Here is a 144,179-nt window from a genome sequence, read left to right on the forward strand (position 1 = left end):
AATGAGAGAGGCCTGTAATTGTCATCATAGGTACACTTCAACTATGACAGACAAAATGAGAAAAAAATATCCATAAAATCACATTGTAGGATTTTTTATGAATTTATTTGCAAATTATGGTGGAAAATAAGTATTTGGTCACCTACAAACAAGCAAGATTTCTGGCTCTCACAGACCTGTAACTTCTTCTTTAAGAGGCTCCTCTGTCCTCCACTCGTTACCTGTATTAATGGCACCTGTTTGAACTTGTTATCAGTATAAAAGACACCTGTCCACAACCTCAAACAGTCACACTCCAAACTCATGGTTAATATTTGCCATTTTCCTCAGTTTTTTTGTGATTTCTGTTAACAAAGATCAATTTTAATCAAGACATGGGGGGAATAAATCATGTTTATCTTGAACAGATATAAAGGAAACAAGGTTTAAATCACTATGGATGTTTATTGCTTCGAACTGAAAAAATTGTAAGGACACATTTTACGTGCAGTATTTTATGGAAATGATAAATGAGCCCCATTGAACACAAATTAAGGCCGGTCAACCACATCGCAGGACTTCTTCTTGTTGCTTCCGGCTGCAATCTAGAATGATGAAAACCCTTAGTTCAGGAATTTTACTAACATCTCACTCACTCACTCACATAGTTACAGCAGGCCAAGGTAGGAGAGTCAGACACACACACATGCAACAACATCGCTCACACTTACTTCCGGTATTGGAGTTGTTGGTTCTGTGGGTCGGGAGGATGGGGCACCAGCATCCAGCATCCTCCTGAATCCTCCTCACGTTGGCTGCAGAAGCTGGGGTCCTTGGGATATGTTGCCTCCTCTGGATTTGAGGTCTTACCAATGCCTTGCCCAGCTCCTCAAGAAAGAGCCGTCACCTCTGGAGCTTCCCTCTGTTCCAATCTGGGTTCAACGCCATCTAGATGACAAACGTATTCTACGCCAGCGTAGGGTTCTTCTTTTGCAGCTGTAGCCAGTCACCAGCTTGTCTAAACTGTCAACCCCTCCTTTTGTGGCATTGCAATCAATAATGATTTCTGGTTTTTTATGTTCCTGGCTACAGATTCTCCAATCTCTATGCAGCGTACTAATGAGTACCACATTTTTGCCTTTCTTTGGTACGTAGGACACTAGGGACGTGTCGGCCATGAACACAAACTTAGAGGAATTGATCGGCCTGTTCCGTGTATTCAACAGCTGAGGTGGGAGATCTGGCTTGTTTTTTTGTACTGTTCCTACCATTGTCAGCTTCCTCTTGAGGAGCTCCTGTCCCAGCTTGTGCAAAGTAAAAAAGTTATGGCATGTGATGCTGTGGCCACGGAGTCCCTGTGTCATGTCCAGGACAACCTGCATCCCTTGGTTCTTCTCAGGGGCTCCTCCCTCTGGCTTCCACGTATACACTTGTAAGTTCCACGCATATGATGAAGCAGCATCACAGGCAGCCCAGATCTTTATTCCATATTTTGCGGGTTTAGACGGTATGTACTGCCTGAAGGGGCAGCGGCACCTAAATGGCATAAGCTGCTGATCAACAGTAACGTTGGGCCCAGGGTTGTAAAACAGGGGAAGGCGGTACACCCACTTGTCCCACACTGTCCTGATTGTAGCTAGATTGTCTCTCTGCTGCCTAGCTGGTCTGGTGTCTCGGTTATCGAAGCGGATATTCTTGGAAATAATGTGGAAGTTTTCCAGAGACATTGTTGCACTGAAAAGTTCTCTGCCAGTTTCTGCATCCCACAGGGATTCTGTGGATTCCCCATTGGATCTGAAAACACCAGCAAGGATAAGAAAAAAACATGCCTTCCCTCCAAATGAGTGCAGTCCAGAATGATTTTCTGGATGGCGTCTGGGATGAACAGTTCAAAAGAAGACTTTGTGTCCTGCACATGAGTAACCGCCATCCGCGTCGGCCCTGGTTGCATCCTCATCACATTGGCAGTCATGCGGGGTGGCTCATTCCTTGGGCAATTTCACAATTTTTTGACATCCATATTTCTCTTCTTGCATAAGCTGGTTCATGACTTCTAGCTGCTCTCTCTGCAAAAAATATTTCTAAGGCCCTCTGAGCAGAGATTCATTTTGCCATATTGATTGATTGTGGTAAGGAGCCATATATGCAAAGCTATATACAGTATGTCTTGTCAAAAGATGGCACCGAAGAGGATGGCTGACGTTTTACAGGCTCCTAACCAACTGTGCTATTTTGTTGGTGTTTGCCCACTCCTGCTCACCCCCACCCTCCATTTGGAAAATCTGACCATAATTCTATCCTCCTGATTCCTGCTTACAAGCAAAAACTAAAGTAGGAAGTACCAGTGACTCGCTCAATATGGAAGTGGTCAGATGACACGAATGCTACGCTACAGAACTGTTTTGCTAGCACGGACTGGAATATGTTCCGGGATTCATCCACGGGAATTGAGGAGTATACCACCTCAGTCATCGGCTCCATCAATAAGTGCATCGATGACATCATCCCCACAGTAACCGTTCATACATATCCCAACCAGAAGCCATGGATTACAGGCAACATCCGCATCGAGCTAAAGGCTAGAGCTGCCGCTTACAAGGAGTGGGACACTAATCTGGACGCTTACAAGAAATCCCGCTATGCACTCAGACGAACCATCAAACAGGCAAAGCGTCAATACAGGACTAAGATTGAATCCTACTACACTGGCTCTGACGCTCGTCGGATGTGGCAGGGCTGAAAAACTACTACGGACTACAAAGGGAAACCCAGACGTGAGTTGCCCAGTGACGCGAGCCTACCAGACGAGCTAAATGCCTTTAATGCTCGCTTCGAGGCAAGAAACACTGAAGCATGCACGAGAGCACCAGCTGTTCTAGATGACTGTGTGATAGCGTTCTCGGTAGATGATGTGAGCAAGACCTTTAAATAGGTCAATATTCACAAAGCTGCGGGGCCAGACGGATAACCAGGACGTGTACTCAAAACATGCACTGACCAACTGGCAAGTGTCTTTACTGACATTTTCAACCTCTCCCTGACCGAGTCTGTAATATGTACATGTTTCAACCAGACCAACATAGTCCCTGTGCCCAAAGAAGCGAAGGTAACCTGCCTAAATGATTACCGTCCCGTAGCACTCACGTTGGTAGCCATGAAGTGCTTTGAAAGGCTGGTCATGGCTCACATCAACAGCATCCTCCCGGATACCCTAGACCCACTCCAATTTACATACTGCCCTAATAGATCCACAGATGACGCGATCTCATTCGCACTTCAGACTAACCTTTCCCCACCTGGACAAAAGGAACACCTATGTGAGAATGCTCTTCATTGACTACAGCTCAGCGTTCGACACCATAGTGTCCACGAAGCTCATCACTAAGCTAAGGACCCTGGGACTTAACACCTCCCTCTGTAACTGGATCCTGGACTTCCATACGGGCCGCCCCCCAGGTGGTAAGGGTAGGCAACAACACATCTGCCATGCTGATCCTCAACACTGGTGCTCCTCAGGGGTGTGTACTTAGTCCCCTCCTGTAATTCCTGTTCACCCACGAATGCTTGGCCAAACACGACTCCAAAACCATCAGTACGTTTGCTGATGACACAACAGTGGTAGGCCTGATCACCAACAACGATGAGACAACATATAGGGAGGAGGTCAGAGAACTGGCAGTGTGGAGCCAGGACAACAACCTCTCCCTCAATGTGAGTAAGACAAAGGAGCTGATCGTGGACTACAGGAAAAGGCGGCCGAACAGTCCCCCATTAACATTGACTGGGCTGTAGTGGAGCGGGTCGAGAGTTTCAAGTCCCTGTGTCCACATCACAGACGAACTATCATGGTCCAAACACACCAAGACAGTCGTGAAGAGTGCACAACATAACCTTTTCCCCCTAAGGAGACTAAAAAGATTTGGCATGTGTCCCCAGACCATCAAAAAGTTCTACAGCTGCATCGCCGAGAGCATCCTGACCGGTTGCATCACATCCTGGTATGACAACTGCTCAGCATCTGACCGTAAGGCTCTACAGAGGGTAGTGCATACGACCCAGTACATCACTGGGCCAAGCTTCCTGCCATCCAGAGCCTGTATAATAGGCGGTGTCAGAGGAAAGCCCATAAAATTGTCAGAGACTCCAGTCACCCAAGTCTTAGACTGTTTTCTCTGCTACTGCACGGCAAGCGGTGTCGGAGCTCCAAGTCTAGGACCAAAACAGCTTCTACCCCCAAGCCATAAGACTGAACAATTAATCAAATGGCCACCGGACTATTTACTTTGACACCCCTCTCCCCCTCCATTTGTTTTGTACACTGCTGCTACTCGCTGATTATTATCTATGCATAGTCACTTCACCCCTACCTACATGTACAAATTACCTCAACTAACCTGTAGCCCCGCACACTGACTTGGTACCGGTACCCTCTGTATATAGCCTCGTTATTGTGTTACTTTAGTTTCTTTGGTAAATATTTTCTTAACTCTTCTTGAACTGCACTGTTAGTTAAGGGGTTGTAAGTAAGAATTTCACGGTAAGATCTACACTTGTTGTATTCGATGCATGTGACAAATAAAGTTTGATTTGATAAATTTGTGTCCCTCCCCAATTTGCACCTGTGGGGGAAAATACAGATATATATTTTTTAAATGTATCAAAATAATGTATTGTTATAACATTGTCCAGGTTCCCGCAAGACATTGTGTAGTTTCACACACTACAAAGGGTAAAGAGTTTGAGAAAAGCGTGAGACACTGTGAGGATCAGCCACATTAACCCAGTAAAACCTTGCAAAGGGACTGGGGGAAGCCCAGCTGGCAACCACACATATTAGAGAAGGGGATTGCCTTAATCAGTGCCCAGTAGGTGGAAACTCCCCTGGTGGAGTGTGCCACCACAGAGGATGGTGTTGGGAGGCCAGCTAGGCTATATGCTTGCAGGATAGTGTCTACAATCCAATGTGACAAACTGTTTTTTTGAGAGAGGCTTACCCTGTATTTTCTAAAGCACACAAACAGCTGATCAGAGCGACGGATCGACAGAGTCCGCTCCACATATGCCTTTAGGGATCTCACAGGACACAGAGTGCGGACATCATCATCATGAGCCCCAGGGAGCATGGAGGTGGATAAGGCTCTTAACACCATTTCCCTGTTCACGTGACCTGGGGGCAGGGCCTTTAGTAGGAAGGCAGGATTAGGCCGCAGAGTAACACTGGCCTTACCCGGGCCTAGCCGATAACACTCATGACTAACAAACAGAGCATGGAGCTCGCCAACCCTCTTCGTAGAGGCAATGGCCACCAGAAACGCTGTCTTAGCATCTAACGGTTCAAAGAGAGGTCTGGATAGTACTCCAATAACTAGATCCAAATCCCATTTGGGAACTGAGGGGGCTCTTGAGGGGTGAAATCGACGGACTCCCTAAAGCAGGAGTGGGCAATTCCAGTCCTCGAGGGCCTGATTGGTGTCACAGTTTTGCCCCAGCTCCAGCTAACACACCTGACTCCAATAATTACCTAATCATGATCTTCAGTTAAGAATACAATTTGATTAATCAGCTGTGTTTGCTAGGGATGGAGAAAAAGTGCGACACCAATCAGGCCCTCAAGGACTGATTGGTGTTGCCCACCCCTGCCCTAAATAAAACCTTGCCATGAGCAGGTGGCTGCCAAGCAGACCATTCCGCTCTTCATTATGACATGCTGAAATGGCTGCTGTGTATACCTTTAGTGTGGATGCAACCATGCCAGCATCAAACTAAGACCTCAAGAACTGGAGCACAGTTCTTATGCCGCAACTCCCTGCTCCCCACACCACTGGCAGAACACGCACCACCTTCTGTTATAGGTTGACGTGGTGGAAGGGGCCATGGCGCTCTGTAAGATGTTAACACCAAAGTGCTCAAGATCTAAACCAGACCATTTTCGCTGTTCAGCAGCCAGGCCCACAGCTGCAGGCAGGAGGGATTTGGATATTACTGTACAATGTGCCCTCCACCTGTGACAATAGGTCCAGCCTCCGAGGTATTTCCCATGCTGTCCATGCTAGGAGTGACAGTATGGTGCTGAACCTGTGGCGTCTCGGCAATCTCGGGGCAATCAGAAGGACCGTGTCGGGGAGTGAGGGGGGGTGGATATTGAGAACCAGAGGGGGCACTGTGTGTTCCTTTCTGAGGTGAACAGATCCACCTCCGCTTCCCCAAAGAATCCCCATATGCAACTCACTATTTGGGGATGTAGTCGCGACTCCCCTTCCAGAGGGCCTTCCCTGGACAGCATGTCTGCAGCAGTGTTCAGGTGCCCTGGGAGGTGTACAGCTCTTAGTGAGGTCAGATTATTCTGTGACCACAGCAGAAGTGTATGTGCCATCTGGTGGAGGCAGATGTAACCCAGACCCCCTTGCTGGACTGTACCAGCACATGTTTGTCCCGCAGTTGGGGGAGAAAGTTGAGCAGAGCAAGTTGGACTGCTCTCAACAGCATGGTGATGTGGAGTTTGGGCCAGCAGGGCTCCATGTCCCGTTGACTGTCCATCGGCTCAAAACTGCTCCCCCAGCCTGTCAAGGAGGTGTTTGTTTGAACCAGTTCCCTCTGATGGACTCTGCCCAAGGTATCCCACCTGAAAGGAATTTCAGGGATCACCATCTCCCAGTGGTCGTACGCATTCATTGGACACAGTCAGGCAACAATACTTGTGTTCCTTGGGATGTAAACCTTGAGCATTGAACCACCTCTGTAGGGGTTTTAAGTGTAGAAGGCCCAATAGGGTCAAAAGAAAGGCTGCGGAGAAGAGACCCATCGGTCTCTGACATTGAAGAACAGTCATATTCTGGTCTTGGACCAAAATATCGAGGTGATCTACAATTTTATGGACTCGCTCTTTGGCTTATTAGAGACGAGTTGATCCACATGCCCACAAACGTCACAGTTTGTGTGGGGACCAGGTGGCTTTTTTGCCTGTTCAACCCATAATGCTTAGGGTCATGTATAAAAATGCTGGGCAGGCCATTATTTTGCCCATTATTGTAGTTGGCTATGCCCCCATAGGATGACAATGCCCCGATCCACAGGGCACGAGTGGTCAGTGAATGGTTTGATGAGCATGAAAACGTTGTAAACCTTGTCCGTCTCAGTCACCAGATCTCAACCCAATTGAACACTTAGGGGAGATTCTGGAGCGATGCCTGAGACAGCGTTTCCCACCACCATCAACAAAACACTAAACGATGGAATTTCAGACGAAGAGCCGTCCTCCAGACAGGAGCAGCCAGAGCCGTCCGCCAGACAGGAGCAGCCAGAGCCGTCCGCGTGGCCCAACGTCCTATTAAGTCACTTTGTTGGTGTTTCTTTTATTTTGTCAGTTACCTGTCTGTGTGCAGTGGTGGAACGCCATGATATCAAAGCACTTGCATTGAACAATTTAAAACATTTCATCGAGATTTTTGTCAGAACCGCCTCTTATCTTTCAGTCTTATTAAATATTTTGATGTGTCTTTGCCTCTATAGTGAGGTAGCCACACAGTACGCACACGCGCAAACACACACACAGTTTCAAATATACAGGGCTTCAAACATCTGAAACTGCCCGTCTCCCTCTCTGTCAGCACGGATCCGATTTATCAAACTCGATAACACACACTCCGACCAATCAAAGAACATACAGTGTGGACCCAGACCCAGGAATACCATTATCTGAACAAATTACCCACGCAAATGTAAGTCTGGGGAACTTATTTGCGTGTGTGTGTGTGTGTGGTGGGAGCGTGTGTGTCTCTAGAAACGATTAGCTGGATCTCTCTGTTCTGTTCTCTTCATGGGACTATGTATGATGATTAACTATCCATCCCTGTGCCCACATCAGTACCACTCATGTGTAATTGGGTTGGCTGGCATTTGTCTGAATCAGTCGGGGCGGATGTACTTACTCAAGTGTTCTGTTTCAGGGAAATGTACCGTCCCAACCCCCTTAGCTGTATTACTAAACTCACCATAAACTCACTATAGTAATCATAGAGTATAGCTCAGTACCACAAATACTATAAAATTCACTAGATTAAATGCTAGCCATTCTGCTCACAGAGCCAATAATGTTATTTTTATATACAGGTAGATAACCAGGCAATTCCAATCGAAATTCCCTTTCTGAATTGAAAATAGCCAATTAAGGTCTGTGAAGATATTATCAATTCACTTCCAGAAATAATCAAATTGAAAAAGGAATTGACCCTGATATTCAGCTTACAGTCACTTCGGAGCCAATGTGTTGCTTGGCTGACCACCAACATGGCCTTGATATCATAGTATAATATAACCACTATGTCACGGCCGTCGAAAGAAGTGGACCAAAGTGCAGCGTGGTGAGCGTATATTTCCTTTTATTATATAATAATAAGTCGCCAACAAAACAAGAAACAAAATAAACGACCGTGAAGCATCCGAGGGCTATAGTGCCACTAACAAAGGTAACTACCTTCAATCACAGGTGGGAAAAAGGGCTGCCTAAGTATGATTCCCAATCAGAGACAACGATAGACAGCTGTCCCTGATTGAGAACCATACCCGGACAAAACATAGAAACACAAATCATAGAAATAAAGGACATAGAATGCCCACCCAAATCACACCCTGACCAAACCAAAAAGAGACATAAAAAAGGCTCTCTAAGGTCAGGGCGTGACACACTAAGCATAGAGTATTGCTCCCAGAGCCTTGGAAGACGGGACAGCAGAAGGCAGAGGCCAAGCCATTAATAAACCTATTTACATGAATATCACAGCCCACATGGCAGAATCTCCAGCTGCTATCAGAGGCTCTGACTGCATCCAAAATGGCACCCTATCCCCTTTATTGTGCACTACTTTTGGCCAGAGTCCTTTTGGCCCTGGTCAAACGTAATGCACTATAACGGGCATAGGGTGCCATTGGGGACGTAGCCTCCGAGACCGTTGTCACATCCTCCTGTCACACGAGCATCAAATGATGTGGCTATAGCACTGCCTGGCTACAAGAGAGATGGACGGTGACATTTCATAACAACTAGCCAGTCTGGAGCCATGACCTAATGCGAAAGGCTTTTGGCTGCCGGAAGCTGTTGATCATACAAGGTCTGACGTAGTGCAGGGGTACTATGTCATTGGTTAAGGGTGGGGGGAGGGCTGTGTGTGTGTGTGTTTGCATCTGTGTTAGTGGACAATAGAACAAGGCCCACAAGCAGTAACCCTGACTGCTTTCTGACAGTAACAAATGCCATAGGCAAAGTTATTGGAAATAGAGATTAGGGGGATGAAGGTACAGCAAACAAAGAGAGAGACCTTGAGAAGAAGTCAATAGCATAAACATGTATCAGGCAATAGTTACACCCAATTCTCATTCTCTCCATTCATGAAAAACAGAAATGGTCTCACTGTAAATAGACAGGCTTTTAATTTCAAAGGAAGGCGGGAGAGAGTGAGAGACCTTAGCCCGAAAGTCAATCATGTCATTTTTTTCAAGTTCATACTAACACTCATTTCTCACTACCCATTTACCAGTTACACCACACCTAACACACAGTCAGGGGCTCTCAATCATGAAAACTCTGACTGCAACTGCCAAACGTGCTACTGGCCCTAATCGAACGGTGTTGAGTAGAGCAGGTAATGTACAGTGCCTTCGGAAATTATTCAGACGCCTTAACTTTTTCCATAGTTTGTTACGGTACATCCTTATTCTAAAATGGACCAAAAAAAATCCTCAGCAATCTACACACAATACCCCATAATGACAAAGCAACAACAGATTTTTAGAAATGTCTGCAAATGTATTTTTAAAAACTTCTAAAAATATTCAGACCCTTTACTATTAGACTCGAAGTTGAGCTCAGGCTTATCCTGTTTCCATTTATCATCCTTGAGATGTTTCTACAACTTGAATGGAGTCCACCTGTGGTAAATTCAATTGATTGGACATGATTTGGAAAGGCACACACCTGTCTATACAAAGTCCCACAGTTGACAGTGCATGTCAGAGCAAAAACCAAGTAATGTGGTTGAAGGAATTGTCCAGAGAGCTCTGAGACAGGATTGTGTCGAGGCACAGATCTGAGGAAGGGTATAAAAAAGGTCCCTAAGAATACAGTGGCCTCCATTTTTAAATGGAAGAAGTTTGGAACCACCAAGACTCTTCCTAGAGCTCACCGCCCGGCCAAACTAAGCAATTGGGGGAGAAGGGCCTTGGTCAGGGAGATGACCAAGAGCCCGGTGGTCACTCTGACAGAGCTCAAGAGTTCCTCTGTGGAGATAGGACAATCATCACTACAGCATTCAACCAATCAGGCCTTTATGGTAGAGTGGCCAGACAGAAGCCACTCTTCAATAAAAGGCACATGACAGCCAGCTTGGAGTTTGGCATAAGGCACCTAAATACTCTCGAACCATGAGAAACAAGATGGTCTGGTTTGATCTGATGAAACCAAGATTGAACTCTTTGGCCTGAATGCCAAGTGTCACGTCTGGAGGAAACCTGGCACCATTCCTACGGTGAAGCATGGTGGTGGCAACATCATGCTGTGGGGATGTTTTTCAGCGGCAAGGACTGGGAGACTAGTCAGGATCGAGGCAAAGATGAATGGAGCAAAGTACAGAACGATCCTTGATGAAAACCGTCTCCAGAACACTCAGGACCTCAGACTGGGGAGAAGGTTTACCTTCCAACAGGACAACGACCCTAAGCACACAGGCAAGACAACGCAGGGGTGGCTTTGGGATAAGTCTCTGGACTTGAACCCGATCAAACATATTTGGAGAGACCTGACGATAGTTGTGCAGCAACGCTCCCCATCCAACCTGAGTGCTTGAGAGCATCTGCAGAGAAGAATGGGAGAAACTCCCCAAATACAGGCGTTCCAAGCTTGTAGCGTCATACCCAAGAAGATTCGATGCTGTAATCACTGCAAAAGGTGCTTCAACAAAGTACTGAGTAAAGGGTCTGAATACTTATGTACATGTCAAATTTCATTTCTTTATTTTTAATAAATTAGCAAACATTTCTAAAAACCTATTTTTGCTTTGTCATGATAGGTGTGTAGATTGATGAAGAAAAAAAACGATTCAATAAACTTTAGAATAAGGCTGTAACGCAACAAAATGTGGAAAAATTCAAGGGGTCTGAATACTTTCCAAAGGCACTGTATGTTTCAGTGTAGCCTACAATCCACAAGGGCAGAAATAAAATTAAGGGAAAATAGTGATTCTGCTCAAATGTTTTTCCTAATTTGTGTGATGCCAGAACTGCTAGACGTATCAATACTGATTACTTTCGCCACTTCCGTTTGCGAACAAATAAATTGCTGCAAACAACGAACACCGTTTCTTCCCCTCGGACTTAATTGCACACGCGAAGAGCACAATATTTACTGCAAATATTATTTATTTTTTCACAATGCTGCGTGAAGTCTCCTCAGTTCAGCAACAGAAACAATAACAACAATTCTGTGGGGGGGGGGGGCGCGTGGCGCTGTTTCCACCTACTACAGAAAAGTTATAACTGGAAAAGTATAAACATTTGAAATGTTTATGACTTTCTAATGTCAAATCATTTTTATTTCTTTGGAAGAGTAGTTTTTACTGAACCAGGTTGTCCCATTGACATCAAGCAAGCACCTTTTGCGTCTGCCCAGAGGGTGTGTGGTTGCACACCCACACACACACACACACACACACACACACACAAGCATAAACTTCTCAACCTTAAAGAGATCCTTCAACACATTAGAAGTCATATAAACTTAAAAAGGTGAACATAGATTTTTCCCTCATTCCCCACTTTTGAGAGTAATCTAAATAAAATGAAAAATGACGAGTAAGCATACAGGTATCAAATGTTCACACAACCAATTTCCACTCAAGCAGGTGAGGGGAAAGGGGCTCTCCTTCCACAATGACCATATACTTCTGGGCCTCTACTCCGGACCGGCTCCTTTCACTCAGGACTCCTTTATATATATATAAAAAAATGTACCCCCTTTTCTCCCCAATTTCATGGTATCCAACTGCTAGTTACAGTCTTGTCTCATCGCTGCAACTCCCGTACGGACTCGGGAGAGGCAAAGGTCGAGAGCCGTGCATCCCCCGAAACACAACCCAACCAAGCCACACTGCTTCTTGACACAATGTCCACTTAACCCGGAAGCCAGCAGCAACAATGTGTAGGAGGAAACACCATGCACCTGGCGACCTTGTCAGCATGCACTGCACCCGGCCCGGCACAGGAGTCGCTAGTGCGCGATGGGACAAGGACATGCCTGCCGGTCAAACACTCCCCTAACCCGGACGACGCTGGGCCAATTGTGAACCAATTGTGCACCGCCCCATGGGTCTCCCGGTCGCAGCAGAGTCTGGACTCGAACCTAGAATCTAGTGGCACCAGACCACAGCGCCACGTGGGAGGCCCAATTACGCTCAGGACTCCTTCTACGATTACCACCTTCTCCGCAAATACATTTACACATAAATCGTTCCATCTAACCCATAACACATTCATTGCTCTCTACTTATATAGTTATAAACATACTAAAACACTTGCTCAAGTCAGTTGCAAAAAATGTGTTTCCAACAATCCCTCATCCCCAGTTTCCAACAATCCCTCATCTGGAACAATGATCACTTTCATGTTCTACCTAACTAAGACCATATCAACTTTCACAGGGAAGAGAGGACACATGTTATAACACTTACCAACCTTGATAAGAATGATATTGGGGCAAGCTACATTCTAGTGGCTCCCCTCACTCTGTCTCTAGAAGCCTCGCCTTCCTAAATCATAATTAGACCTATTGATAAATTACCCAACCCAAATTTCGAACGACATTGCTTAGTGATTCATGTTAGTTCTATCACTCCAAGTTAAAACCCTCAGCTTAGCATACACCGACACTAGAAGAATGTACATTTACATGAACATACAGTATATTCATTTTATACTTCTAGTATTAACTTTTCTCATCACGGTCATAATTACAGATCAGTATCTCAATGTATTCTTAGTCTAAATTACTCTAAATTGCTCAGTGTGTAGGCTTCCACAATCAACTTGATATCCAAAATAAACAATTTTGGACAAGTCTAAATCAATTACGGGCACGGCACTCATTCTTCTGGCGTCTCGTCGTTGTCTTCTTCAGATAGCTTTACAGTTCCTCTTCCCAATGGCACACATGTTCAAAGTGGATGGCCCATGATAATGTCCCCATTTTCAATGTATGAGAAATAATCTGATTTTCCCAGACAGACTCATGTCTCACCTGAGCTGCCACCACCTTTATCACCCATTATATCTTCTCTATTTACCGACCAGTATACCAGAAACATGACAGAAGTTTAGAACACATCTCTCTCCATGTTCACTCCACGTGGACGGTCCCAGGACTCATGTAGAAGTGGAGAAGGACAGGGCCATAGTGAACGCCATTGTCGCCATTACTTCAGCCGGTTAGTGGTGGTTGAGGATCACACTGTTCTCGGTCTAATTATCCCTTCCATGCATTTAGTCACCTTTGCCATAACCTCGAGAGAGGACAGACCAGATCAACGGTTTAGTTTGGGGCATTTCTGATTCAGGAAATCCAGGCAAACTATTCACTGTATGACAAATTATTACTTCAACATATAGTTGAAAAAAATTTGTAGACCTCCACAAGTCTGGTTCATCCTTGAGAGCAATTTCCAAATGCCTGAAGGTACCACGTTCATCTGGACAAACAATAGTACGCAAGTATAAACACCTTGGGACAACGCAGCCGTCATACTGCTCAGGAAGGAGACACGTTCTGTCTCCCAGAGATGAACGTACTTTGGTGCGAGAAGTGCAAATCAATCACAGAACAACAGCAAAGGACCTTGTGAAGATGCTGGAGGAAACAGGTACAAAAGTATCTATATCCACAGTAAAACGAGTCCTATATCGACATAACCTGAAAGACCGCTCAGCAAGGAAGAAGCCACTGCTCCAAAACCGCCATAAAAAAGCCAGACTATGGTTTGCAACTGCTCATGGAGACAAAGATTGTACTTTTTGGAGAAATGTCCTCTGGTCTGATGAAAAGAAAATAGGACTGTTTGGCCATAATGACCATCATTATGTTTGGAGGAAAAATGGGGAGGTTTGCAAGCCGAAGAACACCATCCCAACCGTGAAGCATGGGGGTGGCAGCATCATGTTGTGGGGGTGCTTTGCTGCAGGAGGGACTGGCGCACTTCACAAAATAGATGGCATCATGAGGCAGGACAATTATGTGGATATATTGAAGCAACATCTCAAGACATCAGTCAAGAAGTTAAAACTTGGTCACAAATGGGTCTTCCAAATGGACAATGAACCCAAGCATACTTCCAAAGTTGTGGCAAAATGGCTTAAGGACAACAAAGTCAAGGTTTTGGAGTGGCCATCACAATACCCTGACCTCAATCCTATAGAACATTTGTGGGCAGAACTGAAAAAGCGTGTGCGAGCAAGGTGGCCTACAAACCTGACTCAGTTACACCAGCTCTGTCATGAGGAATGGGCCAAAATTCATCCAATTTATTGTGGGAAGCTTGTGGAAGGCTACCCAAAACGTTTGACCCAAGTTAAACAATTTAAAGGCAATGCTACCAAATAGTAATTAAGTGTATGTACACTTCTGACCCACTGGCAATGTGATGAAATAAATAAAAGCTGAAATAAATAATTCTCTCTATTATTCTGACATTTCACATTCTTAAAATAAAAGTGGTGATCCTAACTGACCTAAAACAGGGATTTTTTCTAACCAGGATTAAATGTCAGGAATTGTGAAAAACTGAGTTCAAATGTATTTGAATAATATGTAAACTTCCGACTGTAACTGTATCATTTTATACACTTCTATATACCACTCAAGGTGTATATTCCAACCAACTTGGAGTTACTGTCAACTATTACCAACATGTATTTCTTCCTTTTTACAGTCAGGCATGTGAACAAAATAAATTAGCATATGATTAATGTATAAAAAAACAACAACAAAAGAACACCAGGTTAAATAAAAATAAAACAAACATTACAACAAATCAAAATTAAACCTACCCCCTTTATTATCTCCAGAAGGATTTTTTTTTAACCTAATAAGGTCTACTTCAATATAGCCTAACACGTTGTTAGATTGGCTTTTATAACACATATAAGACAATAGGCTAACGAGTAGGCCTAACAAACAGCAAAAGCACTAGCCTATGTCAATCTAATATCCCCCATAGTACAAAAGTTTACCTATTCTATTCTGTGTGAGAAATAAATATTCCAAACATAAGGACAGGTGTGGGCACGATAGATCCCTAATTAAAACAACCACTAGTGTCCAAAAAAACTTTTTTACACAATGAGGCTGACGCAACAATTCAGAACATTTAGCTTAAAATGTGATAAACTATTACGCAATGTCTTAACATTATAAGAGCAGCATTGTGCACATGGCAGTAACCTATAAGCGCAAATGTTTCATTAGCAGAAAACACCATTCTCAAAAGTGACAGCAATTGCGCATTTTTATGGTGAAAATGATCTTCCCCAAATTTGAAACTCGTGAGCTTCGTATGTATGCCAGTTAGGCTCCCTTGTAAAGTGGATTAATGTGCTTAATTTTAAGAAGCTATTTGGTCACTTTAGTTGTGATACAAACCTTTTCAAAACATATAAACTATGCAAAAAAAGGCATTGTTTCTTGCCTTAAGCTGGGCATCATTCCCAAGTGATAATATATAATTCACAAGTGATAGGCTAATATTGTCACTCATCAGACTATTCTTCATTTAATCTTGTCTTTAAATATACTAAATAATATATGTGGGAAATTTGTTTTGATTTAGAATGGACCATTATCATGCACCTGTCTCGAAACAGGGGCAGGGGAAAAAATACCAGTCATCTATGCACTTAAATAGCGAATGGAGGACGCTTTTCCCGTGGTTCATTTTCATGCCAACTAGGTACGCTATACTCCTGTTGTAAAGATAAGCAATGTGCTTAATATTAGGAAAGTTGAGAAATAAATATAGTAGGCCTAGCCTATAGAAAGCTGATGGGATCCTCCTCTTTTTAATAGAGGCCATCACTCTGTTTTCTCGCACAATTGGATTGCCTATAGATATGTTGCGCAACATGAGCATATGGGCTCTCATGAAGTGTTTGTTAAGATTTTCAATTACATTTGCATTGATATCAGAGTGATTAGAGGGACAATAGAGTGCTGAGTACCATCAGCAGCATCAGAGCTTGGAGAAGCCTAATAACCGTGACCGCCGGTGTGGCGGTAATACGTTCACCACAACAGCCCTAGCAATAGCCATCTACTAGACATTTGTGCAGTGCTTTTTACTAAACACAAGTCATCATGTATTACATTAAAGGTCAATTCGGGGACTTTCTGTGTATTTTAATTGTTTTATCAATGTTTATTCACTTCTGAATCTCAGTCTCTTCAGCCCAGCTAGTGAGTTTGAGCTGTAGGTACAAGTGACTATGGTGTCGGATTACATTACATAGCCACTGCACTGAAGGTTGGAAAGCCCTGCTCATTTCATTCGCTGAAAGGCACCACTTCTTGGCAGAAAGATACGCATTCACGTGCAGCAATGTCAAACAAACCACAACACAGGAAATCTATCCACATCCACATAAACTTCTTCTTTCATAAACACAGAACGTTGTATATTGAATTCAGTTCCTCAATGTAGCCTTTGGCTGTATTATACAGCCAAAACATTAAGGAACTGTCAGTCACTGTCAGTGTTCTTCTTTTGAATTGTATGTGGCCTAATATTTAAACATTTAGATGAGTGGGCAGGGGGGAAAACTTAAAATGCACTCATTTTAAGTATGTAGTTATAAGGTATTATATAATCCAATGGTCATCCATAAGGAATTTATTCAGTGATTTTCTTTGTCTAATATATGTATCTATTCATTCACCACTAGGACGGGTTCACTTAATTTGAAGGGTTCATAATAAACCATTTATAAGGCATTTATGGGTAAGAATAAAAGATGTGCCTAAGACTTATTAAGCCCTTTAGTCCTTTCAATAAACCATTTGGAAGACCTTATTAAGAGCTGTCCTAACCTGTTAGAAGCTGTCAGCTGGAAGCATGCGTTTGCATGAATCTGCCTGTGGAAAATGGTTTGGAAATGATGAAGTTGTATCGACCAATCGCATCGCCTGTCAGTGTAACAGAGGTGTTTGTGAGCAAAATTAACAATTTACAAATATTCTCCTTCTAGTTTTTCTTATTTTTTAGTAAACCACATTTGTTTGATGTTTAACCTTGCTTGAGACCTGATGACTTGATTTAGCTTGCCAAGCTAATGTATAGGCTTTAGCTCAGTGGGCTAACACAATCTTGTAGTAAAAAGGAGACCTGGGTTTGAAACCCGGTGGTTCACACTGGCAGTTATAAATTGATCAAGCAATGCCAGGCAATGGCTAAATAGGTACTGTGTTAACTCATCTGAATGGAGGGAGGTTACACTTGATTTAGGAATTGGCAGTCCCATTCAAGCTCATTCCGATATCACTCGCTACCTATAAACTTCCTGCTGCAAATTTGGCTCCTGCTTCGCACCAGTTTCTGTGATCTAAGACTTCCAAGACACATTGTCACGTTCCTGACCTGTTTTTCCTTTTTCTTGTATTTATTTAGTTGGTCAGGGCGTGAGTTGGGGTGGGCTGTCTATGTGTGATTTTCTATGTTGGGGTTTTGTGTTCGGCCTGGTATGATTCTCAATCAGAGGCAGCTGTCAATCGTTGTCCCTGATTGAGAATCATACTAAGGCAGCCGGTGTTTCACGTGTGTTTTGGTGGGTGTTTGTTCTTGTGTCAGTGTTTCGCCACACAGGACTGTCACGGTAGTTATTTTGTATCGCATATTGTTTTTGTTAATTATTAAATCACTATGGAAACTAACCACTCTGCGTATTGGTCCGATCCGTCTCGCCTCTCCTCTCCTCGTCCGAGGAGGAGGACGAATATGAAAGCCGTTACAGAAACACCCACCACCAAAGGATCAAGTGGAGTGGTAAAGGGCAGCGACAGCAGCAACAGAGGACACAGGACTCGTGGACTTGGGAGGAGATCCTGGACGGCAAAGGACCCTGGGTTCAGCCAGGAGTTGGAGGCAGCAAAGGCAGAGAGGCACTGGTATGAGGAGGCAGCGCGGCGACGCGGTTGGGAGCCCGAGAGTCAGACCCAAAAATTTCTTGGGGGGGGGGGGGGCACACGTGGAGTGTGGCAAAGCCGGGTAGGATACCTGAGCCAACTCCCCGTGCTTACCGTGGAGTGAGAGGGCGTCGTACTGGTCAGACACCGTGTTATGCGGTGAAGCGCACGGTGTCCCCAGTACGTGTGCTTAGTCCAGTGCGGGCTATTCCACCTCGCCGCACTGGTAGGGCTAGGTTGGGCATCGAGCCAGATGTCATGAAGCCGGCCCAACGCATCTGGCCTCCAGTGCGTCTCCTCGGGCCGGCATACATGGCACCAGCCTTACAAATGGTGTCCCCGGTTCGCCAGCATAGCCCAGTGCGGGCTATTCCACCTCGCCGCACTGGCAGGGCTACGGGGACCATTCAACCTGGTAAGGTTGGGCAGGCTCGGTGCTCAAGAGCGCGTGTCCTCCTTCACGGTCCGGTTTTTCCGGTGCCACCTCCACGTACCAGCCCTCCGGTGGCAGCTCCCCGCACCAGGCTGTCTCTCCGTCTTCTCTCTCCAGTTGCTCCCACCTGTCCAGCGCTGTCAGAGCCTTCCTCCTCTCCAGCGCAGCCAGTGTCTGAACTGTCTGCCTGCCCAGCGCTGTCTGAACTGTCTGCCTGCCCAGCGCTGTCTGAACTGTCTGCCTGCCCAGCGCTGTCTGAGCTGCCTGCCTGCCCAGCGCTGTCTGAGCTGCCTGCCTGCCCAGCGCTGTCTGAACTGTCTGCCTGCCCAGCGCTGTCTGAACTGTCTGCCTGCCCAGCGCTGTCTGAACTGTCTGCCTGCCCAGCGCTGTCTGAACTGTCTGCCTGCCCAGCGCTGTCTGAACTGTCTGCCTGCCCAGCGCTGTCTGAACTGTCTGCCTGCCCAGCGCTGTCTGAACTGTCTGCCTGCCCAGCGCTGTCTGAACTGTCTGCCTGCCCAGCGCTGTCTGAACTGTCTGCCTGCCCAGCGCTGTCTGAACTGTCTGCCTGCCCAGCGCTGTCTGAGCTGCCTGCCTGCCCAGCGCTGTCTGAACTGTCTGCCTGCCCAGCGCTGTCCGAACTGTCTGCCTGCCCAGCGCTGTCTGAGCTGCCTGCCTGCCCAGCGCTGTCTGTCTGTCCCGCGCCTTCAAAGCCGCCCGTCTGTACTGAGTCTTCAAAGCCGCCCGTCTGTCCTGAGCCTTCAGAGCCGTCCGTCTGTCCTGAGCCTTCAGAGCCGTCCGTCTGTCCTGAGCCTTCAGAGCCGTCTGCTAGACAGGAGCCGCTAGAGCCGTCCGCTAGACAGGAGCCGCTAGAGCCTTCCGCCAGACAGGAGTAGCCAGAGCCTTCCGCCAGACAGGAGCAGCCAGAGCCTTCCGCCAGACAGGATCAGCCAGAGCCGTCCAGCCAGGACCAGCCAGAGCCGTCCAGCCAGGACCAGCCAGAGCCGTCCAGCCAGGACCAGCCAGAGCCGTCCAGCCAGGACCAGCCAGAGCCGTCCAGCCAGGATCCGCCAGAGCCAGCCAGCCAGGATCCGCCAGAGCCAGCCAGCCAGGATCCGCCAGAGCCAGCCAGCCAGGATCCGCCAGAGCCAGCCAGCCAGGATCCGCCAGAGCCAGCCAGCCAGGATCCGCCCCTCAGTCCGGTGCTGCCCCTCAGTCCGGTAGTTATTTTGTATCGCATATTGTTTTTGTTAATTATTAAATCACTATGGAAACTAACCACTCTGCGTATTGGTCCGATCTGTCTCGCCTCTCCTCGTCCGAGGAGGAGGACGAATATGAAAGCCGTTAATGCTGGAACAAGCCCGGTGCCCAACAGACTGATCAAGCCTCTCTCTAATACAAAACACCTGTCAAAATACTGTCAAAACACTACAGTTCACCTCTTGTTCTCAATTATAACTTCTTTTGAGGCCATCAAAAATCCACCAACTCAAAAATGTGGTAACACGATCTATCAGATGCTTTAAGACAGAGTACTCTCACCACGTTGTGGAGCCCCAAAAAACAGACTGTTCTGTCTGACTGAGACATATTCCACACTTCATGCACAGCCACACAGAGCTTCTTGTGTCAAATGGGCCACACACAGCAATAGAAGAGCTGTACCAGTCAATCCTTCCAGTGAACCACTGCATCTGCACATCAATAGAGGTCTGGTTATGCTGCAGGAGGCCTCTACGTTTATTGGCTAATTCCCCTTATTTTTAGAGGGAGCACAGAGGGATATGTGCTAATCATGCTAATGAGAAAATTAAAACCCAAAGGACAGCCTGGTAGCTGGTTGGATGGCAACATCAGTGTTCTAGCGTTCACATGGTCAAGCCTGGAGTTATCACACTCATTGGGGACCTATGGAGCATACATGTCTGTACATTACATGTGAGAAGTTATATTTTTATTTAGGCTACTATAGCTCATATGATTGATACAGTGGGGCAAAAAAGTATTTAGTCAGCCACCAATTGTGCAAGTTCTCCCACTTAAAAAGATGAGAGAGGCCTGTAATTTTCATCATAGGTACACTTCAACTATGACAGACAAAATTAGAAAAAAAAATCCATAAAATCACATTGTAGGATTTTTAATTAATTTATTTGCAAATTATGGTGGAAAACAAGTATTTGGTCACCTACAAACAAGCAAGATTTCTGGCTCTCACAGACCTGTAACTTCTTTAAGAGGCTCCTCTGTCCTCCACTCGTTACCTGTATTAATGACACCTGTTTGAACTTGTTATCAGTATAAAAGACAGTATTTTGCCCCAATTGCGATCTTGTTTCGTTGCTGCAACTCCCTAACGGGCTCGGGAGAGGCGAAGGTTGAGTCATGCGTCCTCCGAAACATGACCCGACAAGCCGCACTTCTTAATCACCCATTCGATTAACCAGGAAGAAAGCTGCACCAATGTCTTGGAGGAAACACCATTCAACTGACGACCGAAATTAGCTTGCAGTCACCCGGCTGCCACAAGGAGTAGCTAGAGTGCAATGAGCTAAGTAAAGCTCCCCGGCCAAACCTTCCTCTAACCCGTACAACGCTGGGACAATTGTGCGCCGCCCTATGCAATATTGCATCTCAGCCGCATTTAACCCCCTGGAGTCGATTGACACACCAGCGCAAAAAATTCCCATCAAAATCCATCCGTTTTGCTCAGGGACCACAAGTGTCATGGGACCCGTCTGAAGGTAACCGGCACCAGTTTTAAAAAACAAATGGAAGTATGAAGGTGGTTTTGTGCCTACCCCAAAAAATGGGTTTAAATAATTATGTGTTAAAAATATCCTAAATATTTTCAGAGTTTAAAAAAATATCTCCTAGATTTAGGACACTTCAAAACCTTATTTCTTCTTATGATTTTTTTTTTACTGTCCTTGAATGTGTTATTCAATGTGTTTCTATGGGCTTTAGTAGTAAAAAAAACAAATAATTTTGTCATATTCTTTTTATATACCTAAAGGGGTCCTACAATTCTAATTCAAATAGCTAAATGATCCATAGTATAACCATCTTAAAACAAATCCATATGTCAGTTTAGAACCCCCCCAACGATTTAGACTTTGTAACGGCTGTCAATGTCGTTCTCCTCCTCAGACGAGGAGGAGCATGGATCGGACCAAGATGCGGATGGGTAAGTATTCATGATTTAATGGCAAACCAACAAACACTACAAATTAACAAAACAACAAACGTGACTAACCTGACACAGTCCTGTGTGGCCCAAACGCTGACACAGGAAACAAACACCCACAAAACACCAGTGAAACCCTGGCTGCCTTAGTATGACTCTCAATCAGAGACAAACGATACACACCTGTCTCTAATTGAGAATCATACCAGGCCGAACACAAAACCCAACATAGAAATAGAAAACATAGACTGCCCACCCAACACTCACGCCCTGACCAATAAAGACATACAAAACAAGAGAAAACAGGTCAGGAACGTGACAGACTTAAAATATATTTTTTTATATCATTTTTTAAAATGTTTTATGGTCTACTATACCGTTTTTTCTATTGTCACTCACGACCTTTGGAGTCAAACATTTCACACATCCCCCCCAGAGGTGGCCAGTAATTAAGCGTTTTATATCTACCGTTTACTGTGTGCATATTCCATGAACAGTATGCCAGTTTGAATCATGTAACAGTACCTTGGGGGATATGGTGTCACCATGCATACATACTTTCATAAGAAATTAGAACCACGCTAGAAGCTGAGAAGCAAATTAGAAGCAGATTAGATTGCTGTAAGAGTGCTGCACTAGTATTCAGATGGCTGAGCGCTATAAACCAACAGATCGGTGATTTATTATCCAAATAAAGTAATAATGGAAAGCAAGCAAACATCTTTCAGTACCAAGGCAAACACTTCACCTGTTACTTGTGTGATTTTAGTAGCCTAGTGGTGGTGGTGGCAGTGGTGAAGATGAAGACAGTGATTGGTGAGCGTTCATTTGGCAGAAATGGGCTGGACCACTACAACCTCCCATTCAATTCACTTTTACAAACTAGCCCGGAGTTGTACAACGACCTGGGGAAATAGACGGTAGGCTGGCTGAGAACTCAAGCACACGCCGGCTTCATTCTGAAGCCAAAACTGACGTGCTGACTTCGGAACTTTGTCACAAAAAAAATGAGACAGTAGAGAGAGAGAGTCACTACTGCCCATATGTTAACGAAGGCCAGAAAGTATCACAAGAGAGAATCGTTCTTCGAAGAGGAGGATGTACAGTGCTGGATAGAGGACAACGACGGTGTGAATGCACATGACCTAATATCCGTCCAAAAAGTCCGGAACTCTTCGGGATATTGTGCTTATAATGTGAGTAAACTAGCCTACTGTCTATGGATAACTCATTATGGGTTTGATAACGTGGGCACGGGAACTGAGATAGGATACTATCTTTGTGGGAACTGAGATAGGATACTATCTTTGTGGGAACTGAGATAGGATACTATCTTTGTGGGGATTAACATGTTTAGTTAAAACTGTTGAAATGTCATGAATTATTATTTTATGACACAGGCTACTTTAAATGAACTTTTCTGCCTTTGGTCCAATGAAAAATCATAATTTATCATGCGCTCTTCGAAGATCAAGACTATTCACATTTGTTGCACTGACGTGTCATATAAAGTCCTCCGATACGAAGCTTTTAACTGGTAGCTAATAGTGCAATGATGTTGTTTTGGGCCAAACCCAAATGTATAATTATATCCTATTATCGTAATCTAGCTGCATTTTTGGACATTGGCAGTGTTTGTGACAATACTTGTGCCACTTCGTTCGCTTGTCACACATGACATTGTGCAGACAAGAGAGCGTCAGTTTGGTTGATAATGCATGACATGCTGACTAGACCGCGCCATCGCATGTTAATTTTGTCCACCCACACCAGACGCGATCAGGACACACAGGTTGAAAAATCAAAACGAACTCTGAACCAACTATATTCATTTGGGGACAGGTCAAAAAGCATTAAATATGGGTATTGTTTCATAAAAAAACGATGTAAAAGGATTACACAAGGGGTTTAAAATATCAAGGAAACGCACATAATACACACATGAATCATCCAAGTTATTTTGTGTCTGCATAGGAACATGAGATTAAAAAGACCTTTATATCCCAGGACAAATTTGCAAGCAACAGCAAGCTAGCTAGCTAAATTGCCATACATGTTTAATACAATAGCCATACATCAGAGATGATCATCTGGACAGGAGTATGTAAATCTAATACACTTAGCTGTGTGCACGTGTGTGTATAAATCCACTCCAGTCTTCAAAGGTTCTCCATATCTTACCCATTAATTAAGATGTTATCATGTGTCACATGTGTGGTGATGTAAAGTGTGCTAACAGGGGTGAATACTCTGCTTTATGCTATCTTATCCAGGTGATACTTGCTTTGGGCTAATACAGTGTCTTCAGAAAGTATTCATACCCCTTGACTTATTTCACATTTTGTTGTGTTACAGCCTGAATTAAAAATGGATTAAATAACAAATACACATCGACACACAATAGCCCATAATGACAATGTGAAAACATTTTTGGACGTTTTTGCAAATGTATTGAAAAAGTCAAATACAGAAATATCTCATTTACATAAGTATTCACACCCCTAAGTGTCAATACATGTTAGAAACACCTTTAGCAGTGATTACAGCTGTGAGTCTTTCTGGGTAAGTCTCTAAGAGCCTTGCACACCTGGATTGTACAATATTTGCACATTATTCTTTTAAAAATTATGTAAGTTCTGTCAAGTTGGTTATTGATCATTGCTAGACAGCCACGTTCAAGTCTTGCCATAGATTTTCAAGCCGATTTAAGTCAAAACTGTAATTAGGCCATTCAGGAACATTCAATGTCGTCTTGATAAGCAACGCCAGTGTATATTTGTCCTTGTGTTTATTGGTTTTTGCCTTGTTGAAAAATGAATGTGTCTCCCAGTGTCTGTTGGAAAGCAAACTGAACCCGGTTTTCCTCTAGGATTTTGCCTGTGCTTAGCTCTATTCCGTTTCTTATTATCCTAAAAAACTCCCTAGTCCTGCTGATGACAAGCATACCCATAACATGTGTTGTGTATTGATTTGCCCCAAACATAACACTTTGTATTAAGGGCATGAAGTTAATTTCTTTGCCCCAAAAAATTCAGTCTTATTACAAACAGGATGCATGTTTTGGAATATTTTTATTCTGTACAGGCTTTTTTCTTTCCACTGTGTAATTTAGGTTAGTATTGTGGAGTAACTACAATGTTGTTGATCCATCCTCAGTTATCTCCTATCACAGCCATTAAACTCTAACGGTTTTAAAGTCAGTATTGGCATCATGGTGAAATCCCTGAGTGGTTTTCTTCCTCTCTGGCAACTGAGTTAGGAAGGACGCCTGTATCTTTATAGTGCCTGGGTGTATTGATACACCATCCAAAGTGTAATTAATAACTTCCCCGTGCACAATGGGATATTCAATATCTGCTTTTTTTTACCCATCTACTAATAGGTGCCCTGCTTTGCGAGGCATTGGAAAACCTCTCTGGTCTTTGTGGTTGAATCTGTATTTGAAATCCACTGCTCCACTGAGGGACCTTACATATAATTGTATGTGTGGGGTATAGAGATGAGGTAGTCATTCAAAAATCTTGATAAAGACTATTGCACACAGAGTGAGTCCATGCAACTTATTATGTGACTTGTTAAGCACATTTTTACTCCTGAACTTATTTAGGCTCGCCATAACAAGGTTGAATACTTATTGACTCAAGACATGTCAGCTTTTTATTAATTTGTAAAAATGTCTAATAACATAATTCCACTTTGACATTATGGGGTATTGTGTAGGCCAGTGACACAAAATCTAAATCTAATCGATTTAATATAAATTCAAGCTGTAACACAACAAAATGTGGAAATAGTAATGGGGTGTGAATACTTTCTGAAGCCACTTTACATGTAGCACAGACCTTTGGTAAGTCATGCAGTGTTTAACGTCCTTCTAACTATGGACGTAAACTCTATGTGTTTAGGGTGTTGTTGATGATTAGCGAGCTGGTGCCACCATACATTGTCAGGCTAAGCTGAGTTTACGGCTGTATATTAAAAATGACGTTTGAAAAGTCAGTAGAAACACTTTAAAATGAACCTGTCAAACAGTAGACCTACCACAGTTCCCCAACCCTGCTGTGTTGGGGATAGTAATAGCTCAAGTCTTGTGTGTTGTGATTTTGATATAAACTTAGATATTCCTTGGGTATATGTTGAGTTTGTGAATACAACAAAAGTGAATATCTTGCATTTTAAGATACCAACGCCATTTTATGCCTTGCCAATGGTATGCCTTGCCATCATGTGATTTGCGCCTTAAGTGTAGAGACCCTAGCCTGGTCTCCGATCTGTTTGTGCTCTTACCAACTCCATTGCTCATTGTCAAGCTCATTGTTTGGCATGACAATCAGTGACAAGGAATTGGCATGATATCACAACCAGACTGGCACTCAGGCTATGGAGACCCAATAGAATTAGAATGAGTAGAATTTAGATATTTCTTCAGTCCATGGATAATTTTTTTTGTGGTCTCTCAATATGGCAACACAATAGCCACTTGCGTGTGTAGAATAGTGAGAGAGGCACAGGATTCTGACAGTATTTTCAGCAGAAGATATCCACTGACAGAGTACAAGAAAGTATTGTTGGACCTCGACCACCCAGGAATGAAAGGTCATGAACTTCTCTAGGCAGTGACATTTGTCCTCTGAGAAGATCGTCTGTGACCTTCCAAGACCTCCCATTGTCTTATGGTTTTTAGTCTAGACAAAAACAAAACATGAAGAACATGAACTGGGTCATTCCACGAAATGAGTGCCTTTGGCATCTCTTTGATATTTTAAGTAGATATTGTGCACAAATATATAATTTTAAAAGCCTGATATATTCAACGAAGTCCTCTTTATTATGGACCACATGGAAAATGGATTGAATCAGAATAGAAACTGGTTGAATAAAGACTTGCTAAAGTGCCAAAAATCTGCATTTTGACATGCCCCTCAGTTCATCCACTGTGAATTCTAGGAATATTTTAACCCACTTAATCCCAACATTTATCCAAGTTTTCAACATCATTGTAAAGCCATAGGTATGTTGTTGCTTTGACAAAGTCATTTCTGAAGATGAGTGATTCAAGGTAAAAAAAAAAAAGACAACCTGTCCCTCATTTTAAGGTCAACCCTGTTATGTGACGGAACTCTTGTTTTAATATCAAATCAAAGTTTATTGGTCGAGTACACAGTTTATCAGGTGTTATAGCGGGTGCAGCGAAGTGCTTATGTTACTAGCTCCTAACAATGCAGTAAAATGTCAAACAATTAAATGTAAGAAAATAGAAAAAGACATGAAATCAAGAACGGCGGGACAAATCTGATTAACAACCCAAATAGCACTGTGGCAGTAATCAAATGCAATCTATACATATGTACACCGGGAGAATTTGCACAATATCAGCTAAGAATGTACAGCAGTAGATACTGTATATTAGATTAAGCAACGTCATCAATCCAGTGTATAAATGCATATGCAGTGTGTATGAACAGTGTAACTAAAATACAATGTACAGTAATAGAAATATTATGATGAGCTACGTCGGGGATATAGTATTTAAATTCACAGTGTGAAACAGGAAGTTCAATGTCTCTAGCATGGGATAGCAGCGTTGGCTGTGTGTTTGTGTGCTTGCGTGTGTTTGTGAATATGAGGTGTGTGTGATGGCTTGTTTGTGTGAGTGAGTGTGCATCACCTGGTAGACGGTTAGTGATGGCTGTTCAATAGTCTGATAGCCTGATAATATAATCTGTTTTTTAGTCTCTCTGTCTTGGCTCTGATGCACCTGTACTGTCTACGTCTGTCAGACGGTAGCCAAGTGAACAGTATGTTGCTGTGGTCCTTCTTGGCCTTCCTTTGACACCGGGTGCTGTAGATGTCTGGGAGGGCAGGCAGTGTGTCTCATGTGATTTGTTGTGCTGCCCGCAACACCTTCCGGTGAAACTTGCTTTTAAAATCATTTTTTCAAATGAAACAGTTAACATCTAATAGTCAAATCATAGTGTAAAAGCAGGTGAGCTGGTTCTACCTTTTTTGGCCATTTTCTGGTGTTTTGTGGTGGAAAACTGAGCAGGTTGAGCACAACACGATAACCCTGTTACCCACAGATAGACAGGCTAGAAATGTTTTATCAATTTCTTTGTTCAAGTGAAGCTTGCATTGAATTGCCCCTCCCTGTTGCACACAACAAGGGGACTTATGTTACGGTTAACCCTGTGACTTTATTTGGCACTTAATAGGCACTTAGTAGTAATTGTATTTAACCTCGTAAAATGGTTGAACATGTGCTCTTTATGAATGTTAAAATTAGGTTAAATAAAATGGGTTTTTTTTATCACCAAGGTACACTACTAATTGATGGATCAATCCTACTACTGTATGTGTTTTTACACATTTTTACACATTGGATTGGGGTTCTAATTATGGTGAAAAGCAACTGTATTGTCAAAACAAAAATCTTTGGTAGTTTGTTCCAGCGCAGTGGTAATATTTCCCTTTCCTGACAAAATTGGCAAAATTCTGACCTGCCGTAATGCTTTCTTTTGGACTTAAGGTATATCAGACAAGCTACAGGATCAGTGATTTATTAATGAATGTAATTAACAGACCTGATCAAAATGTAGTCCTGATCAAAATGTAGTCCTGATCAAAATGTAGTCCTGATCAAAATGTAGTCCTGACCTAATGTCACTCAAAGTCCCATTGCAGATTCTCACAAGGCACTCTGCACTGTAAATTGTTATCATGACACTGGTACCTCTCTTATGTGAACTAAAATCCTCTGGAGTGTCATGGAAATAGTGTAGGTCTACAATAGTAATTAGTACAATATTAAGGCCCCACAATAGACGAACATACTGTCTAGTAGGTGTACTTGTACGTTAAGCAGCCTCACTCTACAGAAACAGGAGACAGGCTCCTGCCCTATGAGCCGTTCAGGCTCTGACAAGGCAACTTACAATAGCAATTGAAGCCTTTGTATTGTATAATTAGTTCGGGCCAAAGCTATGACTAAATGGCTTTGTCAGGTCCAGGCATTTTCTTAGGCAGTGTATCAGGCTAGTCAGTGTCCCCACCGGCTGTGACTGTAAAAAAGGCCAAGCCTGTAACTGTGACTTTCCCCGAAGTTTGGCTGCCGATAAAGTTATCAGTGTGTTTACTGTTTACTATTCAGGGGCAGTGAAAATTGTCGAAGCAGCGAGTAGAGATGGTGAAGCTATGGCAGTGGATGCCCAACAGTCTGTGGATGTCAGTCGGTTGAGAGATCCTGAAACACTAATCATGAAGAAGGTTGATTTACTGCGCAGGTGAGTCATTTTACAGGACAAACTAACAAAAATGTAAGAAACTGGAAATCATTGTCAAAGCGTCTAAAAAATTAACTTTTGTTTAGTTTTTTGAAAATTATATTAGTGTGTCTTATTTTTATTGTTGATTTATTTTTCGTTAAAGGATCTCAGTTTTTACCCCACCCAGTAGGTGGCAGCAATACACCTATTTGGTTGTAGTATGTCAATAACACCTTAAAGAAGAAGAAGATTGTGCATTCATCTCTTGTGGGGTTTACGTTTCCTGTCTTCCTTGTAGGCCAAGTGTTTCCTCAAGTAAGTCTAGAGTTCCCTGCTTTCCCAGTAGGTCCAGTCTATCTTGCCCCCTCGGTAGGTCAAGAGTATCCCGGCCCTTCGTTAGGTCAGATGTATCGTTCCCCCCCAGTATACTCTCAGTTTTGTATTTTATTTTATCTTTATTTTTTTCTACTTTTTACCCATTTTTTCTCCCCAATTTCGTGATTTCCAATTGGTAGTTACAGTCTTGTTCCATCGCTGCAACTCACTTGCGGATTCGGGAGAGGCGAAGGTCGAGAGCCATGCGTCCTCGAAACACGGACCTGCCAAGCCGCACTGCTTCTCGATACACTGCTCGCTTAACCCGGTATCCAGCCATACAACTGGCGACCGAAGTCAACATGCATGTGCCCAGCCCGCAACAAGAGTCGTGATGTACACATCACGTTTTGTCCTACTTTTTTATTTTTAATCCCAGCCCCCGTCCCCTCAGTAGGCCTTTCCCTTTTGCTAGGCCGTCATTATACATAAGAATTTGTTCTTAACTGACTTGCCTAGTTAAATAAAATAAATAAATAAATGGTATAAAATATTCTGGTCCCTCAGTTTCCTGCGCCATTGAGCTCAGAAATAACACAGTTGTAGGCATATGTGCAAGGGATAAGAGGTCATTAGGTAGGTTTGCTTCTATGCGAAATCGGGTGCTTACTCAACATTGACAGGAGCGTTCCAAACCAAAGACAATGACTAAATTGACAACTCATAAATAAAATGAAATATACCAAAACTTGTTTCTCAGAATCATAGGTTGTGCACTCTGCAAACGTGTCCACTCCGACAATGAGGACGGTAAAAGACTGGAATAATAGTATTTTAAATGCATTAACATAAATTACCGTAACCAAACAAACGTTGTAGATTATTAATTGTAGGAATGAACTGTAAATGTGCTACTGGTGATACATTGTATGTAATGGGGAATTGATAGACACTAACAATCAAACGCAAACAATTGACACAATGAAGTCATTAAACAATGAATGTGCACAAATTGGGGGGAGAGAGCGCATTCACACTCCCCTTCATCGACTGTGTCATCCGTGGAGCCTCCGCAATGGATTAGTTCACTGAGATGGGCGCGAATCAGACAGGGGTCTCGTGTGCCATCATTTAAAAAAATATATATTTGCTACTGCTCCAGCAAAAAAATAACTGGTCGACCAACAGCCAATCGATCAAACAATCAACCAAACAATGGACCAGTCAGTCAGCCCTAGTTTCAACACCAGTGTAGTAGCCTTTTCTTGGTTTGTTTGTTGTTATGTTATGCAACATGTATTTTCCTTCTCCGATTGCATGCATTTTGTATTCCGTAATGTTGATATTTTGCATCAGAAGTATGGACTCTATTCGCATTAAGACTTTTTGACTTACACCCTCCCCCTGTTCAGAAATGGGAGTCCATTTTTTTCTGCCACAGCATTCGCCTCAAATGGATGCATTTGGAACGGTGAAGGCTCCTCAGAAGAGGAAGGGGAGGACCACCCTCCCCAATGAATTTCATTAAAATGTAAATTGTAAAACTAAAAAAGTTATTTTTAGATAAAACTAAACTAAATATATTCACGTCACCAAATTTATTAAAACGCACTGTTTTTAAATCAAGGTCTACAGTAGCCTCCACAGCACTCTAGGGTAGCACCATGGTGCTAGCTTCTGTCCTCGTCTGGGTACATTGAGTTCAATACAAAACCTACAAAACCTTGTTTGATATTACTGCACTGTTGGAGCTAGGAACACAAGCATTTCGCTACACCCGCAATAACATCTGCTAAGTATGTGTATGTGACCAATAAAATTTGATTTGATTAGATTTTTAGGAGGCTCATGGTTCTCACCCCCTTCCATAGATTAAACAGTAATTATTACAACTTCCGGAGGACGTCCTCCAACCTATCAGAGCTCTTGCAGCATGAACTGACATGTTGTCCACACAATCAAAGGATCAGAGAATTAATCTAGTACTGAAAGCATAAGCTACAGCTAGATAGCACTGCAGTGCATACAATGTGGTGAGTAGTTGACTCAAAGAGAGAGAAAGACAATAATTGAACAGTTTTGAAGAAATGAATTTCTTCAAAAATGAAGGAGAAGCAAGAGAGAGATATTTCATAATTTTTTTCACTTTCAGTTTCACTTACTAAGTTAACAGATGCAGCTAGCTAGTTTAGCCTACTCAAACACCCAGCTCAAACAGAGGGATGCTATGGTTTTTTTGAGGGGTTGATCAGCTTTAATATTGCGGATAGATTGTTTCTTCCATCAATGTAATTGTCTGCATAATTTCCAATCCCTCATATATTTTTGGGGTAAATATATATATCCATATACAGTCGAAAGTTTACATACACCTTAGCCAAAACATTTAAACTCAGTTTTTCACAATTCCTGACATTTAATCCTAGTAAAAATTCTCTGTCTTAGGTCAGTTAGGATCACCACTTTTTTTTAAAGAATGTCAAATGTCAGGATAATAGTAGAGAGAATGATTAATTTCAGCTTTTATTTCTTTCATCACATTCCCAGTGGGTCAGAAGTTTACATACACTCAATTAGTATTTGGTAGCATTGCCTTTAAATTGTTTAACTTTGGTCAAACATTTTGTGTAGCCTTCCACAAGCTTCCCACAATAAATTGGGTGAATTTTGGCCCATTCCTCCTGACAGAGCTGGTGTAACTGAGTCAGATTTGTAGGCCTCCTTGCTTGCACACGATTTTTCAGTTCTGCCCACAAATTTTCTATGGGATTGAGGTCAGGGCTTTGTGATGGCCACTCCAATACCTTGACTTTGTTGTCCTTAAGCCATTTTGCCACAACTTTGGAAGTATGCTTGGGGTCATTGTCCATTTGGAAGACCCATTTGTGACCAAGCTTTAACTTCCTGACTGATGTCTTCAGATGTCATGCTTTAATATATCCACATAATTGTCCTACCTCATGATGCCATCTATTTTGTGAAGTGCACCAGTCCCTCCTGCAGCAAAGCACCCCCACAACATGATGCTGCCACCCTCATGCTTCACGGTTAGGATGGTGTTCTTCGGCTTGCAAGCCTCCCCATTTTTCCTCCAAACTTAACGATGGTCGTTATGGCCAAACAGTTCTATTTTTGTTTCATCAGACCAGAGGACAATTCTCCAAAAAATACTATCTTTGTCCCCATGTGCAGTTGCAAACCGTAGTCTGGCTTTTTTATGGCGGTTTTGGAGCAATGGCTTCTTCCTTGCTGAGCGGCCTTTCAGGTTATGTCGATATAGAACTCGTTTCACTGTGGATATAGATACTTTTGTACCTGTTTCCTCCAACATCTTCACAAGGTCCTTTGCTGTTGTTCTGGGATTGATTTGCACTTTTCACACTAAAGTACGTTCATCTCTAGGAGACAGAATGTGTCTCCTTCTTGAGCGGTATGACCGCAACTCCAATTGACTCAAATGATGTCAATTAGCCTATCAGAAGCTTCTAAAGCCATGACATCGTTTTATGGATTTTTCCAAGCTGTTTAAGGCACAGTCAACTTAGTGTATGTAAACTTCTGACCCACTGGAATTGTGATACAGTGAAATAATATGTCTGTAAACAATTGTTGGAAAAATCACTTGTCATGCACAAAGTAGATGTCCTAACCGACTTGCCAAAACTATAGTTTGTTAACAAGAAATTTGTGGAGTGGTTGAAAATCAGGTTTTAATGACTCCAACCTAAGTGTATGCAAACTTCCGACTTCAACTGTATGTACTGTATTCTATCCTACTCTATCTTAGTCTATGCCGCTCTGACATTGCTCGTCCAAAGATTTATATATTATTAATTCCTTTCCTTTCCTTTAGATTTGTGTGTATTGTTGTAAAATTGTTTGATATTACATTGAGTTCAATACAAAACCTACAAAACCTTGTTAGATATTACTGCACTGTTGGAGCTAGAAACACAAGAATTTCGCTACACCCGCAGTAACATCTGCTAAACACGTGTATGTGACAAATACAATTGTATTTAATTTGTACAAATACTTACTTACCCTTGGATATTATTAAGCCAAAATCAAAAACAAGTAATCCAATGTGCTTTATGGCTATGACTCTCATCTCTGGAAAGAGCAGTTGCTCAGATTCAAACCTGGCTGAGAAACCCATGATATGTCAGTGCAACCTGTAGTGATATTACTCATGCATCTGTTGTGTTTCATTAAAATGATATTAACGCCAGGAGGATTTCTCACTCAGTCTGTGTGGCGCTCTGTCACTGGCTCACCTCTCACTGAGAAGGCTGGGGTGGCTGGGTTCTAATGAATACACGGCTGTCCGGCTGCCACTCGCCATTCTGTTGTGAAAGTAGGGGTGGCATGGGGTGGTGGAATTACGTGGCTGTGGGTCAAAGAACAACAGAGACTGTGCAGACAGCAAAGATGATGCCCTAGATGAGCCCTTATGCCAGAACGTAACATTAGCTCCGAGCTTATATTACTGGTCTTTTTGAATGGTGAAGGGTCGTTTAGTAGACTTTGTAAAACCTAGAGCTACAACTGAAGTCATCTATTTATAGTTTAAGGACAAAGCAGCTTGTTTTAACTTTTAGAGGGGCAATTTTTCTTTTTTTGTAGTAAACTTTGTGGGAAGTATGTTTGCAAAAGTCAAGGCTCTTCACAGAGGAAGTAACCATGATGTTGTTTTCTCCGTCTCTGCAAGGAAAGGGGCGGCGGAACTTGAGCTCCCCGCCCACCGGCGGATGACAGGGGCGCGGGAGAAGGGTCGTCGACCAGCGATGCGTGGGCCGGCCTTCATGTTCAACGACCACACCACCAGCATGACCGCCGAGGAGGAGCGCTTTCTGGACGCCGCCGAGTACGGCAACATCCCTGTGGTCCGCAAGATGCTGGAGGAGTCCACCACGCTCAATGTCAACTGTGTGGACTACATGGGCCAGAACGCATTGCAGCTTGCGGTGGGCAACGAGCATCTGGAGGTGATGGAACTGCTCTTGCGGAGGGACAACCTGGCACGCATCGGTGACGCCTTACTCCTGGCTATCTCGAAAGGGTATGTCAGGATCGTGGAAGCCATCTTGGCCCATCCATCCTTCCAAGCCAGCGAGCGGCTGACGCGGAGTCCGTGTGAGCTGCAGGACGATGACTTCTACTCGTATGACGAGGATGGCACACGCTTCTCGCCCGACATCACCCCCATCATTCTGGCTGCACACTGCCAGAAGTACGAGGTGGTACACATGCTGCTGCTGAAGGGCGCGCGCATTGAGCGGCCACATGACTACTTTTGCAAGTGCCCAGAATGCACCGAGAAACAGGGCAAAGACGCCTTCAGCCACTCACGTTTGCGCATCAATGCCTACCGGGGCCTGGCTAGCCCGGCTTACCTTTCGCTGTCTAGCGAGGACCCGGTGCTCACCGCGCTGGAGCTCAGCAATGAACTGACCAAGTTGGCCGACATCGAGAAGGAGTTCAAGGTAGGACACTTATGAGTTACTCGCACTCAGGATTGCAATATTCTGGAAACGTTCCTAAATTCACTTTTTTTTTTTTGAAATCTATTTCTAAGAACGTTCTCAACATTGTTTGGTTTTTCAGAGAAACCTAGGAATTTGGGGAAATGTACAGAGTTTTGCAAACCTTCTACTCAGAAGCTTAATGCTCAATGGTCTGTTGTTTTTTCTGCATTTATTTTGATGGCATAACCAAGTTTGATCGGTTTCTTGGCATGGTACCTACTAGGGCTGGGCGATATGGCCAAAATTCACATTTTTGACAGTATGACGGTATTTCACTATATTTTATGTTTTTGATGAATAATAGTTCTAAATTTGCTTTATGAGGAGTGTGTGACCCTAGGGTGGCAACATATATTCTAAATCATTTCAATGGGTCTTTCTCCGTTCTGGTTGTTTTATAATGTTCAGTTCAACTTCAACCTAAAATAATTTCCTACATTTCCATCAATTTCTGCATTTCCTGCACTCATTTGAGATCATTTCCACACTGCCATGATATGGGCAAAAATACTAGGCCTTATTTTTAACCAAATGTTGCAATTGCGATTTAGATCAAAACCCTTGGGTGAACTTTTGGAATCATGGAAATAGAATGTTTATTATAATTTTATAGTTAGAATATAAATAATAGTGGGCACTTTGAATAGTGTTGTTTGACATGACAACGAATGAAAATGCCATGGATGAGTTATTGTGACAGGGTAGGAACCAAAGGAATATTCAGTGTTTACTAGGGGACCCTATAATCTTTGGCTACATTAAATCTTTATTCATATAGCCAACATATTCATGCTTCGCCTATTCCTCTTTGATTTAGAATATACTGTTGCACAAACAGCATGCTGTTTTAAGCCTCTACCAGTACTGGTATCAGGCTGTATTAGCTAGCTACGTTTGCTCTGACTCAGTACTTTTATTAGCTAGTTAGCTAGCCAGCTAAATAGTGATTAGCATTAGTGGCTAAAACGATTTAGCTGAACTTGCTAAGAAAATACAAACTAGCTGTTTGCAGATGTAAGAAACACAAACTAATATTGTAATTATAGAACGCTTGTGGGTGTATATTAAGATCAGAGTGGAAACAACATTGTTGTCATTAACATTGCTGCATTGACCATGCAGACTGAACGAAAGTGTCTCTGTCAAGCAACAACAAATGCGCTCCTTGAGTGACAGGGGACGGGGCTAGGTTTGTGTGAAAAGCTGCATGGAGAGAGAGAGCGGAGAGGGATGACTCAAGTAGCGGAGTAAACTATAAAAATGAGCGTTACACACGGCGTATCACATTTAACAAACCAAACATTAAAATACCGTTTAAAGAAGGTAAAGTAAAAACCCAAACCGGTCCGTGCCTAAATACCGGTATATCGCCCAGCTCTAGTACCTACAAGATTGATGATTGTTATCAGGCAAAGTCTTGTACAATAGCAATGTGTTGATGCTGCTTAACTACCCTTTTAATTTCTGCCTCATGTTTTCATTTAACACCGATGTTGTCATGTAATGAATCTTCAACCTGTGTGTGTGTGTTATGCTGCTGTCACCACCAGGATAAAAAGAGCCATAAAAAAGAGACCATGCAGCACAATTGCTTCTCCCTGGTAAATATTTTTAATTACATCAATTCATTGACATTGCAGATAAACATTCTGAAAGAGACTTGAATTACAAGAGCAGTTAATGGGAGATAGGCGGGGAAAAAACTAACATGTCTTCTCCTTTAAGAACTTAGATTTTTTTGTATTATTTGTATTGATTGTAAAAATGAGTTCACTGAACCACATTGCCACAAAAGCTTGTTATCCAAATTTGCTAAAGTGTTCCATGCTGTTAAACATATGACACATTAACAACTAGTTTGAGCTTGTATGATGCAACAAGCTACACTGAATTTGTTTTAAATGAGAACATTTTAGGAAAGGATGCTTGTTTGTAGTCTGGATACCAGTCTTTTTAGCTAACATTCCACTCCTTGCCACTCCCCACTGGGCACAAACTGGTTAAATCAATGTTGTTTCAACATAATTTGTCAATGTATTGTGACGTGGAATCTACATGGAAAATACAATGGATTTGAAAAAGTCGAAACTGTTGTTTTGAGAGGGAAATTACAACCACATGACTGTCATCATGGTAACCAATTGTCAACATTGACAAACCTTGTATAAAATATGTTGAATTTGTACCTTTGAAACAATCAGATCTACAATGTAATGTCCACTATAAGAAAAAAACTATAGGCTGGGCACCACCGCCTACTGGAAAGTTGATCTACCTATAGATGCCCTTTGGTATCCCATCCAGGGTTTTAACCAAGCCCAGTCCTGCTTAGTTTGGAAAACTGTCACCAACTGTTACCAATGTGCTATCGTGATGATTGTTGAAAAATCTCCATTTAGTAGATTCACTGGTGCTATCAAAGTCATTCCGAAGGGTAGGTTTAACAGAGCAAATGAAATGTAACCATACTGTATCAATCATACATCATCCATGATGCTATTTAGGACTGTATAGCATTTGGGAAGTCATCGACAGCTATTGTTTCAATTCAACCTAGGATAAAACTAAAAATAGACAATACATATAGTCCTAGGTTTTCACACGTTACATATAGCTCTCAATATCCGGCCTCATACAGGGCTTGTTATCTTTTTGTTCTGAAACCTGTTTCCTTCCATGTGTTCTCTGAATTGTCCTTTTGCCTCCCTCTGTGAGAGATGATATCAGAACATGTTCTAATGAATCAAGCGCAGTAAATGGGGCACTGCCTCTTGCCACACGGTGCAATGCTTCACTTTACAGTTGGATCACAATGTTCAGTTATAAGTAACTGGGAATGTAGGAATTGGACTTGCCTAAGACTGTATTCAAATTGTCTCCCATTCTATTCTGTCTTTGGATAGAGGGATTATAACAATCGGTCACAATTAGAAAGAATAAAGCACTAGACATGAACAAAGTGGCAGATACACTCTGAACGTCAAGTTGTTCCATGGCAATTAAATCAAGAATAAATGCTCTCAGCAAACAATCACATTTAAAAGCACATTGGACTGTTCTCCATGCTCCTATCCGGCAGGCAGTACCGGTGCATCAAGGCTTAGACCAACAGACTCTTAAACTGCTTCTATCCCCTGGCCATAAGACTGTTAAATTGCTAACAACTACTGCTCCCCCTCACACCTACGCTGCTGCTAAAATTATTTTTGAAATGTTTATTATTGAATATTATTGCAGTGAAGCCGCTTAACATTTACATTACATTCAGACATCTAACAGATTCCCATCCAGAGCAACCAGGGTCAACGCCCTGCTCAAGAGCACGTTGACAGATCTCTCACAAGGTCAAAAACTGGGGCCCGTCATTCTATCGTCATTCTATCCACCGCCCAGCAAGTCCACTCCCACTTGTCTCCAATCTAATTGAATAGAATCCACAGATTGCGAGTTGAAGATAAATACTTTTACTAAGAGTATTAGTATATTAGTAATTGACTGACCATGTCTCTCCAGATCTCCAAACAATGCTGTTTCTAGGGTCAATTTTAGATTGTTATGCTTTTCCAGCCATTCCTGAACCTGGGACCAGAAACGGGCTACCTGAGGGCAATACCAGAACATAATGGTCTTTTGACTGTGTATCCTCACAACATAATCTGAAGAGCTGCGATGATTGTATGCCCCAAATATAAAAAAAATCATCGGTGGCAAGAATTCTATGTAATAATTTTAGTCTTGAATCTTGTATCGTGTTATATATCAACTCATACTGTAGCATGGAAACGGTACATCAGAAATCTCTTCCCAGCAATCTGTAAGGCACAGTTTTCAAAATCCTGGTCCTCAAATGGAATTGGTATACTTTCCTATTTATGCTATTTTTATTCCTCCGCCAGTTTTGATCCTTTATATTGGGAAGACAGACCAGTTCCCTACCTCCTCCCGCTGCCACCTGCTCCTTCCATTTTTGGGGTAATGCTGTAGTCAATTGGTTGTGATCTTGGATTGAGCAAACCTTCCCACATAATTCTGATAACTCCATGAAAGACATCTACCATTCCAATTTACAATATCATTTAAAAACATATTTTCCATAAATACAGGACTTTTATCAACCAGCACATTTGAGTTCAGCCATAATATGTTGTAAAATGATTATTGATTTGATATATTAACTTCTACTTGCACACAATCCCGGATCCGGGAGCACCCCCATCAGTAAAAAAGCTGACTAGCATAGCCTAGCATAGCGTCACAAGTAAATACTAGCATCTAAATATCATTAAATCACAAGTCCAAGACACCAGATGAAAGATACACATCTTGTGAATCCAGCCATCATTTCTGATTTTTGTTTTACAGGGAAGACACAATATCTAAATCTATTAGCTAACCACGATAGCAAAAGACACAACTTTTTTTTCCCACCATTTTTTTCCTGCATAGGTAGCTATCACAATTTCGACCAAATAAAGATATAAATAGCCACTAACCAAGAAACAACTTCATCAGATGACAGTCTGATAACATATTTATTGTATAGCATATGTTTTGTTAGAAAAATGTGCATATTTCAGGTATAAATCATAGTTTACCATTGCAGCCACCATCACAACTCTCACCAAAGCAACTAGAATAACTACAGAGACCAACGTGAATTACCTAAATACTCATCATAAAACATTTATGAAAAATACACAGCGTACAGCAAATGAAAGACAAAGATCTTGTGAATCCAGACAATATTTCAGATTTTTTAAGTGTTTTACAGCGAAAACACAATATAGCATTATATTAGCTTACTACAATAGCCAACCACACAACAGCATTGATTCAAGCCAACAATAGCGATAACGAATAAACCAGCAAAAGATATTAATTTTTTCACTAACCTTCTCAAACTTCTTCAGATGACAGTCCTATAACATCATATTACACAATACATATAGAGTTTGTTCGAAAATGTGCATATTTAGCGGCACAAATCGTGGTTATACAATGAGAATAGTAGCCAAGCTGCCAACAATATGTCGGGAGAAATCTTGGGAGAGGCACCTAATCTAATCAGTAACTAAATTTAAACTTGACTAAAAAATACAGGTTGGACAGCAAATGAAAGATACATTAGTTCTTAATGCAATCGCTGTGTTAGATTTTTTTAAATTAACGTTACTACGACATACAGCGTGCGTTAAAGCGAGACCGCACCGAAATTAATGGCGGAATATGAGTTTTACATTTTTCAACAGAACAACGAATTAACATCATAAATAGTTCTTACTTTTTGATGAGCTCCCATGAGAATCTTGGGCAAGTTGTCCTTTTTCCAAAAGAATCGTTGCTCGGTTGTAGATTGTCGCCTTCAACTTTGGAATTAGCAGTAAACATTAGCCATGTGGGCCAGATGTGCCCAACTCACTAGAACGCAGCACAAATAAATACCCGAAAATCGCAATATACTGATATAAACTGATATAACTCGGTTTAAAATAACAACATTATGATGTCTTTAACACCTATATCGAATAAAATCAGAGCCGGATATATCTAAGGGCTATAACGGGAGCTTTCTAGAACGCCATCCTGAGGTCTGTCTTGCATCATGGCGAAGGAAAGAAAGAGAGGACCCCACGTTGCCAGCCCATTTATAAGGCCTCAGATCTGCCTAGCAACTCCATTCCAATTCTCACTATTTGATGACATGCAGGGGAAGGCGTATGCAGTGCATCTCAACCAAAAGAAGACATGCAAAATAATAAACCAACCTCAGAACAGCCTGCAGATTTCAGAGTTCTGTTTTACTCACAGATATAATTCAAACGGTTTTAGAAACTAGAGTGTTTTCTATCCAATAGTAATAATAATATGCATATTGTACGAGCAAGAATTGAGTACGAGGCAGTTTAATTTGGGAACGAAATTATTAAAGTGCAAACAGCACCCCCTATTGAGAAAAGGTTAATATCACTATGCTGCTGTTCATTGCTTATTGATTGCCATTAGTATCTACGTATATATTTATCATGCTACTGGTCACTGTTACTCCTGTTTGCATGTATGTATTACCATAAGTATTTATATATTTCTGCTACCAGTCACTTGTCAGCACTGTTTACATGTACTATATACACTACATTACCAAAACTATTTGGACACCTGCTCGTCAAACATCTCATTCCAAAATCATGGGCATTAATATGGAGTTGGTCCCCCCTTTGCTGCTATAACAGCCTCCACTCTTCTTTGAAGGTTTTCCACGAACTGTTGGAACATTGCTGCAGAGACTTGCTTCCATTCAGCCACGAGCATTAGGGGCACTGATGTTGGGCGATTAGGCCTGGCTTGCAGTCGGCATTCCAATTCATCCCAAAGGTGTTCGATGTGGTTGATGTCTGGGCTCTGTGCAGGCCAGTCAAATTCTTCCAAACCGATCTCGACAAACCATTTCTGTATGAACCTCGCTTTGTACACAGGGGTATTGTCATGTTGAAACAGGAAAGGGCCTTCCCCAAACTGTTGCCACAAAGTTGGAAGCACAGAATCGTCTAGAATGTCATTGTATGCTGTAGCGTTAAGATTTCCCTTCACTGGAACTAAGGGTCCTAGCCCGAACCATGAAAAACAGCCCCAGACTATTATAGTTGGCACAATTCATTTGGGCAGGTAGCGTTCTCCTGGCCTCTGCCAAACCCAGATTCGTCCGTCGGACTGCCAGATGGTGAAGCGTGATTCGTCACTCCAGAGAACGCGTTTCCACTGCTCCAGAGTCCAATGGTGGTGAGCTTTACACCATTCCAGCCGCCGCTTGGCATTGTGAATGGTGATCTTAGGCTTGTGTGCGGCTGCTCGGCCACGGAAACCCATTTCATGAAGCTCCCAACGAAAAGTTATTGTGCTGACGTTGCTTCCAGCGGCAGTTTGGAAGTCAGTAGTGAGTGTTGCAACTGAGGACAGACGATTTTTACGCGTTACGTGCTTTAGCACTCGGCGGTCCCGTTCTGTGAGTTTCTGTGGCCTACCACTTCGCGACTGAGCCGCTGTTGCTCCTAGACGTTTCCACTTCACAATAACAGCACTTACAGTTGACCGGCGCAGCTCTAGCAGGACAGACATTTGACGAACTGACTTGTTGGAAAGGTGGCATCCTATTCCACTAATTTGAAGGGGTGTCCACATACACTATACATACAAAATTATCTGCCGATCATGCCCACACTGACACTATTACACACACACACTCACACACACATTTACATACACACTCTCACCACCATGCAAACACCCACCCACCACTTATGTTGCTGCTATACCGTTTACTATTATTATTATTGTTGGATATTATTATTATTATTTATCCTGCTACAAGTCACTTTCTCTTAATCCCTACATACAGGGATGCATCACGAATTGTGTTCTTAGAGCAAGGTTGAAACAACAATGTGATAGATTTTTTTTCACTCCAAGCTACATATTTTCAAAGATAATAATATTTTCATTTCAATAACTAACGCACTTTGCTGAACTCAAATAAAAGTGGTGTCTCGGGAGTATCGGTTATTAGCTGGGTCATTTATAGGATGATAGTACTATAATATTATAGGGATTGAATGAAGCTCAGTGTTAAATTCAAATCTCCCTATCACCATATCGAAGCCAATATAATACCAATCTCGATGAAAATTAGCAAATCAATTTGATTGGTTTAGTATTTCGTACCCAGCTCAAATTCTAAATGTCAGATTAAAACGAGACTATAGCATCCATAAAGTGACCATTGGATTTTAAAAAATGTCGGATTGACTAAATTTGTAGGCGCAACAGTTTTTTTTAAAATGTATAATTTATCGCCCTCAAGTGCAAATTTCTGTCAGTTAAGAACCAACGATGTGCTACCTTTTTCTAACATTTCTGACAATGTTAACATCATTTTTTAGCCGAAACTCAGAGTTCTAACACCGGATTGGTTGCTCGGCAACAACACAGCTGCTTGCACCATGCTACCACTGCGGGTCATAATAAGTGTATGCGAACAAACCTAGGATACTGTATATAGCTAGCTATATGTTGGTATTCAAACAGGTTAATCAATAAATGCAATCAAATATTTTGATTAGCTAGCTAACGTTATGTAGCTAACAAGGAAAGCTAGCTAAATAGCTAGCTATATTTTGCCAAGTAAGGTTTTTCACATAAGGCTGAAGTCATGTGTAAACTGCTGATCTAGACACTTGCGTGTAATCGGAGCACAAACAACTATGCACAAATACATTAGTCCTTGGCTGCTATGATAGGCAATTAACTTTAGTTAGCAAAGTAACCTTAGCCAACATAAGATTGTAACGTTAGCTGTGTATGGCCAGTTCATGCACCACAATAGATCATACTTTCTTACACAAAACATAACTTGCTAGTTACGTTAGGTTTGAAACTGCCACACTACTCAAGTTAATTGGTATTTTGGTATGTTATTGGGATCCCCATTAGCTGTTGCAAAAGTTACTCTTCCTGGGGTCAACACAAAACCTAAAAAATGACATAATACTGAACATTAATAGACAAGAACTGGTTCTGTAGCAGATTAGTAAGAATTTATTCCAAAATATAGCTATTTTTAAAACACGCCATAGAAGGTTGGTTTCCATTTCAGTTTAACCCTCCAGAAAAGACAGAACAAATAATACAACAAATATTATGGTTAAACTCAAATACACTAAATTGATTAAAAAAAACATTTTTACAATAGAAAAAGGTATAATCTTTGTAAATTATATAATAAATCAGACTGGTGGAGTTATGTCACACATGCAGCTAACAAAAATATATGGTAATGTCTGTTCTAGCCATAATTACAATGAATTGCAGCATTACCGCAAAAATGGAAGGGGGGAAAAGTAAGGAACTTGTCTGTCGATCCTGCATTAAAGAACAACATTGGTTAAAGAAAATTGTGATTAATAAAAAAGTATACCAGTTTCATTTAAGGACCCCAAAAATTGACAGCTGTGCTTTTGGTACAGTACTGTCCATATATAGCTGGTTTTTGGTCACAGGTTCAGGAATGGCTGAATAATTGCAACATTTACCTGGAGCTAACTCTGCAAATAGCACTGCTGGGTGATTTGAAAAGTCATAGTTAATCGATCAATAATATATTAATACTTTTAGCAAAAACAACTGTAGAAACTATGAGAATAGAAAGGTTCAGAACTTTTGTAAAACATCACAGCACAGTTGAAAAATAGAAATCAAAACTGGATGTTGTTCAGCGATAGATGGGAGGGTTTGAGTGGAGCTGAAGGGTGGGACTAAAAACAATATGAAAACGAATGTAAAATGTACCGTGCCTTTGGAAAGTATTCAGACCCCTGACTTTTTCTACATTTTGTTACGTTAGTCATATTCTAACATTGATTGAATAAATAATGACAAGGCAAATTTTAGACATTTCTTCAAATAAAAAGTAAAATAAAAACTGAAATATCACATTTACTTAAGTATTCAGACCGTTTACTCAGTACTTTGTTGAAGCACCTTTGGCAGAGATTACAGCCTCGATTTGGGGAGTTTCTCCCATTCTTCTCTGCAGGTCCTCTCAAGCTCTGTCAGGTTGGATGGGGAGCGTCGCTGCACAGCTATTTTCAGGTCTATCCAGAGATGTTCGATTGGGTTCACGTCTGGGCTCTGGCTGGGCCACTCAAGGACATTCAAAGACGTGTCCCGAAGTCACTCCTGCGTTGTCTTGGCTGTGTGCTTAGGGTTGTTGTCCTGTTGGAAGGTGAACCGTCGCCCCAGTCTGCGGTCCTGAGAGCTCTGGAGCCGGTTGTCATTCAAGGATCTCTATGTACTTTGCTCCGTTCATCTTTCCCTTGATCCTGACTAGTCTCCCAGTCCCTGCCGCTGAAAAACATCAACACAGCATGATGCTGCCACTACCATCCTTCACCGTAGGGATGGTGCCAGGTTTCCATCAAATGTGATGCTTGGCATTTAGACCAAGCTTTTCATCAGACCAGAGAATCTTGTTTCTCATGGTTTGAGAGTCTTTAGGTGCCTTTTGGCAAACTCTAAGTGGGCTGTCATATGCCTTTTTACTGAAGAATGGCTTCCGTCTGGCCACTCTACCATAAAGGGCAGATTGGTGGAGTGCTGCAGAGATGGTTGTCCTTCTACAAGGTTCTTCCATCTCCACACAGGAGCTCTGGAGCTCTATCAGTGTCCGTCGGGTTCTTGGTCACCTCCCTGACCAAGGCCCTTCTCCCACGATTGCTCAGTTTGGCTGGACAGCGAGCTCCAGGAAGAGTCTTGGTGGTTCCAAACTTCTTCCATTTAAGAATGTTGGGGGTCACTGTGTTTTGGGGACTTTTAATGCTGCAGAAATGTTTTGGTACCCTTCCCCAGATCTGTTCCTCGTCACAATCCTGTCTCGGAGATCTATGGATAATTCCTTCGATCTCATGGCTTGGCTTTTGCTCTGACATGCACTGTCAACTGTGGGACCTTATATAGACAGGTGTGTGCCTTTCCAAATCATGTCCAATCAATTGAATTTACCACAGGTGGACTCCCAAGTTGTAGAAACATCCAAGGATGATCAATGGAAACAGGATTCACATGAGCTCAATTTTGAGTCTCATAGCAAAGGGTCTAAATACTAATGTAAATAACTACAAATACTTATGCAAAACTTTCAAAAAACCTGTTTTTGCTTTGTCATTATGCGGTATTGTGTGTAGATTGATGAGGATTTTTTTTTTTTTATCTAATCGACTTTAGAATAAGGCTGTAACATAACAAAATGTGGAAAAAGTCAAGGGGTCTGAATACTTCCCGAATTATCTGTATATACACACACAATTTTGTTGTATGTATTTTTTAATATAGGCCTATTGTAAATGTGTATTATTGTTGCGTCGGCATCTTTATTGCAACAAGAAATACAAGTACAAACATAACTTTAAGCTACATATTATTTTGACAGAGGTAATGAACTGTCCATTGATCAGCACAGCAATTGATAAAACGGCAACAATTACATTATCTGATCCATAGCACCCCCTGATAAATCAAATTTAGAAAATTATTTTATATATATACGTGTCATATATATATATATCAAATCATTTTCTAAAAGTCCCAAAATATATATAAACATTTTAATAATCAACAATGTTTGTGAACTAGGCCTTTATTACTCCTGTATGAGCGTAGAAAAGTACTTGTCAGCAGAGCAGAGAAAAATACTCCTCAGCACCGCCCCAAAACATCTTCCCGCGGCCGTGACCTGACCTCCCCCTTGTACAGTACACAGTATTAAGATGTAAATGTATTTCAGATTTTCATACTTGAGTAATAATAACATTTGATGAAATGTGCATATATAACACTGCCGAGATCATTACACACAGACATTCCCTTTGGTTCACCACTACCGTAGGCATATGGCTCTTTTTGTCCAGCTAAGTAGTACTCAGTTACTCAGAAATGCTAAAAGGGTTTTCTGAGAATTTGAGTTGTTTTCTCACTGATATAGCTTCTATAACCATAGTATGGTTGCTGAACAAAATAACACTGTAAGTTTATATTATGTCCGTGTCACATATTACTTTTGTAAATGAGATTCATGCAGACGAGCTTGCATTTCCCTGTCTACAGCAGCTGACTTGGCTCTAACCTGGGGTTTCTCTCCTTCCGTCCAGAATGACTATCGCAAGCTGTCCATGCAGTGTAAGGACTTTGTAGTGGGAGTGCTGGACCTCTGTCGGGACACGGAGGAAGTGGAAGCCATTTTGAATGGAGATGTTACTGCTGAGAAGGAGGCGGGGAAGGGCCTTCGCTCTCTCCTGAGCAGGGTCAAACTGGCCATCAAGTACGAGGTGAAAAAGGTAAGTAGCTAACAGTTTCCTTTATCTAGTCTAAGGCCTTGCAAGTAGTTGACTTCTCTCTCTAATCTCTATCTTGTAAGTTGTTTCTAGAATATACAGTAGTTCAGTCCGAACAATTCCCAAGACACACCACGTTACATCCAAGGGATTCCATTGTTACTTGCCTGTGTACCAGACCTGCATCTCTGTCCCTTCTGTCCTTTCTACACCCCTCCACCGGCCCTGCCTATAATATTACCTGGCAAACTTTCACCCGAGCAAAAAAATAAACGAGCATGCCTTCCAACTCAACAGGGCAACTTTTGTAACATTATCTGTCTCATATGCAGCATCCATCCATTTTTCATCAACATTTTGTCTCTATACTTTTTCCAACAGTTAGCAATTTGCATTGCTCCGATGCTGGGTGCTTTTGTTTTTTGCCAGAACTACAATATGTGATACTAGAAATCCCTGTGCTGTACCTCAAAGTTCAGGGGTCAACTAATAACTAAACATAATCTTCCTGTTCAGAGTGCCTAGAAGTAACACAGCATAATTCCAACCAAACCACAGTCAACATATTGAATGTACATGCACATGCACAGTGAGCCTCAAAAGTATTGGGATACTTGAAATGGTACAATGACTATGAGGTTAAAGTGCAGACTGTCAGCTTTAATTTGAGGGTATTTTCATATATTGGGTGAATTGTTTAGAAATTACAGAATGTTTTGTACATAATCCCCCCTTTTTAGGGGACCAAAAGTATTGGGACAAATTCACTTATACTGTATGTGTATTAAAGTAGTAAAACGTTAAGTATTTGGTCCCATATTCATTGGATGCAATGACTACCTCAAGCTTGTGACTATAAATTTGTTGGATGCATTTGTTGTTGTTTTGGTTGTTTCAGATTGTTTTGAGCCCAATAGAAATGAATGGTATATTATGTATTAAAAAGGATGTTGGATCCTTCCTTCTGGGCACACCATGTCATTTCAACGTGGAGAATTAGGTCATATTTGGAAAGATAGATTGATCAATGAGATTCCAACCTATTTTCACCCACTCAAAAAGACAGCTAAAAGTTTGTTGAAATCCCAATGTGTTATTACTATGCTTTCAACCATTTAAAAGCACAACCAAATTCCAATGGAAAATCAATGTCAGATTTTTCGTTTAGTTGTCACCTAAATGTGTTATCACTGCACTTTCAACCATTTTAAAAGCACACCAAAGTTCAAATAGGAATACAATGTCAGATATTTCATTGATTTATACAACAGCTTAATGTGTTGTCACTGTGCTTGATCTAATAGCACAACCAAATGACATGGATTACAGTTAGTTGAGATTAGAGGTCGACCGATTATGATTTTTCAACACCGATACCGATTAGTGGAGGCCCAAAAAAAGCCGATACCGATTAATCGGCCGATTTTTATATATATATTTGTAATGACAATTACAACAATACTGAATGAACACTTTTAACTTAATAAATCAATTTGTCTCAAATAAATAATGAAACCTGTTCAATTTGGTTTAAATAATACAAAAACAAAGTGTTGGAGAAGAAAGTAAAAGTGCAATATGTGCCATGTAAGAAAGCTAACGTTTAAGTTCCTTGCTCAGAACATATGAAAGCTGGTGGTTCCTTTTAACATGAGTCTTCAATATTCCCAGGTAAGAAGTTTTAGGTTGTAGTTATTATAGGAATTATAGGATTATTTCTCTCTTTACCATTTGTATTTCATATACCTTTGACTATTGGATGTTCTTATAGGCACTATAGTTACACTACCAGTGTAACAGTATAGCTTCCGTCCCTCTCCTCGCCCCTACCTGGGCTCAAACCAGGGACACATCGACAACAGCCACCCTCGAAGCATCGTTACCCATCGCTCCACAAAAGCCACGGCCCTTGCAGAGCAAGGGGAACAACTACTTCAAGGTCTCAGAGCGAGTGACATCACCGATTGAAACGCTGTTAGCGCACCCCGCTAACTAGCTAGCCATTTCACATCGGTTACACTAGCCTAATCTCGGGAGTTGATAGGCTTGAAGTCATAAACAGCTCAATGCTTGAAACACAGCAAAGAGCTGCTGGCAAATGCACGAAAGTGCTGTTTGAATGAATGCTTACGAGCCTGCTGCTGCCAACAACCGCTCAGTCAGACTGCTCTATCAAATATCAAATCATAGACTTAATTATAGCATAATAACACACAGAAATACAAGCCTTAGGTCATTAATATGGTCGAATCCGGAAACTATCATTTCAAAAACAAAATGTTTATTCTTTCAGTGAAATACGGAACCGTTCCGTTTTTTATCTAATGGGTGGCATCCCTAAGTCTAAATATTGCTGTTACATTGTACAACCTTCAATGTTATGTCATAATTATGTACAATTCTGGCAAATTAATTACGGTCTTTGTTAGGAAGAAATGGTCTTCACACAGTTCGCAACGAGCCCGGCGGCCCAAACTGGTGCATATACCCTGACTCTGCTTGCACGGAATGCAAGAGAAGTAACACAATTTCCCTAGTTAACTTCTCTAGGATAGGGAGCAGCATTTTCACGTTTGGATGAAAAGCATGCCCAGAGTAAACTGCCTCCTACTCAGTCCCAGATACTAGTATATGCATATTATTATTAGTATTGGATAGAAAACACTCTGACGTTTCTAAAACTTTTTGAATCATGTCTCCGACTATAACATAACTTATTTGGCGGGCAAAACCCTGAGGACAAACCATTCAGATTTATTTTTTTTGAGGTCACTCTCTTTTCAATGACTTTTCATTGGGAATCCAGATTTCTAAGGGACCTTCCTGCAGTTCCTATCGCTTCCACTGGATGTCAACAGTCTTTAGAATTTGGTTGAGGTTTTTCCTTTGAGAAATGAAGAAGTAGCCATGTTCAGAATGAGGCTCCAGTTAAGTGTACTGTTTGTCAGAGGCGCGTGACCAGAAAGCATGCTACACATTGTTTTCCTCCGGTATTGAAGACAGATCATCCCGTCTTCAATTTTATCGATTATTTACTTTAAGAAATACCTAAAGTTGTATTACAAAAGTAGTTTGAAATGTTTGGACAAAGCTTACAGGTAACTTTTGAAATATTTTGTAGTCACGTTGTGCAAGTTGGAACCGGTGTTTTTCTGGATCAAACGCGCCAAATAAATAGACATTTTGGATATATATCGACGGAATTAATCGAACAAAAGAACCATTTGTGATGTTTATGGGACATATTGGAGTGCCAAAAGAAGAAGCTCGTCAAAGGTAAGGCATGAATTCTATCTTTATTTCTGCGTTTTGTGTCGCGCCGGGAGGGTTGAAATATGATGGTCTGTGATTGTTAGCTAGGGTGCTATTCTCAGATAATAGCATTGTTTGCTTTCACCGTAAAGCATTTAAAAAATCTGAAACGTTGGCTGGATTCACAACAAGTATAGCTTTAATTTGGTATATTGAATGTGTGATTTCATGAAAGTTACATTTTTATAGTAATGTAACGACCCTGTTTATAAGCGCGGAAATCGACTCTGCCGCTCGAGCATGCTTTTGCGGCACAGTCGATAGCGCGCCGGACCTCGGGCTAGGAGGTCGAGGGTTCGAGACCTGCTCCCTGCCTGTTTCATTACATTGGTGTCAGAAGTGATCGGACCTCGCATCCACGACAGTGCGTGTGCTTGGCCGGTGAGCGCGTTCCTGTAAGACGTAAAGTCGCAAGCTAGCGCGAGGACGCGCTCTTTGAAAGGAGGGAGTAGTGTAACGACCCTGGGTTTATAAGCGCGGAAATCGACTCTGCCGCTCGAGCATGCTTTTGCGGCACAGTCGATAGCGCGCCGGACCTCGGGCTAGGAGGTCGAGGGTTCGAGACCTGCTCCCTGCCTGTTTCATTACAGTAATTTATTTGAATTTGGTGCTCTGCATTTTCACTGGAGGTTGGCCAGTTGGGACGATACCGTCCCTCATATCCCAGAGAGGTTAAAAGAAATTCATGTTAGCAGGAGATATTAACTAAATATGCAGGTTTAAAAATATATACTTGTGTATTGATTTTAAAGAAAGGCATTGATGTTTATGGTTAGGTACACATTGGTGCAACAACAGTGCTTTTTTCGCAAATGTGCTTGTTAAATCATCACCCGTTTGGCGAAGTAGGCACAATCGGTGTCCAAAAATGTCGATTACCAATTGTTATGAAAACTTGAAATCGGCCCTAATTAATCGGCCATTCCGATTAATCGGTTGACCTCTAGTTGAGATTACATTAAAGTACATGGTGCACTTTCTTGATAAAAACGTTAAGAAACCAAAAGAGATAAATTGATTGTAGAAGGAACAAAACTGCACTACCCCCTACAGAGATCAATGGGGAACCAGTTGATAGAGTGACCATCGAAAAGTATTCAGACCCCTTGGTAGACTAGTCAGGATCGAGGCAAAGATGAACGGAGCAAAGTACATAGATCCTTGATGAAAACCTGCTCCAGTGCTCTCAGAACCTCAGACTGGGGTGAAGGGTCACCTTCCAACAGGACAACAACCCTAAGCCCACAGCCTAGACAATGCAGGAGTGGCTTCGGGACACGTCTCTGAATGTACTTGAGTTGCCCAGCCAGAGCCTGGACTTGAACCCGATAGAACATCTCTGGAGAGACCTGAAAATAGCTGTGCAGCGACACTCCCCATCCAACCTGACAGAGCTTGAGAGGATATGCAGAGAAGAATTTGAGAAACTCCCCAAATACAGGTGTGCCAAGTTTGTAGCGTCATACCTAAGAAGACTCGAGGCTGGAATCGCCTCGAGTCGATTGTTAGCAAACATTTCGAAAATCTTGTTTTTGCTTTGTCGTTATGGGGTATTGTGTGTAGATTGATGAAGGGGAAAAAATTATTCAATTTAGAACAAGGCTGTAACCTAACAAAATGTGTAAAAAGTCAAGGGGTCTGAATACTTTCCGAAGACACTGTATATAATTCCACACATTTTTTCAACTGGTACTGGGGGACCTTCAGACGATTCTTGTGAGGCCTGTGGGTGTCCTAGTGCAAAACAACATGTTCATGAGAGTATCATCTTTCCATAGAGGGGTCATAATAGTTTTGTAGGCCAAACCGTTCGGACGCTACGGACAATTTTGTGACATTGTCCTTATCCTGTAACTGCAAAGTTCATTTTCACCTCTCAACTTTTCCCAAGCGTTTAGTACATCCCTCACAGTACACTCATCCCACTTATCCCAAAAATGTATGAATGTCACACATTTCTCCCTTTCCAAAGAATCTTTAATAATAGACTCGCTGCTCCGTATTTATAGCCGTTCTGGCTTCGCCTTGATTCCTCATCCAACTGCATAATTAATCTGCCATATTTTCCAATTCAATCTCTTTGCTAGCCTCCTAGGAAAAAGGGAGAGCCGATGTAGGACAACCATGACATTAAAAACCCAAAGTCACAGAGGTGTGTTATTCATTAACCTTGCACAACTTGAGGATGGAACTTGTTCCTTACTACAGGTGGTAATGCACCTCTCACTGACCCAGAATTCACGAGTCTGTGAAAGAACTTGAACAAGTGATTCTCAAGTCCCTGGGAGCAACAGCTTGGGGGTCATTCCCATTTCGATTCAACAATTAGAATTTGAATCGAAAATGACCACCACTCCCGTCCATTATCTTTTTCTTCAATTGGAATTGCGTGTCTATCTTTTCCCATATTATTATAAACATGTGAACCCAAACTATTTACATCCCCTTCAGACAGGTTGATGTTCTTATCTTGTGGTGTTTGGTCTTTACAGAGCAAATAACCAAATGTGTACTATTATGAAATGGTTATGGATTGACTGGGCTGGCAGACAGTGTCAAGGAAACTCACAGAGATAACTGTCCACTTCGTTAATGGCTCGGTGGGTTTTGATTAAACACTTCTATTACAGGGAACACCACCTCCCTAGTTCTTCCGACACCAGCCGCCACTGGCGAAAGCCTAATGCATTTCTCCCAGATTTGATCAAGCCTGTTAATGTGATCATATGAGAAGCTCTCTCTCTCTCGCACACACTCACACACACACACACACACACAAACACACTTTATAGGCCCACTTAAAATGCAAATGACCAACCGATGACTGGTGCCTCCACTCCAGCAGTCCCTTTTCCTGATTTCCGCCTGGTGCCTACAGGATATATTCGGAACTGGGTCTTCGTCCTCATTTTCCAGACTAAACTGCGTGACAGCCTAGAGGATGAACCAGGCCTGCCACTCAGCCTCTTTTCTTCCCAGACTGCTTGCCCATTGCATTCACTTTTACAGTACATATTTTATTTCTGGTTTTCCCTCTCCTCCCCTACAGTTTGTGGCCCACCCCAACTGCCAGCAGCAGCTGCTGACGATCTGGTATGAGAACCTGTCGGGCCTGAGGGAGCAGACCATCGCTGTGAAGTGCCTGGTGGTGGTGGCGGTGGCTTTTGGTCTGCCCCTACTGGCCATGGGCTACTGGTTCGCTCCCTGCAGTCGGGTAAGAGTACCACGTCCTCTGACAAAACCGCTGAGTGTTGTTTACCAACCTGAAACACTTGGTCAGAATTCAGATGTAGTCTTGGTCAGAGCAATGTTGATGGAGTATGTTGTTCACAAAACTGCACAAACGAACGTGTACGCTCACACAGCACTGTTTAACCACTTTTGATTTGGGTTTAATAAAATATATTGATTCAAAGTGTTAAAGAGTGGCAAAGTGCAGTTTTTTAAAACCGTTTTGCCTCATTATTTGTCAACTCACGCACAATTTCTCTGTCCTTCACATCGGAGTGTTGGTGTAGGCTCTTTGCATGTCTTGACCAATCAGATTCACGGAAATCGCAGGTCGCGCGGGTCGGGCACAGAGCTCAAGGCATGCTCGCCACTTTCCTCCGGTAATTATATAGCAAGCGTGATAACACATCACTCCCAACAGTCACAAGCAAAAACCTATACATCTAAACATTAGCGATCTGACATGTTGTATTGCATGGAAACGAGACCGTTTTTCAGTGTGATCAGCTGTAGGCTACTAACAACACAAGCTGCATAGTGTAGCCTACTATGCACCCTGTCCCTCTGGCCAGGGTAAACAAAGCGGTAACGTTGTGTATTTATAGCCCATTTGTTTGAGAAAATGTGAATGGGATCAAATTAGGTTTATATTCATACTTGGGCTGACTCGGCTACCTAGACTTTTTTCTATCCAAAATTATTAGAACATAGTTATTTACAACTACAAACTTCAAACCAATATGTGTGATTGGCCCTGACCTGCTCTCTCAACCTCTGAATGCTCGGCTATGAAAAGCCACCGACTGACATTTACTCTTGAGATGTTGAACTGTTGCACCCTCTTTAACCAATATGGTTATTATTTGACCCTGCTGGTCATCTATGAACATTTGAACATCTCGAAGAACAATCTGGCCTTAATGGCCATACTCTTCTAATCTCCACCCATCATAGCCAGAAGAGGACTGGACAACCCTCGAAGCGTGGTTTCTCTCTAGGTTTCTTACTAGGTTTCTGGCATTCTAGGGAGTTTTTTTCTAGCCACAGTGCTTCTGCACTGCTTGCTCTTTGGGGTTTTAGGCTGGGTATCTGTATAGCACTTTGTGACAACTGCTGATGTAAACGGGCTTTATAAAATCAATTAGATTGATTGAATTTGATTGCTAATTGTTTTGCAATGTGAAAAGTAATATCTGCCAAACGAGTCTAGATAGAATTATGGCATGCAAGGCCACCCACCTCCACCATTCCTGCCACTCAGAACCTCACAACTGGAGTATGTCCAGGCTGTAGATTTACATTTGAAATACAGAGACTGTGTTGGGACAGAATTCACCAATTGTGTTCCCTTCAATTATCTAAACTCAAACCAGAGCACATGAAGAGTATCGTGTCTAGTCCATAGAATGACATATAGAATAGTAATGTATAGGGCCTCTTGTGTCCATTACCATAACTCTTCCTCTTAAAAGTAGAACAAAGACATTTACAGCCACCATCGATTTAAGTAAGTAAGTCTAGGAGTGTGAGTGCATAGTGGGTTTATTTGTTTATATTAACTTACCCTGCTTTACGGGTACGTGCCAGTAGTATAGCAAGGGTATCTTGCAACGCTCCAATGAATGTTAGTGTTACATTTTACATCTTAAGTGATGTTGTTTGCAACGTTCCAGATTTCACTATAAACTCATTTCCATAAGGTTAAGTGGTTGTAGCATAGTTACTCTGTAGACTTCTTATCGACTTAATTCTCGCTTTGCATCCCACTGACCCCACTGAAGGTATTACTTGCTATGTGGTTGTTTTACCTACTACTGTATGTAAGTTGAATGCACTGATTGGAAGTCACTCTGAATTAAAGCATCTGCTAAATGACTGAAGTGTAAATGTGATCTTTTTTATTTTATGTAGCTGGGAAATGTCCTGCGCAGCCCCTTCATGAAGTTTGTGGCCCATGCCGCCTCCTTCATCATCTTCCTGTGCCTGCTGTTGTTCAACGCATCGGACCGCTTCGAGGGCATCAGCACCATGCCAAACGTGACCGTCACTGACCATCCCATGCAGATCTACCGGGTCAAGACCACCGAATTCAGCTGGACCGAGATACTCATCATGGTCTGGGTCACAGGTGAGACAGGATTTATTTGTTTAACATTTTGTGGTACTGTGCAGGGTTGACTGCACCAGAGGGGCTTGGAAACGTGTGGTCAGAGGCAAGGGGATATATCAGAGCCATGTTTCAGGGTGCATAAAGATTCCATAAAGTTTCAAAGGAGAAAAACCTCAGTGATTAAACAATAAAGTTCAACGATGGCTAAAGGTCTAAGCCTCTGGGGGGGGGGGGCTTTATTGCTATAGGCCATAGAAATGCATTGAATAACACATTCATAAATGGAAAAATAGATGTCTGTCCTATATTTAGGATGTATAAGAAAGCTCAGGAAATATATATGTATTTTTACGATTTCCATACTTCCATACTTCATTCATTTTTTTAACCAGTACCGAGTTACCCTGTGACACTTGTGACACTTGTGGGGGTGGTAGAGCAAAACGGAGAACACCACTGTGTTCGTGAGTGTCTTAGTAGTTTGTGGCCCAACAGCCATTTTCGTGATCGGAACAATTTTTGGGATGTCTCCTTGTCTGTCAAACAGCGCTGTAGCTCTGTCACCTTCCACCACAGATGCAGCAGCCACTTCAATCGACTCTGATTTTTAAAAAAAACTGAAAGTAGCTTTTCTCCAAAAGCAGTACTCAAATCGCCTTGGTGGTGCCCTGCTCATTGTGTCAGTTAATTAGTTACCCAACTTAGGCCAGACAAAATTGATTCACTGTTTAACGGATTTTCCCCCCAGAAAAGTGAGACGAGCAGAAAAAAAACAAATAATAATTCATTCGGTGGATAAGGAATAACAGTACTTTATCACATTGTCCTATGAACGATAGGCAAAATATTCCATTTCAAACTGATTTTATGATTATTATTAATACACAGATTAACATCAATGAACATTATTCACATAGAATATTGCATTATATTATACATCCTATCATATTCAAACAATTTTGAAAAAAAAGTTATGTATGAATGTATTATCAGTTAATTAATCTACTTCATTGTATTGCCTGTCACGATCGTCAAAGGGTGTGAAAAGAATCAGACGCAGAGAGATAGCCGCTTGGAAAAAACTATTCCTTTTACTGCTTAACAAAATATGAAGCCCGAACATACAGGGCGCAGAAAAACACTTGCAACAACCCAACATACAACGCACGTAACAAAAAACAATCCCGCACAAAACAAGGGCGGGTCAAACTCCTAAATATAGGGAAGCTCATTACGTAACAAAAAAACCACAGGTGCAAATAATCAGAAAACACAAACAGACAAACGAAAAAGGGATCGGTGGCGGCTAGTAGGACGGTGACGACGACCGCCGAGCACCGCCCGAACAGGCAGGGGAGCCAACTTCGGCGGAAGTCGTGACATTACCCCCCTCCTGACGCGCGGCTCCCGCAGCGCGCCGCCACCGTCCTCGAGGACGACCCGGAGGGCGAGGTGCCGGGCGATCCGGGTGGAGGAAATCTCTCAGAAGAGAAGGATCTAAAATGTCCCCCACCGGAACCCAGCATCTCTCCTCCGGACCGTACCCCTCCCAGTCCACGAGGTACTGTAGGCCCCTCACCCGGCGTCTCGAGTCCAGAATGGCACGTACTGTGTACGCCGGGGACCCCTCGATCTCCAGAGGGGGTGGAGGGACCTCAGGCACCTCACTTTCTTGCAGGGGACCAGCCACCACCGGCCTGAGGAGAGACACATGAAACGAGGGGTTAATACGGTAATACCTAGGAAGTTGTAACCTATAACACACCTCGTTTATTCTCCTCAGGACTTTAAACGGCCCCACACACTGCGGCCCCAGCTTCCGACAGGGCAGGCGGAGAGGCAGGTTTCGGGTCGAGAGCCAGACCCTGTCCCCCGGTGTGAACACGGGGGCCTCACTGCGGTGCTGGTCAGCGCTCCTCTTCTGCCGTTGTCCTGCTAACCTTAGCGATTCCTGGACGGCTTTCCAGGTGTCCTTGGAGCGCTGTACCCATTCCTCTACCACAGGAGCCTCGGTCTGACTCTGATGCCATGGGGCCAGGACCGGCTGGTAACCTAACACACACTCAAACGGGGACATGTTCGTTGAGGAGTGGCGGAGGGAGTTCTGAGCGAGCTCAGCCCAAGGAACATACCTCGCCCACTCACCAGGCCGGTCCCGGCAATATGACCGCAGAAACCTGCCCACATCCTGGTTTACGCGCTCCACCTGCCCATTACTCTCGGGGTGAAAACCCGAGGTCAAGCTGACCGAGACCCCCAGTCTTTCCATAAACGCCCTCCAAACTCTGGACGTGAATTGGGGGCCCCGATCAGAAACGATGTCCTCAGGCACCCCATAGTGCCGGAAGACATGGGTAAACAAGGCTTCCGCAGTCTGCGGGGCCGTAGGGAGACCGGGCAACGGGATGAGACGGCAGGACTTAGAGAACCGATCCACAACGACCAAAATCGTAGTACTTCCCTGGGACGGGGGAAGATCGGTAAGAAAGTCCACCGATAAGTGTGTCCACGGCCGTTGTGGAACGGGGAGGGGCTGTAACTTCCCTCTAGGCAAGTGCCGAGGAGCCTTGCTCTGAGCGCACACCGAGCAGGAGGAGACATAAAATCTCACGTCCTTAGCCAACGTGGGCCACCAGTATCTTCCTCTAAGACTCCGCACTGTCCTCTCGATGCCAGGATGACCCGAGGAGGGGAGAGTATGAGCCCAACGGATTAGCTTATCCCGGACCCCCCTCGGCACGTACTGAACCCCCGCTGGACAATTTGGGGGGGTCTGCTCTAAACGTGAGGCTCTCTCTATCTCCGCGTCCACCTCCCATACCACCGGTGCCACGAGACATGAAGGTGGAATGATGAGAGTTGGCTCAACGGACCGCTCCTCGGTATCATAGAGACGGGACAGTGCGTCAGCTTTGGTGTTTTGGGAGCCTGGTCGGTACGAGATGGTGAACTGAAACCGAGTGAAAAACATGGCCCATCTAGCCTGACGCGGATTTAGTCTCCTCGCTTCCCGGATGTACTCGAGATTACGATGGTCAGTCCAGATGAGAAAAGGGTGTTTCGCCCCCTCAAGCCAATGTCTCCACACCTTCAGAGCTTTGACTATAGCTAACAACTCCCGGTCCCCCACGTCATAGTTTCGCTCCGCCGTACCGAGCTTCCTCGAAAAGAAAGCACAAGGGCGGAGCTTGGGTGGTATGCCCGAGCGCTGGGACAGCACGGCCCCGACCCCCGCCTCGGACGCGTCCACCTCCACTATGAACGCTAAAGAGGGGTCCGGATGCGCCAATACGGGCGCATTGGTGAACAGCTCCTTCAGACGACTGAAAGCTCTGTCCGCCTCTGCTGACCAACGCAAGCGCACCGGTCCTCCCCTCAGCAGTGAGGTAATGGGAGCAGCCACCTGACCAAAACCCCGGATAAACTTCCGGTAGTAATTGGCAAACCCTAAAAACCGCTGCACCTCTTTCACCGTGGTCGGAGTCGGCCAATTACGCACGGCTGTAACGCGGTCATCCTCCATCACCACCCCGTAGGTGGAAATACGATAACCCAGGAAGGAAACGGCCTGTTTGAAGAACTCACATTTCTCCGCCTTGCAATACAGGTCATGCTCCAGCAGTCGCCCAAGTACCTTACGCACCAGAGACACATGCGCCGCGCGTGTGGCAGAGTAGATCAAGATGTCATCAATGTACACTACCACTCCCTGCCCGAGCAGGTCTCGGAGAATCTCATCTACGAAGGATTGAAAGACAGCTGGAGCATTTTTCAACCCATATGGCATGACGCGGTACTCATAATGACCAGATGTAGTACTAAATGCGGTTTTCCACTCATCTCCTCCCCGGATATGCACCAGATTATACGCACTCCTCAGGTCCAATTTTGTGAAGAAGCGTGCCCCGTGAAATGATTCCACCGCTGTAGCGATGAGAGGTAGTGGGTAACTAAACCCCACTGTGATGGAATTTAGACCTCGATAATCAATGCACGGGCGTAAACCGCCATCCTTCTTCTTCACAAAAAAGAAACTCGAGGAGACAGGTGATGCGGAGGGCCGAATGTATCCCTGTCCCAGTGATTCAGTAACATATGTTTCCATAGCCGCTGTCTCCGCCTGAGATAAAGGATACACGTGACTCCTAGGAAGTGCAGCGTTCTCCAGGAGGTTTATCGCGCAGTCCCCTCCACGATGGGGTGGTAATTGGGTCGCCTTCTTTTTACTGAAGGCGATAGCCAAATCGGCATATTCAGAGGGAATGCGCACGGTGGAAACCTGGTCTGGACTCTCCACCGTAGTCGCACCGACGGCAACTCCTATACACCTGCCTGAACACTCCTCGGACCACCCCTTAAGAGCCCCCTGTTGCCAGGAAATCACCGGGTTGTGCTGGGCTAACCAGGGAATTCCCAACACCACTGGAAACGCAGGTGAGTCGATAAGGAACAGACTAATCTGCTCCTTATGACTACCCTGCGTTACCATGTCCAGTGGTACCGTGGCCTCCCTAACCATCCCTGACCCTAATGGTCGGCTATCTAAGGAGTGCACGGGAAAGGTAGGTCTAACAACACAAGAGGAATCCCTAGTCTTAATGCGAGCCCCCGATCTATAAAATTCCCAGCTGCGCCTGAATCGACTAGCGCCTTATGCTGTAGAGAGGGAAAAAACCCGGGGAAAGAGGTTAACACATACATATGACTGACAGGAAGCTCTGGGTAAGTCTGGTGCTGACTCACCTGGGGTGATCGAGTAGTGTTCCGCCTGCCCTCCCGACTCCCAGAAGAGTTCCTCCAGCACCGGTCGGCCGTGTGCCCTCGTCGACCACAACTGGTGCAGGAGAAACCTCCTCCTCCGGCCCCCCTGGATGCTGCCCCCCCTAACTCCATAGGGATAGGAGCAGGAGGGCTAGGGGATGGAAACGACAGGACCTGTTCCGAACGTCCGCGGGCAGCCAGCAGGTTGTCGAGACGGATGGCCATGTCAATGAGTTCATCCAGCGTGAGTGTGGTGTCCCGACACGCTAGCTCCCTGCGGACGTCCTCCCTAAGGCTACATCGGAAATGGTCTATTAAGGCCCTGTCGTTCCACCCTGCTCCTGCGGCCAAGGTCCTGAACTCCAGGGCGAAGTCCTGTACGCTCCTCGTCTCCTGACGCAGGTGGAACAGCCGTTCACCCGCCGCACGACCCTCTGGTGGGTGGTCAAAAACAGCTCGGAATCGGCGGGTGAACTCAGGGTAATGATCCCTCGCCGAGTCTGGACCATTCCACACTGCGTTGGCCCACTCGAGAGCTCGTCCAGTCAAACAGGAGACGAGGGCGCTCACGCTCTCCTCTCCGGAGGGAGTAGGACGAACGGTCGCCAGGTAAAGCTCCAGCTGGAGAAGGAAACCCTGACACCCGGCCGCCGTTCCATCATACTCCCGTGGAAGCGCCAGCCGAAGAGCCCCGGAGCCGGATGTGGTAACAGGAACAGGAGGTGTTGGAGGAGGGGGTGCTGGAGATGAGGTAGGAAGGCCACTCCTCTCCCATCGATCCATCCTCTCCATCATTTGGTCCATCGCTGACCCAATTCTGTGGAGAACACTGGTGTGATGGAGGACTCGTTCCTCCATTGATGGGAGAGGAGACGCGGCTGCTCCTGCTGATTCCATATGTTTCGGTGCGGGATTCTGTCACGATCGTCAAAGGGTGTGAAAAGAATCAGACGCAGAGAGATAGCCGCTTGGAAAAAACTATTCCTTTTACTGCTTAACAAAATATGAAGCCCGAACATACAGGGCGCAGAAAAACACTTGCAACAACCCAACATACAACGCACGTAACAAAAAACAATCCCGCACAAAACAAGGGCGGGTCAAACTCCTAAATATAGGGAAGCTCATTACGTAACAAAAAAATCACAGGTGCAAATAATCAGAAAACACAAACAGACAAACGAAAAAGGGATCGGTGGCGGCTAGTAGGACGGTGACGACGACCGCCGAGCACCGCCCGAACAGGCAGGGGAGCCAACTTCGGCGGAAGTCGTGACATTGCCTAACAAATTAAAGAATGATTGAAAATAAATAATTGTAATCAAATTAAAATGTTGAGCCATAACAATGAGTTCATTACCTGAACGCATCTCTATAGCCTTGGCGTTAACAAAATATTCATACAAATATGATTAGGCCTCTCATAGACTAGGCCTTTTAGAAAGAGGTTCAATCAAGTTAGATCTGCCAAATGAATATAGCATTGGAAAAAAAGACATAAATCCAGCCTTAGAGTATAACATTTCATCATCATCCAAAAGAAAAATGTCATTTATAACATGCACAATTAGAAGCATCAATCTATATAGAGCAAGCGTGACTAAATTCGAGCCCGGTAACTTTGTTCACCGCATCCTCCTTCGATTGTCTCGTCTGGCTGCCACGAAAAGCCCCCACCTGCTGATCTGCACGAAGTGTGCGCGTGCCACTGGCGATGTACTTCACTCGACATGCTAGCTGTTCTCGGCGGTGCATCATCACTTCAAACGCATTCCGTCGGGCTGTTATCGGTTGGCCTACTACTACTGGTAGTACCGGTAATATGTAAGTTATGAATCGCAAATCACCATACAGCTGACACTCTTCGATTTCATCAATCATTTTGACTTCAATTTGGTTGTCCAAAATACTATCAGCTTGCACTGCGTCTTTGCTAATGAATGCCTTGATCTCTGGCCAGTCAATTGGTTAAATTACATTGTTATTTCGTCTATTAATCGCTTCTACTAGATCTGAAAATGATGCAATAACCATTCATTTAACCGACTGTTTGTTTATAATGAGGGACGTCCTACATTTAACCTGGACACATAAATAGTAGGAATTTGCACTGGCTTCAGCCATGACGGCATGAGAGAGAAATGAAACATCTGCACGTCGCCTGCAGGTGCGAGCGTGTGTTTCACTGTCCAATCCGAGGCTCGAACATGATCTGAGCGAGTGATCTGAGGCTGTTTGGTCTCTTGGGCATCAAATTGGGAAAGCCTCAAGGGAGAGCGGACATGGCATTATAAACAAAGAGCCGCATATATTGGCCCAAAAATAATGCATCTGATTTTTACTTTTTTTGGGGGGGGGGGGTGGAGAAAAGTGAGGCGGGGGGCATTCCTTAAACAGTAATTCAACTTTGTCCGGCTTAATACAGTAAAAGTTATGGTATCAATATTATTGTAAGGATGAGGGGACCCTCAATGGTATATAGAGAAAGTCAGGATGTCATGTGAAACCATGTGTTCTGATATACTACTCGTACAGTAGTATTTGGGTTTCGAAAAGACACTCAAAATATCAACATTCATATACAAATTCCTTAGAATCCCTATATTTACATATATTTACCGTAGACCATATTAAACAGATATATGAAACAAACAATGCAAGATGGCGCGGACAGACATGGCAGCTCTGCTTTTAGCTCCTAAGCAACTTTGCAGTATTTTGTTTTTTTGTGTGCTATTTCTTACACTATTAGCCCAGAACGTTTTTTGATGTTATTACATACAGCTGTAAATAACTTTTGGATATCAGAGCGGTGGTAACTCACCAGCACTACGACCAGGAATATGACTTTCCCCAATTGGATCCTTTGTTCACACCCCCCAGGGCAATTGAACTTATCCCAGAGGCTGCTCCAAGACGCCACCGCCGACTTCTAGTCCAACTCAGGAGGCAGGCACACCATCTACCGCTTCTGAGTATTATACTCTCTAGTGTTCAGTCTCTGGACAATAAAGTAGACAAGCTCAGGGTGAGGATCTCCTTCCAGAGAGACATCAGGGACTGTAACATACTCTGTTTCACAGAATCATGGCTCTCTCCGGATATACTGTCCCTGTCCATGTAGCCAGCTGGGTTCTCAGGACATCGCACAGACAGGAATGAACATCTCTCCGGGAAGAAGACAGTCTTTTGGTTCACCTGACCTAGAAGACCTCACAATCAAATGCTGACCGTATCATCTCCCAAGAGAATTCTCCTCAATCATCGCCACGGCCGTTTATATCCCACCTCAAGCCGAAACCTTGACGGCCCTCAAGGAACTACACCTGACTTTATGCAAACTGGAAACCACATATCCCGAGGATGCATTTATTGTAGCTGGGGATTTTAACAAAGCAAATTTGCGGAAAATGCTACTCCATCCCCTGTGGCTGACGTGAGTAAGACATTTAAGCGAGTTATCCCTCGCAAGGCTGCCGGCCCAGACGGCATCCGTAGCCGCATCCTCAGAGCTGGCTGGAGTGGAGTGTTTACGGACATATTCGGTCTCGCCCTATCCCAGTCTGCTGTCCCCACTTGCTTCAAGATGTCCACCATTGTTGCTGTACCCAAGAAAGCTAAGGTAACTGAACTAAATGACTATCACCCCGTAGCACTCTGTCGACATGTGCTTTGAGTGGCTAGTTAAGGATCATATCATCTCTACCTTACCTGACACCCTAGACCCACTTCAATTTTCTTACCGCCCCAATAGATCCACGGACGATGCAATTGCCATTGCACTGCATACTGCCCTATCCCACCTGGACAGGAGGAATACCTATGTAAGAATGCTGTTCATTGACTAGAGCACAGCCTTCAACACCATAGTACCCTCCAAGCTCATCCTCAAGCTTGGGGCCCTGGGTCTGAACCCCGCCCTGTGCTACTGGGTTCTGGACTTCCTGACGGGCTGCCTCCAGGTGGTGAAGGTAGGAAACAACACCTCCACTTCACTGATCCTCAACACAGGGGCCCCACAAGGGTGCGTTCTCAGCCCCCTCCTGTACTCCCTGTTCACCCATGACTGTGTGGCCACACATGCCTCCAACTCAATCATCAAGTTTGCAGACGACACAACCATAGTAGGCTGATTACCAACAATGACAAGACAGCCTACATGGAGGAGGTGAGGGACCTGGCGAAGTGGTGCCTGGAAAATTACCTCTCCCTGAACGTCAACAAAATGAAGAAGCTGATTGTGGACTTCAGGAAAAAGCAGAGGGAGCACGCCCCTATCCACATCAATGCAACCGCAGTGGAGAAGGTGGAAAGCTTCAAGTAACTTAGCGTACACATCACTGATGATCTGAAATGGTCCACCCACACAGACAGTGTGGTGAAGAAGGCGCAACAGCACCTCTTCAACCCCAGGAGGCTGAAGAAATTTGGCTTGGCCCCTAAGACCCTCACAAACTGATGGACAATTGAGAGCATCCTGTTGGCTTGTATGCAGCCCACGACGCGGTTAGTCATTGTGGCTGGGACCGCGGATTGTCCCGGGTTTGTGGTTGTCTAGATTCCTGCTGTTTGTTGTTTTCAATTTCCCCCGTGACCTGCCCTGTCTTGAACTGCGAGGAGTAACAGCCTAACATACGTTGCTAGCTACCATGACAAAGACCAAAGCCGGCGGGAGTACCGTTGAGGACAGTGCCAGTGGTGACTCTCTATCACACGTGAAAGATCTTTTAAACGAACAAAAATATACCTATAAGTAGTTGTTACAACAACAAGAAAATAGTTTCAAGTGTTTTGTCCAAATACTTGTGGATTCTACTAATAAAAGAATGGATGACCTGACCAGAGGTCCAGGACCTGAAGAACAGTTTGCAGTTCTCCCAGGGTCAGCTCGATGAGTTGAAACAAGATGACAGCAATCTGTAAGTCATTGAGAGAGGACATCAGTTCTGTCTGTGAATCCATGATAACAATGACAGATAAATCAGACTATCTCGAGGGACAATCAAGGCAAAACAACATGGTTGTGGAAGGAATTGCAGAATCTCCACATGAGACCTGGATGGAGTCTGAGGACAAAGTGAGTGATCTTTAAGAAATTGAAGATGGACTACAGGAAGTTTGAGGTGGAGCGCGCCCACAGGACTGGAAAACCCACCACTGGCCCAGGTGACAGGCCCAGGCAGATAGTGGTCAAGTTCCTGAGGTTCAAGGACAAGGTAGCTGTTCTGGAAAGAGCCAAGAACTTGAGAGGAATGTATATCTTCCTCAACGAGGACTATCCTGAAGCTGTGCTCCAGAAGAGGAAATAACTGATCTCAGCATGAAAGCTGCCAGAGCGCGTGGGGACATTGCATACATCCGCTACGACAGGCTCATTGTCCACCCTCCCTACCAGAAGCCTGGAAGGGATGAGAGAGCCAATCCTATGGGTTCATAGCCTCAACCCCGCAGCACACACACACCAATTGATTAATGGACTGCTGAATGTATATATTTTTTTCAGTATTATGTCTATCTGTGATAAGCTACCCAGGAAAGTGATGAAAATAGCCCATACTAATATATGTAGCCTTAGAAATAAGGCTAACATCAGATAACATAACATCAGATAACTTGCTAACATCAGATAACTTGCTAACATCAGATAACATTCATATATTAGCCTTTTCTGAGACTCACTTAGATAATTAATTTGATGATACATAAGTAGCAATACAAGGATATATCATTTATAGAAGAGACAGAAATGCTTATGGGGAGGAGTTGCTGTATATATTCAGAACCATATCCCTGTAATGCTTAGAGAAGATTTTATGTTAAGTGTTATTGAAGTGTTTTTGGTTGCAGGTTCACTTGGCACATCTAAATCCTTTTCTTTTGGGGTGTTGCTATAGGCCACCAAGTGCTAACAGTCAGTATCTAAATAATATGTGTGAAATGCTTGTAATGTGATGTAAACAGAGAGGTCTACTTTCTTGGGGACCTGAATATTGACTGGTTTTCATCAAACTGTCCGCTCAAGAGGAAGCTTCTTACCGTAACCAGTGCCTGTAATCTGGTTCAGGTTATTAATCAACCTACCAGGGTGTTTACAAACACTACAGGAACAAGATCATCCATGTGTAGCGATCACATTTTCACTAATGCTGGAGAACTTTGTTCTTAAGCTACTGTATATCCGTACCCGTTGGATGCAGTGATCACAATATAGTGGCTACATCAAGGAAAGCCAAAGTTCCAACAGCCTGGCCTAAAATAGTGTATAAGAGATCATACAAAAGATTTAGCTGTGACTCTTATGTGGATGATGTTAAAAAATATTTGTTGGTCTGATGTGATTAATGAGGAGCATCCAGATGCTGCACTTGATGAATTTATGAAATTGCTTCTTCCAATTATTGATAAACATGCACCTGTTAAGAAACTAACTGTTAGAACTGTTAAGGCTCCATGGATTGATGAGGAATTGAAAAAGTGTATGGTTGAAAGAGATGGGGCAAAAGGAGTGGCTAATAAGTCTGGCTGTACATCTGACTGGCTTACTTACTGCAAATTGAGAAATTATGTGACTAAACTCAACAAAAAGAAGAAGAAACGTTATTATGAAATGACTTAAATGTAAATGTAATGAAGCCAAGATCAATGGTATAAAGAGTAATGGAAAAAAACTTTGGAGTACAAATTCAACTCCATCTGTCATCAAATCAGATGGCTTATTCATCACAACACCATTTGATGTTGGCAATTATTTTAATGATTATTTAATTGGCAAAGTGGGCAAACTTAGGCAGGAAATGCCCACGACAAACAGTGAGCAATTATATCCATGAATAAAAAACAAATAGTGAAAGAAAAGCAGTGCAAGTTTGATTTTTGTAAAGTTATGTGTGGGAGAGGTGGATTTTTTTTGTTATCGATCAATAATGACAAACCTCCTGGCATTGACAACTTAGATGGAAAGCTACTGAGGATGGTAGCTGACTTTATAGCCACTCCTATCTGTCATATTTTTAATCTGAGCCTAAAGGAAAGTCTTTGTCCTCAGGCCTGGAGGGAAGCCAAAGTAATTCCACTACCCAAGAGTGGTAAAGTGGCCTTTACTGGTTCTAACAGCAGACCTATAAGCTTGCTGCCAGCTCTTAGCAAACTGTTGGAAAAAAATGTGTTTGACCAAATACAATGCTATTTCTCTGTAAACAAATGAACAACAGACTTTCAGAATGCTTATAGAGAAGGGCACTCAACATGTACTGCACTGACACAAATGACTGATGGTTGAAATAAATTGATAATAAGAAGATTGTGGGAGCTGCACTGTTAGATTTCAGTGCAGCCTTTTGATATTATTGACCATAACCTGTTGTTGAAAACTTAAGTGCTCTGGCTTTTCAACCTCTGCCATATCGTGGATTCAGAGCTACCTATCTAATAGAACTCAAAGGGTTTTCTTTAATGTCAAACATGTAAAGTGTGGTGTACCGCAGGGCAGCTCTCTAGGCCCTCTACTCTTTTCTATTTTTACCTATGATCTGCCACTAGCATTAAACAAAGCATGTGTGTCCATGTATGCTGATGATTCAACCATATATGCATCAGCAACCACAGCTAATGAAGTCACTAAAACCCTTAACAAAGAGTTGCCGTCTGTTTTGGAATGGGTGGCCAGTAATAAACTGGTCCTGAACATCTCTAAAACCAAGAGCATTGTATTTGGTACAAATCATTCCTTAAGTGCTAGACCTCAGCTGAATCTGGTAATGAATGATGTGGTTGTTGAACAAGTTGAGGAGACTAAATTACATGGGGTTACCTTAGATTGTAAACTGTCATGGTCAAAACATATAGATTCATTGGTTGCAAAGATGGGGAGAGGTCTAGCTGTAATAAAGAGATGCTCTGTTTTTTTTGACACCATATTCCAAAAAGCAAGTTCTGCAGGCTCTAGTTTTGTCTAATCTTGAAATAATCAAGATTAGACAAAACTAGAGCCTTATTGAACGACTTATTGTCCAGTCGTTTGGTCCAGTGCTGCAAGGAAAGACCTAGTTAAGCTGCAGCTGGCCCAGAACAGAATGGCACGTTTTGCTCTTAATTGTAATCAGAGGGCTAATATTAATACTATGCATGCCAGTCTGTCTTGGATAAGAGTTGAGGAGAGACTGACTGCATTACTTCTTCTTTTTATAAGAAACATTCATGTGTTGAAAATCCCAAATCGTTTGCATAGCTCTGACACACACACTTATCCCACCAGACTTTTCATAGTCCCCATATCCAGAAAAAATTCAGCCTGTTCACCCTGCTATCAAATTGTATTTGTCACATGCGCCGAATACAACATGTGTAGACCTTACAGTGAAATGCTTACTTACAATCCCTTAACCAACAATTCAGTTAAAGGAAAAATAAGTGTTAAGTAAAAAATAGATAAGTAAAAAATGTAAATAGCAAATAGTTAAAGAGGCAGTAAAATAACAGTAGCGATGCTATATACAGGGGGTACCGGTACAGAGTCAATGTGCGGGGACACAGGTTAGTCGAGGTAATTGAGGTAATATGTCCTGTGGCGTACAGTAGGTCAGCTACCAGGGGGAGACTCGTCGAGGCCTGGTGACAGATGGAGTATACATCACGAGTCCATCTGCTGGACGTGCCAGGTCTCGACGGGATCTCCAGCCAGGACTAATTGGGGCTGATTGCTCACCAGCTGTACAAGTCCCATAAAGCTGCCAGAAGGGCAGCACACTAGGGAGAGACTGGGGGAGGAAAGGACTCCTGTGTAGTTGGTGACAGTACCAGAGGTAACAGGAGGGAGTTCAGTTTTGATCCCCACAGGATACAGCACGACCCAGAGACTAGAAGACGGTATCCCGGAGAGGGTCTCTTTGGGGTGACATATTATTTTCTTTTGGACTATTATTTTAATAAACACCTTTGAAACTGAGCTAATCCTACTCTATCCGTGTCTGATCTGTGTAAACGTTTTGACCCAAACCCCTGGTCTGCCACAAGTGGTGGAGAATGCGGGCACTCTGACAACGTGGTCAGATCAGGGTTGATGTTTACGCAGCATCAGCTTGGACGAGTTGATAGCTCAGTTCATCCAGACCCAACATGACCAACAGGCGGTTCAGGAACGAACGCTGGAGGAACAGCGGCTACAAAACGTCCGGCTCATTGAGGAAATTAGGAAGCTACAAGGAGGAGCGTCTACTGAATTACATCCAAACCAGTTTTTAATCAAGCTAACAGAAGATGACGACATCGAAACCTACCTCTGTACGTTTGAACGGACAGCACTACGGGAAACATGGCCAAGGCAGAAGTGGGCCAGTCTGCTGGCCCCGTTCCTCTCTGGGAATGCCCAAAACGATGAACAGGCGGCTAACTGCGACGGACTCAAACAGGAGATACTCAGCCGCTACGGGTACAGCCTGGCCCATCGGGCTCAACTATTTCATAACTGGAGGTTCGTAGCCGACGCATTCCCCCGAGCCCAGATGAGCGACCTACTACGCGTCACCAGGGGATGGCTCCTAACCGACGTAACCACCCTTTCCATCCTAGACAAAGTGGTCCTGGATCGCTTCCTACGGGTACTACCCCACGACATGAAGAGGGCAGCGAGTCTATGCGCACCCCAGACCTTGGAGGGCCTCCTGGAAGCAGTGGAGACGCATCAGAACACTCAGGCCCTGCTGAGTGGGAGCCGGGCCGAGTCGACGACCCATTCGAGGAGTCGGAAGGACAGCCCCACTGCTGGGTACCCCAAACCAACAGTCGGCAGGGCCAAAGGACCGCAAACCCGTGGAGAGACGGCTGGGGTAGGGCCAACCCGCCACCGACGACCCCAGGTAGATGGAGACCAAAGGAGGTGTTTTGAGTGTGGTGCCCGGGGGCACATGGCCTGGAATTGCCCAGCTCGAGAGGAGTTGATGCCATCAGCAAGCCCCAGAAGCGAGGTGGGTCACGCAGTGAACTACGTCACCTGTTGGGCACACCACGAATCAATTGCACCCATGGTCCCGGTGAAGATTGACGGACACGACACGGAAGCTCTATTAGACTCCGGAAGTATGGTTACCCTCGTAACAACGAGCCTGCTGAACCAGGAGACCGAACAGGGTAGGGAGATGTCCATTTTCTGTGTCACGGGGACACAAAGTGGTATCCAACTATATGGGCCAACATCGTGACGCCACAAGGGAACTGCCAGATGATGCTGGGTGCAGTACCAGAGTTGCCGGTACCTCTCCTAGTGGAACGAGATTGTCCACTGTTCGCGGCCCTGTGGGGGCACGAGCTGAGGAAGAAGGTACGAGCCATCCGAAGAAGAGAGCAAGGACGACCCATCGCCTGTGCAGCCCGGAAGCAAACGGTTGACCTTCCTGTATCTACAGGTCCGGAGTCGGAGGGGGTGCCGGAACCCAAACCCCCCTGGGGAACCACGGGAAGAAGAGCCCAGCCTTCCCCTCCTCGATCTCGAGGGGCCAGTCGAGACACCCCCTGGGGGCCAACTGAGGGGACAATTCGGGACAGCCCAGTGGGAGGACCCTAACTTGAAATCCGCCGCAGCCCAAGTGATAGCGGTGGATGGACAGCTACTTCCGGGGGTGAGTGACTGGCAATACCCCCATCTCCAAATCAAGAATAACATTTGTATCAGGTGTCGCACCAACAGGGGGAACTTCGAGAGGTATTGTTGCTGCCCAGACGGTACGTGGCCCACACCCACCTTTTGGGGGCGCACCTGGGAATAGAGAAGACCCGGGAATGGATCGCTGCCCGGTTCCACTGGCCCAGGATGAGTTGGGTCGTAGAAGACTACTGTTGCAGCTGCCCGGAGTGTCAAATGACTACCCCAAAGGCACACTTCCGAAACCCACTGGTCCCCCTACCGATTATCGGGGTGCCCTTTTAACGCATCGCCATGGACATAGTGGGACCCCTGGTAAAAACAGCACAAGGACACCGGTACATCCTGGTAATCGTAGACTATGCCACCCGGTATCCCGAGGCCATTCCCCTACTGGTGGCGGTGTCCAAGGGAATCGCCCGGGAGCTGTTCCAAGACACAGGTCAAGTCCTTCCTGGGACTGGCAGGATACTATAGCCGGTTTATCCACAACTTTGCGGCTATAGCTTCCCCCCTCACCGATCTAACCAGGGCCCGCCTCATGAAAACAGTGAAATGTACGGAAGAGACAGAGCGGCGTTCAGCCGCCTGAAGGAAGCGCTGTGCTCCCATCCAATTCTCGTAATGCCCAATTTCCAGGTGCTGATGTTGGTCCAGACAGATGCACGTGACACGGGACTAGGAGACGTTTTGTCCCAGATACACGATGGGGTGGAGCACCCCATCATGTACATCAGCGGAAAGCTGATACCCAGAGAGAAAAAATACTCTATCGTTGAGAAAGAGTGTCTAGCGCTAGACACTCTCAAGTATTACCTGTTAGGTACCCATTTCACCCTGGTCACGGACCATGCCTCCCTGGTCTGGATGGCCAGGGGAAGGGACACAAACAATCGGGTCACCAGGTGGTTCTTGTCCCTTCAACGCTTCTCTTTTTCTGTTGTGCACAGGTCAGGGGCGAAGCATGGAAATGCAGATGCCCTATCGAGAAGGGAGACATATGTCGCACTGATGACCGTCCCCTCCCGGACAGAGCTAAGGGGGGAGGGGGGGATACAGCAGGTCAGACACCAGGGGGAGACTCGTCGAGGCCTGGTGACAGACCGAGTATACATCATGACGTGCCAGGTCTCGACGGGATCTCCGGCCAGGACTAATTGGGGCTGATTGCTCACCAGCTGTACAGTTGTGGCCAAAAGTTTTGAGAATGACACAAATATTAATTTTCACAAAGTTTGCTGCTTCAGTGTCTTTAGATATATTTGTCAGATGTTACTATTGAATGCTGAAGTATAATTACAAGCATTTCATGAGTGTCAACGGCTTTTATTGACAATTACATGAAACTGATGCAAAGAGTCAATATTTGCAGTGTTGACCCTTCTTTATCAAGACCACTGCATTCCGCCCTGGCATGCTGTCAATTAACTTCTGGGCCACATCCTGACTGATGGCAGCCCATTCTTGCATAATCAATGCTTGGAGTTTGTCAGAATTTGTGGGGTTTTGTTTGTCCACCCGCCTCTTGAGAAGTTCTCAATGGGATTAAGGTCTGGGGAGTTTCCTGGCCATGGACCCAAAATATTGATGTTTTGTTCCCCGGGCTACTTAGTTATCACTTTTGCCTTATGGCAAGGTGCTCCATCATGCTGGAAAAGGCATTGTTTGTCACCAAACTGTTTGTGGATGGTTGGGAGACGTTGCTCTCGGAGGATGTGTTGGTACCATTCTTAAATCATGGCTGTGTTCTTAGGAAAAATTGTGCGTGAGCCCACTCTCTTGGCTGAGAAGCAAGCCCACACATGAATAGTCTCAGGATGCTTTACTGTTGGCATGACACAGGAGAAAATTACTTTACCCCAGTCCTCAGCAGTCCAATCCCTGTACCTTTTGCAGAATATCAGTCTGTCCCTGATGTTTTTCCTGGAGAGAAGTGGCTTCTTTGCTTCCCTTCTTGACACCAGGCCATGCTCCAAAAGGCTTCGCCTCACTGTGCGTGCAGATGCACTCGGAGACGGTCCTGACGCTTCCTGGACTTTCTTGGGCACCCTGAAGCCTTTTTCACAACAATTGAACTGCTCTCCTTGAAGTTCTTGATGATCAGATAAATGGTTGATTTAGGTGCAATCTTACTGGCAATATCTTTGCCTGTGAAGCCCTTTTTGTGCAAACCAATGACGACGGCACGTGTTTCCTTGCAGTTAACCTTGATTGACAGAGGAAGAACAATGATTCCAAGCAAAACCCTCCTTTTGAAGCTCCCAGTCTGTTATTCGAACTCAGTCAGCATGACAGAGTGATCTCCAGCCTTGTCCTCATCAACACTCACACCTGTGTTAACGAGAGAATCACTGACATGATGTCAGCTGGTCCTTTTGTGGCAGGGCTGAAATGCAGTGGAAATGTTTTTGGGGGATGGTTTGGGGACGGTACCAGAGGTAACAGGAGGGAGTTCAGTTTTGATCCCCACAGGATACAGCACGACTCGGAGCCCAGATGACGGTATCCCGGAGAGGGTCTCTTGGGGAGACCTATTCTTTTCTTTTGGACTATTATTTTAATAAACACCTTTGAAACTGAGCTAATCCTACTCTGTCCGTGTCTGATCTGTGTAAACGTTTTGACCCAACCCCCTGGTCTGCCACAGTACATGTAGGTAGTGTTAAAGTGACTATGCATAGATCATTACCAGAGAGTAGTAGCATCATTAAACGGTCTGGGTAGCCATTTGATTAGCTCTTCAAGAGTCTCATGGCTTGGGGGTAGAAGCTGTTAAGAAGCCTTTTGGACCAAGACTTGGTGCTCCGGTATCGATTGTCATGCTGTAGCAAAGAGAACAGTCTATGACTAGGGTGGCTGGAGTCTTTTACAATTTTTTAAGGCCTTACTCTTACACCGCCTGGTATAGAGGTCCTGGATGACAGGAAGCTTTGCCCCAGTGATGTACTGGGCCGTACACACAACCCTCTGTAGTGGCTTTTGCCATACCAGGCAGTGATGCAACCAGTCAGGATGCTGTCGATGGTGCAGCTGTAGAACTTTTTGAGCATCTGTGAACCCATGCCAAATCTTTTCAGTCTCCTGAGGGGGAATAGGCTTTGTCGTGCCCTCTTCACGACTGTCTTCTTGTGTTCTGACGATGATAGTTTATTGGTGTTGTGGACACCAAGGAACTTGAAGCTCTTAAAACCTCTTGTTAATAGGGGGCGCTGTTTTCACTTTGGGAAAAAATCGTGCCCAAATTAAACGGCCTCGTACTCTGTTCTAGATCATACAATATGCATATTATTATTACTATTGGATAGAAAACACTCTGAAGTTTCTAAAACTGTTTGAATTATATCTGTGAGTAAAACAGAACTCATTTGGCAGCAAACTTCCAAACAGGAAGTGAAAATTCTGAAAATGGGGCTCTGTGTCAGGGCTTGCCTATTCAATTTCCTTATATTTATGGATCTGTATGCACTTAATACGCCTTCCACTAGATGTCAACAGGCAGTAGAATGTTGAATGGGGTGTCTAGCTTGATGTGAGACCGAATGAGAGCTTTTGGAGTGACAGGTCCGCCCTATTGGCAGTATTCAACTGCACACCAGGGAACACGACATTGCCTTCTGAAATGCGTTAGGTATACACGACGAAATGCTCCGTCTCGGACTTTATTGGATACATATGAGAAAAACATCATAAAGATGGATTTTCAACCGAGTTTGACCAGTTTATTGTGACTTTTGGAATTTTTCGTTCCATGCGCCAAGAGATGATGGAAATGTTTTATGATGAGTATTTATCTATTTCACGTTGCTCTCTGTAATTATTCTGGCTGTTTTGGTGCTATTTGTGACGGTGGCTGCAATGTAAAACTACGATTTATACCTATAAATATGCACATTTTCGAACAAAACATAAATGTATTGTATAACATGATGTTATAAGACTGTCATCTGATGAAGTTGTTCAAAGGTCAGTGATTAATTTTATCTCTATTTGTGGGTTTTGTGAAAGCTATGTTTGCGGTGAAAACATGGCGTTGTGTGTTTGGCTGTTGTGGTGAGCTAACATAAATATATATTGTGTTTTCGCTGTAAAACATTTTAAAAATCGGACATGTTGCTGGATTCACAAGATGTTTATCTTTCATTTGCTGTATTGGACTTGTTAATGTGTGGAAGTTAAATATTTCTAAAAAATATTTTTGAATTTCGCGCGCTGGGAAATGTTGTGGGTGTTCCGCTAGCGGAACCCCGGGGCGAGAAAGGTTAACCTGTTCCATTACAGCCCCAGTCAATGAGAATGGGGGCGTGCTCAATCCTCCTTTTCCTGTAGTCCACGATCATCTCCTTTGTCTTGATCACGTTGAGGGAGAGGTTGTTGTCCTGGCACTACACGGCCAGGTCTCTGACCACCTCCCTATAGGTTGTTTCATTGTTGTCGGTGATCAGGCCTACCACTGTTGTGGCATCGGCAAACTTAATGATGGTGTTGGAGTCGTGCCTGGCCGTGCAGTCATGGGTGAACAGGGAGTACAGGAGGGGACTGAGCACGCACCCCTGATGTGTTGTTACCTACCCTTACAACCTGGGGGCGGCCCGTCAGGAAGTCCAGGATCCAGTTGCAGATGGAGGTGTTTAGTCCCAGGGTCCTTAGCTTAGTGATGAGCTTTGATGGCACTATGGTGTTGAACAGTGAGCTGTAGTCAGTGAATAACATTCACACATAGGTGTTCCTTTTGTCCAGGTGGGAAAGGGCAGTGTGGAGTGTAATAGAGATTGCATCATCTGTGGATCTGTTGGGGTGGTATGCAAATTGGAGTGGGTCTAGAGTTAATGGGATAATGGTGTTGATGTTAGCCATGACCAGCCTTTCAAAGCACTTCATGGCTACAGACGAGTGCTACGGGTCGGTAGTCATTTAGGCAGGTTACTTTAGTGTTCTTGGGCACAAGGACTATGGTGGTCTACTTGAAACATGTTGGTATTACAAACTGTCAGGGACAGGTTGAAAATGTCAGTGAAGACACTTGCCAGTTGGTCAGCGCATGCTCGGAGTACAAGTCCTGGTAATCCGTCTGGCCCTGCGGCCTTGTGAATGTTGACCTGTTTAAAGGTCTTACTCACAGAGCGTGATCACACAATCGTCCGGAACAGCTGATGCTCTCATGCATGCTTCAGTGTTACTTGCTTCGAAGCGAACATAGAAGTAGTTTAGCTCGTCCGGTAGACTTGTGTCACTGGGCAGCTCGTGGCTGTGCTTCCCTTTGTAGTATGTAATAGTTTGCAAGCCCTGCCACATCCGACGAGTGTCGGAGCCGGTGTAGTACAATTCAATCTTAGTCCTGTATTGACGCTTCACCTATTTGATGGTTCGTCGGAGGGCATAGCGGCAGCTCCTTGAAAGCGGCAGCTCTACCCTTTAGCTCAATGCGGATGTTGCCTGTAATCAAATAAAATCAAATGTATTTATATAGCCCTTCATACATCAGCTGATATCTCAAAGTGCTGTACAGAAACCCAGCCTAAAACCCCAAACAGCAAGCAATGCAGGTGTAGAAGCACGGTGGCTAGGAAAAACTCCATAGAAAGGCCAAAACCTAGGAAGAAACCTAGAGAGGAACCAGGCTATGAGGGGTGGCCAGTCCTCTTCTGGCTGTGCCAGGTGGAGATTATAACAGAACATGGCCAAGATGTTCAAATGTTCATAAATGACCAGCATGGTCAAATAATAATAATCACAGTAGTTGTTGAGGGTGCAGCAAGTCAGCACCTCAGGAGTAAATGTCAGTTGGCTTTTCATAGCCGATCATTAAGAGTATCTCTACCGCTCCTGCGGTCTATAGAGAGTTGAAAACAGCAGGTCTGGGAAAGGTAGCACGTCCGGTGAACAGGTCAGGGTTCCATAGCCGCAGGCAGAACAGTTGAAACTGGAGCAGCAACACGGCCAGGTGGACTGGGGACAGCAAGTAGTCATCATGCCAGGTCGTCCTGAGGCATGGTCCTAGGGCTCAGGTCCTCCGAGAGAAAGAGAGAATTAGAGAGAGCACACTTAAATTCACACAGGACAACGGATAAGACAGGAGAAGTACTCCAGATATAACAAACTGACCCTAGCCCCCCGACACATCAACTACTGCAGCATAAATACTGGAGGCTGAGACAGGAGGGGTCAGGAGACACTGTGACCCCATCCGATGATACCCCCGGACAGGGCCAAACAGGAAGGATATAACCCCACCCACTTTACCAAAGCACAGCCCCCACACCACTAGAGGGATATCTTCAACCACCAACTTACCATCCTGAGACAAGGCCGAGTATAGCCCACAAAGATCTCCGCCACGGCACAGCCCAAGGGGGGGTGCCAACCCAGACAGGAAGATCACATCAGTGACTCAACCCACTCAAGTGACGCACCCCTCCTAGGGACGGCATGAAAGAGCACCAGTAAGCCAGTGACTCAGCCCCTGTAATAGGGTTAGAGGCAGAGAATCCCAGTGGAGAGAGGGGAACCGGCCTAGGCAGAGACAGCAAGGGTGGTTCGTTGCTCCAGAGCCTTTCCGTTCACCTTCACACTCCTGGGCCAGACTACACTCAATCATATGACCCACTGAAGAGATAAGTCTTCAGTAAAGACTTAAAGGTTGAGACCGAGTCTGCGTCTCTCACATAAAAATGGAGATCTATAGGAGAAAGCCCTGCCTCCAGCTGTTTGCTTAGAAATTCTAGGGACAATTAGGAGGCCTGCGTCTTGTGACCGTAGCGTACGTGTAGGTATGTACGGCAGGAGCAACTCGGAAAGATAGGTAGGAGCAAGCCCATGTAACGCTTTGTAGGTTAACAGTAAAACCTTGAAGTCAGCCCTTGCCTTAACAGGAAGCCAGTGTAGGGAGGCTAGCACTGGAGTAATATGATAAAAAATGTTGGTTCTAGTCAGGATTCTAGCAGCCGTATTTAGCAATAACTGAAGTTTATTTGGTGCTTTATCCGGGTAGCCGGAAAGTAGAGCATTGCAGTAGTCTAACCTAGAAGTAACAAAAGCATGGATTAATTTTTCTGCATCAGTTTTGGACAGAAAATGTCTGATTGGAAAAAGCTGTCCTTGAAACAGTCTTGATATGTTCGTCAAAAGAGAGATCAGGGTCCAGAGTAACGCCGATGTCCTTCACAGTTTTATTTGAGACGACTTTAAAACCATCAAGATTAATTGTCAGATTCAACAGAAGATCTCTTTGTTTCTTGGGACCTAGAACAAGCATCTCTGTTTTGTCCGAGTTTAAAAGTAGAAAGTTTTCAGCCATTCACTTCCTTATGTCTGAAACACAGGCTTCTAGCGAGGGCAATTTTGGGGCTTCACCATGTTTCATTGAAATGTACAGCTGTGTGTCATCCGCATAGCAGTGAAAGTTAACATTATGTTTTCGAATGACATCCCCAAGAGGTAAAATATATAGTGAAAACAATAGTGGTCCTAAAACGGAACCTTGAGGAACACCGAAATGTACAGTTGATTTGTCAGAGGACAAACCATTCACAGAGACAATGTAACGATCTGGGTGTCGTGGGTGTGAAGTCAGGCGCAGGAAACAGAGAGTTCAAGATAGTGCTCTTTAATGCACACACGGCGGACATAGGCCACCTCACGAAACACTGGGTGCCGAAAAACAAATGCCCCAAACACGGGGACTAAAACAGTCCAGCAAAACCCACGAACAGGAACAAACACGTTCGTCTCCAACATACACAATTGTTACCACAAACAATCCCGCACAAAGAAACAGGCGGGCCGGCTGACTAATAAAGCCCTACTAATCACCACAAACTCATAACAGGTGTAACCAATAAACATACAAGGAGGGGGAGGAAAGAATCAGTGGCAGCTAGTAGGCCGGCGACGCCGAGCGCCACCCGAACGGGAAGGGGAGCCCCCTTCGGTCAGAGTCGTGACAGACAAACGGATATCTTTCCGACAGATAAGATCTAAACCAGGCCAGAACTTGTTCGTGTAGACCAATTTGGGTTTCCAATCTCTCCAAAAGAATGTGGTAATCCATGGCTTCTGGTTGGGGTATGTATGTACGGTCACTGTGGGGACGGGGTCATCGATGCACTTATTGATGGAGCCAGTGACTGATGTGGTGTACTCCTCAATGCCATCGGAAGAATCCCAGAACATATTCCAGTCTGTGCAACAAAGCTGGGACCGAGAGACTGAAAACAGCTTCTATCTCAAGGCCATCAGACTGTTAAAACTTCTTTGGTGTAGGGGGCAGTATTTTCACTTCCGGATGAAAAGCATGCCCAGAGTAAACGGCCTGCTACAAAGCCATAAAAGCTAGAATATGCATATTAGATTTGGATAGAAAACACTCTGAAGCTTCTAAAACTGTTTGAATGATGTCTGTGAGTATAACAGAACTCATATGGCAGGCAAATAACCTAAGAAAAAATCCAACCAGGAAGTGGGAAATCTGAGGTTGGTCGATTTTCAACTCAGCTCCTATTGAAGATACAGTGGGATATTGGTAATGTTCCTAAGGCTTCCACTAGATGTCAACAGTCTTTAGAACCTTGTCTGATGCTTCTACTGTGAAGTGGGGCCGAATGAGAGGGGATTGAGTAAGGTCTACCATGACCTGAACATGCGCTGACCATGCGGGTGAGAGCGAGCTCTGTTCCATCGCACTTCTGAAGACAAAGGAATTCTCCGGTTGGAACATTATTGAAGAATTATGTTAAAAGCATCCTAAAGATTGATTCAATACTTCATTTGTCATGTTTTTACGGACTGTAATATAACTTTTTAAACTTTTCGTCCGTACTTTCCGCTGGACTTGCCCGCGCGTCGTGAGTTTGGAAAGTGTACTGAACGCTAGAACAACAAGCAGGAATTTGGACATAAATGATGGACATTATCGAACAAAACAAACATTTATTGTGGAACTGGGATTCCTGGGAGTGCATTCTGATGAAGATCAGCAAAGGTAAGTGAATGTTTATAATGTTATTTCTGACTTATGTTGACTGCACAATATGGCGGATATATTTGTGTCTTGATTGGGCTCTGAGCGCCGACTCAGATTATTGCATGGTTTGCTTTTTCCGTAAAGCTTTTTTGAAATCTGACACAGCGGTTGCATTAACTTCTCTAGGATATGTGGGACGCTAACGTCCCACTTGGCCAAAATCCAGAAAAAATGTAGCGCGCCAAATTCAAATATATTACTATTAAAATCATTGAAAGACACCAAATTAAAGCTACACATGTTGTGAATCCAGCCAACATGTCTGATTTCAAAAAGGATTTATGGGGAAAGCACACCAAACAATTATGTTAGCTCAGTACATAGCCACAGAAAAACACAGCCATTTTCCCAGCAAAAGATGGTAGTAACAAAATCCAGAAATAGAGATAAAATTAATCACTAACCTTTGAACATCTTCGTCAGATGACACTCATATGACATCATGTTACACAATACATCTATGTTTTGTTCGATAATGTGCATATTTATATCCACAAATCTTGGTTTACATTGGCGCCATGTTCAGAAATGCCTCCAAAATATCCGGGGTAATTACAGAGAGCCACGTCAAATAACAGAAATACTCATCATAAACTTTGATGAAAGATACATGTTTTACATATAATTAAAGATACACTGGTTCTTAATGCAACCGCTGTGTCAGATTTTTAAAAAACTTTAGGAAAAAGCATACCATGCAATAATCTGAGACGGCGCTCAGAAATACACAACATTTCTCCGCCATGTTGGAGTCAACAGAAATACGAAATTTCATCATAAATATTCCCTTTGATGATTTTTCATCAGAATGCAGTGCCAGGAATCCTAGTTCCACAATAAATCGTTGTTTTGTTCGATAATGTCCATTACTAGTGTCCAATTAGCTAATTTTGCTAGCACGTTTAGTTCACGTGTCCAAACGCTGGCGCTGGTCCAGGCGAACTCGGGCGAAAACTTCAAAAAGTTATAGTCCAGGTCGAATAAACTGGTCAAACTTAGTAGAGAATCAATCTTCAGGATGTTGTTATCATTTATATCCAATAAGGTTCCACTCGGAGAATTCTTTTCAGTCTCTATAAGTAATGGAACGCAAGACGATATAATGAGGAAAGCGCGTGACCAGGAACTGGCAATCTGCCAGACCACTGACTCATTCCCCTCCCTTTCAGTCCCACAACACAGCATAATCTTCATTCCACGTTCTACTGATTGTTGCAATCTAGTGGAAGGCGTATGAAGTGCAAACAGATCCATATATTACAGGGAATTGAATAGGCGATGACTTTAACAACGACCTCTCTCAGAATTTTCACTTCCTGTTTGGATTTTCTCAGGTTTTTGCCTGCCATATGAGTTCTGTTATACTCAGACATCATTCAAACATTTTTAGAAACTTCTGAGTTTTTTCTATCCAATAGTAATAATAATATGCATATATTAGCATGTGGGACAGAGTAGGAGGCAGTTCACTATGGGCACGAAATTCATCCAAAAGTGACAATGCTGCCCCCTATACCAAAGAAGTTAACTTCTCTAGGGTAGGGGGCAGCATTTTCACGTTTGGATGAAAAGCATACTCAAATTCAACTGCAAGCTACTCATCCCCAGGAGATAAGATATGCATATTATTAGTATATTTGGATAGAAAACACTCTGAAGTTTCTAAAACTGTTTGAATCATGTCTGTGAGTAAAACAGAACTTATTTAGCAGGCGAAACCCAGAGGACAAACCATTCAGATGGTTTTTTTTTGAGGTCACTGTCTTTTCAATGAGCTTTCATTGGGAAACCAGATTTCTAAGCGAATTGCTTGCAGTTCCTACGGCTTCCACTGGATGTCAACAGTCCTGAGAAATAGGTTGAGGTTATTCCTTTGTGTAATGAAGAAATACGGTCATCTTGAAGTCGAGTCACTCCAGGTGTCCTGGACATGCGCTTCAATCAAACAGAAGGCATGCTACATTTCGTTTTAATCCTGTATTGAACACCGATCATCCCGTCTTCAATTTTATTGATTATTAACGTTAAAAAATACCTAAAGTTGTATTACAAAAGGAGTTTGACATTTTTTGGCAAAGTTTACAGGTAACCTTTGAGATATTTTGTCGTCACGTTTGAGCAAGTTGGAACCTGTGTTTTTCTGTATCAAACACGCCAAATAAATTGACATTTTGGATATATATCGACGGAATTAATCGAACAAAAGGACCATTTGTGATGTTTATGGGACATATTGGAGTGCCAACAACAGAAGCTCGTCAAAGGTAAGGCATGAATTATATTTTTATTTCTGCGTTTTGTGTCGCGCCTGCAGGTTTGAAATATGCTTATCTCTCTTTGTTTACTATGGTGCTATACTCAGATAATAGCATCGTATGCTTTCGTCGAAAAGCCTATTTCAATTCAGACATGTTGGCTGGATTCACAACCAGTGTAGCTTTAATTTGGTATCTTTCATGTATGATTTAATGAAAGTTTGATTTTATAGTAGTTTTCATAGTAATTAATTTGAATATTAATATATCTGCAATTTCTCAGGCTTCTTGCCCAGTGAGACAGTAGCGTCTTGCCTAAACTCAGATTTTTGGATATAAATATGAACTTTACCGAACAAAACATACATGTATTGTGTAACAAGTCCTATGAGTGTCATCTGATGAAGATCATCAAAGGTTAGTGATTCATTTGATCTATATTTCTGCTTTTTGTGAATCCTCTCTTTGGCTGGAAAAATGGCTGTGTTATTCTGTGAATAGGCACTCCCTAACATAATCGTTTGGTTTGCTTTCGTCGTAAAGCCTTTTTGAAATCGGACACTGTGGCTGGATTTACAACAAGTGTATCTTTAAAATGGTGTAAAATACATGTATGTGTGAGGAATTTTAATTATGGGATTTCTGTTGTTTTGAATTTCGCGCCCTGCAGTTTCACTAGCTGTTGAAGAGGTGGGACGCTACCGTCTCACGTACCCTAGAGAGGTTAAATAGCCATCACTAGCCGGCTACCATCCGGTTACTCAACCCTGCACCTTAGAGGCTTCTGTCTTATGTACATAGACATTGAATCACTGGTCACTTTAATAATGGGATACTAGTCACTTTAATAATGTTTATATACTGCTTTAATCATTTCATATGTATATACTGTATTCTATTCTACTGTATTTTAGTCAATGCCACTCTGACATTGCTCGTCCTATTATTTATATTTCTTAATTCCATTATTTAACTTTTAGATTTGTGTGTATTGTTGTGAATTGTTAGATATTGCTGCACTGTTGGAGCTAGGAACACAAGCATTTCGCTACACCCGCAATAACATTCCCTAATTACGTGTATGTGACCAATAACGATTTGATTTGATTTACATATATATTTCCCAGGACTCCCTTGAAAGTTGTGGCAATTGTTACGGAGTGGACTATCCTGGATAGATTTAAATTAAATATATTGTTTTGTATACTGTGCTCTACTTATCTAGCAGGGACATCTCTTTTCAATGTGCTCTGAAGGACCTAGCATTTAAAACGTAGCAGCTGTATGGCACAATCGTCAGGAGACTATCTCTGCCTTTAAAACACTGATGTAAACACTGACAGTAATGAGGTCTTTTCAATGAAAAGTGAACAATTTCAATTCACTTTCCATCTCTTAACTCTTAGCAGCCAGACTGATCTAAATTGGATAGAGCAGGTGACAATACATACTTACGAGCGAGAGGATCAGGCAACTCTCTGGGGAGAGCAAAAACAGATGAGATTTTGGCGAGGAGCAGTCTTCAGTCCCCCTGCGGCTCCCGCAAGATTGAAATACCAATTATGGTGACATATCTGCAAATGAACCCTCTCCTTCCTCTCCTCTACAGTCTCCATTCTGTTCTCAGCAAGGGGAGGTTTCCAGGATTGTGTTAATTTGGCATCAAATGGAAGAAAACGGACTGAAACAAGGAGAAACTACATGGACTTTAGTTTTGTGTTGCAAAAGTTTCAAAATCTGTTTCCGTTGCTTGCTCAAATGAACACGGCCCTCATCGGGCCCGGTCGAGGGTGACACCATTGCCAGGTACTGCAGGTTTTGACTAGATTAGATACATCTTATCTCAAAATCTACTTTTTGTAGCAGGTTAGGCGAACTTACACAGCAGTGTAGGAGAATTAGGTTAAGGTTTAGGGTTAGCTAAAATGCAAAACATTTCAACTTTTGACGTCAATTTGACATAAGCAGTATTCTATTTAGAATATATTGATTTAGATTTATATCTATTTTGATTTGAAATGACCGGTATTGCGAGGTTGCTCCACTATTAAAGATGCATCTCGTTTGGTAGGATAGGAAGTTATTATAATGAGTCACTACCGGTCTTTTGACATGACCCAAGAGGTCCGCTGACCTTCATTTACCAAACAACATTACAGTTTGAAGATAGAAATAAACTACTTTTCCAATAGAAATGCCAAATCACACCTGTAGGCGGTATCATGGTGACGTTGGCTAGCTAAGCTCATGCGCAGAAGCACATCGATTCTAACGGTCATCTTGCGACAAACTGTGCATGTGCAGGCCCTCAAATTAAAGGCACTTCTTCGATATTAAGTTGTTTTTGACGAAAATGAAAACGGGTCAGTTTGTCACTTTCAATTACTTAAGACATTGGCTCGGTTGTACGTTTAGATTTCGAGAAAATACGAATAATTGATCACTTCTCTCATTTTCTCGGCCTGGTCTGCTTGGTCTGTTTAGCAAGCGTTACCGGAAGTCTTATGATGTTGCGCCTCTGGGTTTAGAAACTCTGTGACCAAGCATCTAAACGCAAGATCAATTGTCTCTGAGGGAGGGAACATTTCTTCCTTTTTCTATCCCCCTATGACGTATTGAGCGAACAAATCAATGCAGTGACTATGCCTATGTTTCATCTTCTGAATTTTGAATGGTTATGTTACGCACAGTTCAGACTCCGAATATATGGTGAGTCATAACTGAATAGAAATTAAGTGCAGGCTGGCTCTCAACACTGCAGACTTCCTAGTTGGTTTGGGGATGAATTCAGACATAACAACGCCCTCTTGTGTTAAAGAAACCACAAGTGTATTGCAGTGAAAAGTTTGTTTGAAACAGTGGATATGATTGGTTTAATGTGTCTCGGTTCGTGTAACGTGTCTTCAGATTTCATAACTCCCTTTTACTAAGGAATCACGAGAAAGCCTGGTAAGTAGCCTTTCTGTAATATCTGAAATTAATGGATAGCCTATGCTGTGATGAATACTGTGTAGCCTTATTAGGAACTGTGTTTCAGATATCTCTATGAAGCTCATATAATGAAAGGTCCTATGTTAATAGTTCAAACGCAGCCCTATCATCTCACCGAACGAACAAAAGTCTTCCATCTCAGAATCCAAGGCCATGATTGTTCTTCCGTTGTGGGTGTGGTAGCGAAGCAACTTTTATTTGCACGCATTTAACATATTTTTTGTATTTTATTTATTTCACCTTTATTTAACCAGGTAGGCTAGTTGAGAACACGCTTTCATTTGCAACTGCGACCTGGCCAAGATAAAGCAAAGCAGTTTGACACATGCAACAACACAGAGTTACACATGGAATAAGCAAACATACAGTCAATAATACAGTAGAAAAATAAGTCTAGATACAATGTGAGCAAATGAGGTGAGATAAGGGAGGTAAAGGCAAAAAAAGGCCATGGTGGCAAAGTAAATACAATATAGCAAGTAAAACACTGGAATGGTAGATTTGCATTGGAAGAATGTGCAAAGTAGAAATAGAAATAATGGGGTGCAAAGGAGCTAAATAAATAAATACAGTAGGGGAAGAGGTAGTTGTTTGGGCTAAATTATAGATGGGCTATGTACAGGTGCAGTAATCTGTGAGCTGTGAGCCGCTCTGACAGCTGGTGAGGGAGATAAGTGTTTCCAGTAAGTGTTTCCAGTTCCAAACATAAAGATGAACTGGCACAGAGAGACAGGAAACACAGGGATAAATACACTGGGGAAAATAAGCGACACCTGGAGGGGGTGGAGACAATCACGAGGACAGGTGAAACAGATCAGGGCGTGACAATTTCAGTTTACTATATTCAAATTTGTGTCATTTAGTAGACACTCATCCAGAGTGATTTAGAGGAGCAATTAGGGTTAAGTTCCTTTCTCAAGGGCATCTCAACAGACTTTTCACCTAGTCAGCTCAGGGATTAAAACCAGCGACCTTTTGGTTACTGGCGCAACTCTCTAAACTGCTAGGATTGTCCTTTTCAGCGTATACTAAATTGCTTTTCCAAATGTCTTTTTTTCTTCTTCAGTTTTCGTTTACTAAAATAACCTTGCGGCAGAGGCTGCCGAACTATCGTCAAAAGTCAGACTAGGCGCACTGCATAGTTTCAGATGGCACTCTATCCCCACTCTTCGATCCAAACAGAAATGGACATATTTTTTAGTTTGGTGCAGCGATAGAGCTGTGTTTGTACCAGGGCTTAGAGTTTCTAATCTGTAGTGTTTAAATAAATTCACAGCTAGATTCATTCAGTTGATTTAATAAACAAATGAACCTATTTTCAGGCCCTCAATGTGGTTTCTTTAGGCAGACATTAGGTGATTACTGAATCAACACACTGCAGTCTCACTATTGCCAGTCATGTTAATTAGGGCATGACATAGCAAAACAATTTGCAACGGAAAATGACAATGGGCGTTCTTATTGGATACGTCCAGATAGTCCCTCTTCGTTTCAGACCTTTTTTTCAGTTAATTCAGTTACCTAATTAACACAACACATTTCTTCTTGATGTTGTTTCCTCTGCAGACATTTGTCTCTCAGTTTCAGAACCTTTTAATCTGTTTGGTGCCTATTGAACACAACCCACAACTTTGTTGCCTCCTCTGCAGGGATGATGTGGTCGGAGTGTAAGGAGTTGTGGACCGAGGGGCCCAGGGAGTACATGCAGCAGCTGTGGAACGTTCTGGACTTCGGCATGCTCTCCATCTTCATTGCCGCTTTCACCGCTCGGTTCTTTGCCTTCCTCCAGGCCACCAGAGCCCAGCAGTACGTCAACGAAAAGATCCACACCACCGACCTCTCCCTAGTGACCCTACCCCCGGAGGTGAAATACTTTACCTACGGTGAGAGAAGAGCTACTGTATTGATTTTTTTTCCTAAAGTCTGGATGCACCCAATCAAATGTTATTTGTCACAGAAATAGTAACACGAGCAATAAATACACAGTGATTAATGAATAATATTAAGGAGTAAATGTAACATGGCTATATAGAGAGTACCAGTACCGAGTCGATGTGCAGGGGTACAAGGTAATTGAGGTGGCAATCAAATCAAATTTTATTGGTCACATACACGTGATTAGCAGATGTTATTGTGGGTGTTGCGAAGTGCTCGTGCTTCTATCTCCGACAGTGCAGTAATATCTAACAAGTAATATCTAACAAATTACACAACATATACCCAATACACACAAATCTAAGTAGGAATGAATTAAGACTATATACATATGGACGAGCGATGTCAGAGCGGAACGGACTAAGATACAGTAGAATAGTATAGAATACAGTATATACATATGAGATGAGTAATGCCAGATATGTAAACATTAAGTGACTAAGATACAGTAGAATAGTATAGGAAAAAAATTATACATATGAGATAATAATGTTTACATATCTTGCATTACTCAAGTGAATGAGATACAGTAGAATAGTATAGAATACAGTATATACATATGAGATGAGTAATGCCAGATATGTAAACATTAAGTGACTAAGATACAGTAGAATAGTATAGAATACAGTATATACATATAAGATGAGTAATGCCAGATATGTAAACATTATTAAGAGACTAAGATACTGTAGAATAGTTTAGAATACAGTATATACAAATGAGATGAGTGATGCAAGATATGTAAACATTATTAAGTGACTAAGATACCGTAGAAGAGTGTAGAATACAGTATATACATATAAGATGAGTAATGCCAGAAATGTTAACATTTTTCAAAGTGACTAGTGTTCCATTCCTTAAAGGGGCCAGTGATTCCTAGTCTGCCTATAGGCAGCAGCCTCTAATGTGCTAGTGATGGCTGTTTAACAGTCTGATGGCCTTCAGATAGAAGCTGTTTTTCAGTCTCTCGGTCCCAGCTTTGATGCACCTGTACTGACCTCGCCTTCTGGATGATAGCGGGGTGAACAGGCAGTGGCTCGGGTGGTTGATGTCCTTGAGGATCTTTTTGGCCTTCCTGTGAAATCGGGTGCTGTAGGTGTCCTGGAGGGCGGGTAGTTTACCCCCGGTAAAGCGTTGGGCAGACCGCACCACCCTCTGGAGAGCCTTGCGATTGCGGGCGGTGCAGTTGCCATACCAGGTGGTGATACAGCACGACAGGATGCTTTCAATTGTGCATCTGTAAAAATGTGTGAGGGTTTTAGGTCACAAGCCAAATTTCTTTAGCCTCCTGAGGTTGAAGAGGCTCTGTAGCGCCTTCTTCACCACACTATCTGTGTGGGTGGTCCATTTCAGTTTGTCAGTGATGTGTACGCCAAGAAACCTGAACCTTTCCACCTTCTCCACTGCGGTAATGTTGATGTAGATGGGGGGGTGCACCCTTTGCTGTTTCCTGACGTCCACGATCATCTCCTTTATTTTGTTGACGTTGAGTGAGAGGTTGTTTTCCTGGCACCACACTCCGAGTGCCCTCACCTCCTCACTGTAGGCTTTCTTGTCATCGTTGGTAATCAAGCCTAATACTCTTGTGCCGTCTGCAAACTTGATGATTGAGTTGGAGGCGTGCATGGCCACACAGTCATGGGTGAACAGAGAGTACAGGAGGGGGCTGAGCACGCATCCTTGTGGGGCCCCATTGTTGAGGATCAGCGGAGTGGAGGTGATGTTTCCTACCTTCACCACCTAGGGGCAGCCCGTCAGGAAGTCCAGGACCCAGTTGCACAGGGCGGGGTTCAGACCCAGGAGCTCAAGTTTAATGATGAGCTTGGAGGGTACTATGGTGTTGAATGCTGAGCTATAGTCAATAAACAGCATTCTTACATAGGTATTCGTCTTGTCCAGATGGGACAGGGCAGTGTGCAGAGTGATGGCGATTGAATCGTCTGTGGATCTATTGGGGCGGTAAGCAAATTGAAGTGGGTCTAGGGTGGCAGGTAAGGTAGAGGTGATATGAACCTTGACTAGTCTCTCAAAGCACTTCATGATGACAGAGGTGAGTGCTACAGGGCCATAGTCATTAAGTTCAGTTACCTTTGCCTTCTTGGGTACAGGAACAATGGTGGCCATCTTGAGCATGTGGGGACAGCAGACTGGGATAGGGAGATATTGAATATGCCCGTAAACACACCAGCCAGCTGGTTAATGGTGGTTAATGGATAACACATTTAAATATTTTACTCAGTTGGTCACGGAGATGGAGAGCCCACAGTCCTTGGTAGCGGGCCGCGTCAGTGGCACTGTGTTATCCTCAAAGCGTGTGAAGAATGTGTTTAGCCTGTCCGGAAGAAAGACGTCAGTCTCGGGGGTGTGGCTGGTTTTCCTTTTGTAGTCCGTGATTGTCTGTAGTCCCTGCCACATACATCTCGTGTCTGAGCTGTTGAATTGCGACTACACTTTATCTCTATACTGATGTTTAGCTTGTTTGATTGCCTTGCTGTTTCTGTGAAAGAAAGTATGTTACAGGCCCCGATGTCTCTCTGGAAAGAAAGACTGAACATTAGCGAGTAATATACTCGGAAGCGTTGGGTGGTGTGTGCGCCTCTAAGTCAAACCAGCAGGCCACCTCGAGTGCCTCTCCTCCACCGGCAATGTTTTGGGTCGGCCTTTGGAATAAGTTTAATTTCTCTGGGAAGAGTGAACAAAGGATCTGCTCCAGGGAAGTTGTATTCCTGGTCGTAATGCTGGTAGTTCTGGTGAGTTACCGCCTCTCTAATATCCAATAGTTCTTCCCGGCTGTATGTAATGACACAAAACATTTCCTGAGCTAATAATGTAAAAAATAGGACATAAAGAAACCAAATACTGCAAAGTTTTCTTAGAGCTAGTAGCGATGCTGCCATCTCCGTTGGGGCGTCAGTACGCATGTGTGTGCGTGCTATGTGTGTGTGTGTGGGCGTCGTGTGTGTGTGTGTGTGTCTGTAGTGTGTGTGTCTGTAGTGTGTGTGTGTGTGTGTGTGTGTGTGTGTGTGTGTGTGTGTGTGTGTGTGTGTGTGTGTTGGGATGTCAGTGTGGGTGGAGTCCAGTATGTGTGCAAAGAGTGCAAGATAGTTAGTCCAAAAAAAGGGTAAATGCAGGTAGTCCGGGTAGCCATTTGATTAGCTATTTAGCAGTCTTAAGGCTTGGGGGTAGAAGCTGTTCAGGGTCCTGTTGGTTCCAAACTTGGCAACAGTGTATGACTTGGGTGGCTGGAATCTTTGACCATATTTTGGGCCTTCCTCTGACACCGCCTGGTGTAGAAGACCTGGATGGTAGGGAGCTCGGCCCCAGGGATGTACTGGGCCGCACTCACTGTAGCGGCTTGTGGTCGGATGCCTTGCAGCTGCCATACCAAGCGGTGATGCAGCCAGTCAAGATGCTCTCAATGGTGCAGCTGTAGAACATTTTGATGATCTGAGAGCCCATGCCAAATATTTTCAGGCACCTGAAAAGGGGGAAGTGGAGCTGATGTGCCCAGTTCACAACTGTGTGGGTGTGTATGGACCATGTTAATTCCTTATTGATGTGGACACAGAGGAACTTGAAGCTCTCGAACCGCTCCAATACAGCCCCATCGATGTGGATGGGTGCATACTTGCCCCTCCGTTTCCTGTAGTCCACGATCAGCTCCTTTATCTTGCTGTAGTTGAAGGAGAGGTTGTTGTCCTGGCACCACACTGCCAGGTCACAGATTTCCTCCCCATAGACTGCCTCATCGACATCGGTGATCACTCCTACCACCGTCTTGTCATCAGCAAACTTGATGATGGTGTTGGAGCTGTGCGGGCCATGCAGTCGTGGGTGTACAGGGAGGAAGGGACAAAAGCATACTCCGCTGAGGGGCCCCGTGTTAATGGTCAGCGTGTCGGTTGTGTTGTTACCTACCCTGGGGGAAGCCTGTCAGGAAGTGCAGGATTGAGTTGCAGAGGGAGGCATTCAGTCCCAGGATCCTGAGCTTGGTGATGAGCTTGGAGGGCACTATGATGTTGAATGCTGAGCTTTAGTGAATGAACAGCATTCTTTTTTTCTTTTTTAAAGTAAAAATCTTTAATACACAGAAGTATCCAGGGTCAATGCCCTGCTCAAGGGCATGTTGACCGATCCAACCACCAGGCCAAAAAACGTGAACCCCAACTCTCCAAGATCCCCCTACAGTTCCCCAATAGCTGTCCCTCAACCAATCAATCAATCAATCAAGTTTATTTTATATAGCCCTTCGTACATCAGCTAATATCTCGAAGTGCTGTACAGAAACCCAGCCTAAAACCCCAAACAGCTAGCAATGCAGGTGTAGAAGCACGGTGGCTAGGAAAAACTCCCTAGAAAGGCCAAAACCTAGGAAGAAACCTAGAGAGGAACCAGGCTATGAGGGGTGGCCAGTCCTCTTCTGGCTGTGCCGGGTGGAGATTATAACAGAACTATGCCAAGATGTTCAAAAATGTTCATAAGTGACAAGCATGGTCAAATAATAATCATGAATAATTTTCAGTTGGCTTTTCATAGCCGATCATTAAGAGTTGAAAAACAACAGGTCTGGGACAGGTGGCGGTTCCATAACCGCAGGCAGAACAGTTGAAACTGGAATAGCAGCAAGGCCAGGTGGACTGGGGACAGCAAGGAGTCACCACGCCCGGTAGTCCCGACGTATGGTCCTAGGGCTCAGGTCCTCCGAGAGAAGGAAAGAGAGAAGGAGAAAATTAGAGAGCCAAGATTTTCAAAATGTTCATAAATGACAAGCATGGTCAAATAATAATCAGGAATAAATCTCAGTTGGCTTTTCATAGCCGATCATTAAGAGTTGAAAACAGCAGGTCTGGGACAGGTAGGGGTTCCGTAACCGCAGGCAGAACAGTTGAAACTGGAATAGCAGCAAGGCCAGGCGGACTGGGGACAGCAAGGAGTCATCATGCCCGGTAGTCCTGAGGCATGGTCCTAGGGCTCAGGTTCTCAGAGAGAGAGAAAGAAAGAGAGAACGAGAGAATTAGAGAGAGCATACTTAAATTCACACAGGACACTGGATAAGACAGGAGAAGTACTCCAGGTATAACCAACTGACCCTAGCCCCCCGACACATAAACTACTGCAGCATAAATACTGGAGGCTGAGACAGGAGCGGTCAGGAGACACTGTGGCCCCATCCGAAGATACCCCCGGACAGGGCCAAACAGGAAGGATATAACCCCACCCACTTTACCAAAGCACAGCCCCCACACCACTAGAGGGATATCTTCAACCACCAACTTACCATCCTGAGACAAGGCCGAGTATAGCCCACAAAGAACTCCACCACAGCACAAACCAATGGGGGGCGCCAACCCAGACAGGAAGATCACGTCAGTAACTCAACCCACTCAAGTGACGCACCCCTCCTAGGGACGGCATGAAAGAGCACCAGTAAGCCAGTGACTCAGCCCCTGTAATAGGGTTAGAGGCAGAGAATCCCAGTGGAGAGAGGGGAACCGGCCAGGCAGAGACAGCAAGGGCGGTTCGTTGCTCCAGAGCCTTTCCGTTCACCTTCACACTCCTGGGCCAGACTACACTCAATCATATGACCTACTGAAGAGATAAGTCTTCAGTAAAGACTTAAAGGTTGAGACCGAGTCTGCGTCTCTCACATGGGTAGGCAGACTGTTCCATAAAAATGGAGATCTATAGCAGAAAGCCCTGCCTCCCGCTGTTTGCTTAGAAATTCTAGGGACAATTAGGAGGCCTGCGTCTTGTGACCGTAGCGTACGTATTGGTATGTACGGCAGGACCAACTCGGAAAGATAGGTAGGAGCAAGCCCATGTAACGCTTTATAGGTTAACAGTAAAACCTTGAAATCAGCCCTTGCCTTAACAGGAAGCCAGTGTAGGGAAGCTAGCACTGGAGTAATATGATCAAATTTCTTGGTTCTAGTCAGGATTCTAGCAGCCGTATTTAGCACTAACTGAAGTTTATTTAGTGCTTTATCCGGGTAGCCGGAAAGTAGAGCATTACAGTAGTCTAACCTAGAAGTAACAAATGCATGGATTAATTTTTCTGCATCATTTTTGGACAGAAAATTTCTGATTTTTGCAATGTTACGTAGATGGAAAAAAGCTGTCCTTGAAACAGTCTTGATATGTTCGTCAAAAGAGAGATCAGGGTCAAGAGTAACGCCGAGGTCCTTCACAGTTTTATTTGAGACGACTTTACAACCATCAAGATGAATTGTCAGATTTAACAGAAGATCTCTTTGTTTCTTGGGACCTAGAACAAGCATCTCTGTTTTGTCCGAGTTTAAAAGTAGAAAGTTTTCAGCCATCCACTTCCTTATGTCTGAAACACAAGCTTCTAGCGAGGGCAATTTTGGGGCTTCACCATGTTTCATTGAAATGTACAGCTGTGTGTCATCCGCATAGCAGTGAAAGTTAACATTATGTTTTCGAATAACATCCCCAAGAGGTAAAATATATAGTGAAAACAATAGTGGTCCTAAAACGGAACCTTGAGGAACACCGAAATGTACAGTTGATTTGTCAGAGGACAAACCATTCACAGAGACAAACTGATATCTTTCCGACAGGTAAGATCTAAACCAGGCCAGAACTTGTCCGTGTAGACCAATTTGGGTTTCCAGTCTCTCCAAAAGAATGTGGTGATCGATGGTGTCAAGGCAGCACTAAGGTCTAGTAGCACGAGGACAGATGCAGAGCCTCGGTCTGACGCCATTAAAAGGTAATTTACCACCTTCACAAGTGCAGTCTCAGTGCTATGATGGGGTCTAAAACCAGACTGAAGCATTTCGTATACATTGTTTGTCTTCAGAAAGGCAGTGAGTTGCTGCGCAACAGCTTTTTCTAAAATGTTTGAGAGGAATGGAAGATTCGATATAGGCCGATAGTTTTTTATATTTTCCGGGTCAAGGTTTGGCTTTTTCAAGAGAGGCTTTATCACTGCCACTTTTAGTGAGTTTGGTACACACAACCATTCGAGACCCCTCCCACAGGCCCTCCCGAGGAAGAAAAAAAATACAATTAATTCCATTCCCCACCCCCAAGAACCCCTTAATGCACCAACAACCAAGAGAATTAACTAAATAGAAAAAAGGAAAAGACAGAAGAAAACAGCAAACAACATTGCAAAGAAATAATAAAACAAAATAATGAATTTAACAAAGGACATCAAGGACAACTAAAATCATAACAGTAATGCCAACTGTATGCGTTTGTGTGCATGTCTGGCACTATTTTACATTTACATTTAAGTCATTTAGCAGACGCTCTTATCCAGAGCGACTTACAAGTACATACATTCATACTTTTTTGTACTGTTACATGTATGTGTGTGTTCTTGTATGTGTTTATTTGAATGAGAGTGTGTGTATATGCATGTGTACAAACACCTGCACGGCATCAGCCTCAGGCAAACAGCGTTCTTACATGGGTATTCCTTTTGTCTCGGTGGGTGAGGGCAGTGTGGAGTCCAATAGAGATGGCGTCCTTTGTGGATCTGTTGTGGCGGTATGCGAATTGGAGTGAGTTCATGGTGTCTGGGATGATGGGTGTTGATGTGAGCCATGACCAGCCTTTCAAAGCATTTCATGGTTAAAGATGTGAGTGTTATTGGGCGATAGTAATTTAGGCAGGTTACCTTGGCGTTCATGGGCATGGGGACTATGGTGGTCTGTTTGAAACAAGTTGGTATAACAGACCGGGTCAGAGATGGTTGAAAATGTCAGTGAAGACACTTGCCAGCTGGTCAATGCATGCTCTGAGTACGCGTCCTGGTAATTAATCTGGCCCCGTGGCCTTGTAAATGTTAACCTGTTTAAATGTCTTACTCACATCGGCTACGGAGAGTGAGATCACACAGTCATCCAGAACAGCTGGTGCTCTCATGCATGGTTCAGTGTTGCTTGCCTCAAAGGAGCATAGAAGGCATTTAGCTTGTCTGGTTGACTCATGTCGGCTGGTTGACTCACGGCTGGGCTTCCCTTTATAATTCATGATAGTTTACAAGCCCTGCCACATCAGTCGAGCGTCAGAGCCAGCATAGGATTCGATCTTAGTCCTGAATTGATGGTTTGCCTGTTTGATTGCTCGTTTGAGGGTGTAGCGGGATTTCTTATAAGCTTCCGGATTAATGTCCCGAATGTTGAAAGTGGCAGCTCTAGCATTTAGCTCAGTGCGGATGTTGCATGTAATCCATGGCTTCTGGTTGGGGTATGTACAGTGGGGCAAAAAAGTATTTAGTCAGCCACCAATTGTGCAAGTTCTCCCACTTAAAAAGATGAGAGAGGCCTGTAAATTTCATCATAGGTACACTTCAACTATGACAGGCAAAATGAGAAAAAAAAATCCAGAAAATCACATTGTAGGATTTTTAATGAATTTATTTGCAAATTATGGTGGAAAATAAGTATTTGGTCAATAACAAAAGTTTATCTCAATACTTTGTTATATACCCTTTGTTGGCAATGACAGAGGTCAAACGTTTTCTGTAAGTCTTCACAAGGTTTTCACACACTGTTGCTGGTATTTTGGCCCATTCCTCCATGCAGATCTCCTCTAGAGCAGTGATGTTTTGGGGCTGTTGTTGGGCAACATGGACTTTCAACTCCCTCCAAAGATTTTCTATGGGGTTGAGATCTGGAGACTGGCTAGGCCACTCCAGGACCTTGAAATGCTTCTTACGAAGCCACTCCTTCGTTGCCCGGGCGGTGTGTTTGGGAACATTGTCATGCTGAAAGACCCAGCCACATTTCATCTTCAATGCCCTTGCTGATGGAAGGAGGTTTTCACTCAAAATCTCACGATACATGGCCCCATTCATTCTTTCCTTTACACGGATCAGTCGTCCTGGTCCCTTTGCAGAAAAACAGCCCCAAAGCATGATGTTTTCACCCCCATGCTTCACAGTAGGTATGGTGTTCTTTGGATGCAACTCAGCATTCTTTGTCCTCCAAACACGACGAGTTGAGTTTTACCAAAAAGTTATATTTTGGTTTCATCTGACCATATGACATTCTCCCAATCTTCTTCTGGATCATCCAAATGCTCTCTAGCAAACAATCCAAATGCTGACTAGCTAACACTAGCCAGCTAGCTAGCTAGTGTTATGACATGAGTATGAAATTGTCATTTGTGTTGTACAATTGTGTAAGCTTGCCTTGCTTATATTTGCCATGCAATGCAGCTGAGGTAACATAGCTAGCTAACTATTTACTTGTGTATTGTGTAGTGGAAGATAAAAATAACTGTGTGCCTATGGATGTGTAGCTAGCTACAGTATAGAGCCGATCTGTGTATGGACCCTAAAACGTTTGGTGTGAATATTAGTTCAGAACCTATCTATGAACCTCCGGTATCATAGTTGTTGTATCAACTTCAAGTCTGAATGGCATTAATGAAGCCTATGGATATAGTAGAATATAATAACTTTATTGTGCCATGGATGCAAGTCCTATATACATGTACTGTAGTTATTACCACGCATGAGATCCCCATATTGTAGCCTATACATCGAATATATTCACTGATCATGTACTCTTCCTTGGCAATTAAAGGTGTGGTTCAGGTATGAATCTCTGTGAGACATTCTTTTTCAGTCATATCCAATACCAGGTGTATCAAACTCCATTCTTTGAACGATGCTGTGTCTACATGTATGTTTTACAAATATACACTTCAACAGTGTTTACCACTCCTGCTCCTGGGACATCAATGATTACACATTGTAACTATGCAATAGACGAGAAACATGATTTAAGTAAAGGCTGATTTGTAATTCATATATACAGAAAAAAACAGTACACTACACTTCCTATGCATATCTAACTCCCTTCATCTGCATTAATCTGAGGACACAGGATAGGTGTAGTATTTCAATGAGATACTTAATTTCAACCAGTGGAGAATGTGAAACACATTATCCAGGTGTTATAAATACATAATACATGCATTATAATTATGATCATTGTAATATTATATTATAAATACAAGTTAAGTCTGTACTTCAATGCACATATGGTGTGCATTATAAAAAAAGAGGAGGTGGTGAGAGAGGTGTCGAAGACAGAAAGGGAAAGAGGTAAGAACAGAGGAGCAGGGAAGACAGCAGTGCTACCCTAATATTCTCTTAGTTCATCACAATTACATAGTGTCTCTAGCTGTGTCTCCTAACCAGGCTTGGGCCCCCAGTTGGCCCGAAGGTTATCTTAAGAGCGGGTGAGGTGGCGATGACGGGACTGGCTTCCTCTCTCACATCAACAAACTTACTATGCTGAATTCTTGACGCACAACCGAAGATGCTGCCATGCCCTGCCAGCACGCGAGGCACTAAGGCAGAGAATGACGCATGGAAGAGGGCGAGGAACAAGATGGGAGTAACTATCCAGGCTATTTGCTCTGAGACCGGCATAATAATGTAATGAAACAAGCAGGGAGCAGGTTTCGAACCCTCAACATTCTAGCCCGAAGTCCAGCACGCTATCAACTGTGCCCAAATATATTAGTTGGGGTTGGGGCCAATTGTGGCGAAAAACACTTTATCAATTGGAATCTTTAACAAGTGGAAAGGGGAAAAAGTATAATTATTAGTTTTTCACAATGGGTTATTAGCTGAACAATAGACTATTCAACCTTTACTAAAGAATTGTCTAATAGCCGAGCTAAGTGTGAACCCCCCAACTTGCAACAAATCATTTGTATCTACCTTTCCACATCTACTGACACACGTATCTACCTACACACGGTTAATGTTCTGAAAAAAAAATATATATACATATATTGGTCATGGCTCCTGAGTGGCGCAGCGGTCTAAGGCACTGCATCTCAGTGCCAGAGGCATTACTACAGTCCCTGGTTCGAACACAAGCTGTATCACATCCAACCGTGATTGTTAGTGCCATAGGGCGGTGCACAATTGGCCCAGCGTCAACCGGGTTTGGCCGGGGTAGGCTGTCATTGTAAATAATAATTTGTTTTTACCTGACTTGCCTAGTTAAATAAAGGTTACATAAAAATAAAAAAAACTGGCGGCAACCGCAGCGCAATCAATAGGAGTTGAAAAGTGGCAGGTGCTGAAAATATAGCTAACCTGTTATGCAAGTGTTGCACACCAACAGATGGAGAAAACCTACACCAGTCGAGCAATTCATTTCAACAATAATCTTCATTTTAATTTGACTTTACAAACAACAAGAGCGCTTATTTGGATTCTATTTCTTCGGAGCCTAGACCTATATATAAAATAACTTAACTGGCTGGTGCAGGTTTGATACCTGTGCCGACCGCCACCGGGAGACCCATGGGGTGGCTTTTGGTTTTAAGTTAGAATCCTCCAATCCTCTATATGTAATTATTAGCGGAGAGCCACGTCATATTTTTCGATATACTGTAGGCCTACCCTAGGCGACATGAGTCTCACTAGTGTTGAATAATGTGCTGTTAAAAGTGGTGTAGGTCTTATTTATTTAAAGAGCATATTGAAGTTAGAAGCAAAAGCCTACAACTATTTTAGCACTGTTTTGCACTGTTCTGAGACAAGCATGGGGAATGAGCTTGATAAATCAATTACATTTTTATTTTCACTTAATCTCCGTTTGGGTATTGGTTAGACTAGAATTAGAAAATTAGGGTGATGAAATGTTATGCTCTTAGTGTAACCTTTATTTAACTAGGCAAGTCAGTTGAGAACAAATTCTTATTTACAAGGACAGCTTACTCCTTCCTCCCTGGCAGGGAATTGAACCCCGGTCTCCCGCGTGCCCTGCCCGCACGACACAGGGATTCTTTAGCTAAATAGCCCAGTACTGTACTGCCGACCGTCACGTTGTACAGTGCCATATTTTCTGTTCCATCCTAACAGAAACCCAGAGGGTCTTTAGTTTTTCTTGGAGTAGAAACACCATAATATTAATCAAATGAATTAAGAAAGTACGAGTCAAAAGTTTGGACACACTTAGTCATTCCAGGATTTTTCTTTATTTTGACTATTTCTACATTGTAGAATAATTTTTTACAAGGACAGATATACTTCCTCCCCGTCGGGGAATTGAACCCCGGTCTCCCGCATCTCTTTAGTACAGCCATTATTGAAGGTACTTGAGGTCACGGAGAAAGTCTGGACATGGCCTGCTCTCCCTTATGTAAGGAATTAGGCACTTTCCCATGTTTACTATAGTATGTGTTGTAGGCTATGTTTACTTGTCAGACTGCACAGTAGCCTACTAAACAAACACAGGTGGTTTCGCGCCGCTCTGAGACAAGCATGGGGACTGGTCTTGATAAATCAATTAGATTTTTATCTCCATTTGGGTATTGGTTACACTACAATTAGGGTGTGGAAATATTATGTTAATTTAGAATCCTCTTATGCTGTAACCTAATCCCCTGAGGGTTTCGTTTTAAAATTTTCTCGGAATAGAAACACCATAATGTTATTCAAATTATTTAAGCAAAATTTCTTAAAATCAATCCCATATACTATGGTATTACAAAAAAGGTTTTAAATTCTCTGGTAATGCCAATATGGAAGACTATCAAATGCTTCTCAAAGATGCCCACTGGTGGTCAAACTAGCACTAACTTGCATCAACAGATAAAATGGCTGACAATTAAATAACGTGCCACAGAATGCTGCTGCAGCCCACAAGGTGTGCTGCAGTGTGACACAACTTTTAAAGGAGGAACCACTGTACGGTCACTGTGAAGACAACGTCGTCGATGCACTTATTAATGAAGCCGGTGACTGATGTAACTGATTTCCCAAAGGGAGGGTGAGGGAGGGCCTTGTATGCGTTTCTGAGTGTGGAATAAAGGTCATTTAGAGTTTTGTCGCCTCTATTTGCATAGGTGACATGCTGGTAAAAATCTGGTAAAACGGATTTTGTTGAGTGTGGTGTTAGTGCCAGCATTGATTTGTGGTGATAAATTGACAGCTACGAAAAATATAGATGGGAACTCTCTTGTTAAATAGTATGGTCTGCAGCTTATCATGAGGTATTCTAACTCGGGCAAAAGAAAAACTCTAGACTTCTTAAACATTAGAGATCGTGCACCAGCTGTTGTTATCAAAGAGACACACCGCTGCACCTCTCGTCTGCCATCTGATCTTTGACGATGCATAGAAAAAACAGAGTTGGATATCCATGTCCTCGTTCAGCCACGACTCCGAGAAACATAGGATATTACAGTTTTTTCAGGTCCCGTTGATAGGATTGTCTCAAACGGAGCTCATCCAGTTTATTCTCCAGTGACTGCACGTCCGTCAACAAAGTAGAGGGCAATGATGGTCTACTTGCTTGCCAACGTAGTCAAGACACCACCTCGCTTGCCTCTCTTTCGCCGCTGCTTTCTCTTTCGAGTGCCAGGGATCAGGGCCTGGTCCGGGGTAAGCAGAATGTCCAAAACTCGCTGAAGTAGAAATCGTCATCAAATCGAGGTTAATGATCACTGTTCTGATGTCCACAAGCTGTTTTCGGTCATATGAAATGATGGCGAGAAACATTATGTACAAAAAAATGTAAGATCAGCAACAACCAAATTATTTTTAATGCAGGCTTCGTCAGGAGCCCGTAAAACAGCAGCTATCCACTGCAATGCCATCTTCTTAAACCTGTGATACAGTTGAGACAATTAGGCATCTTGCACACATCTACAAATACTACCACAAATGTCAATACAGATGTTTCCTGACCACTTGCCCTGCAAGACGTGTAACAGTGTTAGCAATGATTATGCTTAAGGGCAGGCACACTAATCTCAAGAATCATTAGATTCTTACCGCAGGTTAAGCTCTAATTGTCTAATCGTACACAGTGACGTACACATACAGAATAACTTTAAGTGCAACATTATCCACCTAGTACACTGCACGCAGAAGGGAGAAAAATTATCATGAGGTATATCATTAGAACATGCAAAAGGGCAAACATTTAAAATCACATAAACACCTGTTTTTAATTTGACATTGAGAGCATAAGTGGCCTATGCAAATTGTGGTAGCACCTTATTTTATAGTCCTGTTTCATTTAGTTTTAGCTGATATTTACTGAGAAATTGTACGTATTGGTGCTTGTGTTGATGAATCGTAAAGAAACAAAAGACTACTTTTAGGGGAATTATTATACAATTACTATTTGCTGTGTTATTTCAAAGCCCACAAAGACAGTGGGACTGTAAAACAAAGTGTAACCCAACCATTGTGTAGAGCAGTCATATAGCGCAATGCATTAAACACATTGTTCATGTTGCTGTCGCCCATTCCTCCACGTAGCAAGGGACAAATGGCTGCCGTCGGACCCCCAGCTGATCTCAGAAGGGCTGTACGCCATCGCCGTGGTGCTGAGTTTCACACGCATCGCTTACATCCTGCCGGCTAACGAGAGCTTCGGACCGCTCCAGATCTCCCTGGGACGCACGGTCAAAGACATCTTCAAGTTTATGGTCCTGTTCATCATGGTCTTCCTGGCGTTCATGATCGGCATGTTCATCCTCTATTCGTACTACTTGGGTGCCAAGGTCAACCCGGCCTTCACCACGTGAGTGATATATCAAACATATAGAGGACACTTGTGTATAGAGAACACTTGTTGGAATAGACATATGGTGAGACACTTATGGGAACAGACTTATAGGGACTCGTCACATAAGAGAACATTAATCGATGGTCACTCAGGCAGGTCTGGAGTCAGTGACAGGAACTGCTCTGTACACAGTTACTCTGTATGGACTGACAGTCAGTAGGGAGGCTTTGTACACGTTCAACCATACTGTTTTGTCCCCAAAGCCCCTAAAATTAATACACAAGACTTGAGAATACGATTGGTACACATTTATAAAGTAATACTGCTTGGGACCTATCTACATGAAACAAAAATCTCCAACAAATGAGTTCGCCATTCATGTAGGGAGCTCTTTTCTTCCTCTATTTGAACCCATTCATGCAGTGCTAGCTCATTCAGTCTATCGACTCAGTCATTGTAGTGCAGAATGAAGTTGAAAATGGCCAACCTTGGACTCCCTTTCGAAGAGTTCTTCTAAACTGAATTGGGAAAGGCACCGCTGAGATTGTGGCAGGTCAGCAAAAATAACTCATTTCACACTGGAGTGGATTACCGCGAAGGTTACTGTTTCCAAGCTGAGGCTGAGAAAATGAAATCCTTCCCATTGTTATGGTTATTATTTTCCTCTATTGTCTTAAGTGTCCATATTGCATTTCATTAGCCAAGCTGCCTTGGCATAAATGGAACACACACATCTAACATTGCCAAGAGTCACAATGGTCATTTCTGCTCTTACATCTGTGGAATTCATATTACACAAAATATAAAATACAGCAACATCACCTGAAATAAAAAAAATATATAATTTCATGGCAACAATTCTCACGTTTATAAATGTTTCTCGAAGGGACTTTAGCAACCAGAATACTTTAACACAGGATGATGCATTTTGGTATTAAGCAAGACATGCCGATATATTTGGTTCATTCCCCACACACTTATAAGTTAGGCTACACATGAGGTGACATCACTATTTGAAGCAGCGCTTTATCGCCTGTCACTTTGGGCAACAGCCAAATATAGTTTGTGATTTCGCTAGGGCACAACAACAAACTAGAAACCCCTGATCTGATCAGCTTGTCCTATAGCTTTCTTATCCCCTTCCTTCCTTCCTTCCTTCCTTCCTTCCTTCCTTCCTTCCTTCCTTCCTTCCTTCCTTCCTTCCTTCCTTCCTTCCTTCCTTCCTTCCTTCCTTCCTTCCTTGTCACCATAGGGTGGAGGAGAGCTTCAAGACTCTGTTCTGGTCTATATTTGGACTGTCCGAGGTGTCCTCTGTGGTGCTCAAGTACAACCACAAGTTCATCGAGAACATCGGCTACGTTCTCTATGGAATCTACAACGTGACCATGGTGGTGGTGTTGCTCAACATGCTGATCGCCATGATCAACAGCTCCTATCAAGAAATCGAGGTGAGTCACCGGTGTAGTGAAGTTGCCCCTAGATACTGATCTTGGGTAAATAAAATAAATTCCCCACTAATCATTAAGGTTAGGATTGGGGAAGGGAAGTAGATCCTAGATCTGTGTGTAGGGGGAAACTTCGCCGCAGAGGTAAGTCAGTGGCATCTGTAGACCCACCATTTCATCTGATTATAGTTATAGGGGTACTAGTGTATTTTGGTGTAATCTTTTTGTATGCAGTGCATTCGGAAAGTATTAACTTTTTCAAAATGTTGTTACAGCCTTATTCTAAAATAATCTCATGAAGTTAAACACAATACTCCATAATGACAAAGCAAAAACAGGTTTTTAGAACTTTTTGCAAATGTGTTAAAAAAAAAAAAGGAAATATAACATTTACGTAAGTATTCAGACACTTTATTCAGTACCTTGTTGAAGCACCTTTGGCAGTGATTACAGCCTTAAGTTTTCTTGGATATGACGCTACAAGCTTGGCACACCTGTATTTGGGGAGTTTCTTCATTCTTCTCTGCAGATCCTCTCAAGATCTGTCAGCTTGGATGGGGAGCGTCGCTGCACAGCTATTTTCAGGTCTCTCCAGAGATGTTCGATTGGGTTCAAGAAAGGGCTCAGGCTGGGCCATTCAAGGACATTCAGAGACTTGTCCCGAAGCCACTCCTGCATTGTCTTGGCTGTGTGCTTAGGGTCGTTGTCCTGTTGGAAGGTGAACCTTCGCCCCAGTCTGAGGTCCTGAGAGCTCTGGAGCAGGTTTTCATCAAGTATCTCTCTGTACTTTGCTCCGTTCATCTTTCCCTCGATCCTGAGTAGTCTTCCAGTCCCTGCCGTTGAAAAACATCCCCACAGCATGATGCTGCCACCACCATGCTTCACCGTAGGGATGGTATTGGCCAGGTGATGAGCGGTGGTTCCAAACTTCCTCCATTTAAGAATGATGTCAGGATTTGGCCAGGATTGTTCCGGTTTTGGTCACTAGATGCCCCCATTGTGCTTTTTTGACCCTTTTGTTTTCCCTTGTTTCCAGTTATTATTTGCACCTGTGCCTCGTTTCCCTTGAATGTATTTAAACCCTTAGTTTTCCTCAGTTCTTTGCTCTGTGTTTGAATGTTAGCACCCAGTCCCAGCCATGCTGTGAACATTTGTTACTCCTGTTGGATTCTCTTGAGGTACTCTGGTTTTGTTCTCGTTTATTTATTTTTTGATTATTCTTTTGAGGTTTTTTCCCTGCTTTACTTACCACTTTGTGGATTTACCTTGTGACTTGAAGGATATACCTTTTTTCTCTTGGATTTACTTTTGACGTTGTGGATTAATATTTTTGCCTGAAGAACTTTCCTTTTTACTTTCTTAAAACACCGTCTCAAGTACTGTTGTGTCTGCCTCATCTTCTGGGTTCTGCCGACTATTAGTGGCTCAGTTTGCTAAGTGACTGTTTCTCACACCGGAGACCCGAGTTCTTAACCGGGTCCTGACAAATGATGGAGGCCACAGTGTTCTTGGGGACCTTCAATGCTGCTGAATGTTTTTGGTACCTTCCCCAGATCTGTGCCTCGACACAATGCTGTCTCGGAGCTCTACGAACAAATCCTTCGACCTCATGGCTTGGTTTTTGCTCTGACATGCACTATCAACTGTGGAACCTTATATAGACAGGTGTGTGCCTTTCCAAATCATGTCCAATCAATTGAATTTGCCACTGGTGGACTCCATTCAAGTTGTAGAAACATCTCAAGGGTGATCAATGGAAAGAGGATGCACCTGAGCTGAATTCCGAGTCTCATAGCAAAGGGTCTGAATACTTATGTAAATAAGGCATTTATGTTTTTTTATTTTTAATACATTTGCAAACATTTATAAAAACTTGTTTTCGATTTGTCATCATGGGGTATTGTGTGTAGATTGAGGGAACATTTTAATTTAATCCATACTTTTCAGAATAGACTGTATATACACCACATGACCAAAAGTATGTGTACACCTGCTCGGCGAACATCTCATTCCAATATCAAGGGCATTAATATGGAGTTGGTCCCCCCTTTGCTGCTATAACAGCCTCCACTTTTCTGGTGGTAAGGCTTTCCACTAGATGTTGGAACATTGCTTCGGGGACTTGCTTCCATTCAACTACAAGAGCATTAGTGAGGTCGGGCAATGATTTTGGGCGATTAGGCCTGGCTTGCAGTCGGCGTTCCAATTAATCTGAAAAGGTGTTCGATGGGATTGAGGTCAGGGCTCTGTGCAGGTCAGTCAAGTTCTTCCACACCGATCTCGACAAACCATTTCTGTATGGACCTCGCTTTGTGCACAGGGGCATTGTCATGCGGAAACAGGAAAGGGCCTTCCTCCAAACTGTTGCCACAAAGTTGGGAGCACAGAATCTTCTAGAATGTCAGTGTATGCTGTAGCATTAAGATGTCCGTTCATTAGAAGTAAGGGGCCTAATTTGAACCATGAAAACAGCCCCAGACGATTATTCCTTCTCCACCAAACTTTACAGTTGGCACTATGCATTTTGGCAGGTAGTGTTCTACTGGCACCCGCCAAACCCAGATTCGTCTGTGGGCCTGTCAGATGATGAAGCGTGATTCATCGTTCCAGAGAACGCATTTCCACTGCTCCAGAGACCAATGGCGGCGAGCTTTACACCACTCCAGCCAACGCTTGGATTTGCGCATGGTGAACTTGTGTGCAGTTGTTCGGCCATGGAAACCCATTTCATGAAGCTCCCGACGAACAGCTGACGTTGCTTCCAGAGGCAGTTTTGAACTCAGTGGTGAGTGTTGCAACCAAGGAGAGACGCACTACGCGCTTCAGCACTTGGCGGTCTCATTCTGTGAGCTTGTGTGGTCTACCAATTTTTGGCCGAGCTGTTGTTGCTCCTAGACCTTTCCACTTCACAACAACAGCACTTACAGTTGACCGGGGCAGCTCTTGCAGGGCAGAAATGTGACGAACTGACTTGTTTGAAAGGTAGCATCCTATGAAAGTGCCACGTTGAAAGTCACTAAGCTCGTCAGTAAGGCCTTTCTACTGCCAATGTTTGTCTTCGGAGATTGCATGGCTCTGATTTATTTTATACACCTGTCAGGTGTGGCTGAAACAGACGTGGCTGAAATAGACGAATCCACGAATTTGAATGGGTATCCACATACTTTTGTGTATGTACTGTATATATAATATATATATTTATTTATAGGCTCCTCAGAGGAGGAAGGGGAGGACCATACTACTCAATGAATTTCATAAAATAAAATTGTGAAACATTAAAAAGGTTATACTTTTTAGATAAAACTGTACAAAATACATTCACGTCACCAAATAATTGATTAAAACACACTGTTTTACAATGAAGGTCTACAGTAGCCTCAATAGCACTCTGTAGGATAGCACCATGGTGTAGCTGGAGAACAGCTAGTGTCCGTCCTCCTCTGGGTACATTGACTTCAATACAAAACCTAGGAGGCTTATGGTTCTCACCCCTTTCCATTCACTTACACAGTAATTATGACAACTTCCGGAGGACATCCTCCAACCTATCACATCTCTTGCAGCATGAACTGACATGTTGTCCACCCAATCAAAGGATCAGAGAATGTATCTAGTACTGAAAGCATAAGCTACAGCTAGCTAGCACTGCAGTGCATAAAATGTGGTGAGTAGTTGACTCAGAGAGAAATACAATAGTTGAACAGTTTTTAAGAAATTAATTTCTTAACAAATGGAGGAGAGAGATTGTCATTTTTGTTTTACTTTCACTTACTTAGCTAGGAAATGTAGCTAGCTACTTTAGCCTACTCAAACACCCTGCTCAAACAGAGGGATGCTATGTTAGCTAGCTGGCTATGACTATCCAACACTGGAACTCTTCCAAGTCAAGGTAAGCTTCTGGTTTTACTAATTTATTGCTACCGGGGCCCGCCGGTGTAACTGCTAAACTGCTTACTACTGACTGTACACTGTACTGCATGATTGTTCGGGTTTACTAACGTGTTAGTTCTATTATCTGTGTTGACTATGATGTTACTTTGGCTAATATGGTGACAACGATGTAGGCAGTGTGTAACGGTTATGTTATGAAGGTTTGGCTTGGAAAGGTTTTGTCTTGTTGTGCACAAGCAAAGGTAAGAGGAGGAGAGCGAGTAGATGTGAGAAGGAATACAACAAGCTGTTTGTCTGTGGCTATGAAAGTGCACTGTTTCGTGTGATCAGGGGTGTATTCATTCCACTGATTCTGTTGAAAAACATTTCTTAAATGGAAGTGAACGGAATGACACGGAATGTACATTGTAAAATAATAATGAAGACATAAAAACGATGAAATCATTAATAACCAAAAAAACATATATTATATTTGAAACTCTTCAAAGTAGCCACCCTTTGCCTTGACAGCTTTGCGCACTCTTGACATTCTCTCAACCAGCTTCATGAGGTACATTTACATTTAAGTCATTTAGCAGACGCTCTTATCCAGAGCGACTTACAAATTGGTGCATTCCCCTTATGATATCCAGTGGAACAACCACTTTACAATAGTGCATCTAAATATTTTAAGGGGGGGTGGGGGGGTTAGAAGGATTACTTTATCCTATCCTAGGTATTCCTTAAAGAGGTGGGGTTTCAGGTGTCTCCGGAAGGTGGTGATTGACTCCGCTGACCTGGCGTCGTGAGGGTGTTTGTTCCACCATTGGGGTGCCAGAGCAGCGAACAGTTTTGACTGGGCTGAGCGGGAACTGTACTTCCTCAGAGGTAGGGAGGCGAGCAGGCCAGAGGTGGATGAACGCAGTGCCCTTGTTTGGGTGTAGGGCCTGATCAGAGCCTGAAGGTACGGAGGTGCCGTTCCCCTCACAGCGCCGTAGGCAAGCACCATGGTCTTGTAGCGGATGCGAGCTTCAACTGGAAGCCAGTGGAGAGAGCGGAGGAGCGGGGTGACGTGAGAGAACTTGGGAAGGTTGAACACCAGACGGGCTGCGGCGTTCTGGATGAGCTGTAGGGGTTTAATGGCACAGGCAGGGAGCCCAGCCAACAGCGAGTTGCAGTAATCCAGACGGGAGATGACAAGTGCCTGGATTAGGCCCTGCGCCGCTTCCTGTGTGAGGCAGGGTCGTACTCTGCGAATGTTGTAGAGCATGAACCTACAGGAACGGGTCACCGCCTTGATGTTAGTTGAGAACGACAGGGTGTTGTACAGGATCACGCCAAGGTTCTTAGCACTCTGGGAGGAGGACACAATGGATTTGTCAACCGTGATGGCGAGATCATGGAACGGGCAGTCCTTCCCCGGGAGGAAGAGCAGCTCCGTCTTGCCGAGGTTCAGCTTGAGGTGGTGATCCAGGTAGTCACCTGGAATGCGTTTCAATTAACAGGTGTGCCTTGTTAAAAGTTCATTGGTGGAATTTCTTTCCTTCTTAATGCATTTTAGCCAATCAGTTTTGTGACAAGGTATTTGGTAAAAGACCAAGTCCATATTATGACAAAAACAGCTCAAATAAGCAAAGAGAAACAACAGTCTATCATTACTTTAAGACATGAAGGTCAGTCGGTTTCTTCAAGTGCAGTCACAAAAACCATCAAGCGCTATGATGAAACTGTCTCTCATGAGGACCACCACAGAAAAGGAGTTACCTCTGCTGCATAGGATAAGTTCATTAGAGTTACCAGCCTCAGAAATTGCAGCCCAAATAAATGCTTCACAGAGTTCAAGTAACAGAAATATCTCAACATCAACTGTTCAGAAGAGACTGTGTGAATCAGGCCTTCATGGTCGAATTGCTGCAAAGAAACCACTACTAAAGGACACCAATAAGAAGAAGAGACTTGTTTGGGCCAAGAAACATGAGCAATGGACATTAGAACTGCCATGTCGTGTGTGTAGGTGGCAGGGAAGTCAGGCGCAGGAGAATCGAACTTGGTATAAATGGAGTAGTTTAACGTAGAACAAAGTAAAACCAAAGTAGATAATAAAATAAACGTGGGTACAAGAACCCGTCGCGCACCAATCCATAAATCACGAGCATACCAACAAACAATCTCCGACAAGGACATGAGGGGAAACAGAGGGTTAAATACACAAAAAAATAAAGAAAAACCTGGAATGAGTAGGTGTGTCCAAACTTTTGACTAGTACTGTAGTGGCCGTCGGTGCCGTTTAAGATGAGGGAGGACGATTTTTTTATTTTTATGAGAATGGCCTTATTTCTATTACAGCATATTGTATGACTGTCATTCATATTCCATTCACCCAGTTCAATGAAACAATTGAGTTTCTATTGGACAAATTCAGGTATGTATATCCCCGTTTTGTTCCGTTTGCTTAGGTTTAAGATTTTGTTTTTACAGAATCGGCGGAATGAATACACCCCTGATCACACACAAACAGTTAACTTTCATAGCCACAAACAAACAGCTTGATGTATTCCTTCTCACATATATACATATATATACACAACCGTTCAAAAGTTTGGGGTCACTTAGAAATGACCTTGTTTTTGAAGGAAAAGCAATTTTTTTTGGTCCATTAAAATAACATCAAATTGATCAAAAATACAGTGTAGACATTGTTAATGCTGTAAATGAATGGAAACAACAGATTTTTTATGGAATATCAACATTGGCGTACAGAGGCCCATTATCAGCATCCATCACTCCTGTGTTCCAAAGGCAGGGTTGTGTTAGCTAATCCAAGTTTATCATTTTAAAAGGCTAATTGATCATTAGAAAACCCTTTTGCAATTATGTTAGCACAGCTGAAAACTGTTGTACTGATTTAAAGAAGCAATTAAAACTGTCCTTCTTTAGACTAGTTGAGTATCTGGAGCATCAGCATTTGTGGGTTCGATTACAGGCTCAAAATGGCCAGAAACAAATAACTTTCTTCTGAAACTCGTTAATCTATTCTTGTTCTGAGAAATGAAGGCTATTCCATGCGAGAAATTTCCAAAAAACTGAAGATCTCGTACAACGCTGTGTACTACTCCCTTCACAGAACAGTGCAAACTAGCTAACACAACGTGCCATTGGAACACAGGCATGGTTGCTGATAATGGGCCTCTGTACGCCTATGTAGATATTCCATTAAAAATCAAATGTTTCCAGCTACAATAGTCAATTACAGCATTAACAATGTCTACACAGTATTTCTGATCAATGTTATGTTATTTTAATGAACAAAAAACGTGCTTTTCTTAAACACAGACATTTCTAAGTGACCCCAAACTTTTGAACTCTAGTGTATATACAGTTGAAGTCGAAGTTTACATATATTTAGGTTGGAGTCGTTAAAACTCGTTTTTCAACCACTCCACAAATGTATTGTTACCAAACTATAGTTTTGGAAAGTCGGTTAGGACATCTACTTTGTGCATGACACAAGTGATTTTTCCAACAATTGTTTACAGATAGATTATTTCACTTATAATTCACTGTATCACAATTCCAGTGGGTCAGAAGTTTACATACACTAAGTTGACTGTGCCTTTAAACAGCTTGGAAAATTATGTCATGGCTTTAGAAGATTCTGATAGGCTAATTGACATCATTTGAGTCAATTGGAGGTGTACTTGTGGATGTATATCAAGGCCTACCTTCAAACTCAGTGCCTCTTTGCTTGACATTATGGGGAAATCAAAAGAAATCAGCCAAGACCTCAGGAAAAAAATTGTAGACCTCCACAAGTCTGGTTCATTCTTGGGAGCAATTTCCAAACTCCTGAAGGTACCAAGTTAATCTGTACAAACAATAGTATGCAAGTATAAACACCATGGGACCACGCAGCCATCATACCAATCAGGAAGGAGACACGTTCTGTCTCCTAGAGATAAACGTACTTTGGTGCGAAAAGTGCAAATCAATCCCAGAACAACAGCAAAGGACCTTGTGAAGATGCTGGAGGAAACAGGTACAAAAGTATCTATATCCACAGTAAAACGAGTCCTATATCGACATAACCTGAAAGGCCGCTCAGCAAGGAAGAAGCCACTGCTCCAAAACCGCCAGACTACGGTTTGCAACTGCACATGGGGACAAAGATTGTACTTTTTGGAGAAATGTCCTCTGGTCTGATGAAAAACAAAATAGAACTGTTTGGCCATAATGGCCATCGTTATGTTTGGAGGAAAAAGAGGGAGGCAAGCCGAAGACCGCCATCCCAACCGTGAAGCACGGGGGTGGCGGCATCATGTTGTCGGGGTGCTTTGCTGCAGGAGGGGCTGGTGCACTTCACAAAATAGATGGCATCATGAGGCAGGAAAATTATGTGGATATATTGAAGTAACATCTCAAGACATCAGTCAGGAAGTTAAAGCTTGGTTGCAAATTGGTCTTCCAACTGGACAATGACCCCAAGCATACTTCCAACGTTGTGGCAAAGTGGCTTAAGGACAACAAATTCAAGGTATTGGAGTGGCCATCACAAAGCCCTGACCTCAGTCCTATAGAAAATGTGTGGGCAGAACTGAAAAAGCGTGTGCGAGCAAGGAGGCCTACAAACCTAAATCAGTTACACCAGCTCGGTCAGGAGGAATGGGCCAAAGTTCACCCAACTTATTGTGGGAAGCTTGTGGAAGGCTACCCAAAACGTTTGACCCAAGTTAAACAATTTAAAGGCAATGCTACCAAATACTAATTGAGTGCATGTAAACTTCTGACCCAATGGGAATGTGATGAAAGAAAAAACCCCAGAAATAAATCATTCTCTCTACTATTATTCTGACATTTCACATTCTTAAAATAAAGTGGTGATCCTAACTGACCTAAGACAGGGAATTTTTACTAGGATTAAATGTCAGGTATTGTGAAAAACTTAGTTTAAATGTAGTTGGCTAAGGTGTATGTAAACTACCGACTTCAACTGTGTGTATATATATATATATATATTATTCTGTTGCACAGCATATCCTAGGCAGTTATGCTCTGATGTCTCTGATTGTGAAACGTCAGGTCAGCAATGGATATGTCTTAAATCAGTCATTTCAAGATGATCCTTATGTGTAGTGGGACTATCTTTCACTGTTTCCCTACTTGCCTCATGACTACAGCACAGCTGTACTAAAGCCACAGTGAATCACGCCCCCTTGTGTATTATTGCTTCATTAATCAATCATTTTTAGATGATCCATGTTATATGTTGTGGGAATTTCCTTTGCTAATCCACAAAACAAGCAACAACAGGTGACATGAGGCCTGTGCTGTAATTTCCTATCAGAGACAACAATTAGTGTATGACTTTAGATGGCAGTATTAGGCAAATGCTGTTATCTTAAAGTCACAAACTATTGTTATCTCATAGATTAGGCCTACAGCAAAGGAAGTGAACAGGTTATCATCAGTTCAAATAGGTTTTTGATCATGTGTGTTTGTAACATTAGCTAGCGTCACTAAGTCAATCTGTTAAGGGGGTCTTTGCTCAGAGAGAGAAATAACTCTGCTTATCTCTCAGGACGATGCGGACGTGGAGTGGAAGTTTGCACGCTCCAAGCTATGGCTGTCGTACTTTGACAACGGCAAGACACTGCCTCCTCCCTTCAGCATCGTTCCCACTCCCAAGTCCTTCTACCACCACATCAGGTGGATAGTCGGCATTCTGCATTGCCGACAACGGAGTGTGAAGAAGGATCTAGAGCTGGGGTTGGACAGTTCAAAGTCCAGGGTATTGATGTGTGTGTGTGTGTGTGTGTGTGTGTGTGTGTGTGTGTGTGTGTGTGTGTGTGTGTGTGTGTGTGTGTGTGTGTGTGTGTGTGTGTGTGTGTGTGTGTGTGTGTGTGCAGTGCCTTCAAAAAGTATTCATACTCCTTGACTTATTCCACATTTTGTTGTTACAGGCTGAATTCTAAATGGATTCAATATTTTTTAATGCTCAACCATCTTCACACAATAAACCATAATGACAAAGTGAAAACATGTTTTTAGAAATGTTAGTACATTTAATAAAAATTAAACACAAAAAATATCTCATTGACACACGTTTTCACACCCCTGAGTCAATGCTTTGTTGAAGCACTTTTGGCAGGGATTACAGCTGTGAGTCTTTCTGGGAAAGTCTCTTGTGCAACATTTTCCCATTTATTATTTTCAAAATTCTTCAATCTCTGTCAAATTGGTTGTTGATCATTGCTGGACAACCATTTTCAGGTCTTGCTACATATTTCCAAGCAGATTTAAGTTAAAACTGTAACTCGGCCACTTAGGAACATTCAATGTCTTCTTGGTAAGCAACTCCAGTGTAGATTTGGGTTCGTGTAGATTTGGCCTTAAGTTGTTGTCCTGCTGAAAGGTGAATTAATCTCCCAGTGTCTGGTGGAAAGCAGACTGAACTAGTTTTCCTGTAAGATTTTCCTTGTGCTTAGCTCCATTCCGTTTCTTTTTTATCCTGAAAAACCCCCTCATCCTTAATGATTATAAGCATACCCATAACATGATGCAACCACCACTATGCTTGATAATATGGAGAGTGGTACAGTACTCAGTAATGTGTTATATTGGATTTGCCCCAAACATAACACTTTGTATTCAGGACAAAAAGTTAATTGCAGTATTACTTTAGTGCCTTGTTGCAAGCAGGATGCATGTTTTGGAATATTTGTATTCTGTACAGGCTTCCTTCTTTTCACTCTGTCAATTAGGTTAGTATTGTGGAGTAACTACAGTGCTGTTGATACATCCTCAGTTTTCTCCTTTCACAGCCATTAAACTCTGTAACTGTTTTAAAGTCACCATTGGCCTCATGGTAAAATCCCTGAGCAGTGTCCTTCCTTTCCGGCAACTGAGTTATAGGAAGAACGCCTGTATCTTTGTAGTGACTGGGTGTATTACACCATCCAAAGTGTAATTAATAACCATGCTCAAAGAGATATTCAATGTCTGTTTTTTTATTTTTTTTATCTAGCAATAGATGCCCTTTGCGAGGCATTGGAAAACCTCCCTGGTCTTTGTGGTTGAATCTGTGTTTGAAATTCACTGCTCGACTGGGGGACCTTACAGACAATTGTATGTGTGGGGTACAGAGATGAGTTAGTCTTTAGAAAATCATGTTAAACACTATTATTGCACACATAGGGAGTCCATGCAACTTATTATGTGACTTGTTAAGTACATTTTTACTCCTGAACTTATTTAGGCTTGCCATAACAAGTCTTGAGTCAATAAGTATTCAACCATGTCAGCTTTTCATTGTTATTTAAAAATGTATCTACTTTGACATGATGGGGTATTATGTAGGCCTGTCACCAAAAAAATCTACATTTAATAAATGTTAAATTCAAGCTGTAACACAACAAAATGTGGAAAAAGTCAAGTGGTGTGAATATTGTCTGAAGGTATTTTCTGGAATTTCCCAAGCTGTTTAAAGGCACAGTCAACTTAGTGTATGTAAACTTCTGACCCACTGGAATTGTGATACAGTGAATTATAAATGAAATAATCTGTCTGTAAACAATTGTTGGAAGAATTACTTGTGTCATGCACAAAGTAGATGTCCTAACCGACTTGCCAAAACTATAGTTTGATAACAAGAAATTTGTGGAGTGGTTGAAAAATGAGTTTTAATGACTCCAACCTAAGTGTATGTAAACTTCCGACTTCAACTGTATATGTATGGAGATGACTGTTCTCTGGAAATTCCCATTTAAGACAGGTTTGAACCAATGTAGTTTGATGCCTCTCTCTAATTTGATCCCTTTGAAGACATCATTTATTTAAATCTTGAATCAGTAGGCCCCCATGGCATATATTCTTTCTCTCTTTGTCTGTCTGTCACCCTCCCTCTCTGTCTCTCAGGGCGTTAGTTAATTCACTCTGGCTATCTACTCAAATTTCAGAGCACTCTCGTCTTAGTGTGACAGAGCGCAGAATAATTGATGCATTTACCAAAGCTCCAGTGTCAGTAAACATCGGAATAAAAGCATAATTATATTGTTGCCAGCAGCACAGTTAGTCACTAATGCTCTATATAACATGAAAACATCCTAACCAGCTCTGCTAGGGGGAGTAAAATTGACAGATTGAGGTGTTCTCTTATTTGTGTCTGAAAGTAGCTAGCAAGCTAGCCAACATTTAGTCAGTTAGCTTGGGTGCTTGACTGCCATTGTGAGGTCAGAACACTCTAAATCAAACCTACTCCTCGGCCAGAGCGTCCAATGTGCGCTCTGAACGCTCCAAGAGCGAAAACCAAACGGAATAACGCCCTGAGCGCACTCTGGTACTCCAGATTGAATTTACGAACACACCCTTACTGTCTCTCTCTGTGTCCCTCGCTCTCTTTCTCTCTCGTTTTCCCTTTACATTAACTACATTTGACCACATTGATTTCTTCTCTGAGGCATATTTCACATGGCAATCTGACAAGTGGAATGGAAATGTTGCGGCATTGTTATCTCAGTAGGCGAGCCACAAGGAAGACTCGTTGCAGTTGGTCTAAATCATCTTTAACAGAAACATTCATAGTAACATAGACCCCTTTCCATTACACGACACACTGACGTCACGCACAGATGCGAGCAACTCTTGGCTGCAGTAGGAAAGCCATCGCCATCTGCGCCCATTGAACATAGCCTAGATTTACACGTATTATTTTGAAACAAAATAACTTTTTGGGGTTCTCATACGCTTACAGTGATGTTTTGATTCTTGCTTGAACAGTCGCTAAGATTATATTTGGTTGTGACCTTTGCAAAATAACTATTTTGGATGCAGCAGTTGTTAGCTAGAATGCTAACGCTAATTGACATACAGTAGGCTGTAGCAAAAGCTAGCCAAAGAGCCATTTTATCGAGTTGAAGTGTTTTTTAAGTATAATGCAGTTGACTTGCCATGATGACACAAACATTATATTAAGCAGGACATTCATACGAGCCATAAAATCCAATTATAATCCAAAAGTATTGTGAAATGCACTCATAAACAACATATAAATAGAGGCTTTTTTTTGCTGGCGTGCTATAAGAACTTCCCCGTGTTCTGCCAACAACTTGCGCGCATCGCGCTCATGCGGCAATGTTTGCAAACACAGAAAGGGGTCTATAGTGTGTTATGTGGTTTTTTGGTTTTAAAACATGCAAATATGGGGTACATTGAATTCCAGTGCTTTCTGGTCAGACACACAAAATGTCGTTATATTTTGGGGGGGGGCTAGAAGCAAAATGGGTTGACACCGCTTCTGTTACCCTGAACCCAAGGTATTTCTTCCATTATCTACCTATTGATCGGGTGGGTGAGGGGCCAAGAATGTCCTTGGGTAGACCTCCTGTTAGCCTGTAGGGAATCGAAGAGTGGCTGGGTAATGGGAAGAAGAAGACATGACTGATGACTAATAAGGCTCTCTGTGCACTTGAGGCACTTGAGGCCAGATGGCCTTCGGTCCCAATTTTTTTTAACCACACTATCGAACTATACACACTATTGACCTATACTTGGTAAGTGAAGCCTCTCCAAGCTCCTTAGCCATAAGACACTGACAGCTAATGCACGGCCTTCATCAGAGCAGTGACAGGGTCAGTTGAGACCCTGGTATTTTGACAATGTTCCAGGAATGATGTGAAACAATGTAGTATTCGTTTTTTGATCCCCCAAAACGTATATGTGCGTGTGTGTGTGTAAATGTACGGGTGTGTGTGCTTGCGAGTGTTAAAACCAGGGGTTGAAACCAAAATTATTTGGTAAATTAACTATTTATTTTGTTTCATACCACGGTTCCTACCAGCAAAACAAGGTTCTGAACCGGTTTGAACCCGTTTATATTGTTCCTTTCTGTTCATTTTTTAACCTGTGAAATCAACAGTTTTTAACATTTAGCTGATTACATGACTTCACCAACCAGTGCGGAGAGAGCAGGCAAGCTAGTTGTTTACATGTGTGTAGCCTATGGCGCAAGATGCTACTGAAATTGTGTGGATGGGGAGAGAGCAAGGGAGACATTTTGTGGGTGGGGAGAGAGCGAGAGAGAGTTGAGGAGGAGGCTTGAAGCGCTGGGCATCTTGTTATGACATGCATTATCTAAATTAGGTCCACAGAATTATACCAAGGAGGAGCGGCTTCTATGGAGGAGCTTTGAATGTCCTTTGAGCTAGCTAGCTAACAAGCTTGAGCTAGCTAGCTAACAGGCTCGTGATTGCAGAGCGGCACCAGAATTAAAAACACGTCTTACCTTTTTGTAGTGAATAAATCCAACGTGAAACGTGATAACTAGGCCTATAGTATCCTTAACTAGCATCGAAAATGTTGATCCATTCTTCTCTAGCCAATTACAAATGTCTTTGCCTATCTTCTGAATCAAGCTTGTAATGTCAGTAAAGGAGTCTGTTTAGGAGGGGGGAGGATCGCAGGTAACTTAAACATGCACACTCACAGCCAAAGATTTTCAGCTTGCAGGCAGACACTGGAATACGTTTCTGAGTGACAGAGTAGGGCTTTGTTGCGTTTTGTTGTGGGACTAGAAAATAAATGCCTGGAATGTAAAAGAGCGATATTAACCGGTTCCCATGATTTTTAAATGACGGTTCTGTTCCAGAACATTATGGATCACTTTCGTTCCAGGTTCCATTTCTGTTCCTTGAAAGATTTTGTTATTTTTCAGTTCTGTTCTCTGATCCGGTTCCAACCTCTGGTTAAGACTCTCATTGATAATTGGTCCTTATTTTTTATTATGGTTAATTGAGTATCCAGATAAAGTATCCAAATGTGCTTTTGTTTGTGCGCGTCTGTTTTTGCAGCTCAATCTCTTCACCCAGTCCAACCTACGCATTGCAGAGTCCCACAGCATTCTGAACCAACCCACTTGCTATCAGGTAAGCTGACCTCTCCGTCAGTCTAAATATAATGTTTAGCAAAATGTCACATTAAAGATCGACTGCCCAGGCCTCCCGGGTGGCGCAGTGGTCTAGGGCACTGCAATCGCAGCGCTAGCGGCGCCACCAGAGTCTCTGGGTTCGCGCCCAGGCTCTGTCGCAGCCGGCCGCGACCGGGAGGCACAATTGGCCTAGCGTCGTACGGGTTAGGGAGGGTTTGGCCGGTAGGGATATCCTTGTCTCATCGCGCTCCAGCGACTCCTGTGGCGGGCCGGGCGCAGTGCGCGCTAACAGAGGGTGCCAGGTGCATGGTGTTTCCTCCGACACATTGGTGCGGCTGGCTTCCGGGTTGGAGGCGCGCTGTGTTAAGAAGCAGTGCGGCTTGGTTGGGTTGTGCTTCGGAGGACGCATGGCTTTCAACCTTCGTCTCTCCCGAGCCCGTACGGGAGTTGTAGCGATGAGACAAGATAGTAATTACTAGCGATTGGATACCACGAAATATTTTTTTTTTTAAAGATCGACTGCCCTTAAAAAGCAAATTTACATTTTGAAAATGGCCTTTGTGGCATTGATATGAGTCAGAAACATGTATTCTAGTGTCAAAATTGACTACAAAGTATAAATAGGATAATTTTGGTCATAAAGCCAGTCTGGTCCAAATCTGAGATTTGGGAGATGATAGGTATGTCACGGATGAAGGATACCATGACAGTTTTCCTTGGGTTGATTTCAATCCTGCCCAAGTAATCATTTACATTTTAGCAGACGCTCTTATCCAGAGTGACTGAGTGCTTATATTTTTGTACTGGTCCCCCATGGGAATCGAACTCGCAATCCTGGCATTGCAAGCGCCATGCTCTACCGACTGAGAGTAGAGCATGATATCATCAATTTGGAGCACAGCTGCACGGTACCTGATCGTAATGCCCATGGTCAATTTGGTTTGACATTCAATATCCCAATGGGGCTAGTTAGGGACCATCAGTAAATGACCTCAATGTATATGGGACAATTAAAAAAAAAAAAAATCAATAGCTCCAAATTTCAATGACTTAAAAACCTCAAACCAATTATAAATTGTAGAAATTCAAATACAAATATTGAAAGCATTTAATGAGACAACTAAAATATGAAAATATTGTCCAATTTACTTTGTGAAATGTATTGATGTTTCCTAACTAGCCCAGAGAGAGGTTATCCAATGTCAAACCAACTTTGCCATGGTCGCACACCAGCCAGGTTAAGCTAATTTGCGAAAGAAGTTGGCTAGCACTAGCTTGCCTAGGCGACTTCGAGACACAAGACCTGGGCCTGATTTCCCAATAGCGATGGAACCTAGGCTTACCAGTGTGTTAGCGATGTATCTTTCCTACAACGGCCGAAGATGTAACATGCGTTTCACCACGCAGAAAGAATGGTCACTAAGTGTGTCGTTGGAGCATATGTCTATACTGATAGAATCGAAAGAAAGGAACTGCTGCTCTCGGGTCAGCTTTCTCTATTCAAATCTTTCCTAAACATTATTTCACAATACTGATGACTGATCAGCTCCTAGAGAGATATTACCACCTACGGCTGCAAATATTGATTCTGATTATTCTAATGCTTACCCAATTAAAATGCACTAAATCACTGATTTGGTACATCATTGCACGCATGTTAGGCTATACTGTACATCATTAACTATATTGAGACAAATTACAAACAGTAGCCTAAAAGTAGCAAAATAGAAATGTATTTCAATATGATTGAGATACGCCTATAGCCTTTATTTTAATGCAGTCATCTCGGTTTTCATTTAAATAATATTTTTACACGCCGCTTGTTTGTATCAATTGCGAAGACATCGACAACTTTGTTTTGAAGTAATTGGCGGTCACAGATGTTTAGCGGAGATCTTCTGTGCATACAGTGATGCGGGAGGGGGGGAAAAACATCTAACCATCCACTTATCTGTTCTACAAGTTGTCCGAGGCATGCGTTAGATTACCTGCATTTTCAAGTGCATTGTTAATTATGATGGTTTTGGGAAACAGCTCAGAGTTTTAACGATGCTCATACAAAGGTTCTAACGATGAACTTAGCCGTACGATGCTTTTGGGAGACCGGGTCTTGGTTAGACTGTTTCAAGTTATCTAGAAGGATGAGTGACTGTAACTGTGTACCGTTTTGGCAGAGTGAATGTACAAACACTTGCCACTTGCAAACACACACACACAAGAGACCCACAATAAACCACCCCCTCCAAGACAACTCTCGTTTGGCTTCAGTCATGGCTGCTGCATTTGTTAATGACCAAGCTGAAAAACAAGGCCAAATCAGGAAATTTAGCCCCACTTTAACATAACAGCATATAGGCCTACATTTTTTACATTTTCCTTCCTTGTTGCAGCAAATCATGAAGCGACTCATCAAACGCTACGTTTTGAAAGCACAAGTGGACAAAGAAAACGACGAGGTCAATGAAGGTAAAGTTGCATCTTCACTTTTACTTTGAAATAGTCTTTGCACAATGCAGAAAATTAACAATTCTCAGGGGTAGAAAGAGGTCTACAAACTGCAAATTCCACAGTGTTCCCATTGGTGTTTGAAGCTCAAATAAACCGTGCTAACTGCATTGTGTACAGTATATAAAAAATATATTGAATTATGGAGAGTGCATCAGTTCAACATTGTCATGCAGTGAATATTTCAGTAAATATTTCATTTGAGAACCCTTTAACAGAATTCCTCAATACAAACAACTTGAACGGACCTCACATTGTTTCTGTTAGGACCTCACATTATGTTACTTTGCAGGTGAACTGAAAGAAATCAAGCAGGACATCTCCAGTTTACGTTACGAACTCCTGGAAGACAAGTCTCAGGCTACAGAGGAGCTGTCCTTGCTTATCCAGAAACTGAGTGACAAACTGAAACTAGGCCCTACCACACGCTTGCCCTACAAGTGACCCCCCCCCCCCCCACCACCAACCCACAGTTCAAGAGATGCAAGAGAGAAGAGCATATCAAAGCAGCCAACATCCCAGCATTTCCCCACACCCTCCACAGCAACCCACTGGCCAGGTTGTTTTGTAAATGACAATGTGCTATTTTGCATGAAGGTAGTTTAAACAGACAAAAACAGCACAAGGAAATAGCAAAAAGGATTGCCTCACTGTTCTGTTGTAGGGAGAGGCTGCCCTTAGATGTTAAGATTGGGGGAGCGGAAGCTGATCCTAGATCTGTACCTAGAGGAAACTTCACCTGAAAGCCACAATTGTCCATTACGTCAAAGATAGTGTTAGTGTTAGAGATTTGTCAGATTAATATTAAATATTGGTGGGGGTTCTAAGCTGACATATGGAATTATTTTAAGATGGTCATACTATGGATCATTTAGCTATTTGAATTAGAATTTTTGGACCCCTTTTAGGTTTCCCCAAAAAATGATTAGATAAAATATTGCATTTGGCCTTTACTACTATAGTCCAGAGAAACACATTGAATAACACATTCAAACAGTCAACAAATAAATCATGATAAACAAGGTTTTGAAGTGTTTGTTCTATATCTAGGAGATATAAGAAAGCTCAGGAAATATATATTTTTTACACATATTTAACCACTTTTTTGGGTAGGCACAAAACTACCTTCATACTTCAATTTTTTTTGTAAAACCGGTACCGGTTACCTTCAGACAAATCCCGTGACGCTTGTGGTGGACATAGAGCAAAACGGAGAACATCGTGTTCGCGAGAATCTCCTCTTTCCACACTGGGGTCATATAAGTTTGTAGCCCAAACGGTTAGTACGCTACAAACAGAAGTTGGCACATCGACGGTACCAACTTCAGATGAGTCCCCTGACACTTGTTGGGGTCCTAGATCAAAACGGACACCACCGTTGTGTTCGTGAGAGTCTCCCCTTTCCATAGGGCAATAGGCAATCCACCTACAGACGTTTTCGTGAGAACACCAATTTTCAGGATTTCTCACCTCTAGCTCTGCCACCTTTCACCGCAGATGCAGAAGTGCGACATTGGCGGATGCGGTGGATTGAGATGCATCCAATACAAAAAAGCAGATACAGTATTTTATGCAACAAATAGTGGTATAGTCTCTGTTGAGACATACACTTTAGGCCAGGGCTATCAAACTCATGCTATGGCCGAGGGTCTGCTGGTTTTTGGTTTTGCCTTTCAATTAAGACCTAGACAACCAGGTGAGGGGAGTTCCTTACTAGTCAGTGACCTTAATTAATTAATCAAGTACAACGGAGGAGCAAAAACCCGCAGCCCCTCGGCCCTCCGTGGAATGTGTTTGACACGTGCCTTAGACAATGGTTGTGTAATACTGGTTCCATCTGTTTCTTTCTCTCGTTAGAGATTTTGAACCAAACAGTAGGTTTATCTGACAAGATTTTCCTCAGAAATAAAATAATCAGTCATTGATTAATGTCATTGTGATGTTTTTTTTTACTGAAATCCATCTAGTTGCAAAGCACCTTTATTTTCTACATAAACACTGGTCTTGTTGGTCTTAGTGCTTTGGCTATTTTGCAGGATTCTAGAAATGTTATGTTTTAGAAGTGTCCAGCCCTGGTCCTGGAGTGTGTAAATGTTATACAGTTAACAGTATAGGGGAATAACATGTAACTTGTAACACCTTCATAAGCTTGACATTAAGATTCCGAAATGCCTCTTTCAGCAACCACAGGGTGCTCATATAAATATAAACATATAAATACCATATAAATAGAACTAGTATAATGGGCTTGAAACCCACAGCCTTTTGACTGGTAAACTCATTAGCGCACTTAAGGCATAATTGAACTGCATGGGGACGATCATTCTATTCATTCTAATTCTATGGATGTAACAGCCATCTTACATTATTGTTACGATATACAGTAGTTGACATTCCATCTTAGATGGGACTTGCTTGAGCATTTCTCTCAGGTTTAAATGTTACAAATTCTATATAACATGCCTCTTACATTATATTCTGTGCTATAACACATACTTATATGTGGGTCTCCTTATTCCGTTTAAAATTCCTTGTACTGCAAATGTCAAATACACCATACAAGGCTATGTCGAATACATTGCCACCTTATTGATCGAGGTCCCTGGGTCAACCTATTTTCTCTGTGTAGCGTAGCCCTGGTGTAAAATTGTGGATAGAAAGTGGAATATTGCCTCTCCGGGGCCAGGGTTGGTTTACAGCTGCACTTATGCATTTATTGGTATGATAAATATCTTTAGATTTCCTTAATAATCTATGCAGGATATTTAATTCCCTTTGTCCGATAACCATTTTGTAATTATACTAGGGAACAGAAACATGTATTTGATAGAAAGTCTTTCTTTAGGATGTTCTTAGACACTGTAAAGAATGTTTATTCTAACTCAATAATTGTAGCATTTCAGTTATAGTGTTCTCTTTTAAATCTAGTTTTGAGGACAACAGAAATAGTTGAAAACAAATATTTGTATGTATACAGTTGAAGTCGGAAGTTTATATACACCTAAGCCAAATACATTTAAACTCAGTTTTTCACAATTCCTGACATTTAATCAGAGGGAAAATTCCCTGTCTTAGGTCATTTAGGATGACCACTTTATTTTAAGAATGGGAAATGTCAGAATAATAGTGGAGAGAATGATTTATTTCAGCTTTTATTTCTTTCATCACATTCCCAGTGGGTCAGAAGTTTACATACACTCAATTAATATTTGGTAGCATTGCCTTTAAATTGTTTAACTTGGGTCAAACGTTTCGGGTAGCCTTCCACAAGCTTCCCACAATAAGTTGGGTGAATTTTGGCCCATTCCTCCTGACAGAGCTGGTGTAACTGAGTCAGGTTTGTAGTAGGCCTCCTTGCTCGCACATGCTTTTTCAGTTCTGCCCACAAATTTTCTATGGGATTGAGGTCAGGGCTTTGTGATGGCCACTCCAATACCTTGACTTTGTGGTCCTTAAGGCATTTTGTCACAACTTTGGAAGTATGCTTGGGGTCATTGTCCATTTGGAAGACCCATTTGCGACCAAGCTTTAACTTCCTGACTGATGTCTTGAGATGTTGCATCAATATATCCACATAATTGTCCTACCTCATGATGCCATCTATTTTGTGAAGTGCAGCAGTCCGTCCTGCAGCAAAGCACCCCCACAACATGATGCTGCCACCCCCGTGCTTCACGGTTGAGATGGTGTTCTTCGGCTTGCAAGCACCCCCCTTTTTCCTCCTAACATAATGATGGTCTATGGCCAAACAGTTCTATTTTTGTATTATCAGACCAGAGGACATTTCTCCAAAAAGTATGATCTTTGACCCCATGTGCAGTTGCAAACCGTATTCTTGCTTTTTTATGGTGGTTTTGGAGCAGTGGCTTCTTCGTTGCTGAGCAGCCTTTCAGGTTATGATGATATAGGACTCGTTTTACTGTGGATATAGATACGTTTGTACCCGTTTCCTCCAGCATCTTCACAAGGTCCTTTGCTGTTGTTCTGGGACGGATTTGCACTTTTCGCACCAAAGTACGTTCATCTCTAGGAGACAGAACGCGTCTCCTTCCTGAGAGGGATGACGGCTGCGTTGTCCCATGGTGTGTATACTTACGTACTATTGTTTGTACAGATGAACGTGGTACCTACAGGCGTTTGGAAATTGCTCCCAAGGATGAACCAGACTTGTGGAGGTCCACCATTTTTTTTCTGAGGTCTTGGCTGATTTCTGTTGATTTTCAAGCAAAGATGCTGTCACGTTCCTGACCTGTTTTCCTTTGTTCCTCAACCCTAACCCTTTGGAAAGGGTTGCTACACATGGGAGGAGATCCTGGCTGGAAAGGATCGCCTCCCATGGCAACAGCTGGAGGCAGCTCGGAGTGCAGAGGCAACCGGAGAGAGGAACCGGCGGTATGAAGGTACGCGGCTAGCACGGAAGCCCGAGAGTCAGACCCAAAAATTTCTTGGGGGGTGTGGCAAAGCCGGGTAGGATACCTGAGCCAACTCCCCGTGCTTACCGTGGAGTGAGAGGGCGTCGTACTGGTCAGACACCGTGTTATGCGGTGAAGCGCACGGTGTCCCCAGTACGCGTGCTTAGCCCAGTGCGGGCTATTCCACCTCGCCGCACTGGTAGGGCTAGGTTGGGCATCGAGCCGGATGTCATGAAGCCGGCCCAACGCATCTGGCCTCCAGTGCGTCTTCTCGGGCCGGTGTACATGGCACCAGCCTTACAAATGGTGTCCCCGGTTCGCCAGCATAGCCCAGTGCGGGCTATTCCACCTCGCCGCACTGGCAGGGCTACGGGGACCATTCAACCTGGTAAGGTTGGGCAGGCTCGGTGCTCAAGAGCGCGTGTCCTCCTTCACGGTCCGGTTTTTCCGGTGCCACCTCCACGTACCAGTCCTCCGGTGGCAGCCCCCCGCACCAGGCTGTCTCTCCATCTTCTCTCTCCAGTTGCTCCCACCTGTCCAGCGCTGTCAGAGCCTTCCTCCTCTCCTGCGCAGCCAGTGTCTGAGCTGCCTGCCTGCCCAGCGCTGTCCGTCTGTCCCGAGCCGTCAGAGCTGCCCGTCTGTACTGAGTCTTCAGAGCCGTCTGCCAGACAGGAGCCGCTAGAGCCTTCCGCCAGACAGGAGCCGCTAGAGCCTTCCGCCAGACAGGAGCAGCCAGAGCCTTCCGCCAGACAGGAGCAGCCAGAGCCTTCCGCCAGACAGGAGCAGCCAGAGCCTTCCGCCAGACAGGAGCAGCCAGAGCCTTCCGCCAGACAGGAGCAGCCAGAGCCTTCCGCCAGACAGGAGCAGCCAGAGCCTTCCGCCAGACAGGAGCAGCCAGAGCCTTCCGCCAGACAGGAGCAGCCAGAGCCTTCCGCCAGACAGGAGCAGCCAGAGCCTTCCGCCAGACAGGAGCAGCCAGAGCCTTCCGCCAGACAGGAGCAGCCAGAGCCTTCCGCCAGACAGGAGCAGCCAGAGCCTTCCGCCAGACAGGAGCAGCCAGAGCCTTCCGCCAGACAGGAGCAGCCAGAGCCTTCCGCCAGACAGGAGCAGCCAGAGCCTTCCGCCAGACAGGAGCAGCCAGAGCCTTCCGCCAGACAGGAGCAGCCAGAGCCTTCCGCCAGACAGGAGCAGCCAGAGCCTTCCGCCAGACAGGAGCAGCCAGAGCCTTCCGCCAGACAGGAGCAGCCAGAGCCTTCCGCCAGACAGGAGCAGCCAGAGCCTTCCGCCAGACAGGAGCAGCCAGAGCCTTCCGCCAGACAGGAGCAGCCAGAGCCTTCCGCCAGACAGGAGCAGCCAGAGCCTTCCGCCAGACAGGAGCAGCCAGAGCCTTCCGCCAGACAGGAGCAGCCAGAGCCTTCCGCCAGACAGGAGCAGCCAGAGCCTTCCGCCAGACAGGAGCAGCCAGAGCCTTCCGCCAGACAGGAGCAGCCAGAGCCTTCCGCCAGACAGGAGCAGCCAGAGCCTTCCGCCAGACAGGAGCAGCCAGAGCCTTCCGCCAGACAGGAGCAGCCAGAGCCTTCCGCCAGACAGGAGCAGCCAGAGCCTTCCGCCAGACAGGAGCAGCCAGAGCCTTCCGCCAGACAGGAGCAGCCAGAGCCTTCCGCCAGACAGGAGCAGCCAGAGCCTTCCGCCAGACAGGAGCAGCCAGAGCCGGCCAGCCAGGATCCGCCAGAGCCGGCCAGCCAGGATCCGCCAGAGCCGGCCAGCCAGGATCCGCCAGAGCCGGCCAGCCAGGATCTGCCCCTCAGTCCGGAGCTGCCCCTTAGTCCGGTGCTGCCCTTTAATACTATGGGGTTTATATGGAGGGAGGCCATTGGGAGGAGGCCACGGAAGGGGGGTTTGACTATGGTGGGGTGGGGACCACGACCAGCGCCAGAGACGCCACCCTGGACAGACGCCCACCCAGACCCTCCCCTAGACTTTATGCTGGTGCGCCCGGAGTTCGCACCTTAAGGGGGGGGGGGTTGTGTCACGTTCCTGACCTGTTTTCCTTTGTTTTGTATTTATTTAGTATGGTCAGGGCGTGAGTTGGGTGGGTTGTCTATGTGTTGTTTTCTATGTTGGGGTTTTGTGCGTTCGGCCTGGTATGATTCTCAGAGGCAGCTGTCAATCGTTGTCCCTGATTGAGAATCATACTTAGGCAGCAGGGTTCACGTGTGTGTTTGTGGGTGTTTGTATCTCGTGTCAGTGTTCGTGCCACACGGGACTGTTTTCGGTTTTGTCACGGTTTTTTTGTATTTGTAAGTGTTCAGTTTCGTTTTGATTAAATCAATATGAGCACTAACCACTCTGCGTTTTGGTCCGACCCTTGCTCCTTCTCCTCATCCGAGGAGGAGAAATTAGACAGCCGTTACAGATGCACTGAGTTTGAAGGTAGGCCTTGAGATACATCCACAGGTACACCTCCAATTGACTCAAATGATGTCAATTAGCCTATCAGAAGCTTCTAAAGCCATGACATCATTTTCTGGAATTTTCCAAGCTGTTTAAAGGCACAGTCAACTTAGTGTATGTAAACTTCTGACCCACTGGAATTGTGATACAGTGAATTATAAGTGAAATAATCTGTCTGTAAACAATTGTTGTAAAAATCACTTGTGTCATGCCGACTTGCCAAAACTATAGTTTGTTAACAAGAAATTTGTGGAGTGGTTGAAAAACGAGTTTTAATGACTCCAACCTAAGTGTATGTAAACTTTCGACTTTAACTGTATATGAAAATCCATAGCTGCTGTGTTATAAAGAAGGCTTTAGATAAGCAATGGAAAACCTCATACAACATATCTCATATATACAGTATGTAATATTTAAATGTGCAATATTATCAAAGAGTGATTTCTTGTAGGCCTCCACTAGTTTTGGATAGACGCACCAACTATTTTGTGGGGAAAAGCTGGCATCATTATTTTTTGGTTACAGTAGGGTATTTTTTTTACATTTAACTTATGCATTTTCATATCCATATGTATGACTTTATTTTGATGGTTATAATTACATAATTGTAGAATGAGATGATCTAGAAATGTTATGGTGATGCATATTTTTAACCTGTTTTCTTTTTAAAATTCCTTTGGGGAAAAAAGCAGAGTTGGAATGATTTTGTTGTATGTTTTGTCATAGGTAAATGTAATACTAAGGTATTAGGTAGATTTGGGACCAGGCAAAGCACTATGTAAACATAAGCACTATGTAAAATGGCAACCTTTGGAGTTAAAATACACTCGCCTACTCTTTTAACAAACGAGAAAACAAACATTGTTTAATACAAATCCAACATATTTCATGTTTTATTACAATCCTGTTTAGTCATGAGTAAATGTAATACTAAGATATTAGGTAGCAAAGCCCTTATATCAAGTATAAACCTGGTAGTAGAGCGTCACCATGAGGGAAACATTCAAGACGTTCAATAGCACAGTGGGATCCTTGCAAATAGTCTATCCAAGCTAGGGGGCAGTGGTGCGCTATAGAAGATTGGGATTTAGGTCCCAAATCAATCAATTGCAGATAAAACAAACTACACTGAGGGTTCACTCAGACTGTTTACGCTGTATTTTAAGGATAGTTGTTGTTTCACGTCAATAACCAATAACAATGTCTGCAAGGGAAGAAGAAGAAGTGGAATTGTTTCAGGCGGTTTAATGTGGTTAAAGTAGCTACCCAGTGAAAATCTCATTTTTAAAAGTTCATATTCTTTTAACTCATATCCAAATGATGTTGACTCACCCTATACTCATTTTTGTGAAAAAAACACTTTAAAAAACCCCACCTCAAACTAAAAAATGCTTGCTATTTCCTCATAGAACATGTCATATTCATGAGGAGGATGGGCTGGCCAATCAGCGGTCTAGAGGAGGATGAGCTGGCCAATCAGTGGTCTACTTGCGTTCATATTTGTAATGACCAGTATACGCCCAAACCATTCAGTTGTTGGGATACACCCACACCATTCCAACACAGAAAAGCTATTGTAAGTAATTATAGGTCATCTTTAATAGATATCTGTGAACACTGGGCAGGTACTTTAACATGTCCAATACAGCATAAATATTCTGAATGAACCCACAATGTGGTTTTCTTTTATCGTCAGATACCTGTACATACACTGAAGAAAAATATAAACACAACATGAATGATGAGTTACAGTTCATATAAAGAAATCAGTCAATTTAAATAAATAAATGTAGCCATAATCTATTGATTTCACATGACTGGGAATACAGATATGCATCTGTTGGTCACACATACCTTAGGGTGTGGATCAGAAATCCAGTCAGTATCTGGTGTGATCATAATTTGCTTCATGCAGCACAATACATCTCCTTTGCATAGAGTTGATCAGGCTGTTGATTGTAGCCTGTGGAATGTTGTCCCACTCTTCTTCAATTGCTGTGTGAAGTTGTTGGATATTGGTGGAATCTGGAACATGCTGTCCTACACGCCAATCCAGAGCCTCCCAAACATGCTCAATGGGTGACATGTCTGGTGAGTATGTAGGCCATGGAAAAACTAGGACATTTTCAGCTTCCAGGAATTGTGTACAGATCCTTGCGACATGGGGCCGTGCATTATCATGCTGAAACATGAGGTGATGGCGGTGGATAAATGGCACGACAATGGGCCTCAGGATCTCGTCACGATATCTCTGTGTATTCAATAACCTTGTGAGGACAACGAGCACGTAAATGAGCCTCCCTGAGACGGTTTCTGACAGTTTTTGCAGAAATTCTTAAGTTATGCAAACCCACAGTTTTATCAGTTGTCAGGTTGGCTGGTCTCAGATGACCCCACAGGTGAAGAAGCCAGATGTGGAGGTCCTGGGCTGGCGTGGTAACACATTGTTTGCGGTTGTGAGTCCAGTTGGATGTACTGCCAAATTCTCAAAAAATATGTTTATGGTAGAGAAGTGAACATTACATTCTCTGGCAACAGCTCTGGTGGATATTCCTGGAGTCAGCATGCCAATTGCACACTCCCTCAACACTTGAGACTTCTGTGGCATTGTGTTGTGTGACAAAACAGCACATTTTAGAATGGCCTTTTATTGTCCCCAGCACAAGGTGTGTCTGTGTAATGCTCATAATGTTTAATCAGCTTCTTGATCAAATCAAATCAAGTTTATTTTATATAGCCCTTCGTACATCAGCTAATATCTCGAAGTGCTGTACAGAAACCCAGCCTAAAACCCCAAACAGCAAGCAATGCAGGTGTAGAAGCACGGCAGCTAGGAAAAACTCCCTAGAAAGGCCAAAACCTAGGAAGAAACCTAGAGAGGAACCAGGCTATGAGGGGTGGCCAGTCCTCTTCTGGCTGTGCCGGGTGGAGATTATAACAGAACATGGCCAAGATGTTCAAATGTTCATAAATGACCAGCATGGTCAAATAATAATCAGGAGTAAATGTCAGTTGGCTTTTCATAGCCGATCATTAAGAGTATCTCTACCGCTCCTGCGGTCTCTAGAGAGTTGAAAACAGCAGGTCTGGGACAGGTAGCACGTCCGGTGGACAGGTCAGGGTTCCATAGCCGCAGGCAGAACAGTTGAAACTGGAACAGCAGCAAGGCCAGGTGGACTGGGGACAGCAAGGAGTCATCATGCCCGGTAGTCCTGACGCATGGTCCAAGGGCTCAGGTCCTCCGAGAGAGAGAAAGAAAGAGAGAAGGAGAGAATTAGAGAGAGCATACTTAAATTCACACAGGACACCGGATAAGACAGGTGATATGCCACACCTGTCAGGTGGATGGATTATCTTGGCAAAGGAGAAATGCTCACTAACAGGGATGTGAACAAATTTGTGCAAAACATTTTAGCAAAATAAACTTTTTGTCCACATGGAACATTTCTGGGATCTTTTCTTTCAGTTCATGAAACATGGGACCAACACTGTTCAGTATATATCATCATGACTCAGCCAAAACAGCAGACTTTCTGCTTTCTGGCAAGTCTAACTGGTTCATTGGCTGGGGGAACACCTTTAATTCTAGTACATGACCCACTCTCCTCCCATTATTAACTTGAATGTGCAAGTCATATTGCAAAACCAACAAAGGTGTATATAAGGCCAATACAAAGAGGAGAGCAGGTATTGCATTTTGCGTTAACACACAACTTGGCTCTACAAACCACAGCTGATAGCAGAGAGTAAGTGAATAAACTTTTAATCTACTCTTCTTGCCTGTTTAGTTATGGATTATGGTTGATTTGTATAAAAAGGGTAGAAAACATGCACATTCAATATATTTATGCAAGTGCTGCTGGATATTCTGAAGTAGGAAACTGACAATAAAGAACATTGACTTTGTACTGCACACTTCAGAGAACTAACTGTAGTGTGTAGAGCCTTTAATTTTCTGTCTTTCTTACTAATAATTACTGTTTTTTGTTTTCTCTTTAGTGTCTCTCACACTCACATATTTTCCAGTCCGAGGTACTGTATGTTGACCTGATCAATGTTGAACTTTTCAGTTTTAAGAATGGACAGCTATTGAAATGCAAAATACTGTAGCCAACATTTACCCTGGTTGTCAGTCTGTTTCTGCTCTCTTGCCAACACTTTATGGAATTTTCATGCCAAACTTGGCTATTGAAGTAGACTTTTTAAAGGCCCAATGCAGTTAAAAATGTGATTTACCTGTGTTTTTTTATATAGATAATTGTATCATTTTAATTTAAAACAATCACGGTAAGGTACTTAATTGTTACCAAGAAATGATTTGATATTGAGATAAAAATGGCTACATTGGACATTTTAACCTTTTCTTTTAAACACAGAAACAATTATTGATATAGAGTTTGCTTATTAAACAGTAAATTGCATTTTGCCCTTAATTCTCTTTATAACCTTGTTGTAAGAACCAGACATTTTGTCAGGCCCTAATAGGGTTTCATTTGGTAGAGATTAGGCACGTTCACACTGCACCTTAGCTCAGGGCTAAGAGCCTCCTTAGCCCGGGGCTAAGAACAATGCAGTGTGAAAAGGCCAATTTTTTTCCCTGTGCCGTAGAATTAAGAATTAGAATACAATGTATTTGAATAGGATCTCTATGGTCTGTGCTATAACAGGTCGTGCTGAGGTCATCCGAGTGATGCTCAAAGACCAAGGGGCAGAGTTTGATGAGAAGGTCATCACCATGGAGATGTGGACGGAGAGCACTCTCAAAGCCAGCTGTGTGAGTAACCCGGTAACCAGTGTACCATAGACAAGTTATGTTATTGCATTTCACATCACTTTTACATGCAGACAAAAATGTCTTAATTAATTCAGGGGAGGGAGTAACCTTTGAGAAAAAAAATACTTTCAAAAAGTGAATACATGTGTATCCTTGGCTGAATGTTTACTGATACACCGTCGACAATGTTCTCCTAAAAAGGCAGTTTAGATATCAACTGAGCAAACATGACACTGGCAACCCGGGCTTCTAAGCAACATTATCCATGTGGGCCTTACAGAGACGGAGAGAGCCCCTAACAAGCTCTATAGGGGGAGGTTGGATGCAAGATCAGCCAAACGGAACTTGATAAACATATCAATAGAAAACATACCTACCACAAATACTGTCTTTATAAAAAGCACACTTCTGTGCATTATCCATAGCTCACAAGGTGTTGCTCATGCACTTATAATGCATTATGAAGAGGGTGTTCATAGGAGGTGTTACCAAAACGTCATCTCAGAATCATGCATTTGAATCATGACGTTTAGATGCTAAGTGATTCAGGACATGACAAATCACAATTCAGATTTTTGACAGAGGATTACAAGTGAATTGTTGATCATTTTTCCTTTGCTTTTTGTACACAGTTGTTTGGTCAGCTCCCTATATTTGAAGACGGCGACCTCACTTTGTACCAGACCAATGCAATAAGGAGACATCTCGCACGGAAACTTGGTAAATGGAGAACAAACAGAAAATCCTGCTTGCAACATAATGAAATTCATATTGACTCACCCAATATGTCTTGATCAATCCTCTGCTCCAGGACTCTATGGCAAAGACCAGAGGGAGGCTGCTCTCATTGACATGATGGATGAAGCCCTTCAAGATCTCCTAAACAAATACATAAAACTGATGTTCGAGAAAGATGTAAGTGTTCAAATGTATGGTAAATGTAACCAAATTGATCTAAACCCATCGTCTCCCTCATAATACAGATCTGTTGCTGGATCTTAATTTGACCAGTTTTGTCACAGTAGTAAAATAATCCTGCAGCAGGAGGAATTGATTATTCTTTAAAAAGTTTTTACAGAAATTAGTTTTGTTATGCTACAGTAGGCATTTGTTTACGTGAGAGATCTAGTGAGAGAAAGATAACTGTTTGTTACTACTAGGGCACTTATCATTTCTTTCAGAGCAGGAAAATTCTCTGCGACAACAGTGATCAAATGAATATACTATATTTATATCATAGTACAGTTGTAGTTTAGTATTGACTGTAGGAAAAATTGCCACTTGCCTACTGTAACTGCAATGCAAGTTTGATTAGATTGAGCCCCAAAATGATTAATAATGATATTTGGTTCCCCAGGACTCCGGTAAAGAGGGGTACCTTAAAGCACTGCCAACAGGTCTGAAGCCCTTCGAGAAAACCCTGTCCAGCAATAAAGGAGGCTTTCTGGTTGGCGACAAGGTACATTTATTTATGTTTTCTAATTATCATCAAAGATGTCAACTGGCATATACTGTACATGGGGGTAGGGGTAAGGGGTTTTAAGGGGTTGTTTTGGACCTGGACTTCTCATGTACTCATGCTCTCTTCCTCTCTCTGGCAGATCTCCTTAGCCGACTACGCCCTGGTGCTCCTGCTGATCCACCACCAAGTCCTCAGCCCCCCCTGCCTGGATGCCTTCCCCTCCCTCCAGAGCTACCTGAAGAGGCTGTGTGCCCGACCCAACCTGCACGCTTACCTTCATAGCGACGACTTCAAGAGCAGACCCATCATTCCTGGAAAAAGAGCTTGAAGTCCATGTGGCCTTAGTCCACTTATCGTACCTCAATATTATATCATATCTAATATGCCACGATATGTATACATTCAACCAGAATGGATCACCTTGAATTGTAATTTGGCTGTATATTGAGTACTGTGAGTCTTGGTGGAGTAGGTCTCTGTCTGTTTGTGCCTGGTACCAGTCCTACCCACTTGCAGCGAGGAGTGTTAAAAATGATGTTATTGTTTAATAAAGTACATTTGCATATACATAGAATTTCCACTATTGTTCTGTGTGTTGAAAATATTGGCAGATACGTTTTATATAAAAGCAATAATACCCCTGAGGCTGTGGTCTATCAGATATATTGTAATGGCTAGGTAGTTTTCCAGCCACCTTCTCCCAGCCGTGACAATATATCCAATATACCATGCCCTCCTGGGCTTCATTGCTTAAATATTTGAAATCTAATATTTTCCTTTTAGAATAAGTGATCGTGGATCCTATTGACACTTGTAGAAAAAATTGACTAAAACATTGTCTCAAGTATTACAAACAGCAGCTCAACTTACATACAGTGAAGAGCCAAATGTGCAAGTCATGGTTGTTGTCAGGTGTCAAGTTAAGAAAGAGTGTGAGGAGACAATGTATAGGGAAGGAGGATCAGGTTTGGTATTTGCAGTCATATATAGTGAGCATTTATACTGAACAAAAATACAAACGCAACATGTAAAGTGTTGTCCCATATTTCATGAGCTGAAATAAAAGATCCCAGAAATGTTCCATACACACAAAAAGCTTATATATCTCAAATGTTGTGCACACATTTGTTCACATCCCTGTTAGTGAGCATTAATCCTTTGCCAAGATAATCCATCCACCTGACAGGTGTGGTCAAGAAGCTGATTAAACAGCATGATCATTGCACAGGTGCACCTTGTGCTAGGGACAATAAGAGTCCACTATAAAATGTGCAGTTTTGTTAGACAACACAATGCCACAGATTTCCTACGTTTTGAGGGAGCGTGGTATTGGCATGCTGACTGCAGGAATGTCCAACAGAGCTATTAACAGAGAATGTAATGTTAATTTCTCTACCATAAACCACCTCAAATGTCATTTTAGAGGATTTGCCAGTACATCCAACTGGCCTCACAACCGCATACAATGTGTAACCACGCCAGCCCAGGACCTCCACATTCAGCTTTTTCACTTGCAGGATCGTCTGAGACCAGCCACGCGGACCGCTGATGAAACTGAGGAGTATTTCTGTCTGTAATATAAAGCCCTTTTGTGGGGAAAAACTAATTCTGATTGACTGGGCCTGGCTCCCAAGTGGGTGGGCCTGGCGGGTGGGCCTGGCTCCCAAGTGGGTGGGTTTTTGCCTTCCCAGGCCCACCCATTGCTGTGCCCCTGCTTAGTCATGTCAAATCCATAGATTAGGGCCTAATGAATTTATATCAATTGACTGATTTCCTTATATTTACTGTAACTCAGTAAAATAATTGAAATTGTTGGATGTTGCGTTTATGTTTTTGTTCAGTATAATTGAAAGAGACTCATTGGCTTTAAGAAATGTCAACTTTTTTGCAGCTCTACATTTGTTTGCTCTCAATTTCCCAATATTCTGTGGTTTGGCCTAATTCCAGGCATGCATGGAATTCATGGACAGTTAAACTGTAGCATGTTCATGGACCACACCTTAGAGAAGGCATTTTTAAATGCTCACATGAGGAGATATGCTTGAAGATAAATCTACAGTACACTCTTAGAAAAAGGGCTTAATGGGTTCTTAGGCTGTCCCCATAGGAGAACCCTTTTTAAAATCCTTGTTTGTTCCAGGTATAACTTTTTGGTTTCAGGTAGAACCCTTTCCACAGAGAGTTCTACATGGAACCCGAAATGGTTCTACCTGGAAGCAAAATTGGGTTTTACCTGGAAACAAAAAGGATTCTCCAATGGCGACAGTGGGAGAACCCTTTTGGAACCCTTTTTTCTAAGAGTGTAGACAGGGTGACTCAGAATGATAAACAGATTTTCTGGTATGCACTGGCTGGCCACAGATGTCTTTATGCAGATCATGAGATTTTGCCAAGTCATAGAAATTACCATAATAGTTGTCTGTAGATGTATAGTACTCACATTTGAGTTACCCCATATTTACACAAAGAACCTTCCAGAGACATACATAAAAAGCACACATCTTGCCTCAAGTCATTGAGCCTATATTTTTCCAAAAAATAGACCTAGGTGGGATGTGCCATCCTGGATGAGCTGCACTACCTGAGCCACTTGTGTGGGTTGTAGACTCCGTCTCATGCTACCACTAGAGTGAAAGCACCGCCAGCATTCAAAAGTGACCAAAATATCAGCCAGGAAGCATAGGAACTGAGAAGTGGTCTGTGGTCACCACCTGCAGAACCACTCCTTTATTGGGGGTGTCTTGCTAATTGCCTATAATTTCCACCTTTTGTCTATTCCATTTGCACAACAGCATGTGAAATTTATTGTCAATCAGTGTTGCTTCCTAAGTGGACAGTTTGATTTCACAGAAGTGTGATTGACTTGGAGTTACATTGTGTTGTTTAAGTGTTCCCTTTATTTTTTTGAGCCGTGTATTAATATCGCATGTTGATTTGTTATTATGCATGCCTGCATCCTGGGAATAGGGGAGTGTGTACTTACGTTTTGCCCTGCGTGCTCGTGCTCAAATCATTTTGATGCACTATGAGAGGTAGGCAGGCTTTTTCTGTCGTCTTCAGAAAAGTTTTATTTTAAGCACAAATCATACACACAGTGTTTTGTTCATGAATAATGTTGTATATTTAGAGGTTACTCATAAGTGGATGGTATTGTTAAGATGCACTTGTAATTGTACTTTTTAGGATGATATCAACATTCTGAATTCAACATGTGGTTAATAGCTAGCTAAGGTATTAGCAGGCTATTGTATGTGTGAACGATGGCTAGCTCCTCGAATGATCCCAGTCCCTTGTATTGTGCATCTGTTGTAGAAAGAGATGACGATTCGCAGAACATATGTGCTCTACAAATGTTTTATTTTCTTTTGGATGCAGATGCAGGATGCAGAGAGTGAATTCTGCTTAATTAAAACTACCTGATCTCCAAAGTCCACGTCTATAGTCTCAATCAACCACACACAACGCAGGGTTACATTAGCTAGTGGGAAAACCCCCTTTTGGATCTTTACATGTTTAATTTTCGGGTTTAATATAGTTCGGGTTCAGGGTTCATATCGTTTGTTTATGCTCGGTGAGATTTAGGAGAGTTCAACACATGGGAAAAAGTACCATCCCATCTTTACAGTAGGATTCAGTCTGGATATTGGTTGGTCAAAGTGCAATGGCAGGTAACAGACTGTGTGTATGTAAATGGACATTAGAGGGAGCCATAACCCCATTAAAAGGTAGAAGGTACTGCTGAAGTTAATGAGCAGCAAAGTTGACTCACTTTTGCCCCTGATGCCAACCAAATGAACGTGATGAGGGACAACGTTTATGATTGTGGCTTAAGAGATCCCGCTTTAATCCGGAGGCAAAAATAGACATGGTTTTTAGGGATGCTGACGGAGAAGGGGCAGCTGATGAGGGTGGTCCTTCAAGAGAATTTCTCTGGCTGCTAATGAGTGCCATCCATTCCTCTGCAATATTTGAGGGAACTGATTGGCAAAAATGCCTTTCTTGCAACTCTCAAGGTGAGTTACACCAACAAAGACACATTTGTTTATGGCAATATGTATGACTTGAGTAAGACGTTTGGTTTTTATGTTATGTAATGTGTCCTTCATTTACTGTTTGTCTTCTGTGTGACAGCACTCTATGATGGTGTATACAAGCAGGTGGGCTGCATGATTGCGGTCTGTCTGGTACATGGGGGTGTAGAGCCACACATTTCTTCAGAGAGCCTATACAGGCAAGTGTGTCGCCTATAACCTCCTGTGCCAAAACTGAAATTGCGGAATATGACTCAGAGAGAAGTTGGAGAAGGTAAGTAACTTTAGACTGTCATGGATATTATGTGACTGTTAATTTGCACAAAGTTTGAAAAAATATTATGGTTGTAGTTGTTCATGAATACTTTTCCACATGGATTTGGTTTCCTTTTGTTGGCAGTCAATCTTTTTTAAGGGTAGTGATAATCAGTTTATTGTTCTGCTAATTTGTCCCAAAACACTGTTATTGAACTATCCAAGATCCAGTTAGCACAAACTGTTGACGAGGCACAGGAAGCGGTCATAGAGGCCTCCAAACAACTGGTCATGTTGGGTTCAGTATGATACATTCGTACATTGGAGGAGAGGGATGCCCTGGTGGAGTCAGCCACCAAGTTCTACTTAGAAAGCAGGCTACGGGATCCTCTTGAGCAGTGAGTTTCCATATATCTAAGGAATCTCATAAGTTGAGTTAAATTCTTCAGGACAAATTCTTATGTGACTTTATTTACTTTATAGATTCAAAGAGGGTCTGGAGTGTCCAGGTCTCCTGCCTTACATTAATAGACTCTCAAGCTTCTCCAGAGAGGTTTTCATCTACGCCGAGAAGCCTCTTTTGGCCAAAGACATAGCTTCTCTCTTTAAAGCAGAGCTCTCCCCACCTGGTACCAATCAAAGAGCAATAGAGAGCAGAGGCATATGTTTCTGGAGGGACTGGCTGCTGGAGGTGGAAGGTTAGATGCAATACCATGATCATTGAAGTAACACGGCCCACATCAGTAAAATATATCACCTAATCACTCTCACAACTGTGGGACAGCATGTTATAACCTTATTCTTTCACCTAATAGATCAATTAAATCCCAAACTACTTTCACTTAGTATTGTGTTCTCCAATAAGTGTTACTTATGGACATTAATGACCTCCCCTTCTTTTTTCAGAGGGGAACGCATACCCTTTAACCCTGGAGAAGGTTCTCCTTTTCACTTCGGGGACTTCGGCCATTCCTAGGCTGGGATTCCCAGCGGAGCCACAGCTACAGTTCTTACACAAACAAGAGAAGGAGGTTGTCAAGCACTGGCCATAGAGGCTTTTATTCTCTATTTTGGTTAGGCCAGGGTGTGACTAGGGTGGGCATTCTAGTTTCTTTATTTCTATTTTTTCTATTTCTTTGTGTTTGGCCGGGTGTGGTTCTCAATCAGAGGCAGCTGTCTATCGTTGTCTCTGATTGGGAATCATACTTAGGTTAGGCTATTTTCCTTTTGCATTTGTGTGTAGTTAACTTTGTTAGTGGCACTATTGCCCAAGTTAAGATTCACGGTCGTTTCCTTGTTTTGTTGGCGACATTCATTTCAAATAAAGAGAAATGTACGCTCATCACACTGCGCTTTGGTCCAGTCATTTCCAGGAGGAGGATCGTGACAGAGGCTGCCAGGATCTTCCCGGAAGCAAATACATGCAGCATTATTTTAAGGCTGCCAATTCACCCAACTTACGCAGCCTCCAGGGAGAAAATGGAGAGTGGAATTCTACAGTCACCAACATTTGGTGTCATTGCCAAAGACTCCAGCCACCCTAGTCATAGACTGTTTTCTCTGCTACCGCACGGCAAGTGGTACCGGAGCGCCAAGTCTAGCTCCAAGAGGCTCCTAAACAGCTTCTACCCCAAGCCATAAGACTACTAAACATTTAATCAAATGGCTACCCAGACTATTTGCATTGCAACCCCCCCTCTTTCACGCCGCTGCTGCTACTCTCTATGCATAGTCACTTTAATATCTCTACCTGCATGTACATATTACCTCGACTAACCGGTGCCCCCGCACATTGAATTTGTACAGGTATGCCCTGTATATAGCCTCAATATTGTCATTTTACTGCTGCTCTTTAATTATTTGTTATTTAATTATACTTTTATTTCTTTAAGGTATTTTTCTTAACTGGATTGTTGGTTAAGGGCTTGTACGTAAGCATTTCACTGTAAGGTCTACATCTTTTGTATTTGGCGCATGTGACAAATAAAAATTGAATTAATTTAATGGGAATTTTCCAAAATGTTTATTGCATAACTACCTAGTAAAGTTCAGAAAACTGCAGCCAATGTTAATTGGTGATGTGTTCCAAAAGGCTTGATATTATGAAAGTTTCCGACAGGATTGACCATCATCAAAATAAGTTGTGTCGTGAAAGTTTTCAAAAATATTACAACCAATCAGAATCAATTGGACACAGTAATACATAATGCAGCTTTAATATTTTATTTAATGTATGATTTCTTAGTCGGTAAACTGAGCATTATGCAAAGTAGTTAAGTCATGTATGAAAAAGGACTATAATGTTACAATATGTGCAATGTTACCATAAATAAATCTTACAGTAAATATGGACAACATTTCATTTACATGTTATGGCAATAAAAACAGACACCGTAGCTGGTACATAGGTTGTGGTGCAGCAAGTTGATGAGGGTAGTGGAGAAGGACTGGTGGGAGAATGGTCAAGTCAAATTGAGTAACGTTATTGTGTATTCTACGCAATGACGCAGTTTTACGTTATCACGCAATGACATCACAACGTCGTTTTAGCAACAAATCAACCTGCCTCTAGCAACTTACCCTGAAAAGTAGTTGGCAACACTGGCCTCTAGCAACTTACCCTGAAAATTAGTTGGCAACACTGGTTCCATAGTTACTGTCAGGGCCACCACGACTCTTACAGCATAAAAGTAAGTAACTAGCTATAGACAGTAATGCCTTTTAAACATTATAAAGCGATGTGCAATAGCTACTCTAAATTAGGATTTACACCTCATACTAGCACACAGACAGCTGTCTGTCCTTTAGTCGGTCGTGCGTGCACTCACTGTGCCTTTTAATTAAGCTAATTTGAACTAGCCTAGCTATCTAGGACTAATCGTTTTTGCAACTTGATCGTCGACCGTAAAGGAAAAATACGACCGAAAGGCACAATAGTTAGCTGGAAGTTAGGCTATTTTCTTAGTTTAAACGGATGGTTCTTATGTAACGGCACAACCGATAGCCCTTCTACCCAGTTATGCATGGTTGACGTTTTTAATTCATTATATTCTAGTTAGCTGAAGGTGCAATGTTTTCACGTGCAGATTAAAACTTCGTATTCGAGCATGTCTATATTTTAGTCGGTTGAGATGTGTTGTCAGACAGTGGCCAAAGATTTTTATGTTCCTTGCATAACAGTGGTGTGGGTGAACTTTACTTGACCAGAAAGGACCCGGATACTTGATATGCTAAAAAAACTAAAAGATCCACAGACTGGTCACACTGACATATTTGTTTAGCAACAAAACTATGTCAAGCAATATGTAATGTTGCATGGCATTTTCACATGCAAATAGCACTTGATACTATACCATACTAAATGTACTAAAATCAGGTATGTAATTAGTTGAAATATCAACGGGACAAAGACTTGTCTGAATTCATGTAATAAGTCAGACTAATTCAACTACATTGATTTAAAATATTTTTATTTGAATAACTTGACGTGTGTTGTGTTCTTGTATCGCCTCTCCCCAGTGGGTCCCTACACAATCACCTACTTTGGAGTCCGAGGTATGTTGAGTCAGTTAATCCTATTCAACATCACATGATAGAGCCTGGCTATTGTTTTGAAGTAATAATAGCCTACTATTGGAGAATGCATTCCCTGTTATAAGCTTTTCATATTGATAATTTATTACTAAATCTTTCCTTCAATTTGACAGCCATACATGTTATATTGTGATGGAGTAAGATTGTTTGAAGTCAAAGACAAAAGCCTCGCTAATGCTACTGCGCATATTCATAACCTTTGCATTTAAGTGTCATATCCAAAGACCTTATCTGTCATTCATTACCCAATAGCCCAGGGTTTCCCAAATGGTGTGTTTTAGTTTTTGCCCTAGCACTGCACAGCTGATTCAAATCACAGTGGCAGTTTAGCCTTACTCATACCTTTTTGATTGTTATCACAGGAAATACTTGGAGTATTAGTTTGGCTCAGCTGGCCCCCATGATCACTGTTCATGAACTTAAACAGTTTTGTTTCCAAAGTACTCGTATTTGTTTACATTATTCATGGTGCTTGAGCAATGAGAAGGGCTGGCTTTCTGTCAGGAGCATGTGACCCAGATTAATGTGGAGTGCACTGGTGAACAATTGTGTCATGGGACTAAGGGTTCATTGACTTGAACCCATAAAAGGTTTTTGACTTGAATAATCAAGAAAGGTTGTATGTATAAATAATTATCTAGTCTGGAAACATATGTATTTGCCCAACACTAGTGCTAAGTATGACTTGTTAGATCTGTGCCAAAGTGTCTTATGATTGAGATCGGTTTTGGTTGACCTGTGCTAACAGAGACCCTTGTTTACCACAGGGCGCTGTGGCGCTATGAGAATCATGATGGCCGACCAGGGACAGGAATGGAAGGAGATCGTGGTGGACTTTGCGGACTGGATGAAGGGAGATCTGAAAGCCACTTGTGTGAGTGGGGAATGGATCATTCCTTTGTTACCATCTTTTTAATTTGTCAACATGTTCAGTTTAGCCAGTGATGGTTTAGTGATAACAGCTGGGATGTGCATTTGAAGGATGATCGGTTTGTTTAGTGTACACTGTTTGTTTCTACAATCTCTGCCGGTGCTTTCCATTATTCTTATTTAAGTAGAGAGATTTTACCTCATGAGCTTTGTGTTCCATTATTTACCTGTATCTTCTGTTATCATCAATGTAGATTTGATTCAGCGACAACAAATGTAAACCCCCATGTCCCCATTAGTTGTTAAAATCTATAATAAATAACACTTCCATTTTGGGGTTTTAGGTATTTGGTCAGTTGCCCAAGTTAGAAGATGGAGGATTTGCCCTGTACCAGTCAAATGCCATTCTGAGGCACTTGGGCCGCAATCATGGTAATTGATCTCAATCGTTATGTCATATATTTACATTTTTTTCCTCACTCTATTTATCCTTTATAATCTATCAAATATAGGTGAAAGTATAATTAACATTTCATGCTTAACTCGAACACACACACAGATGCCTATGGGAAAGATGGCAAGGAGGCTGCGCTCATTGACATGATGTGTGATGGCGTTGAGGACCTTCGTCTTAAATACGTAAAAATGATTTACCAGGAATACGTAAGTATTCACGAAAGCTGAAATTTGGACTAAGGGTACAGTTCATAAAACATTTTACCTGTACTGTGCAGTAAACATTTGTTTCAAAGTGTAGACACACAACGTTTAACTTTTTTTTAATGCAGCTTAATGGGTAAACATTATGAAGCGTCATTATGATTAATCACTTTCTCTTTTCATAGGATACTGGTAAAGACGCATACATCAAAGACCTCCCTAACCACCTTGACAAGTTTGAAGCTGTGATGGCCAAAAACAAGACTGGTTTTCTTGTTGGCGACAAGGTAACCGATCCTGCAATGCACGCAAAAATAGGGTTCTTGAATAAATGGAGTTCTAACATAGTACATACTGCGATCATTAGTTGTAGTCCAAAAAAATTATATTTACCAAAATGCATTAACTAAATGGTTCTCTTGTAATCACAGTACTGTCTGTTACCTATCACAAAACTAGAATGAATAGAGCAGGCATCCCCATTGAAGTTAATAATGCCATAATGCAAGATTCTATTTCTATGATCTATGATCCTAACCCTAACCCTATCCTACGTAGCCTTCCTTTGCTGACTATAGTCTGTTTGAAGTCCTGCTCAACCACCTGGTGCTCTGCTCCTGTTGCTTGGATACCTTCCCCTCCCTGAAGAATTTTGTCGAGAAGATGTCTGCCCGTCCCAAAATCAAGGCCTTCCTAGACTCTGACGCCTACAAGAAACTGCCCATTAACGGCAATGGCAAACAGTGAATTCTGCTGAACAAAGGAGGCTAAATTCCATCCCTTATACTGTAACCTGAATTGTCATGGATAATAACCATTTTTTTTTGTAGGTCAAACTTACACATTAGCCTCCGATAAGCTTGTTGTTAACTTTATGTACAATTGTTAGATACTAATGACTTTTGTATGACATGATTAATTGTCATGTGTTCAAAAAATAAAGGGCTTTTTGAAAAGCACTTTTGAACTTAAACTTGAAATTTAGTAGACATTTACATGTTCTATAGTACATTTATCACTTCTTTGCAGTTCTGTGAATATTATGGCAATTGCCATTATAACGACATGCCATGAAGAAGAATTGGTACAGTACATACAGAAGATGGTCAGTAGGGGGCACTCCTCTCCTTGGCCTTTTGGCATACCGAGGTAAAGACAGATTCAGGTTGGATATTCGATTGTAGTTTTCCTTAGTCTTCCAACAGCAGTTAGGGGCCGTCAGCATGGTGACAAATTTCAATAGCTCTTTAACCATTACTCCTAAAACTTTAAACTGGTTCTAGCTAACCCGATGGCATAGACACATTGCACACTTTTTTGGGGGTAGATTTACATCTCGCAATAGCACTCACACACCTTTTAA

The 144,179-nt window shown here is 43.1% G+C and overlaps 3 protein-coding genes across 3 annotated transcripts; all 3 read left to right on the forward strand.

Moving 5' to 3' along the window:
• Positions 1 to 22,850: 22,850 nt before the first annotated feature.
• On the forward strand, positions 22,851 to 120,748 carry LOC120061864 (short transient receptor potential channel 3-like). The gene is made up of 12 exons (XM_039011644.1): positions 22,851 to 23,007; positions 34,101 to 34,870; positions 46,609 to 46,794; positions 53,153 to 53,317; positions 55,246 to 55,462; positions 86,756 to 86,989; positions 101,317 to 101,581; positions 102,819 to 103,014; positions 112,457 to 112,666; positions 117,723 to 117,797; positions 120,190 to 120,265; positions 120,597 to 120,748. Exons 1-12 carry the CDS (start codon positions 22,851 to 22,853, stop codon positions 120,746 to 120,748), a joined length of 2,703 nt encoding a protein of 900 aa, XP_038867572.1.
• A 10,071-nt stretch (positions 120,749 to 130,819) lies between these two features.
• LOC120061980 (glutathione S-transferase P-like) lies at positions 130,820 to 133,974 on the forward strand. Its single transcript, XM_039011765.1, has 7 exons — positions 130,820 to 130,916; positions 131,170 to 131,202; positions 131,838 to 131,944; positions 132,577 to 132,664; positions 132,756 to 132,859; positions 133,302 to 133,403; positions 133,546 to 133,974. Coding segments are annotated over exons 1-7 (624 nt in total). The 5' UTR covers positions 130,820 to 130,915; the 3' UTR covers positions 133,735 to 133,974.
• A 6,275-nt stretch (positions 133,975 to 140,249) lies between these two features.
• On the forward strand, positions 140,250 to 143,789 carry LOC120062233 (glutathione S-transferase P-like). Its single transcript, XM_039012052.1, has 7 exons — positions 140,250 to 140,382; positions 141,212 to 141,247; positions 142,054 to 142,160; positions 142,501 to 142,588; positions 142,716 to 142,819; positions 143,002 to 143,103; positions 143,375 to 143,789. Coding segments are annotated over exons 1-7 (627 nt in total). The 5' UTR covers positions 140,250 to 140,381; the 3' UTR covers positions 143,564 to 143,789.
• The last annotated feature ends 390 nt before the right edge of the window (positions 143,790 to 144,179 follow it).

This window comes from Salvelinus namaycush, chromosome 17, assembly GCF_016432855.1.
Source record: "Salvelinus namaycush isolate Seneca chromosome 17, SaNama_1.0, whole genome shotgun sequence".
In the NCBI taxonomy this organism is placed as follows: Eukaryota; Metazoa; Chordata; class Actinopteri; order Salmoniformes; family Salmonidae; genus Salvelinus; species Salvelinus namaycush.

Coding starts and splice junctions, on each gene's coding strand:
- LOC120061864 (XM_039011644.1), top strand. CDS start 22,851: ATGTTAACGAAGGCCAGAAAGTATCACAAGAGAGAATCGTTCTTCGAA. Junction 55,463..86,755: donor CATCATGGTCTGGGTCACAG/GTGAGACAGGAT, acceptor CCTCCTCTGCAG/GGATGATGTGGTCGGAGTGT. Junction 101,582..102,818: donor GTCAACCCGGCCTTCACCAC/GTGAGTGATATA, acceptor TTGTCACCATAG/GGTGGAGGAGAGCTTCAAGA.
- LOC120061980 (XM_039011765.1), top strand. Junction 132,860..133,301: donor AACTGATGTTCGAGAAAGAT/GTAAGTGTTCAA, acceptor TTGGTTCCCCAG/GACTCCGGTAAAGAGGGGTA. Junction 133,404..133,545: donor GCTTTCTGGTTGGCGACAAG/GTACATTTATTT, acceptor TCTCTCTGGCAG/ATCTCCTTAGCCGACTACGC.
- LOC120062233 (XM_039012052.1), top strand. Junction 142,161..142,500: donor GAGATCTGAAAGCCACTTGT/GTGAGTGGGGAA, acceptor TTGGGGTTTTAG/GTATTTGGTCAGTTGCCCAA. Junction 143,104..143,374: donor GTTTTCTTGTTGGCGACAAG/GTAACCGATCCT, acceptor TATCCTACGTAG/CCTTCCTTTGCTGACTATAG.